We start from the raw sequence: 144,179 nt of genomic DNA, 5'->3' as shown, positions 1-144,179 counted from the left end.
AAGGAGTGAGATGGGGAGCAGACACTATTATGGGCAGTTACCCCATCACAGATAGGAAGGAGCTTGCTTTCTTCTCTCTGTAAGGCCCTGAATCCTTGAGACAGATTAGTAGTGAGGTTTCCTTCAAATTTTTTTTAAGAGTTATGTTTGTTGTTTTTACAAACACTAGGAGTTCCTTGTTTGTTTATGTTCTTTTATATTGTATAAAGGGCTGTGTTTACAAGGTTGTTCCTGTGTTGCTGGATCCTGATCCAGTTTTGAGAAGATTGCTGTGGACCTGGAGTGAACTGAATAGAGACTGTTTTCCTTTTTTGGCCAGCAGAAAAATCAAGCCACAGTGAGAAGTTTTATTTATACTTTTATTGTGGACTTAAGCTGAAAGTCTTTATTGTTTTGGTGAGAAGTACATTTTTTTGCATGTAAATTATTACATGTGCATTATTATTGTTTTTAATTAAGAAATCAAAATGATATGTGCTAATTGTCCCTGTACAAAGCCTTTGCTGTGGGTCCCTTTAGAGACCCCGAAGAAAAGTATTACACTTGCATAACAGGCAGAGACTGAGCAGGTAGGCAGTGGCATCTGTTGCGCCTCCTTCTCACCACCACCACCACCACCATTGTCTGGGCCAGAGTGAAAGACACATGAATGAGCAGTTTTCAGTGGTGAAGAGGAGGAGCAAGTCCAGGGTGTTCTTGTCAATTGGCCCCTATTGGGGTGTGGGCCCTTGGCAGGTGCCTGACCATACCTAGTCTTGATGCTGGCTATTCCTAAAAGAAAAAAAACCCTGCACACAATGGCAAGCCATGTGATTAAAGTCACATATAATTTGGCTCTTATGAAACAAGGCAATACCCCCCACCCCAAAAAAGCCCCACCCAGCCCTCAAACAAACCTAAACTCCTGGATCATTTTTGAGCTAGGGGTTTTATTTATTAATTTCCATCTACATTCACTCTCCCTCCCCTTGCCCCATCATTCTTACCCTCCTTCAGTCATCAAAATGCTTTTTGGACATGACAGGTCTACTTTTCTTTACCCCAAGCCTATCAATCTCCATTTTAGACAATGTTGCGGGAGGAGAGATTTATGCTTCCTCTCCAACAATATTTCAAAGGGGAATTACTAAATCATAACTGCTCTTGTCTCCCTACACACTGACATGCTTACTGCTTCTCAGTTAAATCAAGTAAATGGGTTTCTTCTACACACACACACACACACACACACACGATTAAAGGCACTGCTTTGAATTTTCCTGCTAATGTGGTGCAGAAGGCCGACTTTGCTGAACCATTGATTTGACCAAGAGTTTCATGACACATTAGAAACTGGGGAAATTAAAATTGGATTACTTGGCTCTCCTCCCTTAAGATGAGCTATTTTGGTGGCTGGAGGATTGTTAATATTTCAGTTGTAATATGACTTCCATGCTGTTAGCATTAAGGTGCGGCAGGGGGGAGAGAATCCAAGAAAGGGGGTTCTCTTGATTTTGAGGTGTTAGGGACGGTGGTGGGGAAAAAGACAGTGATTAATATCAAACCACAGATTAAACCATACTTCATTCAGCAGATGGATGTTGAACTGGGAGGAGGGGTAACTGGCGCGTTTATTTATAGAGTAAGAAATTCTCCCCCAATGGCTGGTCCTCAGTCACCCTGTATGTCTGGAATACTAATTCAAACAGTGAACGGGTGCTTCTTATTTCTTAAAACACACCTACACACAGAACATCACACTGCCTTTGCCTTGCTTGTACTTCAATATGAGTGCATTTTGGGGGCTGCATTTGGGCTGTAATGCTCTTTTGGGCTGCATGAATAGAAGCATAGCTTCCAAATCCCAGGAAGTACTAGTTCCCCTATACTCAGCACTGGTTAGGCCTCATCTGGAGTACTGCGTCCAGTTCTGGGCACTGCACTTTAAGAAGGATGCAGGCAAACTGGAGAGGGTTCAGAGGAGGGCAACAAAGATGATCAGGGGACTGGAAACAAAGCCCTATGAGGAGAGACTGAAAGAACTGGGCCTGTTTAGCCTTGAGAAGAGAAGGCTGAGGGGAGATAGGATAGCGCTCTTCAAGTACTTGAAAGGCTGTCACAGAGTGGAAGGCCAGGATCTCTTCTCCATCATCCCAGAGTGCAGGACACGGAATAATGGGCTCCAGTTACAGGAAGCCAGATTCCGGCTGAACATCAGGAGAAACTTCCTGACTGTTAGAGCAATACAACAGTGGAACCAGTTACCCAGGGAGGTGGTGGGCTCTCCCACACTGGAGAGGAGATGAGTCAAGATGAGGCTGGACAGCCATCTGTCGGGGATGCTCTGACTTGGATCCCTGCATTGAGCAGGGGGTTGGACTCGAAGACCTTGTAGGCACCTTCCAACCCTTCTATTCTATGATTCGATAAGAAGCTATCTTGTGAATTGTCAGACCCAGGAGCGGCATTGTCAGGCTTCCGCTGAGGCCCGTGTTCTAATGGTGGACTTGTTGTTGTTGTTCAGTCGTTAAGCTGTGTCCGACTCTTCATGACCCCGTGGACCATAGCACGCCAGGCCTTCCTGTCCTGCGCTCTCTCCCGGAGCGTGCTCAAGTCCATATTCATTGCATCCGTGATGCTATCTAGCCATCTCGTCCTCTGCCGTCCCCTTCTCCTTTGGCCTTCAGTCTTTCCCAGCATCGGGGTCTTTTCCAGAATGGTGGACTACCAGTCCACAAAGCCTCCTGGTCTGGCTGATGCTCCTCCTCCTTACTGTTGCTGCCTGTTCATCAAACTTCTCAGGATGACTGAGCAATAAAAGGAAGAAGGAGAAGGAGCCAGTAACCTAAATGTGCCTTGTCATCTCTCTCTCTCTGGGAGATTGTATCAGTTGGGGCCACAAGGAAGGAACAATAGCAGCAGTGGCAAAGAGGAACAGGTAGAAGTGGACCCACTCAAGGACCTCCTCACCCCCCTCACATGCACACACATGCACACACATACATGCACACTGAGAGCATCATGCTCAAGGAAAGGTTCCTCCTGTGCAAGCACCGGGTCATTCCTGACCCCTAGAGGGATGCTGCTTGCGCTGGCGTTTTCAGTGCAGACTAGAGAGGGGTGGCTTGCCATGGCCTTCCCCAGTCGTGACTACCTTTCCCCCAGCAAGCTGGATCCTCATTTTACCGACCTCGGAAGGATGGAGGGCTGAGTCGACCCGAGCCGGCTACCCGAGACCCGGCTTCCGCTGGGATCAAACTCAGGTCGTGGGGAGAGTTTCGGTTGCAATACTGCCGCCTGCCACTCTGCGCCACACGAGGCTCATCATGCTCAAGGCTCCCCCCAAAACTTGAATCGGCACTGGTCACTTCCATCTAGTGCAGTAAACTGGCAATGGCTCTCCAACATTAGTGGATTAGTGGTAAGAGACTGAGATAAGTGGTAGTGCTGCGCCCAAAATTTCAATTCTTCCGTTTTGGGGAAGCGGGGGGCGGGGGGGACAAAATAAAAACTCTGGCCAAAGAGTCTAGGAGAGGTGAGAATTTTGGAGAATTTCTCTGTGGGGAGTGGAACAGGGTTTCCACATAACTTTTTAAGTGCAGTCAATTCTTGAGGGGGTCTTTCTGTTTGTTTATTTTAAACACCCCCCTGCACTTGCAGGAACCCAGGGCAGGGCACTTCTCCAGTCCGGGTTTCTTCCTGAATGCCTATTGAAGAGGGCGAGGTCACATGGTCTCCTGGGAGTTCAGAAAGAGCTGCCAGCCTGGAGAAGAGTCCTGGGCTCCTGCGAGTGCCGGGGTGTGTTTTAAAAAATTAAAAATAGGAAGAAGACCCCTCAAGAATCACTTTCACTTAAAAAATGTATGTGGAAACCTTATCCTCTTCCCCAAGTAGAAAATTCTTGGAAATTCTCCCCTTCCCTGGGAAAGAAACAGTGCCTCTTTTGCAGGGAGATAAAAGGTTCCCAAAAGTAGGGGGCAGGGTTTGGCACAGCACTAATTAGTGGTGAGATTAGTGATAAGAGTGGTACCAGTCCAAGATTACTGGTAAGAGATTGAATTTTGGATTAGAAGATCTGTCTTTCAGGCTTTGCCTCTGCTATGAACTCACTTCTTAGCTTTGGGCTGACCACTCTCTCTCTCTCCATCTGTGTCAGCCCTCCATCTGAGCCATCAGAAGTGGTCTGAGAGCCAGGAGCTATGAACCAGGAACCAGATTGTTCCAGGGAATTGGAGTCAAGGGACAAAGCCAAGAGCTGGAACTAGACAGTGAGGGTGTCTCTGTATTAAGCAAACCCACCACAAAAAAACACATCCTTTCCGGAGCTTCCTGCTTTCTGTTTCTTTGTGGGATTAGGAAGGGCTTCTTTACTAGGGATGTACGAAAGTCACTTACCGTTTCGCGGAATCTTTCACGAAGGGAGGCGTTCCGTCCCTCCCCCTGGAATCCTCGATGGGGGGGAGGCACTCCGTCCCTCCCCCCAGGAATCCTCGACGGCCGGCTCTGCTCTGTGGGGATTCTGCGGAGCTGCCAGCTGGCTCTGCCAGCAGCCGGACATCCAGCCGCTGGCTAGCAGGGACGCAAATGGCGGCTGCCGTAGCTGCCGCTGTTTGCGTCCCTGTATTCAGCCGTGTTAGGCTACATAAAGACTTATGTAGCCTATCATGTCTGGGTTTTAAAAAAAAAACATGCGTACGCAAATGGCGGTGGCTATGGCCGCCGCCATTTGCGTTCCTTATTTTTGGCCGTCTTAGTCTACGTAAATATTTACGTAGACTAAGACGGTGAAAATAAAGGGTAACGCAAATAGCGCCCACTATGCTTTTTGCGTTCCCCCTTATTTTTGCCAACTTAGTCTACGTAAATATTTACGTAGACTAAGACGGCCAAAAATAAGGAACGCAAATGGCGGCAGCCGTAGCCACCACCATTTGCGTATGCGTTTTGTTTTTTTAAAAAATCCAGACGTGATAGGCTACGTAAGTCTTTATGTAAAAACAAAACAAAACATAGAAGTGACCAGACTGCAAATGGCAGCGGTGGCAGCCGGTCGGAAGACCAGCCGCCGCCGCCACTGGAGCCGCCGTCGTCCAGAACATCCACCCCAGGTAAGTCTCGTCCTGGGAGGGATCCGCAGGGGGCGGGGGGGGGGTGGCAGGCCGTTCCGCCATGGATTTCGGGGAGCCGAATGCACTGGCATTCGGCCTCACCGAGATCCATGGCGGAATTCACTGACATCCCTATTCTTTACATGGCAGCCGCGTGGTTTGAACTGAGGGAGTCCCTCCCTCCCTCCCTCCCTGGCATGTGTGCAAAGGAGGGGGGGGGAGTCTTGTTTTTATAGCTTAACTTTGGCTGTACTATTTTCTTGCAGCCCCCAGGAAACATCTGACTTACTTCTGAGTAGACATAAAATGTAAGATTGTGCTGTAAGTCTGCAACCCTTGCCACACTTATGTGGGTAAGAGCCCCATTGAACTCAATGGTGCTTACTTCTGAGTAGACATAAGATCACCCTGTAAGTCTGCAACCCTCGGCATGCTTACTTGGGAGTAAGCCCCATTGAACTTAATAGGGTGCTCTGAAACAACAGGGGATGTTGCTTCTGAGCTTGGTGGGGTGGGGGATCAGATGTGTCTCCATTGCAGGGAGGCATTTTACCCTCTTCTCCCTCTGATTGAGAAATGCAGAGGCAGGAGTTGCAATCGGCAGGCGATTCTTGCCCTCTTGCCTGTCAAATCTGCTTGAGTCTCCTTCTATGCAGCCCCACACCCATCCTCAATGCCTTCATCATCCGACTGTGCCCCCAACAACTGAAAACAAATGTCCACAGCAGGCAGACACAACGGTTTCTTCCGCTATTGGAGAATTTCATAGGGAGGTTATGGGGTTCCTGTTCCATGGGCTGGGAAACATACCTTTTTTTTTTTTTTTTTGCATTTGGGGAAAACACGGGATAGGCAGAGGGAAATTGTGGGAGGTGCCTTGGACAGTAACGATGTCATGTAAAGAGCCAGCAAACTTCTGAGAGACAGCCATCTCAATAGCAGGACAAAAGCTCCGTGTGATGAATCCCTGTGTCAGGAATGAAGGACAAGGAATGAGACGGGACCAAGGAACAAGTTAGGACCTTCTCAGCTACCACCACCAAAGGGTACAAGAACACACCAGAGTTCAAGGACAACTTGTTGCTTGAACAACACATAACTGGAACTCCTCTTATAGCCCTTCCTGTCCAGGAGGATCTAATGGCCAGCCTGTGTGAAGAGAATCAGTCCAGGCCTTAATTGCCTAGATCTGTGGGGTCTGCAACCTTTTGGGGTTGGTGGGCACATTTGGAATTTTGAGAGAGTGTTGTGGGTGTTCTCACAAAATGATTGCCATGAGGGGTGTTGCTCATCCATAAAATGGCTGCCATGGGGACATAGCTGGTCCCCAAACATTTATTTCCCAGAAGGCAAACTGGTGAGACTAAAAGAAAAGAAACTTTCCCAAGAACCTAAGTAAAAGGCAGAGGGTCTGAACTCCAAAACACAAAGGCACTCCTCTGAAGGCAGCACTTTGATTTTCAGCATGCCAGTGTCCCAATATTATAATAACAATAACAATAATAATAGTTGTTGTACTGCTTTCAGTGCCAGGTGAAGACTCCCCCCACCCCAGCATTTCAGCAATCTCATCTTTTAGCTTTGCTGTTTTAAATCTGTATTTTAAATCTCTGCATTGCTGCAAGGTTTTATTCTGGTTGTACTTTTATACCATAGTTTTAAGTTTTCATATTTTATAGTAGTTTATGCTGTACCTTATTGTTTTAATTTTTTTTTAACCAGCTGCAGAGCTTTGGCTATTGGGTAGTATAGAAATGAAATGAATAAATAAATGTTAAGAATTAAAATAACAATTAGGAGGGGCAGGGAGTCTGACAGGCATCAAGAGATGTATCTTGAGGCACATTGGTGCACATGGGTACCACACTGGAGACCCCAGAGCTGGCAAAGGCCAGATCATATCCAAGAGACCTCACAGATGAAGCCCCTGGTGACCAAGCTTGGACTGGAATCACAGAATCATAGAATAGTAGGGTTGGAAGGGGCCTACAAGACCATCGAGTCCAACCCCCTGCTCAATGCAGGAATACAAGTCAGAGCATCCCTGACAGCTGGCTGTCCAGCCTCATCTTGAATGCCTCCAGTGTGGGAGAGCCCACCACCTCCCTAGGTAATTGGTTCCATTGGTTTAGTGCTCTAACAGTCAGGAACTTTTTCCTGATGTTCAGCTGGAATCTGGCTTCCTGTCACTTGAGCCCATTATTACTAAGGATGGACAAAAGTCCCTTACCTGGTCCTGCAGATTGCTTCGCGGTGGGGGGGAGGCGCTACGTTACTCCCCCCCAAATTCTTGGCGGGTGGGGAGGCGCCCCGTCCCTCCCCGCCGATATTCTGGCTGGGGGGGAGCGCCCCGCCTCTCCGGCCGCGAAGGTTCTTCTGCCGGGAAGAAGTAAAAACAAAACAAAACGTGATAGGCTACGTAAAGATTTACGTAGCCTATCATGGCTAGATTTTCAAAAAACACCGTGATAGGCTACATAAATGTTTACGTAGCCTATCATGGCTGACTTGGGGGGGGGGGAAGCGCGTACACAAATGGCGGCGCCCATGGGCGCCGCCATTTGCGTTCCTTATTTTGGCACGGGTAGTCTACGTAAAGATTTACGTAGACTACGGCGAAAATAAGGGCAATGCAAATAGCACAATTCCTGTATAAGGAATAAGGACAAATAGCGTTGCCCTTATTTTCGCTGTAGTCTACGTAAATCTTTACGTAGACTACCCGTGCCAAAATAAGGAACGCAAATGGCAGCGCCCCCCATGGCGCCGCCATTTGCTTACACGCTTTCCCCCCCCCCAAAGTCAGCCGTGATAGGCTATGTAAACATTTACGTAGCCTATCACGGTGTTTTTTGAAAATCTAGCCACGATAGGCTACGTAAATCTTTACGTAGCCTATCACGTTTTTTTTTTTACTTGGAAATGGCGGTGGTGGCAGCCGGTCGGAAGATCGGCCGCCGCCGCCGCTGCCGCTGAACCGCCGCTGCACCGCCACCCGGACCCGCTGCCACGAGGGACATTCGCACGAGGTAAGTCCCATCCCGGGGGGGTGGGGGGGGGTGGCGGACCGTTTCTCAACCAATTTCGGGGGTCCGAATGCGTTGGCATTCGGCTTCCTGGAGATTCGTGGAGAAATTCTCCGACATCCCTAAGATGATCGAGAAGAGATCCTGGCCTTCCTCTCTGTGACGACCTTTCAAGTACTTCAAGAGCGCTATCCTATCTCCCCTCAGTTTTCTCTTCTCAAGGCTAAATATGCCTAGTTCTTTCAGTCTCTCCTCACTGGGCTTTGTTTCCAGTCCTCTGATCCTTTGTTGCCCTCCTCTGAACCCTTTCCAGTTTGTCTGCATCCATCTTAAAATGTGGTGCCCAAAACTGGACACAGTACTCCAGATGAGGTCTAACCTGTGCTGAGTAGAGGGGAACTAGTACTTCACGGGATTTGGAAGCTATACTTCTTTTAATGCAGCCCCCAAAAAGCATTTGCCTTTTTTGCAGTGACATCATATTGTTGGCTCATGTTCAGCTTGTGATCTACAACAATTCCAAGATCCTTCTCGCTTGTAGTATGGTTGAGCCAAGTATCCCCCATCTTGTAGCTGTGCATTTGTTTTCTTTCTCCTAGATGCAGAACTTGGCATTGCAGAACCAATTACCTAGGGAGGTAGTGGGCTCTCCCACACTGGAGGCATTCAAGATGAGGCTGGGCAGCCATCTGTCAGGGATGCTCTGACTTGGATTCCTGCATTGAGCAGGGTGTTGGACTTGATGGTCTTGTAGGCCCCTTCCAGCCCTACTAATATTCTATGATTCTATGAAATTGTGTTGCACTAGTGTAAGCCACTTATAAGGCAATGGCAATAGTGTTTGCTGGCATGACGGGTTTTCTGGGGAAACCTGTTGTGCCAGCAAACTCTATTGGCATTGTGCTGTAGGTTGCTTATACTGGTGCAGTGTCATGTATGTTAGCAGTAGTATCCCTTGTTACACTGTCCTAATTCTGGGGTGTAGATCCTATAATTTCCCCAGCATTCTCCCAAAGAATGTCACTGTAAAATGTAAACACTTGTCAGGGGATTTGCAAGATAACCCTCCGACAAGTTCTGACAGAAGGAATTATTTCGTTAAACATATACAGGAATTGTGCTTTAATATGCCCAATCAATTTTTAATGTTTATATACACTCAAGCAGCCGCCATATGCAGACAGACATGTATATAAGCTACCTGACATTTCAGGGAAAGGTTGGACTACAGTAAAATTTCACCATCCTTAACCTGGTAGTCCGTCGACAGAGAGCTGATATTTAAAAATTAATTGAGCTGAATGTATTTTCTCTGTTTCAGTAAGAAAGCATTTTTACAATGTGTGATGGTAATCATTTGCCTTATGTTTAGCTCCCTTTGTTGACAGAGCTTTGGGAGTGGTGTGTGTGTGTGTGTGTTTTGAGGGCGATTTAATTTGCTGAGATACAAGGCATTCAGAACTTCACCAAAGGTGGCTATTAGGATAAAGTCTATTATAGTCCCTGCAATGAATTCCATTCTGATAAGACCACCACAGGCAGCCTTTATGCAAAAGCAGTTTGAAATGAGTGTCAGGACTAGATAAAGCAGTTATTTATTTATTTATTTATTTATTTATTTATTTAAAAACAATTTAAACAAATCCTGATTGCTTTGGAAAACTGGGCAGGCAGAAAGGTTGCACCAGGCTTCCTAAGTAAGGCAGTCTTTCCCAACCTGATACCCTCCAGATGTTTGGGACTAAAACTAGCATCATCCCAAACCAGCATGGCTAGTGGTCCTGGATGATGGGAGTTTTTGTCCAAAGATCTGGAGGGAACCAGGTTGGGGAAATCTGAACTAAGGGATGTCTAAAATAGATGACAGATAGAGGGTTTCCATTTTATTCTGTGCAAGTGAAAGCCTGCAAAACTCCATGGATTCGTTTTCATTTTCCTTTAAGCCATGTGAGGTATAACAAACCTAGGTTGGTACATATTTCTGGCTGCTAAGGCTGGGTTTTGTACTCTCTTATGCTTCCAGCCACCTTTTCATTTACATCTACTGTTCAAAAGCAGCATATGAATAAAATAAACTGTGACCAAAGTGGCTCACAATAAACATTAAGGACACTATCCAACGGACTGCACTCTCACCGCTCAGTACCCCCAAGCTCGGAGGTTCCCAAGATTCTTACACCCTGCCAGGCTGAAGCCCGTGGGGAGGGCGGAGCAGTGGAGGCGATTTTGCCTTCACGTCCTCCAATCTCCTTTATTTATAAGGGTGCTTCAGAGGGGGAGTGAAGGATAAATTGTATCCTGGCCTCTCTGGTCTCCTCCCCTCCTGACCTCCGAGAGCAGCCTTGCACGCTAGCTGCAAGGGGGCAGGGCTGGATCTCCGATTTCTCCTTCCGAAGTCAGAGCACTGTCTCTGGCCTTAGAAGGGATTTTCCGAGCCATCCTATAGTTCCTGGGACACTCTCCCAGGGACCATAGGATTGTTCTATAACTTATCAAAATACATAACATTTGGGGAGGGTGGGGAGAGAAAGCATTTTGTTACAAAAACAATCAATAAATTCAAATAACAGAAATTCATATTAACATGAAAATCAACAATTCCAATAAATACAGAATGGATTCAATATTACAGTGAGGTAATCTAAAGTTAACACATAACCAGGATGAAGTGAAGTCAAAACTAACAGGCCAAATAAATAAAACATAAATAATGCTAATCCACATGACTGGTGCTGGTCTTACTGCTCTCCAGGTGGGCACAGCAGCCTGGTCTGAAGACAGTTCAGAAGGCATCAACCTGGTGGCCTCCAGATGTTTTGGCCTTCTGCACCAGCCAAATTCAATTGGTACAGCTATTCCCAGCACGGAGAGAAACATGTTGTATCTGCCTGCCATGTAGCTGTTAAAGATGAAGATCCTGTTAGGAAAAAAAGAGGTGGGAACCCTATGGTTGAATACACAGGGATGCAAACCAAGAATTTTAAGAGCCAAGCACTCAAAACCCTCTGCCTGGATGGACAAATGTGTCAGATTCACTTTCTCCCCCATTCATTTTTTTTTAACTAAGTTCTTTCCAACCCATTTATGAAGAAATTTGTGGATTTGGGTTTTCTTATCTAAAAACTACCTGATCGAAATTGACTTGTATCCCTGAAACAAAAGTGCTTCCAGTTTTGGCTTACTTCAAAATTAGCTTTTGGGAAAACCGGGGTGTTGAGAAAATTCACCGTGAAAGCCTTCAGAGCCCAATGAGTGCCTTCAAATTCATGCTACCTTTGTATTTCATTTTTAATTTCCAACAGCCTGGTGAATGAAGAATAAATCATTGCATCCAGTTAATCACAAAGCCTACACACAGCTCCGTTCAAAGGCTGTGGCAGTCGGCTAAGCCAAAGTAATACAAAGAAGGACGTTCCACAGGAACAGCATGGGTAATATGTCTTGAGGGGCCAGCACAGTTAACTGTGTAGTAATGTAAGGTCAAATTATGTGTGAAGCATAGACATTTAGCATAAAAACAATGTTAATAATTCAGGAGGCGAGCAGGAGTGTGGAATGATAAGATACAGAGATGGAATAATACAACAGGCAGAGACAACGGAAGGAAGGAGACACAGAACGTGGAGCTGTGGGAGCAGGGCAAAATACCAATTAAGACTTTTCTGATCAAATGGACATGCAGCGCTGGGCTTACAATAAGCTGCAGTGCAGTGATTCTGTTTGGCTAATGGCTTATCTGTAGCCAAAGTGAGACAGAATTCAGACCAAAACATTTTCTCTCATCAATCAGTAATGCAAAACACAACTCTGCAAGTATTAGCTGAACTCGCTTCAAAAGTAGTAATTCTGATGCAGCCCCAAAAGCATGAAGCTGATTGGTGGGAGATTCAGGACACATAAAAGGAAGTACTTCTTTACACATAGTGTAAAGCACATAGTTCAACTATGGTATTTGCTAGCACAAGACGTAGTGAATTGATGGCCACCAATTTGGATGGTGTAAAAAGGGGGTTAGATTAATTCATGGAGGAGAAGGCTATCAATGGCTACTAGGCTTGAGGGCTATGTGCTATGTCCACTACCAGAGGCAGTATGCCTATGTGCACCAGTTGCTGAGGAACAGGGCAGGAGGGTGCGGTTATATTCATGTCCTGCTTGCAGTTTCCTGGTCAACAGCTGGTTGGCCACTGTGTGAACAGAATGCTGGAGTAGATGGACCCTTGGCCTGATCCAACAGGGCTCTTCTTATGTTCTTGTGTTCTTATCACAAAAACAAAACAAAGTAAAAAACAACCACCTTACTGGCCATTTGTGTTATTTCTATCTAATGTGGTGCCATTTTGTTCCCCTAGATGATGATGCTTCTTGACCCCATATGCTTCCACCTCCTTGGCCCTCTCTGTCCTCAGTGGCCATGGCCTCATTTGCACATGCAGTTTGTTTAATTTTATTGGCGGTGGCAGCCCACATAATTTTGTTTAAGTCACACAAAAGATCCATGTTTCCACCCATCAAGCAACCTGTGTGTTCCATCTAAGGATGGAAACAGTTCTGCATAAGAACTGGGTTTGATATTTTCAAAAATGGTGGATCAACTATTGTTTCTTGGTTTCTTCTTCCCAACTGTCCCAAGTGCAACCTGAAACCATCACTTGATATAGCTAATTTGAATGTCTCCAACCTGTCCCCTATTTCATCTTAAGAATCTGAACATGCAGACTTCATGGTTCCAACATCAACTCAGCTAGCTTTCTCTCTCTCTCTTATCCCTCCTCCTGCTTTTTGTAACATTTTTTTCCAAAGAAGAGACCTGGAGATCTTGAAAGCTTGCACATGTGTTATGACCACTGACTTGGCCTAATAAAGGTATTGCGCTAATATAGATTTTTTTTGAATGATTTTATTTACAAGCATCCATGACATTGTCATTTCACATATAGCATTGTGGACAAAATGACATAGGTCATCAGAGTCAATCAAAGAAAACAGCATTGTGGGCAAACAGAGCTGTGTGGGGTGAGGGCAAAAACAGGGAGTATGGCACCAAGCAGAATAGTACTGAAATATTGTGCATTTCTTTGCAACAAATACATACAATTGATGAAAATGGGAGGTTCATATTGACAATAGGAAAAACAAAAGCCAAATAAGGCAAGTCGTTTTGTCTCAGCTAAACCTCCCAGAGTACAGTAGAATAGAATAGAATAGAATAGAATAGAATAGAATAGAATAGAATAGAATAGAACAGAACAGAACAGAACAGAACAGGTCAGAGTAAAATATTAGGGCAGATTATTGTGTAATGGTCAGGGGAAGTAGGCTCTGATGCAATGAGGAACCTGGGATACAGATAGGAGCTGGTAGGCTCACAAGCGATGGATGTCTGTGTCACTTGGGAGGACGTTAGGAGATGGTCTCACTCTTAAAGATCAAGTACAATGAGACATTTTCCAGAGTAGCTACAGCTACACATGAGCAAGTAAAGGGAAGCAGGATTACTGCTTGTGAGTATGGAAAGAGAAGCTGGAAGTGGGCACAGTTGGGAAGCCACTTGTACAAGACAGAGGTAGGAAGAGGATGAGGAAGAACTGCCTGAAGATCTACCCTGAACTGAAGATCTACTCTCCTTCAGGGAGATTGGCAACCCCCTTCCCACCGAAAGAGGGCTCAGGAAATCATTCTCAGAACCAAAGAATGCGACAATAGCCCAAAGTTTTTTCACACCCTTTTCAATCACAGGTTCAGGGCAGCCATTACAGGGCAGTTTCTTGTGAATAAATCCAGGGCTGATGCAAGGCCTCCTGCCACCTGAGGTGGGAGGTCACACTGCTGCCCTCTCTTCTCTCCCCCACCCCCGAGCTCTGATAGTCCTCCTCCTCCCAATGGCCACGGTGGCAACCACCACCTCCCACTCTCTTCCCCACCACAGCAGCTGTGCCACCATGTCACAAGCCTTTCCCTTGTACCTTGCTGTGCACAGGGCCTTCCTCAAGCCAGGCATTGGTGGGCAGGTGGCCCAGGAGACTACCTGTGCTGTAGCAGCGCAGTGTATGAGGAATGACCCCTTACAGCAAGGCATTTGGGCCAGGTACTCTGGAGAGCAGCTCTGGCTGCTCTCTCTTCTGAGTGGATGGTGGAGATCCTCAGACAGCCTACCCACCCAATGCCATGCTCTGATGGTTCCTCAGAGTGAGGAGTGGGCAATGGTCCAAAGAGCTGTGCCAGCAGGAGAGAAGCCAGCACAAGTTTCTGGAGCATGGGGCAGGGTTTGCAGTTCTCTTTGAGGTGATCTGCTGCCCTGTGGGATCTGCCAGCTGAGACAGGGGATTCACCCTGCCTCATGGAAGGGCTTGCCCTGGATGAATCAGAACTGGAGACATAGAGATTCAGTTTGGACACTCTTGGTCAGGTTGATACCTTAGTTGATGCAGATGGGAAGCAACACTGCACTTGTCTTCTCGTCCCTTGTTCCTCCCCTTTGGTGTCAGTGTCAGCACTTCATTCCTGGTTTGTATCAAGTCAGAGTTACATCTGATCTGCGGAACCCTGGTTGAATTTCAGCCAACTCATCAGAATAATAAGCCAGGATCAGACCAGCACAGTGAGCCACTGCACAATGGCAGGAGAGAGAGTCAGGGAGAAACATGTCTGTCTGACATTCCTGGCTTCATAAATCATGGTTTATGAAGCCAGAATATACCATCTGAAGTGTCTCACCCTGCCCTTGTACTACTCTGTAGGGATGTACAAATCCCTTACCTTGTTCCAGTGGTGGTGTCCGCTGGAGGGGGGGAGGTGCTCCGTCCCTCCCCCCAGAATCTTCCCCGGCTGGCTCCGCTCTGCAGCGGCTCCATGGAGCAACTGGCCGGGGCTACCCGCAGCCAGACATCAGGCTGCTGGGCTGCACAGGGACACAAATGGCGGCCGCCGTAGCCACTGCCATTTGCGTCCGTGTCTTTAGCCATGATAGGCTACGTAAATATATACGTAGCCTATCATGTCTAAAGACACGGACGCAAATGGTGGCGGCTATGGCGGCAGCCATTTGCGTCCCTTCCTATTGCCGTGATAGGCTATGTATATATTTACGTAGCCTATCACGGCTAAAGACATGGATGCAAATGACGACGGCTACGCCATTTGCGTCCCTGCCCTGAGCCTTGATAGGCTACGTAGATACTTATGTAGCCTATCACAGCTTGCCAGCGATGCAAATGGCGGCTGCTGTAGCCGCCATTTGCGGCCGTAGCCCGGCAGCGGCTGGAGCCACCAGAGCCGCCACCACCGCCAGAGCTGCAGCCAGGTAGGCTCCATTTCGCGGAGCTTTCGCGGGGTGGTGGGGCGGGTTGTTCCGTTCCACCACGGATTCTGGGGGGCCGAATTCACTGGAATTTGGCCTCCCTGGGATCCGTGGCAGAATTCTCTAACATCCCTACTACTCTGCTTACATACAGATCACTTCTATCCTCTTGTTAGAACTGTTCAAACACTCATACATGATATCACAACTGAGACGAACACCAAGCTCTAGTTCTCTATGTTCCTACTGCATCTTGTGCTGCAATTATGGAAGAGTGAGAATTTCATTCCAGTTAGGGTTTGATAAAAATTTACCAAAATTCTAGGGATGGCAGAGAATTCCGCCACGGATTCCAGTGAGGCCGAATGCACTGGCATTCGGCCCCCCGAAATCTGTGGCAGAATGGCCTGCCGCCAACACGCCACCACGCCGATCCCCCCCAGGATGAGACTTACTTGGGGCGGATGTTCCGGATGGCGGCGGCTCTGGCGGCGGCTCCAGCGGCGGCTATGGCGGTGGCAGCAGCTGGTTTTGTGACCGGCTGCTGCCGCTGCCATTTGCAGTCTGGTCTTTTTTTTTCTTTTTACCCAGACGTGATAGGCTACGTAAAGATTTACGTAGCCTATCATGTCTGGGTAAAAAAAGAAAGAAAAAAAAAGGCATATGCAAATGGCGGCAGCTACGGTGGCTGCCATTTGCGTTCCTTATTTTTCACCTTTTTAGTCTATGTAAATATTTACGTAGACTATTACGGCGAAAATAAAAGGGAACGCAAATAGCATAGTGGGCGCTATTTGCGTTCCTTTTTGATTTTCCATTTTAGCCTACGTAAATATTTTACGTAGACTAAAACAGTGAAAAATAAGGAACGCAAATGGCGGCCACCGTAGCCACCGCCATTTGTGTACACGTGGGTTTTTTTACTGTGCCATGATAGGCTACGTAAATATTTACATAGCCTATCACGGTTAAATACAGGGATGCAAATGGCGGCTACAGCTACAGCAGCCGCCCTGCTGCCCAGTGGCCAGACATCCGGCTGTGGGCGGAGCCAGCCGGCGGCTGCGGAATCCCTGTGGAGCGCAGCTGGCCGGGCAGGACTCCGGGGGAAGGGACAGAGCACCTCTCCCCCGTCGAGGATTCCGGGGGGAGGGACGGAGCGCCTCCCCCCCCATGAAGCAGATCCGCGAAATGGTAAGTGACTTTCGTACATCCCTACAAAATTCACAAAGTTCTCCATATTTGTGACAAAAATATTTTTTTTAAAAAAATGAATGTGGGAGACACCAAAACAGACAGATTCGCCCATCCAGGCCCAGGGCTTTGAGTGCTCTTAAAACTCTGGTTTTGAACCCCTGTGCATTCAAACATGTTTGTGGTGCTGAATTAGGGTTACCATCGCTTTTTTTCCAGCAAGCTCCTCATCTTTAACAAATGCATGGCAACATTCTCCTTTCCATGCTGGGAATAGCTGTACCCATAGAATTTACCCAATGCAGATGGGTGAGAATGTTGTCCTGTACATTTGTAATAAGAATTCACCAATATTTACAAAGACATATATCGGCCGTATATTGGTCATTCACAGTGCCATTTTGCATAAGATCAGATGTGTGCATTTTCATGATCGCCATTTTCTTTCACAAAATGGCAATTGCAGAACTTGCCAGATGGGCCTGGGATGAGTACAGGCAGGTTGGCGTGTGCAGGGGGAGCTCGGACATGGGCCCAGGGGCACGTGAGCTGCATCAGTGGCTGGGCGGGCGCTTGGAGGACCCAGGCTGGGCGGCGGGGTCCAGCCATCTGTACTCCTCTTCTCCTACCATCTTTTCTCTGCTTTCACCCATTAAGGCTAGACCTCCCAGCTTTTGCCTTCATCTTGTTCTTGGGAGAGCATGTGGATTTTCCCATTCCCTTGCTAACATGTAGTCAGCCACAGGCACATAGGAAACCAAACCACCTAACCAGGCCCCCTTCAACTCAGACTGAAGAACAAGAGCTGACACTTAACTCATTAATAAGAACAAGAAGAAGTAGAAGCAAAAATGGATGGCATGTGGCAGGGGCAGAGACTTCCTTTCTATCAAAGGCCCTTGACCCACAGAAAAAAAGCTCCTGGGGGCTGCACAATCAATTGGAGGTGCACTTGATTTCTTTTTCTGTGGGCCAATGGCTGCAGGGTGCCTTTGAAAGCATGGATTGGTCTGGCTGGGAGTCAGGCCATGCGCCTTCAAGGGTCCCCTCAACATCTCACCCCTCTGCTCTCTCCCCCTCTCTCTGCCACCACAGTTCCCATGACATAAGGACAGTTAATAAGCCATGGTGGCTTGTGCATGCTGGTCATGTCCCAGCTTGATTTACATAATTACCCTCACCGGGCGCAGATTTTCGTGTCATCTGAACCCAGTGAGGGCGGCTTCCTGAGATGGTTAACAGACCACCGGAACCCATGCCTGTTGTTGTGTTGTGGGGTGATTTGTTAATCACCTCAACAAACCACCCTCAGCAGGTTCAGATGACAAAAGGAGCCATTCCGAGGGGGGGGGGGTTCAATTGGCAACCTGGCAGCCACCGGTTCTGCAACCCACTGGGGTTTAAAAAAGCCATACTGGACTGTGGTGATCATGCGAACCAAGTCTCTGTGAGTCTGCCACCATGACCTCCCTCCTTCCCTCCCTCCCTCCTTCTCAGTCTCTGTCTCTTTCTTGGCCAGTACACCTCACACACCCCTCTGTCTCTCTGCCACTTCGTGTCTCCCCTTCTCTCTCTGGTATGTGTGTTAGACATCACTGATGGAAACGCCTCTTGCACTTCTACCAACAGCAGCCAGTAGGGCATGCTGCACATTGGCCCTTCCCTCAGGAAAGGCCAATGAGTGGGGTTTGGGAGTGGTGCCCAACCAGCAGCTTTCCTCTCCTTGCAAAGGCTTCTGCCCTCAGGCAGGTGTCCAGTGCTGGGCAGCCTCCCTTCAGAGGAGAGCTGTAGAAGAGTGGATCTGGCTAGCTGAGAGCTGGCCAATCCCTGTTTTAGAATAGAATAGAATAGAATAGAATAGAATAGAATAGAATAGAATAGAATCCTAGGGTTGGAAGGGGCCTACAAGACCATCGAGTCCAGCCCCCTGCTCAATGCAGGAAGCCTGATTCCCAGGCTGTTTCCCATCCAAGCACTAACCAGGGCTGACCCTGCTTACCTTCTGACTTGCTTCCCTCCTGCTGCACGAGGAGAGTTTGCTTCATGGGAAGAGCTGTCCAGCAGCACTTCCATACCATGAACATAACTTCAGAGATCATCTTCAAAGGTTCTTCTCTGGGTGCCCCCACCAAGTGAGGTCTGATGGGTGGCAACTGAGGGGTGAGCCTTCTCAGTGGTGGCATCCTAGTTATGGAATGCCTCCCCAGATAATTTCACCTGTCACTTTCTTTATGGTGGTGGTGGGAGGGGTCAGGTAAAGATCTCCCCATCCGCCCAGGCTTTTCCATTATGAACTTTTGAATCCACTGAATTTTAGATCTGTTGTATACTTTTAGTGATGCTGTGTGTCTCACTCTCTGCTGTTTTACTCTTTGCTGCTAAAATGTTTATGTTCAGCTTTTACACTAAATTTCTTTATTGGGTTTAGTCTGTGAGTATATTTGTATTATAATGTTTCATTGTTTGTAAGCTACCCAAAGACTTTTGAGGGAAGTGTGGTGGTTTCCACCAAGCTAGAACCTCTGAGGAATTTTGAGGAAACCAAAAACCAACAACTAGTTTTTGGTTCCATCCATAAGGGGTCCATAAATCCTTAGTTACATAATCTATGGGGCAACGTCTGCTCATGTTTTCCCACCTGGAAGTCCTTTTGTGAGAGACTATAAAGCAATTTGCTTTCCACTCACATATCTGTACATCAGGATGTGACAAAGCACCTATGGCCTCTTTCCAATTAACACCAGCTTCTCCTTGTGACATGGTGCAATTAATGTCACAGGGTTTGAAGAAAATGCAGTATTTATTAATGTTTGAAAACAGCCTGGTGGCACTGAGCGTGGGCGGACTGAAACCAACCAATATGCTTAATACATGGTGTTGCAAAGGTGCGTGACATTGCTTGCTACTGACCTAGTCCCATCTGTTACTATTTAGTATTATTATTATAATTAGGGATGTCATAGGAGTCCAAGAGGATGATGCAGTCCAGTGGACACCCCCCCCCGCTCAGCCTCCTGGACCCTGCTTGCCAAACTGTCACATGCTTAGTGGGCCATTTGCCAAGCACCGTGCAGTCTACAAGCACCCAGCACCTGCCTTTCCATTCACGCCTGTACTGTTGTGTAAATGGCCCCTTTATGGCCACCATTTACGCAATGCTACTTTTAAGGAAAAATCCAAGTTGCCATTTTTATGCAAAATAGTGGCTCACTGAGGGGACGGGCAACTGCTGGGCACTCACCAGGCTGTTCAGTGGCTTGCGCGGTGTGGTGAGTGGGGCCGTGTGGCAGCAGCAGCGTTTTGGTGACCACCCGGCAGGGACGGATAGAGGTGGGTCTGTCCATCCCTAATTGTAATATAATGAAGCACCTTCACTGTGCATGGCACTTTACAGAGGGACCAACAAAAAGCCAAATCTTGCCCCAAGAATCATGCAATCTAAAACCTGACATAGTTGGAGGCAACGTAGGAAAGAGAGGAAAATGGGCATGGGTAAGTAGGAGAAGAATAGGTGTTTGGTTACACAAACTTGCGCTTCATTTCAGTTTGGACTTAGAAGGTGGGTTTTCTGGACAGGTTTCAGAGGTGAGTTCAGGAAATTCTGAGGATGATGGAAAAGGTGAGTTTTGTGGAAGGGTTTGAAGGATGAAAGAGGACACATCATGTAGATGTTCTAGGATGGAGTTCTGAGCATAAGGAGCAACACAAGAGAAGGGGTGGAGGCATTTAAGGGAGTAGAAGGCCTTTGGACACTTGAGGATGGTAGAGATGGAGGAGCAAAGGTCACAGGAATGTTAGGAGACCTGATATAATCTGGATTGCAGAATTTTTTTAAGGCAACTTTTCCCTTCCATTACTTTCTATATATTGCTGTGGGCTATGTACATCTGGTTGAGCTAGTGAACTAATCACTGCTTCTTAAAAGCTGCTCTCAGGGAAGGGAATTATCTCAATTATCATGGTTTTCATTTTAGGAAGCAGGTTTGAGAGCATCAGGACTGATAATGGGATTAGTAACCACCTTAGCAATGTCCTATAAACATGTTAACTTCCCTGGAGGGCATGGAGGAAAAAGAAAGTTTTCTTATGCAGGGTGATGATAAAAAAGACTAGAAAGGAAGTTTGTCAGCCATGTCACACATTCAAAACTAACTAAGCCAGAACAGACAGACAGACAGACAGACAGACTCTCTCTCTCTCTCTCTCTCTCTCTCTCTCTCACACACACACACACACACACACACGATATCACATATCCAAGAAAGGTACATAAAAGGGCAACCAAAACAACTAAATTATTTGAGCACTTTCTCTGCACGAAAAAGCTAGTGTTTGTGGTGTTTTAGTTTCAGAAGAGAGAAGATTCTAAGGGGAAAACATGACAGAACTTTGTAAAATTATGAATGGCAAGGGAAAACATTTTTGTTCTGTTATTTAAGACAAATCACCAGAGAATTGAGAATAACTGAGAATCAAAAACACTTTTAAACTTCCAGAGTAGATTCTTGAGGGCCTATGGTGCCTTACCCCAAATTTTCTCTGAACCTTGATTAGGTTTCTCTTTCTGCATCAATCCGTGAATATTTGTTTTAGAAAAAACAACCAACCTTTACATTTAAATAGTATGCATTTACCTTAGAATGTGTACACATTTTGTACATATTTTTCCAAATCACCATTTTTTTGTACACATTATTCCCCCATTTTTCCCTTTTTGAGCCAAAAATGGCATCACAAAATTGAGAGAAGTGTGCAGTCTAAAGGATAGCTATGTTCCAATCTGCATACATCTGGGAAGCGTGGATTAGGTTGGTAAACTTAGAAATGCAGATCAATCAAAATTCTCCAACAACCCTATCCTTGACCAGAGGTGTCCCACAGTATATGAACAAACATGTGTGTGACCAGCTGCAGAAATGATCCTTGAAAGATTGGCCTTGAGATAGTGGATATTGTTTGGAGGAGATCCAAACGTCTTGCTTCTGATAGGGATGGACAAACCACCTCACGCCTACCCTGCCCGCAGCTTGCCAAACCACCACCACTTACCCACCCCTGTTCAGTTCCCTGGGCAAGCTTCTGAGTGGACTGAGGACACCTGATGAGCAGGCACAGGCACTTGATTTCTCAGCGAGCCACCATTTTGCATAGAAATGGTGGTTAGTTTTTTCCGTAAAAGTCCATTCACACCCGCAATCTTGCATACATGGCTGCTTCACAGCTGCTGTTTGCATAAGATATCTTTTATGGAAAACAGTGATCCACCATTTCTATGCAAAATGGTGGCTTGCTGAGGAGCCGAGCGCCTGCCTGTCAGGCACCCATGGACCACCCAGAAGCTCATCCAGGGAACTGAACAGGGTGGGTAAGTGGTGGAGGTCTACGGACAGGAGTCTGGGAAGATGGGTGGGGGGAAGTCAGTCAGACTCCACCCCCCTCTTGGACCCCAGCATCATCCCTACAGACAGATGTGGAGTGGGACAGCATCATGCACTGGGCATCCTTGGGCAGCCCACTCCTGACACCTGCCTTTGCCCGCCTTTGAAGACATTTCTGGCCTAGCTCTCTGAGCAGTGCTGAATGGCTGGGTCTCACTCCCATTTAAATTTCCCAGAATGGCCCAGAGCCATGCAACATCAGGCCATTGTGTGAAATCAAAATGGTGGCTATGCCCAACTGCCCAGACCTGCTCAGAAGGCTGCCGCTGCCACTACTGTATAATGCTCCTCCCTCCCATCCCCTTTCCTTGTGTCTTGTGTCTTTTTAGACTGTGAGCCTGAGGGCAGGGACTGTCTGACTGTAGATTTTTGTAAGCAGCTCTAGGAGCCGTTTGACTGAAAAGCAGGAACACCTTGAATAAATAAATAAATAAATAAATAAATAATATAACCAGGACCAACCAGTGGAGAAGGGGCACCAACAGAGGGCACTTTGCCTAGGGACCCTGGATATGGGCATGATGTATGAAAAGTTGGACTGAATATTGCAACTTCATGCTACTGGATAGAAGTCAATGGGCAGTATCCAATGCTGCTGCTCTACTTACTCTATTGACATAGCTCTAGCATAAATGACCTCTACTGCAATGCCAATATTGTATTCTGGAGTGAAGGGCTCCCCTGGAGAACCTGTTGCTCCAGCATATGTTGTTGGTGTTGCACTAGAGGTCACTTATGCTAGTGCTATGTCAATTGCATAAGTGAAGCGACAGAGCTGGATACTGCCCAATTTCTCTACATATTCTGTAAAAATTCTGTTCCCTATTACTATGGAATCAAAATTATAATTTTTTTAATGCCATGCATGTGACATTTAAAATGTCAATAGCAGCATCAGCAGAAGGGGGATGTATTAGAGGTTATGATATGAGCCTCAGGCTGATCTGAATCACCATGTGGATTTTGGGTCTGAGATTTACCCATTATGCAGAATCATGTATATACAGCCAGTCATCATTACTGACATATGACACCGGCATCATTGCCAGTGTAGGTCAAAGTATCACATCGCAAAAGAAATGCAAGCCAAGTTTTGTATCCTGAGATGAAGCATGACATCTCGTTGCAAACAGTAACTCAACAGTTGCCACATGTTGGTCAGGAAGCTGCTCCCTGTGATGTCTTCCATCTTCCTTGTGCTGCCAGAGAAATCCCTTCTTCTCTATCTTCCTACTGGAGGTGGCACAGTGACAGATTCCCCCTGGGAACTGGGAACACAACAGAAATCTGAGCAGCCTGTGCAAAGAGTGTTTGGTCAATAGGGGAAAGCCATGTAAGAGCAGTGAACCTGTTTGATAGACATGGCTGGTAGTCACTGCAATGCTTGTCAAGAAGTGAGTACTAGCTGGAATTGCCATTTGAGCGAGGGTGAATTCGTAGGAAATTCATGGAATTGTAGGACATTCATCCATTGATACGTGTGTTCTTGGTGGTTAGGTAGTGTGGTTGTGCTCCATTTAGATGCCAGGCAAAGTTTGTCCTGGGCGTTTCTATGGAAGTCATGAAAAATTAATATATATGGCAGAAGGGACCAATAGTACAATAGGAACTAGCAGTTCCTGAAAAAAGGAACAAGCAAGTGGAAATGCTAGTTTCTGGGGTTGTTTCACAAACTGCTAGTTCCTGTTTCACTAGCAGTCTGTTCAACTGGTGCAACAGAACTAGCAAAGGCACAGAGGCTGTCTGTGTGGGATAGACCCATAGAGTCATAGAATCATAGAATAGTAGGGTTGGAAGGGGCTACAAGGCCATTGAGTCCAACCCCCTGCTCAATGCAGGAATCCAAGTCAGAGCATCCCTGACAAATGGCTGTCCAGCCTCGTCTTGATGGCCTCCAGTGTGGGAGAGCCCACCACCTCCCTAGGTAATTGGTTCCATTGTCGTATTGCTCTTACAGTCAGGACGTTTTTCCTGATGTTCAGCCGGAATCTGGCTTCCTGTAACTTGAGCCCATGATTCCGTGTCCTGCACTCTGGGATGATCGAGAAGAGATCCTGGCCTTCTTCTCTGTGACAACCTTTCAAGTACTTGAAGAGTGCTATCATATCTCCCCTCAGTCTTCTCTTCTCAAGGCTAAACATGCCCAGTTCTTGCAGTCTCTCTTCACAGGGCTTTGTTTCCAGTCCCCTGATCATCTTTGTTGCCCTCCTATGAACCCTCTCCAGTTTGTCTGCATCCTTCTTCAAGTGTGGTGCCCAGAACTGGACACAGTACTCCAGATGAGGCCTAACCAGTGCTGAGTAGAGGGGAACTAGTACTTCCTGGGATTTGGAAGTGATGCTTCTATGAATGCAGCCCAAAATAGCATTTGCCTTTTTTGCAGCCACATCACATTGTTGGCTCATATTCAGCTTGTGATGGACAACAATTCCAAGATCCTTCTCGCTTGTAGTGTGGTTGAGCCACGTATCCCCCATCTTGTAACTGTGCATTTGGTTTCTTTTTCCTAGGTGCAGAACTTGGCATTTGTCCCTATTAAATGTCATTCTGTTGTTTTCTGCCCAGCGCTCCAGTCTATCCAGATCACTTTGAATTTTGTTTCTGTCTTCCAAAGTATTAGCTATCCCTCCCAATTTTGTGTCATCTGCAAATTTGATCAGCATTCCCTGCACCTCCTCCTCCAAGTCATTAATACAAATGTTGAAGAGCACTGGGCCCAGGACTGAGCCCTGCGGTACCCCACTCGTTACCTCTCCCCAGTTTGAGAAGGTCCCATTGATAAACACTCAAGTCCGATTCTGTAGCCAACTGTGGATCCACCGGATCGTTGTTTCATCTAGCCCACTTTGAGCTAGTTTGCTCATCAGGATATCATGGGGCACTTTGTCGAAAGCTTTGCTGAAGTCGAGGTATATGATGTCTACAGCATTCCCACGGTCTACAAGGGAGGTTACTTGATCAAAAAATGAGATCAGATTTGTCTGGCAGGACTTGTTTTTGACAAATCCATGTTGGCTTTGAGTAATCACGGCATTGTTGTCAAGGTGCTTCCAGATGGATTGCTTGATCATCTGCTCCAGAATTTTCCCAGGGATTGATGTCAGACTGACTGGTCTGTAGTTCCCAGGTTCCTCCTTTTTACCCTTTTTGAAGATAGGGACAACGTTAGCCCTCCTCCAGTCATCTGGCACTTCCCTCGTCCTCCATGATTTCTCAAAGAGAATAGACAGCGGTTCTGAGAGTTCTTCTGTCAGTTCCTTTATGACTCTAGGATGCAGTTCATCTGGCCCTGGAGATCTGAACTCATTCAAAGTAATGAGGTGTTCCTTGACCATATGCCTGTCGATCTCAAGCTGCAATCCTGCCCCTTCAGCCTGTACTTCGCCTTTGCCAGGGGGGTCATAGACCCTCTTTTGGGAGAAGACTGAGCCAAAGTAGAAATTGAGCACCTCTGCCTTTTCTTTGTCATCTGTTATCGTTTTGCCATCCTTATTTAATAGCTGAACCACCATTTCTTTCCTCTGCCTTTTACTATGCACGTAGCTGAAGAAAGCCTTTTTGTTGTTTTTAACATCCCTTGCTAACCTCAGCTCGTTGTCAGCTTTAGCCTTCCTGACGCCATCCCTGCAATTCTGTGCTATCTGCCTGTACTCTTCCTTTGTTACTTGGCCTTCTTTCCACTTCCTATATGTGTCCTTTTTTTTGTTTTCAGGTCATCCCTAAGCTTTTTGTGAAGCCACATTGGCTTCTTCTGTTGTCTTCCACCTTTTCTTCTTGTTGGAATTGCTTGTGATTGTGCCTTGAGTTTTTCCTTTTTTTAAAAGCTTCCACCCATCTTGGACTCCTTTTCTCGCTAGCATCGCTTGCCATGGGACCTTACTGATCATTGTTCTGAGTTTATGAAAATCAGCTTTCCTAAAATCCAGGGTACGCGTTTGACTACACTTGGCTTTTGCTTCCCTTAGAACCAAGAACTCAAGTACAACATGGTCGCTTTCCCCCAGAGTTCCTGTAACTGCTACTTTATCCACTAAGTCATCTCTGTTGGTTAGGATCAAGTCAAGGATAGCTGATCCTCTAGTTCCTTCCTCTACTTTCTGTAGGAGGAAGTTATCCGCCACACAAGTCAGGAATTTCCTGGAGGGGCCATGTTTTGCAGAATTTGTCTCCCAACAAATATCGGGGAAATTGAAGTCCCCCATTACTACTACATCATGCTTCCTTAAAACATTGGCTATTTGCTTTTCAAAAGTTTCATCCTTCTCTTCTCCTTGATTGGGTGACCAGTAGTAGACTCTGACCACCAGGTTCCTTTTATTCTTTGCTCCATTTATTTCAACCCAGATGCTCTCGATGGGGCACCAAGCTCCTCCTCCTGTATTTCTGTGCAGAGATATGTATTTTTCACATACAGTGCAACCCCACCTCCCTTTCTGTTCCTCCTGTTCTTTTTGAACAAGTTATATCCTTCAATTGCTGTATTCCAGTCATGAGAATCATCCCACCAAGTCTCAGTTATACCTATCAGGTCATAGTTTCCCTCTTCTATTAAGAGTTCAAGTTCGTTCTGTTTGTTTCCCATACTCTGGGCATTAGTATATAGACATCGAAGACCATGTGCTTCATAGTCTGGCTTTCTTCCTACATGTGTCTGAAGACTATTATTGGGCATTATCAGAGCTGTTCTCTCCATTGCAGTGCATGCGCCTATGTCCATTGTTACCCCCAACATTACATCTCCCTTCCCTGTAGGATTCAGTTTAAAGCCCTCCTGATGAAGTTCTTCATGCTGTGGCCAAACACATTCTTCCCAGCCTTTGTGAGGTGCAACCCATCCCTAGCCAACAGCCCATCTTCCAGGAAGTATAGCCCATGGTCCCAGAATCCAAATCTCTCTCGTCAGCACCACCTTCGTAGCCAGTCATTCACCTGGAGTATTTTTCGTTCCCTTTCTGTCTCTCTTCTAACTACTGGAAGGATGGATGAGAAAACTATCTGGGCCCCAAAGTTCTTGAGTTTCCTTCCCAAAGCTTCAAAGTCTGACGTGATCTCTTCGTAGCTCCGCTTGGTGGTATCATTTGTTCCCACATGGATGAGAAGAAAGGGATACCTGTCAGTGGGCTTTATGAGTGCAGGCAACCTTTCAGTCACGTCTCTAATCTGTCCTCCCGGGAGACAACATACCTGGCGAGTCCATGGGTCTTTGTGACATACTTGGGTCTCGATCCCACGCAGCAAGGAGTCTCCCACTACTACCACTCTTCTCTTCTTCTTCTTGTAGGCCTGGGTTTCATCGCCTCTGTTTGACTGACCTTTAGCCTCTTGCTCACTCTCATGCAGGGTCCCCTGTGATTCTTCCTCTGCAGGCTGTCCTCCAGTCTTATCCGCAAGTACCTGGAATCGGTTCCACAGCTCCACTGCTTCCACTGGTGCAGAGTGGCATCTAGTTCTTCTTCTCCTAACTGTCACCCTTTTCCAAGGAGTATCCTCTATTCCATTTTTCTTCACCTCAGCATTTCCCACTGCCTCATCTTGCTGTTGCTCTTCAAGCTTCTGGTCTGCCCTTTGCTGCTGTAGTTCCCCCATTCTGTCCCAGAACTCTTCGTGTTCTCTTATTCCCTGGAGGGTCGACAGTCGCCGCTCCAGTCCACTTACTTTTTCCTCCAGCAGCGTGATCAACTTGCACTTGTTGCAGGTGTAGGCCATGTTGTTCTCAGGCAAGAAAACAAACATGGCACACACCGCGCAGGTCACCACCACTGGAGAGTCTTGTCCTTCCATAGCCTCTTTTCCCTTTTTGTGTCTAGCTTTGTGATTGTTCTAGACTAGCCTGTGCCTGCTCCTCTACTCAGTAGAGGTTAAAAGCAGAGTCCCACTGGTGTGAAAGTGTGTGTTACAAGACAAATAAATGGAAAAAAGTTAGTTAAAATAAAAAATGAAAAAAAATGTTAGGGGCCTCCCCCTTGACCTCCCCTGCCAAACTCCCCTGGCCAACTCCTGTTTGCTCCCCCTGTTCGCTCGCTTTGGTTGCTCGCTCTCTGGGAGCTTGCCTGCTTCTGTAGTCCCTGGACCAGCTGGAGCAGCTTGCTCTGCTCTGCTCAGCTGGGAGGCGGGAAACAGACTGAAGCTTCCCGCCCAGTCAGCTGCTGGGAGTACTCAGGCCACACCCCTCCAATTCAGTTGGAGCTCTCAGAAGCACCTGGTGAGCTCACAGCCAATCAGAAGGATAAAAGGCAGCCCCCTGGGCTTCCTGCAACCCACTTACCTCGTAGCCTCTGTCTCCTTTGTCTCCTTTGTCTCTTCAACCACTGCAACTCCCCTGGCCAACTCCTGTTTGCTCCCTCTGGTCGCTTGCTTTGTTCGCTCGCTCTCTGGGAGCTTGCCTGCTTCTGTAGTCCCTGGACCAGCTGGAGCAGCTTGCTCTGCTCTGCTCTGCTCAGCTGGGAGGCGGGAAACAGCCATGTATCCATTCCAGTGAACAGACGAATCTGGGACTTACATCTACCACCCAGCCACTGCTAGCCATCCAGCTCCAAGGCAGTGGTGAAGTTGGAACTAGCCATAGCATAGGATGCCATAAAGATCCGCCACTCTCCCTGAACTGCCGCCTAAGTGCTTTGCCTCACTCTGCCCAATGAGAAGGTCGGCCCTGATAATGACCATAAGATTCAGGCAGGCTCATGGACTCAGAGATGGTTCTTCAGATAGCCAGGCCAAGACCAAATGGTCTCTTTGTCTGATGCAGTGAGGCTCTTCTGATGCTCAATTAGTAAGCACAGAAGCACATACAATGGCAGCCATGAGGAGGGATGTTGGAGAAATCTGCAAAAGATTAAAATAAATTCAGATTTCTATATATCTGATGTGGATCATGCAATGGACTGGCTTTGGCCAAGTCACATGGATTCTGCAGACGCGAAGCCTTTTTTAACTGGGGGGGGGGAGATTTGCGCAAATGTGCATTTGCACAAATGCACAGTTACATAATGTGCATCAGCACAAGTGCTCATTAGTGCAAGTGTGCATTTGTAAACAGAAATGAATTTCTAATATATTCCTAAAAAGCCCACAAAACCCCGATTGCATCAATGAGCAAACAATGGAACGAAGACAATCCACAAAACACAGAGAGAATGGATTTAACAAAATCTGTACATCCCTAGCCATGAGTAAAGTGGTTGAGCATGTCAGCATTCTACGCTTGTCCTAAGACTTACAAATGAATGTACACATGAGTTGACCCATTATATGCAGAGCTAGCACATTAGTAGTCAGTGTACACGAATGGCCCAACTCACATAGTAACTGTGTGTTGAACACTAACACCTGTAAGCACATCTGTGTGGCCGCCATCACACTTGTTTTGGAGACTAATTCTGGTATGGAAGAGAGAGAGAGAGCTTTTATTGTTGTAGTTTCTTTTTTTAAAGCATTTTCTTTCCTCAACTTGGACTTTAGAGAAGAGGGGGGGTTGGAATCTCTTTGTGGAACTCCCAGGGTTTCTGTATGACCTGAGACTGTATTAGTTTAGAGAAAGAAACTCGTACATCTGTCAGTTTCCAGGCAGCGGAGTATCAAATTAATCCTGACTTCAGGAGAATACGATGACAGAAATGTTCCCCCTGACATAGTGCTTTGTCTCCGCTCAGTCTTGTAAAGAATCTTCAGTGTATCAGTCAGTGTGGAAGCAACTGCGCATGATAAATCAGTCAGATTGGAGATCTTTTTTCATTTTAATCCTTCACCCTCCCTCCACTACATTAATACTGATTATTTGGAGGTAACTCAGTCACAGGGAGTGTGAATGGTTTCACCTCATTGGCTCCAACAGTCCTTTTGTCTCTGTTGGGACAGTGCATGGTAAATTAACTGTGTGTGTGTAGACGCCAGATAATGCTAATGTGTTCACTATTGATACAGGGTGATAACCTGAGCAGCTCTGGCTTTATTTAAAACAAAGCATTAATTTTCCAAGGCTGCCTGGATTTATGAAGCAACCAGCCAGTTTGAGTATCTGTATTCGGGGCGGTATGGCAGCTTTTAATGGAATTTAAGAAATGGGAATTGACTCTGTTCCTTTATGATCCAGCCTCTTTGCTTCATTGACTACGCTAAAGCCTTTGACTGTGTGGATCACAACAAACTGTGGCAAATTCTTAAAGTGATGGGAGTACCAGACCACCTTACCTGTCTCCTGAGAAACCTGTACGAGGGTCAAGAAGCAACAGTAAGAACCAGACATGGAACAACCGATTGGTTCAAAATTGGGAAAGGAGTACGACAAGGCTGCATATTGTCACCCTGCTTATTTAACTTATATGCAGAGTACATCATGAGAAATGCCGGGTTGGATGAATCAGAGGTCGGAATTAAGATTGCTGGGAGAATTATCAACAACCTCCGATATGCAGACGATACCACCCTAATGGCAGAAAGCGAAGAGGATCTCAAGAGCCTCTTGTTGAGGGTGAAAGAGGAGAGTGCAAAAGCTGGTTTGAAACTCAACATTAAAAAAACGAAGATCATGGCATCTGGCCCCATCACTTCCTGGCATATAGAAGGGGAAGAAATGGAAGCAGTGACAGATTTTACTTTCTTGGGCTCCAAGATCACCGCAGACGGTGACTGTAGCCATGAAATTAAAAGACGCTTGCTCCTTGGGAGGAAAGCTATGGCCAACCTAGACAGCATAGTAAGAAGCAGAGACATCACCTTGCCGACAAAGGTCCGTCTAATCAAAGCTATGGTTTTCCCAGTAGTAATGTATGGCTGTGAGAGCTGGACTATAAGGAAGGCTGAGCGCCGAAGAATTGATGCTTTCGAACTGTGGTGCTGGAGAAGACTCTTACGAGTCCCCTGGACTGCAAGGAGGTCAAATCAGTCCATCCTAAAGGAAATCAACCCTGAGTGCTCATTGGAAGGACAGATAATGAAGCTGAAGCTCCAATATTTTGGCCACCTAATGCGAAGAGAAAACTCCCTGGAAAAGACCCTGATGCTGGGAAAGACTGAAGGCAAAAGGAGAAGGGGACGGCAGAGGATGAGATGGCTAGATAGCATCACGGATGCAATGAATATGAACTTGAGCACGCTCCGGGAGAGAGCGCAGGACAGGAAGGCCTGGCGTGCTATGGTCCATGGGGTCACGAAGAGTCGGACACGACTGAACGACTGAACAACAACAACAACAACTCTTTGTATCCTTGCTTAGTGGAATCCCTTCTGGATCATGCTAGTAAGAAGATGCCTCTTATAGCAGCCACAATGAACATTAGAATTGTTCCCCCAATGATCTTTTGGCAATGGTAAAAGTCAGCTTGCAAATATGGAAAAGGCTCCGTGTGTCTTTGGAAAAGTTGCAGAAGGTCAGATTGTTCAATGTAAAGCAGGTGTGCTAGCAAAGCAAGGAAGTCACCTGGTAAGTTTAGTCTCCTTGAGTATTCCAGGAAACAGCTGAAGCCCTGACCTCTGCAGATTTGAATTTCATTATGTTATGACTCAATTCTCTGACCATTTGGTATTTAAAGAAAAACAAAAACCTGGTAGAAGACATCTGAAGAAGGGAGTCACCCCTTAATACACATATTATTCTGCCCAAGAATAATAAAATGTGGATTTAAAAAAGATATTTTGGGCTCAGCAGTGATACCCCCCTTCTCTCTCTCTCTCTCTCTCTCACACACACACACACACACACACACACACACAACACATATAAAGTCTTGTGCACTACGGCAGTCCAGGGAATGGAAAGTCTATCCTCCATATTCCCCAGCCCTCATCCATCCAGTGCAACATTGTACATAGACTTCTAGATGACATGCCTAAATTATAAGTATATTGCTTAAAAACCCCATGTGGGCTGGTGCCCAGAACTGGAGATGTCTGTGCAGTCCAGGGTTTTCACACGAACGATGGCTTAAGTAGAAATAATCTCTTCTAGGTGCTGTTGGTCTGGTAGCCCCATCTCTTTTCCTTTAGCCCCTCCTGTCTTGGCCACACCCATTTAGCCCTGCATACTCTCATCTGTGGCCTTCTTTAAAGGAACAGATCTGAATATTATAGAACATACAAAGCAGCCGTATGCCTACAGACCATTGGCCCATCGAGTACTGTTTCCTCTCGATGGGCCAATGGTAGCCCTCGAAGGACTCAGGAGATGGCCTCTTCCAGCTTTGCCACCTGAGATCTTTTAATTGGAGACACTGAGGAATTAGCTTGGAACCTTCCATGCGTAAAGCATGTGCTCTGACATTCAGCTATGTTTTGGGGAATATTCTACAGTCACCAGAAGTATGTCAGTGCACGTATAGAAGGCTTTTCCATCATTACCAAGGCACTGCATCCTGGCCCCACACTCTTTGAATTAAGGGCTGGGACTCCCATGCAGGCCTGAGTACCAATGCACATCTTCTTCAATATTAAGCTTTGCCTCTAGGTTTTAGGACAGGGGAACCACAAGCCAAACACATTTGTGCTAAATCTTTTAATTTAGGGAAGCGGAACTTGTGGCTCACAGACCTAATCTGGTGCAAGGAGGTTCCAAGGCCCCCACCCCCTGGAGGAATCCCACCCCCATGGGAGAATCCACACTGTTATCTCCAACCTGAGATTGGAAATAACAGAAGGGAAGATCACAGTTGAGAGGGGAAGTGGCATGGAGGGGAATCCCTGCTGTAATCCAGTCGGAGATTACAGCAGGGATATGGGTGGGAGGGTACTTGGTCCATACTGAGAGAGTAGCTCCTCTTCCCAGCACCAGCTGAGTGTCTTCACATTTTGCATGCTACCCCACAATTTTGGATCATGTAGAGAGAAACAACTGAAAGGAGGCTTGTCTCTTTCTTTAAAGAAGGGTTGTAGCTAAATATGGGATGAGACGCAGTCTGAGAGCCAGTGTGGCATACTGGTTAGAGTGGTGGACTGGGCCTTGGAAACCAGGGGGGTTCAACTCCCCACTCAGCCTTGAAACTCACTGGGTGACTTTGGGCCAGTTATTGACTCCCAGCCTAACCTACCTCACAGGGTTGTTGTGAGGATAAAATGGAGAGGAGGAGGAGGTACATCACCTCAGTCTCCTTGGAGGAAGGGTGGGAAATAAATGCAACAAATAATTACATAATCAGAATCTGTGTTGGTAATTGGTGTGATTAAAAGAGATAGGACAGGACTTCAAGTCCAACAGTATCTGCAAGAGATTTATTTTTTTCTCCTTGTGTGTTGGATCTGTGCAAGAAATCACAGGATTAGATGTGTATAATCCAGGGAATGAGCCATGAAGAACTGCCTGCTGGCCAGTACCATGTACAGCAGACTCAGATAAATATTGGCTGCATAGAAAGAAGGCCTGGCAATTAATCTCGATTTGACTTTAACATAAGCTCATTGACCCTGATGCTGATTAAATTAAACATGCTTCTCTGGCACCTAGTTTCGAAATGAAATATTCTGTATTCTACTCTTGCTACGTCTTATTTATTCAAATTGCTGATTAATTAAGTGATTTTTCCAAAAGATGAAAGGATGGGGGTGGAGTGATGGATATTATTATGGTGAAACCTGTTATATAAGATGGGGATTTTTTTCCCCATAGGTGAATACAAAATTAACTGTCAATTTGAAATTAAATTTGAATCTGGAAGCTGCTACATACTAAAAAAACTAAAAACAAAAACCCCTTAACCCTCACTAATTGGTAAGGGCATGATTCAAAACTCTGGCCTATTGATGCAAAGCTGGTCTCTCTGTTGTTCCTTCCTCTTTGGGGAAGGTGCCATATCTCAGTGGTTGAGCACCTGCTTTGCATTGAAGAAGGTCACAGGTTCAATCCTCAGCATCTACGGCTAGAAGGCTGGGGAAAATCCACTGCCTGATATACTAAAGAGCTGCTGCTGAAATTAATTGTTAATTTTGATGATATTATTATTATTAATATTATTATTATTATTATTATTTTGTACCATGGTTTTAATGTGATTAGTGGTTTAAATTTTTTTATGCCACTCTGGGCGGGTTTTGCCCTAAGACATGGCTTATAAAGGTTTTATATGAATCAGTCAGAAAATGCTGGACTAGATGGATCAAGTAGTTGTGTGTCATCTAGCTTAATCCAGCATGCAAGTTTTTTTGGTTTTTAACTGAGCCAGATTGGGACTGTGGTGGAGGGGAACATAGAACCATAGGAAGCTGTTTATCCTGAGTCATTGGTCCATCTAGCCCAGTATTGTCAACACTGACTGGCAGCAATAGCTCTCCAGGATTTCTGTCAGGAGTTTTCCCAGCTCTACCTGAAGATGCCGGGAATTGAACCTGGGACCTACAGGTTTTAGGCCATTGCCTCCACTGCAGCCTTGCACCAATGGGAGCTTTCCTCCTATGGCAAATAGCAGACATGGGGGGTGGGGGGTGGATTCCAATCAGGAATGTGGTGGAGGCAAAGGCTTAAAGCCCTCTTCTGCTCATGCCATGGTGTCAGGCTGGCTTAGCACTCTGTGTCTTGGCTATTTTCATTTATTTATTTTATTTATTTATTTCATTTCTATACCGCCCAATAGCCGAAGCTCTCTGGGCGGTTCACAAAAATTAAATCCAAGCAACACACAATAAAACAATTTAAAATATACAGAACATTAAAACCACAATATAACAATACAACCACAATAAAACCTAGCAGCAGTGCAGGAGTTTAAAATATAGATTTAAAACAGCAAAGATAAAAATTTAGAAAGCTAAAATGCTAAAATGCCTGGGAAAATAAAAAGGTCTTCACCTGGCACCGGAAAGAATACAATGTAGGTGCCAGGTGAAACTCACTAGGGAGCTCATCCCACAGCTGGGGTGCCACAGCAGAGAAAGCCCTCCTCCTAGTAGCCACCCGCCTCGCTTCCTTTGGCAGGGGCTCACGGAGAAGGGCCTCTGAAGATGATCTTAAGGTCCGGGCAGGCACATATGGGAGGAGGCGATCCTTCAGGTAACCTGGCCCCAAGCCATTAAGGGCTTTGAATGTTAACACCAGCACTTTGAATCGGGCCCGGAAACGGACTGGCAGCCAGTGCAGCTGGAAAAGTACTGGCGTAATATGAGCTCGCAGGCCAGTCCCTGTTAACAATCTTGCTGCCCTATTTTGGACCAGCTGAAGTTTCCGGACGATTTTCAAAGGCAGCCCCACGTATAACGCATTGCAGTAATCCAGACGAGAAGTGATCAGAGCATGGATAACTGTAGCTAGGCTATCTCTGTCCAGATAAGGGCGTAGTTGGTATACCAGCCTAAGCTGATAAAAAGTGCTCCGTGCCACTGAGTTCACCTGTGCCTCAAGTGACAGTTCTGGATCCAAGAGCACCCCCAAACTATGAACCTGATCCTTTAGGGGGAGTGCAACCCCCTCCAGAACAGGTTGAATATCACCTAGCCGGGCAGACGAACCACCCACTAACAGTACCTCCATCTTGTCTGGATTGAGTTTCAGTTTATTAGCCCTCATCCAGTCCATTACCGTGCCCAGGCACTGATTCAGAACAGTCACTGCCTCACCTGGTTTTGATGTAAAAGAGAGGTAGAGCTGGGTGTCATCTGCATATTGATGGGACCTCAGCCCACACCTCCGGATTACCTCCCCCAGCGGTTTCATGTAGATGTTAAACAGCATGGGGGATAAAATAGAGCCCTGTGGAACCCCATGGCACAATTGCCATGGCACAGAGCAGTAATCCCCCAGCACCACCTTCTGGAATCGGCCATCCAAGTAGGAGCGGAACCACTGTAGTGCAGTGCCTCCAACTCCCAACCCAGACAACCTATCCAGAAGGATACCATGGTCGATGGTATCGAAAGCCGCTGAGAGGTCCAGGAGAATCAACAGGGTCGCACTCCCCCTGTCCCTCTCCCGGCAGAGGTCATCCCACAGGGCGACCAAGGCAGTTTCCGTTCCAAAACCAGGCCTGAAGCCCGATTGAAATGGATCTAGATAATTCATTTCATTCAACAGTGCCTGGAGCTGTCCTACAACCACCCGCTCAAGCACCTTGCCCAGGAAGGGGATGTTGGCCACTGGCCTATAATTGTTAACATCCTCTGGGTCCAGGTTAGGCTTTTTCAGGAGTGGTCTAATTACTGCCTCTTTTAAAGCGGCAGGCACCACTCCCTCTCTCAAGGAGGAATTTACAACCTCCTGGACCCAGTCGGACAACCCCTCCTTGTTTGATTTAATAAGCCATGAAGGGCAAGGGTCAAGCACACAAGTGGTCAATCGGACTTGGCCAAGCACCTTGTCCGCATCCTCAGGCCTCAGTAACTGAAACTCATCCAATAAAACTGGACCAGACGGTGCTCTGAACACCTCTACCAATGGCTATTTAGCTGAATCATTTAAAAAATGAACAAACCAATGCTGCACACCATGACTAGCCACATGCCAAACATCACATCTAGTTTGGCTTTCAATCTATGGCAGCTTTGTACATGTGCATGCCCCTGCAAGGCTCCTGCTTTTCACTGCTAATAGCTTGGGAAACCTGCCCCATAGGAGTGTGTGATGGACCCTTTTGGTGTGTGGGGCAGCAGGGGGAGACACTTTCAGGAGCTGCTAGGGTTAGAACTAGGAACTTTCAGGTCTGTGTGCAGCTGCCCCATGTGGCGAGCCACAGAACTACTGGCTGGAGCATCTGTGTGGTTTGTTCCTCGGCTCTGCCCCCTTGGCCTGCACTTTGGCTCTGAACCTCTGGCTCAAGCCCTGGATCTTGGGGCGGGGGTGTGTCTCCATGAGCAACTTACTCCGAACTGGCTGCGTTTGGACGTTGTTAGGGATACATGGCATCATGGCCATCTCACAGCCACTCCGGAGTTTCGCACCAAAAAAACAGTTATTCTGAGGCTACTTTTAGTCCGATTGTTTTCCTTAATTCGGCTTGTCTGCACTTCTGTTGTGGTGTGCATCACCCTCCTCATTTACTCCGGCATGATAGCTCTGCCCAAGGGTGTGTCTTTCACCTCTCTGACCCCAGTCAAGGGGAGTTCCTCCAATGTTTTCCCCATCTGTGTTTCCCTGCTGTTTCCGCCATTTCAGGGCTGGCCGTCAGAGTTCTGTGCTACCTCGTGGCATTTATTTCACCTTCCCTGCCACTAAACTCTGGTGGCCATCCCCATAAAGTATAGGTGTCCTCCAGGCAGCCAGCCTCTAACGTCTTTTTAAAAATTAAAGTGTTAAACCAAAATAGCAGTTTTGTTGGCAGTACCTCCCCCTCCCCCTCATCCTGCTACTGGGCACTACGCCTCCTCTCCAGACCCTCCATTTAGCGCCACTCCTTGCGTCGGCGTCGTGCATCCAGCAAGTCTTCTTCCCACGCTCTCTCACTCCTGGGACTGCTATCTATGTCAGGAATGCCGGTGGGAGGAATCTCTGCCAGCTGTTGGCCCCGGGAAGGATGAGCACGCTCCTCTCCCAGGAGCGGCTGCTCCACCTCAGAATCAGAACTTCTCTGGGATTCTATGGGCTCAATGTCCACCCTGATACTTACTATGCCACTATTCAGGGGCATAGCTCTTGCTGGACAAATGTGTGATAGTGACCTAGTGACACTGAAAACCCCTTTGTAGGTGTGATTTTTTTAAACTTCTTCCTTTCTGGATGGGTGATTTCTTCCATGTCTCTATGCCTCTATCACACATTTGCTCTATCATGCAAGTGCTCTATCGCGCTATTGCAAATGTGTATTCATTTGTGAGATGAATTCATTAGTGAGATTAATTTGTAATTTGAAAAAATCCCCATCTTATATAACAGGTTTCACCATAATATTATCCATCACTCCACCCCCATCCTTTCATCTTTTGGAAAAATCACTTAATTAATCAGCAATTTGAATAAATAAGACGTAGCAAGAGTAGAATACTGAATATTTCATTTTGAAACTAGGTGCCAAAGTATCACATCGCAAAAGAAATGCAAGCCAAGTTTTGTATCCTGAGATGAAGCATGACATCTCGTTGCAAACAGTAACTCAACAGCTGCCACATGTTGGTCAGGAAGCTGCTCACTGTGATGTCTTCCATCTTCCTTGCGCTGCCAGAGAAATCCCTTCTTCTCTATCTTCCTACTGGAGGTGGCACAGTGACAGATTCCCCCTGGGAACTGGGAACACAGCAGAAATCTGAGCAGCCTGTGCAAAGGGTGTTCGGTCAATAGGGGAAAGCCATGTAAGAGCAGTGAACCTGTTTGATAGACATGGCTGGTAGTCACTGCAATGCTTGTCAAGAAGTGAGTACTAGCTGGAATTGCCATTTGAGCGAGGGTGAATTCGTAGGAAATTCATGGTGTGTTCTTGGTGGTTAGGTAGTGTGGTTGTGCTCCATTTAGATGCCAGGCAAAGTTTGTCCTGGGCGTTTCTATGGAAGTCATGAAAAATTAATATATATGGCAGAAGGGACCAGTAGTACAATAGGAACTAGCAGTTCCTGAAAAAAGGAACAAGCAAGTGGACATGCTAGTTTCTGGTGTTGTTTCACAAACTGCTAGTTCCTGTTTCAAAAGCGGTCTGTTCAACTGGTGCAACGGAACTAGCAAAGACACAGAGGCTGTCTGTGTGGGATAGACCCATAGAGTCCATGTATCCATTCCAGCGAACAGATGAATCTGGGACTTACATCTACCACCCAGCCACTGCTAGCCATCCAGCTCCAAGGCAGTGGTGAAGTTGGAACTAGCCATAGCATAGGATGCCATAAAGATCCGCCACTCTCCCTGAACTGCCGCCTAAGTGCTTTGCCTCACTCTGCCCAATGAGAAGGTCGGCCCTGATAATGACCATAAGATTCAGGCAGGCTCATGGACTCAGAGATGGTTCTTCAGATAGCCAGGCCAAGACCAAATGGTCTCTTTGTCTGATGCAGTGAGGCTCTTCTGATGCTCAGTTAGTAAGCACAGAAGCATATACAATGGCAGCCATGAGGAGGGATGTTGGAGAAATCTGCAAAAGATTAAAATAAATTCAGATTTCTATATATCTGATGTGGATCATGCAGTGGAGTGGCTTTGGCCAAGTCACATGGATTCTGCAGACTTGAAGCCTTTTTTAACTGGGGGGGGGAAGATTTGGGCAAATGTGCATTTGCACAAATGCACAGTTACATAATGTGCATTAGCACAAGTGCTCATTAGTGCAAGTGTGCATTTGTAAATAGGAATGAATTTCTCATATATTCCTAAAAAACCCACAAAACCTCAATTGCATCAATGAGCAAACAATGGAACGAAGACAATCCACAAAACACAGAGAGAATGGATTTAACAAAATCTGTACATCCCTAGCCATGAGTAAAGTGGTTGAGCATGTCAGCATTCTACGCTTGTCCTAAGACTTACAAATGAATGTACACATGAGTTGACCCATTACATGTAGAGCTAGCACATTAGTAGTCACTAGGGATGTCAAAGAATTCCTCCACGGATCTCATTGAGGCCAAATGCCAGTGCATTCGGCCCCCCGAACTCTGTGGCGGAACGGCCTGCCACCCCCCACCCCCCCCACAGATCCCCTCCGGGATGAGACTTACCTGTGGCGGATGTTCCGGGCGGTGGCTCTGGCGGCGGCTTCGGCTTCGGCGGCAGCTGGTCTTCCGACCGGCTGCCGCCACTGCCATTTTCAGACTTGTAAAAAAAAAAAAAGACGTGATAGGCTACGTAAAGGTTTACGTAGCCTATCATGGCTAGGTTGAAAAAAAAAAACACTATGTGATAGGCTACGTAAATCTTTACGTAGCCTATCATGGCTGGGTGGGTTTAAAAAACAAAACAAAACCACGTACGCAAATGGCGGTGGCTATGGCCGCCGCCATTTGCATTCCTTATTTTTGCTGTCTTAATCTACATAAATATTTACGTAGACTATGACGGCGAAAATAAAGGGGAATGCAAATAGCGTAGTGGGCGCTATTTGCGTCCCTTTTTGATTTGCCATTTTAGCCTACGTAAATATTTTGCCGCGGAGCTGCCACGGAGCACAGCTGGCAGTGGAGAATTCCAGGGGGGAGGTACGGAGTGCCTCTCCTCCAGCGAAAACGGAACGCCTCCCCCCCACCATCAACATAATCCACGAAAGGTAATTGACTTTTGTACATCCCTAGTAGTCACTGTACACGAATGGCCCAACTCACATAGTGTCTCTATGCCTCTATCACACATTTGCAATAGCGCGATAGAGCACTTGCATGATAGAGCGAACGTGTGATAGAGGCATAGAGACATGGAAGAAATCACCCATCCAGAAAGGAAGAAGTTAAAAAAAAAATCACACTTACAAAGGGGTTTTGATGTCACTAGGTCACTATCATGCATTTGTCCAGCAAGAGCTATGCCCCCTCTCTCTTCCCATGTCACTGTCATGCATTAGTGCAATCGCGCCATAGTGACAAAGCGAGATAGTGGTTTTAGAGGGGGAGGGAAAAAAAGCAATTGGTGGACTGGGACATAACTTGGGGAAGGGGTCTCCCCACAAGTAACTCCCACTGTGGTCAATGAGGCTAAGCTTCCATCCATCACTTTACGGTAGTATCAGGGGAAGGAAAAAGGAGAGCCTGGACCAGTGGGGAAGCTTTCTTATTGGTTGAGCAGCCCCTGCTAGTCTGGTGACATTTATTCCAGTGTCCCCCCGCCCCCCGAAGAATGTTCTGTGAAGCGACTTCTACTGGAATGATGCACTCGCTCATGGAGCCCTGCATGGACCAAAGTGCACCAAAGCCGATTCCTTGAAAAAATCCAGGTAATCCTCCCTTCACTTCTCCTTCCATTGTCATGGAGACAGGGTCCTGGTCCCCTGATCCTCCTTCCTCATCTCTGACAGCTGCCTACAACTCTGCCTTGATAATATAGTCATAGCAGTTACTGGGTGTATTGCTGCATAGGGGGCAATGACTTTGTGGAGCCTTTCCCTCTTTCTCGCCCACCAACACTCAGCCAGGTATGCTGCCACTGTGGCCGTGCACTTTCCCACAGCAGGGATCCACCAGCCTTCTCCCTTCTCCCAGTCCCCCAGCTACCCAAAGAGCTTGTGTGCATGGCAGGAGATGGATCTGGGAGCCAGTGTGGTGTAGTGGTTAGAGTGTTGGGCAGGGACTTGGGAGATCTAGGTTCTAGTCCCCACTCGGCCATGAAGCTCACTGAGTGACTTTGGGCTGACCACTGACTCTCAGCCTAACCTACCTCACAGGGTTGTTGTGAAGATAAGATGGAGAGGAGGAGGAGGATGACCATGTAAGAGTTCCTTGCAAAAGGAAAAAAAGGCAGGATATAAATGTAATAGTACAATAAAATAAAAAATAAGGTGGATCATGCTTTAAATCCTCTGAAACCAGTGTGCAACTGCATTCTTATTTTCATGAAGATCAAAATGCCAAGGACGAATTGATTAATGCTCTCAGTGCTGTTCTTTGAAGACCATGTGAGCTGTTTCATACAATCCTTTGGTGCAGGGCAAGCCAGGATGTTTCTGCCTGGAGGGATGTTCATGGCAATTTTTCAGCTCCTTCCATCATCTCCTAGCCAGTTTGTCATACTGTGATTATGTCTACTCAGAAGTCCCATTATGTTCAATGGAGCTTTACTCTCAGGTAAGTGGGTATAAGATTGCAGCCAAAGTGGAGTAACTGCTATTTCAAGGTCAATATAAGAATTTAAGTAACAGAACACTTAAGAGGAGTATGAATGTTGAGAAGCTGGTTTCCACACACTGCTGTTTTGTGCGCTGATGTTTAAAATTCAGATTCAAAGGGGAGAGGGGGTGAAAACCTTAATACTTCTCAGTGGGGTTGTAGAGTACCATCCTGTTCTCTGACATTCCAAGGAAGGCAGGGGAACAGTCCATGGGGGTCATTGGAGGCCTAATAGTGGTGATGTACAAGAGAAGAGCTGCCCAGAAGGTAGCTAGACTAGGAGCAGTGGTGTAGTGGAACCACGGCTTGCAGGGACGCAGCCCCAATCTTTTCTTTATTAGCCGGGATGCTGATGCCATCTGCCACCCCCTACCCCCTGCAGAATTCTCTGTTCTCTCTGAGCTGAGCTGCAATCCTCACAGGAGCTGGGAGGGAAATGAATTTTCCCAGCAACAATATATTGTTCCCTGTTGTCATGCAAAGCATTTTGGGTTGGGTTGGTCTTGAACGGGCAATTAAGATCCAGTCCAGTGGCTTTACAAAAGTCCTGGTCCTAATGGAGATGAAAACTGCTGTTATTGCAGAATAGCATAATGGGTTTCTTCCCTCTCTCATAATACTAGAACCCGGGGTGACCCGATGAAACTAAGTGGCGGGAAAGTCGGGACAGACAAAAAGAAATATTTCACACAGCACATGGTTAAACTATGGGATTAACTTCCAGAAGATGTAGTGATTCTACACACACACACACACACACACACAAACACACACACACACCCCTTGGTAGGCAATCCTAAACTCTCTGACAGAATGCTCCGATATCAAGTGGAGGCTGATGGCTCCGATGTCAGTGGGGTGGTGAATCCACTCCGGGTTTCAGTCAGAACCAGTCAGAACTCTAAAGGAGCTCCCCAAGGTGCTTCATACCTTGATAGCTCCTCTAGAGTTCTGACTGAAACCCAGAGCGGATTCCAGTTCTGACTGGTTCTGACTGAAACCCAGAGTGGATTCACTGCCCCACTGACACTGGATCCCCCAGCCTCCACAGGCTAGAAGTAGTGAGCTGATAGAGATCAACACAAGTACACAACTGCCTGAAGTTTTGGACTTTCCTTGGGGATGTGGCTCTGGAGATGTCCTGATGAATGCCTGCACTTAATCAGCATTTGCCACTGTACCACTGCCTAGGAGCAGGTTGATGGCGACTCTTGCAGCTGAAGCTCCTAGGTGTAAACTGAGGCTTTAAGCACTCAGCCTTCTTAGTGTATTAGTGGGGCCCTGATCCTACTTATAGTCAGTAGGGGCTGGTGGCTTCAATTTCAGTGGGGCTGTAAATCCATTCTGGGTTTCAATCAGAACCAGCCAGAACTCTAAAGGAGCTATCCAAGGGCTGAACCCTATCCCCAAAATAGGTTTGGCACCTTGGAGAGCTCCTTTAGAGTTCTGGTCAGTTCTGACTAAAACCCAGAATGGATTTACAATCCCACCAATTTTGGCTCCACCAGCCTCCACTGCTTAAAATCCTGGTTCCTCCATGCTGAGATCCACCTTCAACTGAGGCTTGTTCACCTCCATTCATGATGGCTAAATTATTATTGTGGGAGTCCAAAGTTGTGGGATGCGTCAAGCTGGGGCACATTAGTTCCCACAATTCTTCCAGTCCACTGTGTAGGTTGCTACGCTGGAGCACAGTATTAGAGGTTCCCTAGGCCCCTCTCCACTTAGTTGATGCTGTGGCCCATGGCGGAGTCTTCCTCCAATGAGGAAGTCTCATCTGATTCAAGGTCTGGGAGCTGCCAGGTCCTGGAAATGAGCTGCAGCAGTTGGCGAAGGTTCTGCGACACTCCTGGTCATACAAAGAAATTATTAGCAGGTAAAATTATCCAGGTCTGTTAAATGGGGCAAGTGGGAAGGCATGAAGATGAATGGGAGAACAGGTGGAGGAAGGGCCATCTTGTGAGATTTGTCCAGAAAAATAACTGGGTGGGGTATTTCATTGTTAATATACTAACTTCCATGCAAAGGAACCCAGAATTGGAGCACTAGTTAAGGAAGAAAATCAGATCTGGTACAAAGGCTTTTCAGTGACCAAGAAGGAGCAGCTGCAGATATATTTCTCTCCAGCCTCAGTGCAGGCTGTGCTGGCCATGGGACTGGTGGTCAGGGTAGAATGGCATGTGTGTGTGTGTGTGTGTGTGTGTGTAGTGCTGCCAAGTGTGTATTAATTTGGATTTTCAGATTGATTATTTTATAACATATGTATTTCCATTCAGTCCTTCCCCACCCTGATGTTTAGGGGTGCTTGATAGGAATTTGAAGTTGATTTTGTTTTATTTCCTCCATTTCTAACTATTACTGGATTGGATGCTTCCCAAACTCAGTGAGTAATGACTGAAACAACCCCATTTATTCTGAAAACAAACACTTCCTTGTATTATACTTCTATTGCACTGGTTTGTTTTCCCTTTTGTTTGATTTTGTGTGCTTTCTAATCTCTCGTTCTGGTACTGTACTAATAATTAAGGCGACAATGACATTTCCATTAAAAAGCCTGCATAATTGTGGAAACAAAAACTGATATCTTGCTGGGCTGAAATTTTGTGCTCACTGGAACAAATAGTTCCCTGATGTTTAACACACATGACCTTAGAATAAGAAAAGCATTAGCATCCATGTGCAAAAAAAGTTTTCTGCAGATAGATCTCCTGTTCAAGGCATGCAGGATCCTGCTGTGGGAGGGACAAAATATTAGACTGAACAATTGGATAGTTAATTGCATTCCTCCATACCCTGAATGTCTCTAAACAAAAACCTATGGTGCAGCCACATTTGGAATACTGGGTGGAATAACCAAATGGCTACCAGAACACAAGAAAAGGGCAACTGACTGACACACCTTCCCTATGAGGAAAAGATAAAGTGTTTCATAGAATCACGGAATCATAGGGTTTGAAGGGGCACCCCCTGCTCAATGCAGAAAGCCTGATTCCCAGGCGGTCCCCCATCCAAGTACTAACCAGGGCTGACTCTGCTTAGCCTCCGAGATCAGATGAGATTGGGAGCATCCAGCCCTTTTGGGGCTCTTCAGCATGGGGGTGGGGAGACAATGAAGGGGTGACATGACAGAGATTTATGGAATCATGCCTAGTGTGTAAAAGAGATATAGAGGGATGTTCTTGACTCATTTTTGTAATGAGGGTCATCTAATCAATGTTGGTTCCAGGCATTTGAAGGCCTTGGGCGAGACACCCTCAAAGCCCCCATCCCTCAACGGGTCTCCCTTCTCACCACCATCATCACCAGCTGCTATTGTGCCTCATCCTGTCTCTGACCATTGTTACTACTTGCTTGCTTGCCAGGCACACATCCAGCGAGCAAGTCGGCAATGGCATCTCCTCCTCCGCATCAGCACAGTTGCCTAGGCCACAGCGAGAGGTGGGTGAGCAAGCAGGTTGCAATGGTGTAGAGGAGGACTGATTCCAGACTAGAGGGGTCTTGTCAGTGGGCCCCTGCTGGGGGGTGGGCCCTCAGCAGGTGCCCAACCGTGCAGCCTACCCTTGGCACTGGCCCTGCATCTAATGAAACTCATTAGCATCAGATGCAGGACAAAGGAAACTCCGTCACACATCATCACATGACTCATTTATGGAATTCACTCCCACAAGAGGTGATGATGACCAAGAGGGGGACAGTTTGCTATGTTTCTTTGGGTGGGGAGATGGTGGATACAGTCAAGCTAGTGACCTGGCCACAGTTTACTTCCCCACAATGCCCAGGAACTATGCTGCAACTGGGGCATTGTGGGGAAAGGCAATGGTATCTGGGCTGTCAGAAAGGGAGCTTGCCTTTTGCTTCTGTGCTTGTTATCACGTGTCCTCATTCCCATGTGCACACAAAGTTGTACGTGTACCCATGTGTTTGATGAACTCGGAAATATAGGGATCTTTCCCAGAGGTGTGGTGCTCAGAGCATACACTGTCCTCCAACAATTGGGGAGAACAGTTTCTTCAAATGGGTAATTTATTTTGAGATCAATGATCAAGGATGCTCACTGCAGGTTTTGTTTTTATTTTATGACAAAGAATTTTTAGCAGTGGAGAAGTATGCATAGTTAGTATACCAACCTGCTCTATTTCTCCTTGTTCTCCAAGTCGGCTGAGGTGGTGAAGGTGCTGGACCAGTGCCTGGAGGCTATAATGGGCTGGATGAGGGCCAATAAACTGAAGCTGAATCCTGACAAAGACAGAAGCTCTGTGGATTGGTGGTTCCTGAGTCCAGGAACTGGGTAAGTGAGCTGTCCTGGATGGGTTGCACTCCCCCTGAAGGAGCAGGTGCATAGCTTGGGAGTAGTCCTAGATCCATCATTGTCACTGGAGCCCAGGTGGACTCCATGGCCCGGAGTATTTGGGGCCAACTTTGGTTGATCTGCCAGCTACAGCCTTTCCTGGACAGGGATAACCTAGCCACAGTAGTACATGTGCTGGTAACTTCCCGATTAGACTACTGCAATGCAGTTTACTTGGGGCTGCCCTTGAAGATGCCTCGGAAGTTGCAGCTAGTGCAAACTGCAGCAGCTAGACTATTGACTGGAACATCTTGCAAAGATCACATAACACGTAAAGGAATTGCACTGGCTGCCAATTCACTTCAGGGTCGGAATTCAAGGTTCTGGTAGTGACATTTAAAGCCCTAAGTGGCTTGGGACATCGATATTTGAAGGAGCACCTCTCCCTATATATGCCTGCCCAAGGACTGAGATCTGTTGGAGGGGCCCTCCTCTGTGTCCCACCAGTGCGAGACATTCACTACAGTGGGACATGGGAGAGGGCCTTCTCTGCTGTGGCACCCCGGTTGTGGAATGCCGTCCCCTTGGAGGTCCGATTGGTGCAGACATTAGTTTCATTTTGGTGCCAGGTTAAAACATGGCTTTTTATCAAAGCCTTTGAGGGCTAAATGCATTCCCTAAAGTAGCACACTGTTTTAACTGTTTTATTGTTTTAGATTTTAATTGCTATTAGCTTGATTAATGGTCTAGTATGTTTTTAGCTGTTTAAATTATTTATTTTTTTATACTGTTTAAATTGATTTTGTCTGTACATCGCCCTGAGATCTTAATGATATAGGGTGGGATGCAAATGTTTTAAATAAATAAATAGTCGGGAATTGGTGTTTGCAAAAAAAAAAAAAAGATTGGGGAAGGTGCTAGGAAATTATGAGGCATAGAATCATAGAATACTAGGGTTGGAAGGGGCCTAGAAGACCATCGAGTCCAACCCCCTGCTCAATGCAGGAATCCAAGTCAGAGCATCCCTGACAGATGGCTGTCCAGCCTCGTCTTGAATGCCTCCAGCGTGGGAGAGCCCACCATCTCCCTAGTAATTGGTTCCATTGGCGTATTGCTCTAACAGTCAGGACGTTTTTCCTGATGTTCAGCTGGAATCTGGCTTCCTGTCACTTGAGCCCGTTCTTCCGTGTCCTGCACTCTGGGATGATCGAGAAGAGATACTGGCCTTCCTCTCTGTGACAACCTTTCAAGTACTTGAAGAGCACTCTCCTATCTCCCCTCAGTCTTCTCTTCTCAAGGTTAAACATGCCCAGTTCTTTCAGTCTGTCTTCATAGGGCTTTGTTTCCAGTCCCCTGATCATCTTCGTTGCCCTCCTCTGAACCCTCTCCAGTTTGTCTGCATCCTTCTTCAAGTGTGGTGCCCAGAACTGGACACAGTACTCAGGATGAGGCCTAACCAGTGCTGAGTAGAGGGGAACTAGTACTTCCCATGATTTGGAAGCTGTACTTCTATTAATGCAGCCCAAAATAGCATTTGCCTTTTTTGCAGGGAGGCAAGGTTGGGAGGTTCTATACCAGGAAACCCAAGTGTTGATGGCACAGGGTGGACTGTGTGAGGGCAGAATGGATAGCTCCAGAGCAAGATCAGGAGAGAGGGGAAGAAATACAGTCAAAGCATATATAATAACCTTGTTTCAAAATAAGGGGAACACAAGGGACCTCACTTCCTGGTACGTCACAGATACTTGGAGAGTCACAAAGGTAGCCACTTACGAATCACTGAAAAAGAGGGCAGGCATCGTGAAAGAAGAAGAAGGGGACAAAAGGGAATGGTGATTTGCATAGTATTTGCATATGCTAATGCATAGATGCAAATTCATAGATAGTTATTATAATGTAAATAGCAATACAGTACATTGCACCATAATGTGGAATATTGTGACTAGGTGACCTGTGTGCTGGGCTGTTCAACCCATTGCTCAGGTGCTACCTATGGATGGGCAACAGTTTTGATGGTTCTGTATCTTTACACCAGAACTGGAATCTGTAAAAGAGGAGACATGGCTACCCTAAGAGCGTGTGGCCTGCCCTTTGGTCTACAGGCACTGGGACACAAATTCAAAATGGCTCATCACCCTGGCGACCTAGATGCTCTTGAGGGCCACATTGTCCAGGAACAAAATCCATATTGGATTTGAACCATATCCAAAAATGGTTCTGAGTAGATTCAGAGTTTGTCCAATATGGCTAAACACTTCGTCATTGAGGCACAGGTGATGAGGGGGAGATGAGACAATTGGCTTAGCAAAAATAGAATTTGGAATGGAGAGCTGGAAAATGAGGTCTCTGCTTTGAATCTGACTATCCCAAGAAAATAATAAACACAAACAGAGGCAAGGAAACTGTGGGTGGGGAGAGGGGGGGCAAGGGAGGGACACTAGCTAGGAGTGTGAAGATGCAGGTGGTTGTGCTTGGCTCGAGACCCTGAAAAAGCTCAGCAAAATCCCTTAAGCTCCCAGTTTGTCCACCAAACAGGCTACTGGACTAGAGTCAGCAATGCAGAAGATGTGTCACAGCCTTCTGCAAGGCACAGCTCCCTACATGGGGCAAGAATTGAGCTCATATGGTGGTGAGGCTGTGCCATGAATGGAACCTGGCTAGAGAGCCACAATAGGTGCTTCATTAGAGGGTGGAGTTCTGTCTGGGCACACAAGGTGGTGAGGCAGGGCGGAGAAAGAAGAATTCTGGCCCTGGAAAGGTGGGTGAGGCACCAGAATCAGAGTCGGAGAGTGCTATGGACAATGCCAAGGAACAAAGGATACAGAAGGATCCATGGATCTGGACTGGATTCAGGGTGGGGTAGAGCAAAGGGATCAATTGTTTGACTCTGGGGAATGGAAGGAGACCTCCGGGGGGTTCCTGGCTGTTTGACTGAGTTAGAACTGACGGACAGGTACCATGGAGGTCCACCCCTAGTGCACTTATTACAGCTCGCAAAAGGTCTGCTGCAATTGTGCTCATCATTATCACTTCAGTGGCCCCCGACCACAGGAGTGGCCTGTGTGGGAGGGAGCCGGGGTTCCTCCACCCAGCCCCCTCACAGCTAGCAGCAATTGCCCACAAAGCCTTTAACTGGAGGCTTCCATCCATCTTTGTCAGCTCTGCAGGCAACCATAGCCATGCCCCCCCCTCACCAAGAAGTCAGGTGGTGGCACAAGCTCTCCTGGGACCTAGTCCCACCCTCCCACTGGCTCTGGCAGTGCCATATTAGGAATGACACATCTTTCTTATTTATATTTGGTTAGGCCTCATCTGGAGTACTGTGTCCAGTTCTGGGCACCACACTTGAAGAAAGATGCAGACGAACTGGAGAGGGTTCAGAGGAGGGCAACAAAGATGATCAGAGGACTGGAAACAAAGCCCTATGAAGAGAGACTGAAAGAACTGGGCACGTTTAGCCTTGAGAAGAGAAGACTGAGGGGAGATATGATAGCACTCTTCAAGTACTTGAAAGGTTGTCACAGAGAAGAAGGCCAGGATCTCTTCTTGATCATCCCAGAGTGCAGGACACGGAATCATGGGCTCAAGTGACAGGAAGCCAGATTCCAGCTGAACATCAGGAAAAATGTCCTGACTGTTAGAGCAATACGACAATGGAACCAATTACCTAGGGAGGTGGTGGGCTCTCCCACGCTGGAGGCATTCAAGACGAGGCTGGACAGCCATCTGTCATGTATGCTCTGACTTGGATTCCTGCATTGAGCAGAGGGTTGGACTCGATGGCCTTGTAGGCCCCTTCCAACCCTACTATTCTATGATTCTATTCTATGATTCTATCTTACGATGTTATCCCACCCTTCCTAGGGATGTGAAAATTAACATAACTTGAGCTTGCCAAAAAATCCATATCAGATTGTAAGCTCTGGTTTGGTTATTTTGTGTGTGTGTGTGGGGGGGGGGGGGGGTTGGATGAAAACCCATGCATATTTTCAGGCATGTTTTTCCAAATTTACAGATCAATTGTGCCCATGTGTGAAATGTAAGCATTCTTCTCCCATTGATTAAAGCCCATTTGTGTGCATTTTTCAAAAATACACTTTTTTCATGCACATTTTTCAAATGTACACTGTTCGACCCATTTTGGGGGTCCACAAATTATTTATTTATTTGTATACCACCCAATAGCTGAAGCTCTCTGGGCAGTTCACAAAAATTAAAACTAAAAAGCACAGGATAAATATAAAATATAAAAGCATTAAAACCACAAAATAACAGTACAACCAGAATAAAACCTAGCAGCAATGCAGAGATTTTAAATACATATATATAACACCAGAGCTAGAAGACTAGAAAGTAAAATGCTAAATTACTGGGAGAATAAAAAGGTCTTCACCTGGCACAGGAAGGAGTACAATGTAGGTCCCGGGGGAGCCTCTCTATGAGCTCATTACACAGCTGGGGTGCCGCAGCAGAAAAGGCCCTCTTCTTGGTAGCCACCCACCTCACTTCCTTTGGCAGGGGCTCACAGAGAAGGACTACTGAGAAAGATCTTAGGGTCTGGGCAGCCAGGCACATATGGGATAACCTGGGCAGGTTAACTTCAGATAACCTGGCCCCAAGCCGTTAAGGGCTTTGAATGTTAACACCAGCACTTTGAATCAGGCCCGGAAATGGACTGGCAGCCAGTGCAGCTGGAAAAGTACTGGCGTAATATGATTTTGTTGGCCAGTCCCTATTAACAATCTTGCTGCCCTATTTTGGACCAGCTGAAGTTTCCAGATAGTTTTCAAAGATAGCCCCACATATAATGCAATGCAGTAATCCAGATGAGGGGTTATCAGAGCATGGATAACTGTAGCTAGGCTATCTCTGTCCAGATAAGGGTGTAGTTGGTATACCAGCCTAAGCTGATAAAAAGTGCTCCATGCCACTGAGTTCACCTGTGCCTCAAATGACAGTTCTGGGTCCAAGAGCACCCCCAAACTATGAACCTGATCCTTTGGGGGGGAGTGCAACCCCCCCAAAAAACAGGTTGAACATCATCTAGCTGGGCAGATGAACCACCCACTAACAGTACCTCAGTCTCGTCTAAATTGAGTTTCAGTTTATTGGCCCTCATCCAGTCCATTACTGTGCCCAGGCACTGATTCAGAACAGCCACTGCCTCACCTGGGTTTGATGAGAAAGAGAGGTAGAGCTGGGTGTCATCCACATATTGATGGCACCTCAGCCCACACCTCTGGATAACCTCCCCCAGCGGTTTCATGTAGATGTTGAACAGCATGGGGGATAAAATAGAGCCCTGTGGCATAATTGCCATGGCACAGAGCAATAATCTCCCAGAACCACTTTCTGGAATCAGCCGTACAAGTAGGAGAGGAACCACTGCAGTGCAGTGCCTCCAACACCCAACCCAGACAACCTATCCAGAAGGATACCATGGTCGATGGTATCAAAAGCCGCTGAGAGGTCCAGGAGAATCAACAGAGTTGCACACTCCCTGTCCCTCTCCTGGGAGAGGTCATCCCACAGGGCGACCAAGGGAGTGTCCATTCCAAAACCAGGCCTGAAGCCCGATTGCAATGGATCTAGATAATCCATTTCATTCAAGAGTGCCTGGAGCTGTCCTGCAACCACCCACCCAAGCATCTTGCTCAGGAAGGGGATGTTGGCACTGGCCTATAATTGTTAACATCCTCCAGGTCCAGGTTAGGCTTTTTCAGGAGTGGGCTGATTATGGCCTCTTTTAAAAAGGCCAGCACCACACCCTCTCTCAAGGAGGAATTTACAACCTCCTGGACCCAGCCAGACAGACTTCCCCTCCTTGTTTGATGTACTAAGCTATGAAGGTCAAGGGTCAAGCACACAAGCAGTTGACCCTTGACCTTCATGGCCAAGCACCTTGTCTGCATCCTTGGGCCTCAATAACTGAAACTCATCCAATAAAACTGGACCAGATGGTGATCTGGATGTCTCTACCAATGAAACTGCATATCGCAGTGTCCAATTCATGACGAATCTGAGCAACTTTATCTTCAAAGTGCCATGCAAACTCATCACAGCATACTACCAAGGGCTCCAAAGCCTCTCTCCCTTGCCCAAAATGTAACAGTTTACAAACCACTCAGAAAAGCTCTGCTGGACAGCACTGAGAAGATGCAATGATGGTGGAAAAGAACTGTCTCTTTGCCACCCTCACCGCCACAGAGTAGGCTCGATAATAAGCTCTAACCTGTGTTCAGTCAATTCCCCCAGTTTTAGATCACCATCTTCCTGCCCAGTTGAGAAAACTAGATCAAGCATGTGTCCTTTTACATGTGTTGGGCTGATGACATGTTGGGGGCCATGAAGTCCTGAGCTGCCCTGGATACAGCTGCCTCAGCATGGAAGTTGAGATCCCCCAGGACCGTCATCCTAGGGTTCCTCAAAACCAAGTCCGAGACCACCTCCGTCAGCTCAGGCAGGGAGTCTGATGGGCAGCAGGGTGGGCGGTACACCAGCAGAATCCCTGATCTGTCCCAAGTACCCAACACAAGGTACAAACACTCAAGATCTGCACGCAAATGGGCAGGAAGCCTAGAGAGGGAGATCGAATTCCTATAGACATGGCAACCCCCCCTCCCTGACCCTCAGGTTAGTGTTGGTGCTGCACCGAGTACTCAGGAAGGCACAGCTGGGAGAGGGTAACCCCTGCCAGTTTCCCCACCCAGCTCTCAGTAATACATACCTGCTCAGCCCCTTAATCCACAATCAAATCATGGATGAGGGAGATTTTATTTTGGACTGGCCTGGCATTCAGCAGCAGCACCATCAGACCCGAGGGCAAGCTGGTAAGGCTGCCAGGAACCATCTGGCTGGGGGACGAACCAGAAGAGGGGACAGCTGTAAGGTGTCTAGCCCCTCTTCTCCTCAGCTGGCCTGTTAATCCCCCAATGCCATACCTCCCCCTACCTGTGACCACAGTTATGGTGGCACCCTCCCCCCCGACCCCATGAGTTACACAATGGACTTCCCAGGCACATATTAAAAATGTTAAAATATAAAACAATATAAAAGAGAGAGCAACAGCTAAGAAGGAGCAAGTGATGGTCTGCATTTGCCCGTTTCTTCTTGTTCTTTGCAGCTGCTGCCCTCTGCTTCTGCTATTTGCTGCTATTAGCTGGTTGTAGGTATCTCTGGAGAGGCAGTGGGCGGGTCTTGCTTGTGCCCCTCAGTGCGTCTCCAAGTGCGTGCGATGCTAAGTGTCTCAGGCAGCCCCCGCTCTGAAATACTTGTGGAGTAGAAGGGTGGCTGGTCAGTTGATGACAGTAGCCAGTGGGAGAGGCCTCAGCAAACAGGCTGACAGGCCCCACCTCAAACACACTCCAACGAATCACACTGCAAGCTCAGCAATGTACTGACTTCAGCTACAGATTCTGTCCAAGTCTGCGTTCAATCCGGAAGGTATGAACCGGGTAAAATCCTGATCAAAAGCAAACTGATAGGAATTTCTCATACATCCCCCCCCTTCCCCCCCCCAAGCATAAGGTGGCAAACAAGGTTTCCCCCTCCACCCTCCTCCCATTTTATTATCATGGCAACACTGCAAGGTAGGTTAGACTGTGAGCTAATAAGAGAGCCAAAGTCTCCCAGCGAGCTTCGGAGCTGAGTTGGGATTTGGATCCAAGTATGCCTAAGCCAAATCAGACACTCTAACCACACTGGCTCTTGGACACCTCTGATTCAAAACAGACATCTAAAACATATAAAGGTGCACAACCCAGCAAAAATGTAGTTGTGAATGCATTTGATTTCAGTTCATACCAGAGAAGAGAGGAATGGCGGGACTGGCCACTGCGAAGCAGCTCCTGTAACTTGTGAATATGGCACCAGGGCTATAGCTCATTTTTAGAGCATCCACTTTGCTGACAGAAGATCCCAGGTTCAATCCTCAGGTATGGCTGTCAGTGGGGGGAGACTCCTGTCTGCAACCTCAGAAAGCTACTGCCAGCCAGTGTAGACTGATGGACCGATGGACTGACTGAGTAGATGGCAACTTCCAGATGGCAACTTCCTATGCTGCTGCTGAAAGTGCAGTACAATCCTAAATGTATTTACTCTGAAGCTTCTGATTAAATGTATTTAATCAGATTGGTAAGAGGACAAGAAGGTCTGAACATGTAAGACTGACTCCGGCTGGTTTGCACTGGCTGCCTGTATGTTTCCAAGCCCGATACAAGGTGCCGGTTTTTACCTATCAAGCCTTCCATGGCTTGGGACTGCAATACCTGATGGAGCGCCTCTCCCAGCATAAACCTACTCATCCATTATGTTAATCATCTAAGGCCCTCCTCCAGACCCTCTTCCAAGGGAGACTCGGAAGGTAGCAACAAGGGAGAGGGCCTTCTTGGTGGTGGCACCCGAATTATGGAATGATCTTTCCAATGAGGCCAGCCAGCCTCGTACCGACATAGTTATCTTCTCAGCACCAGGTTAAGACCTTCCTCTTCTCTCAGGCATTTGAAAGCTATGATGAGGTCCTGGATTTTTTTATTGTTTAAAAATTGTTTAGATATGTGTGTGTCTGTGTGTGTCCTGTCTCTTAATATGTTTGTATGCGAATGGGGTTTTATACTGTGCATAATCTATTTGTAATGGTTTTCAATCTTTGTAAACTGCCCAGAGAGCTTTGGCTATGGGAGGTATAGAAATGGAATAAATGAAATGGAATAAACCCAAATGAGTTCACTGGAATTTACTCCCCAAATTTGTGTTTAGGACTGCACCCGTAGTCCATGACCAGTTAAGTCCCATGTCAGTGGAAAGCAGATGTAATTGGTTGCAACATCATTTGACTGACAATATGTAAGAAATTCGATCCAACCAGCTGCTCTGCCTAAACTGGTCTATTTTCCAGTTAATATCAGCCTCCAGACAAATACCGTACATCAATCAGTTTTTGTTATATGTTTCCATTCTATCTGTGCCATCTACTATTTTCAAAGGAATAAGAGCAGTTTCTTTCTTTCTTTTTCATTACATATTTGGGGATGGTGTGGGGGAGAAAAAGAGAAAGCCAAGCTTTTGTCTGAAGTTAATAATTCCCACTGATTAATCAAAGGTAATTACATTATGAGAAGTTATGTCCGTGTATCCTGAGCCATAAAATGAATTTCTCATTAAAATTATATTACATTCATTACCTGTGTATAACCAGATTCCCCGAGATATACATTATATAAGAATCTCCACTCCAATATTGTTCAGAAAAACTCATTATTGTGATTCAAGACAAGTCTCCACAGTGGGAGGGTTCTTTTCAGGAGAAACCAGGTTGATCACTATAGATGAAGCAACCTCTGTTGTTCAGCTTGGAATATAATTTTGCAAAGGCCATGAAGTTCATTTGATCTACAAGTAGGGATGGGGGAGAATTTCTCCCCGAAACTTCGGGGGGCTGAGCGCCAACGCATTCGGCCCCCCGAAATCGGCGGTGAAATTCTCCACCACCACCCCGCCACCCCCCCCGAGATGGGACTTAACTTTCACGAATGTCCCTCCCGGCGGTGGGTCCCAGCGGCGGTTCATCGGGTCTTCGTCAGGGCGAAAATAAGGGCAATGCAAATAGCAAATAGCGTTGCCCTTATTTTCGCCGTAGTCTACGTAAATCTTTACGTAGACTACAGGGACCAAATAAGGAATGCGAATGGCGGCTCCCTATGGGGGCCGCCATTTGCGTACACGCTTTTTTTTTTTTTTCAAAGTCACCCATGATAGGCTACGTGACGATTAACGTAGCCTATCACAGCTGACTTTTCAAATCTAGCCGTGATAGGCTATGTTAATCGTTACATAGCCTATCACGGAGGTGGGTTGTTGTTTTTTTCGCAGCCGGGTAGACGGGGCGCTTCTACCCGGCCTGACTTTCGCCGGCGAGGGATGGGGCACCTCCCGCCCGGCCTAAATTTCGGCCGGGCGAGGCGGGAAGCCTCCCCCCCTTGCATGAACTTTGGGGGGAGAAGCGAAGCGCCTCCCCCCACCGCAAAAAAAGCTGCGGGACAAGGTAAGTCCCTTTCGTACATCTGTATCTACAAGTCAACCTTCTGCTGATTTCTGCCCAGAAAAAAATTCCTCTTGAGGTGCTATTATACTCTGATTAGGCATGGCGGAGACTTCCACCATGGATCACCATGAGGCCGATTGCCAGTGCATTCGGGCCCCCAAAATCTGTGGTGGAACGAAGCCCCCCCCCTGCGAAATGGGCCCGGAACAGAGCACCTACCTGCTGCCATCCGCGCTGCATTGTGAATGGCGGCCCTATCTGCGGCCACCATTCGCTTCATCCATATAGCTGTGATTGTTGTTGTTGTTCAGTCGTTCAGTCATGTCCGACTCTTCATGACCCCATGGACCATAGCACGCCAGGCCTTCCTGTCCTGCGCTCTCTCCCGGAGCGTGCTCAAGTTCATATTCATTGCATCCGTGATGCTATCTAGCCATCTCATCCTCTGCCGTCCCCTTCTCCTTTTGCCTTCAATCTTTCCCAGCATCAGGGTCTTTTCCAGCGAGTTTTCTCTTCGCATTAGGTGGCCAAAATATTGGAGCTTCAGCTTCAGTATCTGTCCTTCCAATGAGCACTCAGGGTTGATTTCCTTTAGGATGGACTGATGTGACCTCCTTGCAGTCCAGGGGACTCGTAAGAGTCTTCTCCAGCACCACAGTTCGAAAGCATCAATTCTTCGGCGCTCAGCCTTCCTTATAGTCCAGCTCTCAAAGCCATACATTACTACTGGGAAAACCATAGCTTTGATTAGACGGACCTTTGTCGGCAAGGTGATGTCTCTGCTTCTTACTATGCTGTCTAGGTTTGCCATAGCTTTCCTCCCAAGGAGCAAGCGTCTTTTAATTTCATGGCTACAGTCACCGTCTGTGGTGATCTTGGAGCCCAAGAAAGTAAAATCTGTCACTGCTTCCATTTCTTCCCCTTCTATATGCCAGGAAGTGATAGGGCCAGATGACATGATCTTAGTTTTTTTAATGTTGAGTTTCAAACCAGCTTTTGCACTCTCCTCTTTCACCCTCAACAAGAGGCTCTTGAGATCCTCTTCGCTTTCTGCCATTAGGGTGGTATCGTCTGCATATCGGAGGTTGTTGATAATTCTCCCGGCAATCTTAATTCCAACCTCTGATTCATCCAACCCGGCATTTCTCATGATGTACTCTGCATATAAGTTAAATAAGCAGGGTGACAATATGCAGCCTTGTCGTACTCCTTTCCCAATTTTGAACCAATCGGTTGTTCCATCTCTGGTTCTTACTGTTGCTTCTTGACCCTCGTACAGGTTTCTCAGGAGACAGGTAAGGTGGTCTGGTAGTCCCATCACTTTAAGAATTTGCCACAGTTTGTTGTGATCCACACAATCAAAGGCTTTAGCATAGTCAATGAAGCAGAAATAGACGTTTTTCTGGAATTCTCTTGCTTTCTCCATGATGCAGCGAATGTTGGCGATTTGATCTCTAGTTCCTCTGCCTCTTCGAAACCCAGCTTGTACTTCCGGTAGTTCTCGGTTCGCATACTGCTGAAGCCTAGCTTGTAGGATTTTGAGCATCACCTTGCTGGCATGTGAAATGAGCGCAATTGTGCGATAGTTTGAACACTCTTTGGCGTTGCCCTTCTTTGGAATTGGAATGTAAACTGACCTTTTCCAGTCTTGTGGCCACTGTTGAGTGTTCCAGATTTGTTGGCATATTGAATGCAGCACTTTAACAGCATCACCTTTTAGGATTTTAAATAGTTCGGCTGGAATACTGTCATCTCCGCTAGCTTTGTTGTTATTAATGCTTCCTAAGGCCCACTTCACTCTCGAGGATGTCCGGCTCAAGTTCAGTGACCGCACTATCATGGCTATCAGGGACATTCAGATCTTTCCTGTATAGTTCTTCTGTGTATTCTTGCCACCTCTTCTTAATCTCATCTGCTTCTATTAGGTCCCTGCCTTCTTTGTCCTTTATCATGCCCGTCTTTGCACAAAACATTCCCTTGAGATCTCCAATTTTCTTGAAGAGATCTCTCGTCTTTCCCATTCTGTTGTTTTCCTCGATTTCTTTGCATTGTTCATTTAAGAAGGCCTTCTTGTCTCTCCTTGCTATTCTCTGGAACTCTGCATTCAGTTGGGTATATCTTCCCCTTTCTCCTTTGCTTTTCGCTTCCCTTCTTTCGTGAGCTACTTGTAAAGCCTCATCAGACAGCCACTTGGCTTTCTTGCATTTCTTTTTCTTTGGGATGGATTTCGTTGCTGCCTCCTGAACAATGTTACGGACCTCCGTCCATAGTTCCTCAGGCACTCTGTCTATCAGGTCTAATCCCTGAAATCTATTCCTCACCTCCACTGTATATTCATGAGGGATATGATTTAGGTCATACCTGAACGGTTTAGTGGTTTTCCCTACGTTCTTCAATTTAAGCCGAAATTTTGCAAGAAGCAGCTCATGATCTGAGCCACAGTCAGCTCCAGGTCTTGTTTTGACTGACTGTATGGAGCTTCTCCATCTTTGGCTGCAAAGGACATAATCAATCTGATTTCGATATTGACCATCTGGTGACGTCCATGTGTAGAGTCGTCTCTTGTGCTGTTGGAAAAGAGTGTTTGCTATGATCAGCATGTTCTCTTGGCAAAACTCTATTAGCTTTTGTCCTGCTTCATTTTGTACACCAAGGCCATGCCTGCCTGTTATCCCGGTGATTTCTTGACTTCCTACTTTAGCATTCCAATCCCCTATGATGAAGAGGGACATCTTTTTTTGGTGTTAGTTCTAGAAGGTGTTGTAGGTCTTCATAGAACCGATCAACCTCAACTTCTTCGGCCTCAGTGGTTGGGGCATAGACTTGAATTACTGTGATGTTGAATGGTTTGCCTTGGATTCGTACTGAGATCATTCTATCATTTTTAAGATTGTACCCCAGTACTGCTTTTCCCACCCTTTTGTTGACTATGAGTGCTACTCCATTTCTTCTAAGGGATTCTTGCCCACAATAGTAGATATGATGGTCACCTGAATTAAATTCGCCCATGCCTGTCCATTTGAGTTCGCTGATTCCCAAGATGTCGATGTTCAATCTTGCCATCTCATGTTTGACCACCTCCAGCTTACCTTGATTCATTGATCTGACATTCCAGGTTCCTAAACAATATTGTTCTTTACAGCATTGGATTTTCTTTTCACCGCCAGACACATCCACAGCTGAGTGTCCTTTCGGGTTTGGCCCAGCCGCTTCACTCTTTCTGGCGCTACTTGGAAATACCCTCTGCTCTTCCCCAGTAGCATATTGGACACCTTCCGACCTGAGGGGCTCATCTTCCGGCGTCATCTCTTTTAGCCTTGTGATACGTTCCATGGGGTTTTCTTGGCAAGAATACTGGAGTGGGTTGCCATTTCCTTCTCCAGTGGACCACATTTTGTCAGAACTCTCTGCCATGACCTGTCCGTCTTGGGTGGCCCTGCACGGCATAGCTTATGGCTTCACTGAGTTACGCAAGCCCCTTCGCCACAACAAGGCAGTGATCCATGAAGGGGATAGTCGTGATAGTCTATGTAAATACTTATGTAGCCTATCACAGCTAACGCAGGGACACCATTTGCGTCCCTGCGGAAGCCGTGATAGGCTACGTAAGTATTTACATAGCCTATCATGGCAAAACTAAGGGGACACAAATGGTGGCAGCTATGGCGGCCGCCATTTGCGTTCCCTTTTTTTCCCACCATGATAGGTTATGTAAATATTTACGTAGCCTATCATGGCAAAACAGAGGGGCACAAATGGTGTAGTGGCCGCCATTTGCGCCCCTCTGTTTTGCCATAATAGGCTACGTAAATATTTACGTAGCCTATCACGGCGGGAAAAAAAGGGAATGCAAATTGCGGCCGCGTAACCGCCGCCATTTGCATTCGCTGTTTTTTGTTTTTGTTTTCATGATAGGCTATGTAAACATTTATGTAGCCAGGCCAGCGTAGGGATGCGAATGGTGTCCCCTACACAGGACGCCATTTGCATCCCCACCAGCCCGGCAACGGCTGAAGGCCCCGCTGCGGGTTGGCCCGGCTGGCGGCTCTGCGGCCTGGCCGCAAAGCGGAGCCAGCCAGGCAGGATTCTGGGGGGGAGGAACGGATCACCTCCCCCCCATCGAGGATTCCAGGGGGAGGAATGAATCACCTCCCCCTACCTGCGGATCCCAGCAGAGCCAGGTAAGCGGGGTTTCATACACCCATAACTCCGATTCACCTCTTTGCCTCTGTATTTTTTTGTTCTTGTGCATCTCCAAGTAGAACATGTCAGGAGCTCACCCCAAACTAAAAAGTACATATAGATTATAGTGAATGTCTAAAAAGTTGTGAAAATCTGTTTTATATTATTACTCAGAGGTAGGGATAAATATTTTACGAATGTGTGATGTGAGTACATGAGTGTTGATATTTATGTGTGAATATGCTGACAATCCCAGATAAATTTTTATGAATACCTGGAAACAGACATTTTCCCCACTTTTTGGACCATACAAGTGAGTGAATCAGATTTTGGTAGGGATGTACGAAAGTCACTTACTTTTTCGTGGATTCTGTTCATGGGGGGGGGGAGGCAATCCGGTCCTCCCTCCCGGAATCCTTGACAGCCGGCTGTGCTCCGCGGTGGCTCTGCGGAGCAGCCGGCTAGGCCCAGGCCAGGGCCATCCACAGCCGGATTTCCAGCCGTGGAGGGCTCTGGGTAAAAACAACAACAAAAAAATCCGCATATGCAAATGGCGGCGGCTACAGCCGCCGCCATTTGCGTTCCTTATTTTTCGCCGTCTTAGTCTACGTAAATATTTACGTAGACTAAGACGAAGAAAAGAAAGGGGAACGCAAATAGCGTACTGGGCACTATTTGTGTTCCCCTTTCTTGTCTTCATCTTAGTCTACATAAATATTTACGTAGTCTAAGACGGCGAAAAATAAGGAACGCTAATGGCAGCGGCCATAGCTGCTGCCATTTGCATATGCATTGTTGTTGTTGTTTTTTTTACCCAGACGTGATAGGCTACGTAAGTCTTTACATAGCCTATCACATCTATTGGGGGGGGGGAGAAAAAAACACAGACTGCAAATGGCGGCGGCGGCAGCCGGTTGGAAGACCAGCCGCCGCCACCACCTCTGAAGCTGCCGCTGGAGCCGCCGCTGTCCGAAACATCCTCCCGAGGTAAGTCTCATCTCGGGGGGGATCCGCAGGGGGTGGGGTGGTGGCAGGCCGTTCCGCGATGGATTTCGGGGGGCCAAATGCACAGGCATTCGGCCTCACCGAGATCCGTCGCAGAATTCTCTGACATCCCTAGACTTTGGTTACACATTCACTGGTGTCTCTCCTCTTTAGTTTTTGGGCAATCAGAGAATTCACAGAATTACTTTGAGATTGCCAATATTCACACACGAATATCAGCACTCACCAATTTCCAGATATTAATTTTACACTCAGATACAAACTATGCATCATGTCTGCTGTATCTGCCAAACATTAAGACATGCTCTTGGAGATTAAAAGAGCCACATACAAATCTAAGGGTCAGCTTGTACATTCAGCAAAATCATGTGGTAATTGATTCTGACTGAACCACTTTAGACTGGAGGTGCACAGCATGTTGGAAAGCTCCTAGAACAAAATTAAAAAAAAACCAAAAACTTTTTGCAGATAAAAAACTATTTTAAAATGTATTATAACATTTATACTGTGCCTCATGTCTCCAAGAAGGCCCCAGGGTAATTTTAAGGCTGAATCTAAAGTGGGGAGACCTTTTGGTGAAATAATGAACCCTCTGCAAAGACAGCTCCCCCCAGTCTACAACACATAAGGAGGACCTATATTTCTGGCCAAGTCAGGGCCAAAACAGATACTGCTATAAATCTGTATCTAGCAGCTACATCTCTCCTCCCATTTTTATTCTAGATTAGGTGCAGGGGTCCCAATCTGGATCAGGATCCTAGCATGGGGCACAGGGGGGCTTTTAAGATCCAGAGCAGGACTGTAGAGTAAAAATGAGAAAAAACATTGCTCTTAGATGTGGATTTAAAGTAATGTCTGTTTTGACTCTCACTATTTCTCTACACAGAGTTACTGCTGTTATAAACCATTCAAGAGACCTATGCATAGGACTAGGTGTGCATGCGAAAGACACAGATCCCTTTTCTTAAAAATAAGGGTGGAGGGGTACTCTCTTAGTAACATTTCTTTAGGGCGCAGTCCTATGGGATACGCCCTGAGTACACTTAAGCCTCCAAACTCAGAGGCTTATGTGTATCCAATGCAGAGGGGGAGGCACTTTATGCCTCTCACTCTGCATTTAAGCTAGATGGGTGATTTTGCCCATCTAGTGGAGGCTTTGGGGAGGGGGGCAGGAGGTGGGGGCTGCCATAGGATATCTCGTATGGCTGCCACCCTGGTCTCCTCCCCTCTCCTGGGAATGCCCCCTTCTCCTCATCTATGCACTCTGTTTTCCAAGTGAGGAGAGGTAGCCGGCACAGTTCTCTCCACACCAGCTACAAAGGGGAGGAGGAGGGAGCAAGGAGCACACTTTTCTGGCTCCAAGCTCAGAGCCCTGCCTACAGTTTTGGAGCCAAGAAATCTACATAGGATTGCTCCCTTAGTTATACTGTAGTATTTTAAAAATCAAAACAAAGCTCTTAAAACACTCCCCCTTTATGTTTTGGCTTTTAATGTTCAGAATGGGCCTTTAAAGATTGCTAAGAACTTTTGTCCCATCCCAGTGAACTGCATTGCTACTTCCTCCTTGAAATTTAAATGGTACCCTAAATAAAATGGCTTGACATTAAGGAAAGATAGACCTTGCAGGACGCTAATGATTACAACAAACTCACAGCAATATTGTGCTTGCTATCACCATTATATTTTAGTCATACATTAGCCAAAGAACATTCTCATCTGACATGCTCTTTTTTGGCTAATTTCTTTGCTGCTAGACACTTTTAACTTTATAGATGATAGCATATAATGATCGCATGTGTATCTGTAGGTTTCTTTAAAGCTTAATTGCCTGGCACATTACATCTTTCCTTTTTGGCTGGATCATTTCACTAATAAGATCTCCAAGTAACGTTCGTGAAGAAGACACAATTCTTTACCCTATGGTTCCATCCATGCAATGCTGCAAGTATCGGACTCATCGTGATTTGGCAGCAGCTTCAACAACCAAGACATCTAGAGGGGCAGATGAAATTGCTCTGGGAGCAGATCTGGTTTCTGGAATGCCAGTTGTCTATCCCAACTTCAAATTATCTCCCTGGGGTTTTTCCTCCCCCAACCTTTTTTTAAACACAAATATTTGTATGGAGGAATTTAAATTTCCTTATAATTGCTTTATTATCTAAGAAGAGGGGGGAAAGATGAAGTAAAATTTGAGACAAGACTGCCAAAGATAGCTAATGAATGAACACATAAAGTAGATAGGCAGAGCTGGAGAAATCCCAAGCGGACCCACTAATTATACTTCGTACAGAATTGTGAAGCTTATCATGCTGTACTGTTCCAGCTTGAATCATGTCAAAAAAAATGATAGACAAGGGGAAAAGACATTTCTCTGCATAGCACAGATGTTAGAAGACATTGAGACTTGCTACCAAATTGCAGAATACACCAAATCCAGCAGCATAGTTGAGTTCCCCTGGATCCATGATGGATCAGAGTGCAGACCAGCCATAGACCATTTCTAGTCTGAAATGTATTTGGATTTAGAATTAGTGTAGGCATCAGTGTGAGTGTTTACACTTAGGGTTATATGAGAAATTTGCGTCAGTTTGAGTTTGACCAAAATTTATCCATTTCACACCTTCCAAAACCAAACACTGACCTGAACGCGAACTGTGGTGGAAGTCCATACATTTCCGAATTTGCAATGCGATTTGTGGAACAAAGAACATGCGATTGAATCATAGAATCATATCATATAATCATAGAATAGTAGGGTTGGAAGGGGCCCATAAGACCATCGATTCCAACCCCCTACTCAGTGCAGGAATAAATGAAAAATGAAAATGAAAAATGAAAAATATGGACAATTGAAAAAATGCGCATGAAAGAATTCATACTTTTGACAAATGCACACAAACACACTTTGATCAATGGGAGAAAATGCATACATTTCAAGAATGCATAGAATCAATGCGTACATCTGGGGAAATGTGCACAAAAATAAGCGCTGTGCCAAAATTTTCTCCCACTTTTTAATTTTCCCATCATTCTCATTCCATTTGATAGAAAAGGAATTGCTTTCAAGAAGAAATTCAATGGTGAAGAAATTTCAGAGAAATTCTCATGGGTTGGGTTTGGGGTTCTTGGGCTTACCTTACTTAGGAGGTGGCTGAGGAGTGAGCACAAGGGTCCTGTGTTTCATTGTACCATCATCTCTCTGGCAGCCTTCAACCTCTTCAGTTTCCTTCACTTCAAGTGAAGCCCACCAGAAGGCATTATGAGGTAATTCCTTCCACAGGGCCTTTTTAGAGGAGGAGGTGCAGGCAGCCTGGGAGGCTAGCAGTGATCAGGTAAGCTCAGAAACACCACAAAAAAGAATGATAAAACACCCTGAGAATGAGGCAGAACAACGGAAACCTCTTTCATGGGGGAAGAAAACTTTCAGGAAACTGGAGGACAGATTTGGGCTCCGCGCTAACTTTACCTCTTCCCTTGAGCTAGATACAACACTGCCCCCCCCACACACACACCTACATTGTGGTGAATGCAAATTGGGGGCCAGCTTGCCAAGACAGTTGATGCTGTTGCAGAATGAAAACCCAAACCCACTTATGAAAAAAGAACGAAGCTGTGCTACAAGCCCTGCCAATGGGGAGCCCCTCCTGTGAGAAACTGCTGAGAATGTCTCCTCCCCCTGGGAAATTCAGTGAAATCATCTCCCAAATTTCTCTGCCCACAAATAAGGTAGAAAATCTTGAGAGAACATTTTTGCACAGCTCTAATAAAAATACACACAAATCTTTCTGTGAAAAAAAAAATGAAACAAGGCTCACAAAGTTCTGCAACATGAGTTGGCTGAAAGAGCTTCAAGGTAGAATTCAGAGAACCTTAAAGAACTTGGGTTTTGCTGATTCACACATTTCTAAATAGAGGTAGTCTGCAAATTGTGTTCATAGGTAATGCAATGGTTTCTTGGAAGCTTATCAGATTGATAATGGTAAGATTCCCTGTGTCAGGAGATGGAAAGGCTAGAACCAGGAACCCAGAGCCCTGTACACAAACTGCCCCGTATAGTGAGCCACCAGGAGAATAGGAATCTCTCTCTGCAGTAAAAGGTATCCAGGTTTAAGAGCAGTTCTAATCAATTGGCTCTGTCTCACAGGAAGGGCTATAAAGGCTTCCTGTTCAGGATGGAACTGTACCTGGGCAACAATAGGTTTTATATGTATGTTTTGGGGATTTGGAGGGGCTCTGGCTTTTTCTGACTCTTGGCTTGATCCCTTGGTTCTGACTCTCACATTGCCCTCTCAGTCTGACCTCTTTGGCTCTGATTATTGTCATGATTCCTGGTCCCCAGCTCCTGGCTCTGACTTCTCACTGCTCAGCCCTGACACCTTGATGGTTACTGATCTTTTCCTACAATGTGTTGGGATGTATGAAAATTCCACTGGGGGTGATGAGAACTCAATGGATTTTTCTGATTTGGCCCTGTGGATTTAATTCTGTTTCTTCCCCACTGGTGTTGACTTGATCTGTAGCGAGTCAAGACAGTATGTGGATTCCACTTAGGGATGGCGGAGAATTCTACCACGGGCTACAGTCAGGCCGAATTCCAGTGAATTCGGCCTCCCGGAGTCCATGGCAGAATGGAGCAATTCCCCCTGCCACCCTGCAAAGTCTTGGCGGAACAGCTCCTACCTGACTCTGGCGGGTCCGGATCTGGCCACTGCTGTCTGCCATCCAGTCTGCAGCCGCGAATGGTGTCCTGAGTAGCGGATGCCATTTGCGTCTCCGCTTTAGCCGTGATAGGCTACGTAAATATTTACGTAGTTTATCTCGGCAAAGAGCAGGGATGCAAATGGCGTCCGCTATGCCATTTGTGACCCTGCTCTTTGCCATGATAGGCTACGTAAATATTTACATAGCCTATCACGGCAAAGCAGGGATGCAAATGGTGTCCCCTACACAGGACACCATTTGCGGCCGCAGCCCGGCAGCGGATGGAAGTCCGGCTGCAGGAGGCCCTGGCTGGTGGCTCTGCGGACTAGCTGTGGAGTGGAGCCGGCCGGGGAGGATTCCAGGGGGGAGGAACGGATCGCCTTCCCCCCGGCAGATGCCTCGCGGATGCAGGTAAATGGGGTTTCGTACACCCCTAATTCCACTCTTATTTTTTAATGGTGGCATTTTTTTAATGGCCATTTTTTAATGTGGGGAGGAGATCTTGAAATTTGTGCAAATGGCACTGTAATTTTTTAAAAAATATATATTTTTATTGATGATCTTGTACAAGTGCACATGATCACAAGTCCACCTGTCAACTATGCAGACCCACAGAGGCATATCCCCCTCTTGTAAATATCCTTGTTTGGTTCATCTTCTCCACACGCTACTTCATTTAGCCCATCAGAGCCATACTCCATACTTGTCAAAGAACTTGTCAGTTTCATCCTCCACTTCAACACTTCCCAAGCAAAGCAGTCAGCAGCTGATGGGAGATTCAGGATGGGTAAAAGGAAGGACTTGTTCACACAGTGCAAAGTTAAACTATGGAATTGACTTCCACAAGACGTAGTGATAGCCACCACTTTGGATGGCTTTAAAAGGGGAATGGACAAATTCATGGAGTATATGGCTATCAGTCCTGATGGCTATGTGCTTACCTCCAGTATCAGAGGCAGTGTGCCTATGTACCCCAGTTGCTGGGGAGCATGGGTGGGAGGGTGATGCTACGCTCATGTCCTGCTTGTGGGTTTCCCCTGGGCAGCTGGCTGGCCACTGTGTGAACAGATGCTAGACTAGATGGACCCTTGGTCTGATCCAGCAGGGCTCTTCTTATGTTCTTATGTTCCCAATGTACAGGAGTGTCACCTATGTTTTAGGGCTATTGTTGTGGAGCAACACTTGGTCCCAAGTGGCGGTGTAGGCTCCTCCTCTTGGGCCCAAGTGGCAGTATAGCCCCCCCTTGCTCCAGGGTTTCTCATGTTACCCAAGCAGTGGTAGGAAGGAGCAGCTCAGAGGCCATAAACCAGGGGTGCGGACCAAATCCCACAGGCCAAACCCAGCCCTCCTAGGATCCCAATCTTGCCCTCCAGGGTTCCCCAAACAGCCACACCCCTTTTCCATGGCCCTCTCCCCTTCCCCCCTGCCATCTATTGTTTGGTGGCTTCCTGGCTTTTGTCTGGCCTTTTCCCCATTCTAATAACTTGAAATGTCTCTCTAAAGGCTTCATTGCTGGCAGTAAGGACGTCAAGCTAAAATATGCTGATATTATTGATATTTCTGGCCCCACCCCTCTTTATTTTTATTTTTTTATTTATTAAATTTATTAATCACCCATCTGGCTGGTCACCCGGCCACTCTGGGCGATGTACAACATTAAAAACAGTTCAAAACAATAAAATTCAACATTAAAAACATCACATTTCTAAAATTACCCTAGCCAACCCCAAATGCCTGCCTGAACTAGGGATGTCAGAGAATTCTGCCACAGACTCTAGTGAACATCCTCCCCCCCCCCGCCAGCCTGCAGAATCCCCCCAGGACGGACCTACCTGGTGGCAGCAGCAGCTCCAGTGGCAGCGGATGAAGCGGTGGCGGCGGTGGTGGTGGCTCCAGCCACTGCGGGGCTGCTGTGGCCGCAAATGGCGGCCATTATAGCGGCCACCATTTGCGTCCTTATGCTTGCCCGTGATAGGCTATGTATATATTTACATAGCCTATCACGGCTAAAGTGGGGACGCAAATGGCGCCCCCTATGCAGGATGCCATTTGTGTCCGCAGCAGCCTGGCAGAGGGTGGAGGCCCTGCTGCGGATCGGCCCGTCCAGCAGCTCTGCGGACTGGCCAGGGAGCAGAGCCAGCCAGACAGGATTCTGGGGGGAGGAACGGATCGCCTCCCCCCCATCGAGGATTCCGGGGGGAGGAACAGATCACCTCCCCCCACCTGTGGACCCCAGCGGAGGCAGGTAAGTGGGGTTTCGTACACCCCTAGCCCGAACAACCACATTTTTAGTGCATGGTGGAAGCTCATTAAAGCTTCCGCTCTTGCCTTCAACCCTGCCCATTTTGCCTTTAGCCACCACTGGAACGTGGCCCCCGACAGCTTCTCTGAAACAGAATTCGGCCCTCAGCAGCCCTGCCATAAACCTAACCTGGGAAGTGACCATCTACAAAGTGCAAGGAACCACGGGTGGTACATGAAGATTCCTCGGCAGACGCATCCGTTTGGAAAGAATTCCTTCAGGACAGAAAGTGTGAAGGCCAGTGTACTACAGCATCATGACATCTTATTTTTGGGTAGTATAGTCTCATTCTGGCAAAGTTCACACTCATTTAGAAAAAATGCCACTGTTGGCAGCCAGAACCCTGGAGCTGTTTCCTGGCAGAAGGAGACCAAACCAACCCTTGAGAACCTCGCAGGTGTTGCTTGGGGTAGAATTGTGCAACCAATAAAGAGAGGTTTCTGGTCTCCTAGGTTGTTAATCTGGGAGCATGGCAGCACTGTGCAGCATTTCTTTTTACTGTGCATGGATTCTCTGCCTTTCCTCTTTAAAGCCATGTTGAATTTGCTTGAGATTATTTTCACATGCCCCTTGAGTGTGCAGCAGACAGACCTCATGAGTGTATGAACCAACAAGAAACCTTGTAAAAAAAAATACTGCTGTGTGTCAAGGCTGGCAGACCCATGTACAATAGATGAATAAAGGGCTGATGAATGGGTCCTTGTGGTCAGGCTCCATCACCTTACCCTCTTGCACCCCCAGAGCAGCACATCTGCTGAGAGAACTCCAGGCTGGACTATGCAAACCAGAGGCATCGCTCAGACAGCATTACATGCTGTGGCAGCCAGTTCAGCTCATAATTCACAGCTATAAGGTATGGTGATGGCCAGCACTTTAGATGGCTTTTGAAGGGAGATTAGATGGATTTGTAGAAGATAGATCTATCGGCAGCTCTTAGCCATGACAGCTTCATGGAACATTTGGGTTTAGAGGCCACATGTGTCACTGAAGAACAGCTGCTGGGGAAAAGCAGCAGGAGGGGGGATGATGCTCTTTATACTCTGCTAGTGTGTTGTTGTTCAGTCGTTCAGTCGTTCAGTCGTGTCCGACTCTTCGTGACCCCATGGACCATAGCACGCCAGGCCTTCCTGTCCTGCACTCTCTCCCGGAGTGTGCTCAAGTTCATATTCATTGCATCAGTGATACTATCTAGCCATCTCATCCTCTGCCGTCCCCTTCTCCTTTTGCCTTCAGTCTTTCCCAGCATCAGGGTCTTTTCCAGCGAGTTTTCTCTTTGCATTAGGTGGCCAAAATATTTGAGCTTCAGTTTCAGTATCTGTCCTTCCAATGAGCACTCAGGGTTGATTTCCTTTAGGATTGACTGATTTGACCTCCTTGCAGTCCAGGGGACTCGTAAGAGTCTTCTCCAGCACCAATTGCTAGTGTGTACAATCCCCTTTTAAATCCATCCAAGTCGGTGGCCATCACTACCTCTTCTAGTGTAACTATGCGCTGTGTGGAGAAGTCCTTCCTTCTATCTGTCCTGAATCTCCCATCAGCTGCCAATCGCATTGCTTGGGAAGTGTCAAAGTGGAGGATGAAACTGACAAGTTCTTTGACAAGTATGGAATATGGCTGTGATGAGCTAAATGAAGCAGTGTGTGGAGAAGATGAACCTAACAAGGATTTTTACAAGAGGGGAATATGCCTCTTGTATGTCCTGAATCTCCCACCAATCAGCTTCATGGGTGGCCCTGGGTTCTAGTATTATGAGAGAGGGAGAAAAATGTCTCCCTATGTGAGAATGTGAGGTTTATTTTATTTTAAATAAATCATTCTGAACTATCATAGCCCCAAAAGCAGTTCAAATATAAAATAAACACAATGTTAAAACCTGTGCTACAATCCAAGCAGTGAGATAATAAAGAGTTTGGGATGTAGAGAAGCCTAAGGCTGAACTTGCGCTCCTCTGGGGGGAAGGACCCAGCTAAGCCAGGTACTTAAGATCCAGGGATCGCATCAGGCAGATGCTTGGCAGGATCAAGGGATGATCTTGAAAACTTTGTTCATCTGTTTTGATAGAATGTGTTTAAAAATAGAAATGGCCTGATGGATCGATCTGACATCACTGCCTCATCCATCAGTTGTCTATTGACTTCAAAGGAAATGCAGCAGGGACCATAATTTATCATTGGAGAGGATCTTTGGCCAAAATGAAGGTCAAGAAATAGGAAAATGTATTTATAGGGATCCCTATACATTTTTATCAGCCCTGAGACACAGCCAGAGCAACAAGTCATTCAGCTATTCCTTGCTGCCTGTAGCTTGCTCTCCCATGAACCCTGCCTGGCTTCTCTGACGTCTCCTGACTACTACTGATGGTTGTCCACCCTTCTCCCCAGCCGCATTGTGAAGCAAGTATGTGGGTGCATCCTGTCACTTGATCATTGGTTTCCCTCCCATTCCCAACCACGCAATGAATTGCTTGAGAAGAACCCATGTCATTGGCCCCAGCCGTATGTTTTCAATATTCACTCCCCAGCATGTATGCATTACAGGTGCAGGTGAAATAATCTGGGGCTGGATTCAGGATCTGCTTCTGCTACGGATATATGGATTGTGTAAAATCTGTTCCGTCTGTGTTTCACAGATTGTCAGGTGCCTTTTGTCACCTGCCCATCGACAGAATCCGTTTTTTTTTGTTCCAAATTTGCACAAATGCACAATTTGCATGTGTGAAAATGCACAAATCTCCCCCCAATGGGAAAAATTTGCATTTTGGGGTGGGTTTTTAAATTTTGCATATTTTTCATGAATGAGTTTGGATTCATGAAAATCCAAACTCATTTGCTTCCTTTGTGGATTTCTCCAGCATACCTAGCTTCTGCTGATGGATGGTGCCTTTACCTGATTTGGGGGGAGGGGTCTCCCTTCTGCCCTACACCACTTCCCATCACAGGGTCCCCTGAGCCTCTGTGTAGTATTTCCAGGGGGGCAGAGGAGCTGCTGTAGGGAGCAGGGGGTAGAGAAGTCCACTTCTGCCAGACCACTTGCACATGCCTAAATCTGGATCCAACCCCATGATTTTAACACATTTTCAGGGAGGTATACAACTTTGTACAGAGGGTAGGGTCAGGGGGAATCTATATTTCCCATGGGTGAGGCATCTCATGGAAGAGGCATGAGATAAGTATGCCAGTAAATACTTGAATAGCTATTCACTGCTGCACTTAGAGGGTGAATCCCTCTGTTGAATGTCTTCATTTCCCACTCTGCAGTTCAGGCACAATTGTTGGGCTCAGTCTAGATCAGGGGTGCAGAACCTCTTTCAGCCTGAGGGCTGGAGCTCTTGGGGGCCACATTCCAATGGTGGGCATGGCTGATGGAAAAGGGGTGGGGCCAACCCCCCCAAACACCAGTATATTTTAGCATGAAGCTCTTACAGCCAGTAACTAAGCCTTTGGAGAGGCATTTCAATCTTTTAGAATGGGAAAGAACAGTGCAAAAGCTAGGAAGCCACTACGGATGTTAGAGAATTCTACCATGGACTCCAGTGGGGCTGGATTCTTTAGAATCCGGCCCCCAGGGGTCCGTGGCGGAATGAAGCAATCCCCCCCGCTACCCCGCGAAACTTTCCCGGGACAGATCTTACCTGTTGTCGGCCATCTGATCCATCTGCTGCTCTAGTCTGTGGCCACAAATGGCTGCCCTGGTCTGCAGCCGCCATTTCCCTCCCTACTTTAGCAGTGATAGGCTACGTAAGTATTTACGTAGCCTATCACGGCAAAGAGCAGGGACACAAATAGCGTCCGCTACGCCATTTGCATCCCTGCTCTTTTTGTGATAGGCTACGTAAATATATACGTAGCCTATCACAGCTAATGCAGGGACGCAAATGGTGGCCGCTATGGCAGCCGCCATTTGCGGCCACAGCCCGGCAGCGGATGGAGGTCCGGCTGTGGACAGCCCCAGCCGGCAGCTCTGTGGACTCGCGGCAGAGCGGAGCTGGCCAGGGAGGATTCCGGGGGGAGGGACGGATCGCCTCCCCCCACCGTGGACGCCCTGGACCAGAATGGGGTGAGTAATCCGTACACCCCTAGAAGCCACCAAATGATTGGTGGTTGGGTGGAAGGCAGCAGGAGAAGAGGGCATGGCCATCTGGGGAACCTCAGAGGGCCATATTTGGCCCCCAGGACTGGGATTCTTCACCCCTGGTCTAGATGACCTCTTAGCTCTGAAGATGGCTGACTAGAAAGCTAATCCTGGCAGCATCGATCAGAGGCTACCAGTAGCAGGCCACCAAAACCTCTTGCTGGGAGAGGCAAGAACTGGCTCCTTTGGAAGGCAGGGAAATGAGGTTTGGCTTACCTAGGCAGCTGGTTCTTCAGAGAAAAGACAAGCAGCAATGGTGAGTCCCTCCTCTAGTAACCTCACTTACTCCCTCCCCTGTTGCTGGCCTCTCTTTCCTTTCTTCCCAGCAGCCTTTGAGGCCCTGGACTTTCAGATGCACAGTAGTCAAAGTCAAGGCAGATGTTCTCCTGCTCCACTGGATCCAAGAGTGGCATCTCGCCCTGAGGTCCAGATAGTCATCAGTTGTAAGGACCCAATGCCATCGTGAGGAATTGACATTTTTCTCCATCACTGAGAACTAGACAGGTGAGCGAAGCAGCACAGAGGCTCACACTCGCTAGTTAGGAAACTGTCGGAATGGGGAATTAGTCACATTTGTATCCTCCAAAATAATGTGCTTCAGCACTGGAATGAATAAAGATCTTGCTACATCCCGATTAATGGATGATAAATGATTTAGAATCCACTGCAAATGTAGCTGCAGGCAGTTTTGAATTCTCCAAAGAGGATTATCCAACAAAGATATTTCATTTATGGCTTCCCCCCTCCCCCCATTTCATCTGTGACTGAGGATGAATTCTTAGCAGACTCTCTCTCTCTCTCTCTCTCTCTGTGTGTGTGTGTGTGTAGGGAGAATGTACTTTTCACTTCCTCATTCAAAAACTTCAACTGGTTCAAAGTATGGCAGCCAAGCTATTAACTGGGACTTGTTGGGCTGAACATAGCTTGTTGCCAGTGTTTAAAGATGTTCATTGGCTCCCAGTTTGTTTCCCAGTACAATTAAAAAAGCTGGCCTTCTTGATCTGCAAGCCCTGAGACCGATATCTGAACCATGTTATCCCATATGCACCTTCCGGTCCATCAAGATTGCCACTACAGACCCTATGCTGGGTGCACCCACCTTTACAGGTGAGATGGGTGGCCACCAGAAACACAACCTTTACTGTGTAGTACTTCAGTTGTGGAGCCTCATCCCAGAGGTGTTTGTTTGGCACCTCTTCCCACCCACACCTATCTTTTAAGCACTAGGACAAATTTGTTCTCTGAAGTTTTTGATGGCTATTATTGACTGGAGAATTTGTTTTCCTGATATTTGGCACTACGATCTTTAACACATGGAAATAATGCCTCTCCCTGTATCAGCCTACTTGTGCCCTTAGATCTAGGGGAGAGACCCATCTCATTTCCCCAACACTAGGGGAAGTACATCAGGCAGCAACACTAGACAGGGCCTTCTCCATGCTGGCACCCCAACTCTGGAATGTCCTCCCCTAGGAGGTACACCTGATGCCAGCTTTACTTGTGTTTCAGCACAAGGCATTTGTGAGTGGTCGATGGATATGATTTGATATCTGTTGTGCATTTGTTTCTCTCTGCTGATTGTTATTGTGATGTATTTTATTGTTTTACTGTTGTTTATTGTGTTTTATTGTTTTCATATCATTACCTGCCCCAGGATGTTTCTGAAGGGTGAGATAATAGAATTAAATACATGCTTACTAGAGGGTAAACCCTAGTAAGCAGAGCAGGGCTTACATCCAAGTAAACATGCATACGATACGATATTTTGAACGATTTTGTGGAACTGATATGCAAACCTCTTTGAAGACCTTACCATGGAAAGGTATGACATAAAGGTTTTAGAAAATAGATGATGTGCTTGGATGTGGAGTACCATTACTTCTGTTTGAGAAAGCAGCCAGGTTTTCGGGTTATTGTTTTTGGTTTTTTTCTTTGCCTTTGAATGAATGACTCTGTTTCTAGGAGCATTTGAAGCTGCCTTTATTCCAAGCCAGACCACTGGTCTATCTAGATCAATATTGTCTACACCAGGGGCCCCCAATCTTTTTGGTGGGTACATCTGGAATTTTGAGAAAGTGTTGGGGGTGCTCTCACAAAATGACTGCCATGGGGGGGTGCCTCTTCATAAAATGGCTGCTATGGTAGGCACAGGCAGACACAAAACCTTTATTCAGCAGACCAACTGAAAACAGGAGATGTCTCCCAACCCTTAGAAATATAGCAGCAAAACAAGTGGGCTGCACTTACTGGTGATAATAAATATAAATAGAACAACATCTAATAATAACATTTCATCTATGTAGTTTAAAAATACATACATAAAAACAATAAGAATACTACACTGTTATTGTGCCGTAAAGAAACATACATCAAACCAATAAGGGAGAGAGAGTACAATGTTGTGTTATAAATGCCTAACCATACCAAAAATAACCAATGCCAAATATACCAAACGCGTTTCAACATACAGTCTTCCTTAGTGGTCTAGTAAAAGGGCTGTGGTCTAGTAAATAAGAGGTGTGCCCCCCAATAAACAGACATATGCATTCAGACACATTGCATATAACAGCACAATTACCAGCATAGGAGCCTGCAGTGCATAGTCCTGTGGCTATACAAACAATATTATGTTTTAAAATATTTTAATTATAATTTAAAACAGCTGTATTTAATATAAAATATACAACTAATATAGTTTTAATATAAAACTATATTAAAATATACCAAAACGTTTTTATTAAATTGGTGAGTTTTTAACTCTTCATAAAAACTTTTTGGTATATTCTAATATAGTTTTATATTAAAATATTATATGTATATATTATAGTTCTAAAACACAAAACCACTGATTTGAACCCAAATAAAGATGTTGCTGGAGGGGAGCCCTTTGCTTTGCAGCATCACACACACACACACACACACACCAGTTAAAATTTTAAAAAATCTTAGGGAACAAAATAGGAACCAGGAGGGACATGACATGGCAGGCACCATGTTGGAGATGTGGCAGTGGCTCTCCACAGTTTTAGGCAGGGGTATTTCCCAGTCCTACTTGGACTGGAGATGCCTGGTTTTGAACCTGGGACCTTTTGCAAGCAAAGCATTTGCTCTCCCACTGAGCTATGGCCCTTCCCTTCTTTGTTACATCTGCGGTGTGTCACCTGGTTATTTCCTCAGACTGTATCCAGGTTTCCTGGATGGGGGGGGGGAGCGTGTGAGGTTGAGCCAGTAGAGTTAGCAGAAACTAAGATGAATACAATTAGGGAGCAATCCTATGGCCACTAGACACTGCCTAGAGGGCCATAGGATATGCTCTTTTCTGGGAACCGACCTCGGAGCCTGTGCTCCGAGGTCGATTCCTCGAAAACTGACCTCCCCTCAAGTCTGCACTGCCTTGGAGGCAGCATGGAGAAGCCCCGTCCTCCGCACTCAGAAGAGGGGCAGGGCTGGGGGGGTTCTGGGGCGGGGAGAGCTGAGCTGCATGTACAACACATCCTATGTATCGTACATGCAGCTTCTTCTCCCGGTCTGGCCTCCCGCAGCTAGACAACTGGAAATGGCTGTCTAGCGGAAAATAGCAGGGCAGGAGAGGTGCAGAGGGAATGATCCCCCCTCCCCCGTGCCTCTCCTGCCTTGCTTTAAATAGGATTGCGCCCTTAGACTTTGAACCTGGCCCTTGTTTCTAATACACGGGGTGAACAACTGAATATGTTAAAAGAACAGGCATCTGGTTACCCTGTGTCAGGTGCTAGATCCAGGCCTGTACAACTAGCAATCCACCAAGCTGAATGCAGCCATGTACGCAACCTCAAGGAGATTGTGAAAGCGCCAATTTGTGCTGCATGTCTCAGGCTGCAAAAGCAAGATGTTGGCCGGTTGCAGTCCGTGACTGGTGGTGCATGTGACATGGTGGGTCATATATTGTGCAGGCCTGTCCTAGCCACAAAGTGGAGCAGGAAAACACACCACCTGCTATCTGACTACAGCCAATGTAGATAAGATGGCAGTACTGCTACCTGTGTGATTTCTATGCATAGATATGTTGCTGAAGTCTCAGAAACAAAAACAGCATGGTGTTCTTGTCTGTTGAATTTAGTCCTCATATTTATTTTAAAAAATCACCAGGAATTTCTGTTTGGTTTGTTTGCTTGTTTGTTTGGTGGCAGCTGCGGTGATGATGATGAATCTAGCTTGCAACTTGAAGAATACAAGGCAATGAACTGGAGGGTTGGTGAGATCTTTGAAAGCAACTATAGATTTGCCCTGTTTGTTCTTGATGTACTACAAGATCATCAAAAGCCAGTAGTTTTCTCTCTCATTTTTTATTCGGATCGTCACTTGTGATGGAATATAATTTCATTTTATTTTCCTTAATATATTATGTTATCTATATCTATATCTATATCTATATCTATATCTATATCTGTCTATCCATATCTATTTATTTATCTATATCTATATCTATATCTATATCTATATCTATATCTATATCTAATAGGCTTTTTATCACTAATGTCATACACAGGCATATTAAAAAAAACACACAAATGTTATGAGCAGAATTAATGCTTCCTTGAGGATTGGCTGTAATATATTATTTAGCTCGATATCTCCCATGATGGCAGAGTGAATATCACGGTACACTTAATTCTTGATGACAATTTATACATTAAAAATAAATTGCAAAACCCCCAGTGGTTTCCAGCATGTTGACACATTTTAAATTAAGGACAGTAATGGGAATGACTGCTAACTTTTTAAATGAGAAAAGAGCAATCATTAGTAGGAAGGAACTAGTATGGGTAATGCAAGGGGAAAAAAAACATATTTGTAAAAGTACAACAAAACCCCAAATATTAACCTGTCAAGTTACACCATTGCTCCTTTGTCTTTGTAGCTTGCAGACACAGTGCTATCAACACATCCTTCTTGTTCTCTTTCTCCTTTTATAACCTTTTGCTAAAGATAAAAGACCCCTTCATGGATCACTGCCTTGTTGTGGCGAAGGGGCTTGCGTAACTCAGTGAAGCCATAAGCTATGCCGTGCAGGGCCACCCAAGACGGACAGGTCATGGCAGAGGGTTCTGACAAAATGTGGTCCACTGGAGAAGGAAATGGCAACCCACTCCAGTATTCTTGCCAAGAAAACCCCATGGAACGTATCACAAGGCTAAAAGAGATGACGCCGGAAGATGAGCCCCTCAGGTCGGAAGGTGTCCAATATGCTACTGGGGAAGAGCAGAGGGTATTTCCAAGTAGCACCAGAAAGAGTGAAGCGGCTGGGCCAAACCCGAAAGGACACTCAGCTGTGGATGTGTCTGGCGGTGAAAAGAAAATCCGATGCTGTAAAGAACAATATTGTTTAGGAACCTGGAATGTCAGATCAATGAATCAAGGTAAGCTGGAGGTGGTCAAACATGAGATGGCAAGATTGAACATCGACATCTTGGGAATCAGCGAACTCAAATGGACAGGCATGGGCGAATTTAATTCAGGTGACCATCATATCTACTATTGTGGGCAAGAATCCCTTAGAAGAAATGGAGTAGCACTCATAGTCAACAAAAGGGTGGGAAAAGCAGTACTGGGGTACAATCTTAAAAATGATAGAATGATCTCAGTACGAATCCAAGGCAAACCATTCAGCATCACAGTAATTCAAGTCTATGCCCCAACCACTGAGGCCGAAGAAGCTGAGGTTGATCGGTTCTATGAAGACCTACAACACCTTCTAGAACTAACACCAAAAAAAGATGTCCTCTTCATCATAGGGGATTGGAATGCTAAAGTAGGAAGTCAAGAAATCACCGGGATAACAGGCAGGCATGGCCTTGGTGTACAAAATGAAGCAGGACAAAAGCTAATAGAGTTTTGCCAAGAGAACATGCTGATCATAGCAAACACTCTTTTCCAACAGCACAAGAGGCGACTCTACACATGGACGTCACCAGATGGTCAATATCGAAATCAGATTGATTATGTCCTTTGCAGCCAAAGATGGAGAAGCTCCATACAGTCAGTCAAAACAAGACCTGGAGCTGACTGTGGCTCAGATCATGAGCTGCTTCTTGCAAAATTTCGGCTTAAATTGAAGAACGTCGGGAAAACCACTAAACCGTTCAGGTATGACCTCAGTCATATCCCTTCTGAATATACAGTGGAGGTGAGGAATAGATTTCAGGGATTAGACCTGATAGACAGAGTGCCTGAGGAACTATGGACGGAGGTCCGTAACATTGTTCAGGAGGCAGCAACAAAATCCGTCCCAAAGAAAAAGAAATGCAAGAAAGCCAAGTGGCTGTCTGATGAGCCATTACAAGTAGCTCACGAAAGAAGGGAAGCGAAAAGCAAGGGAGAAAGGGGAAGATATACCCAACTGAATGCAGAGTTCCAGAGAATAGCAAGGAGAGACAAGAAGGCCTTCTTAAATGAACAATGCAAAGAAATCGAGGAAAACAACAGAATGGGAAAGACGAGAGATCTCTTCAAGAAAATCGGAGATCTCAAGGGAACGTTTTGTGCAAAGACGGGCATGATAAAGGACAAAGAAGGCAGGGACCTAACAGAAGCAGATGAGATTAAGAAGAGGTGGCAAGAATACACAGAAGAACTATACAGGAAAGATCTGAATGTCCCTGATAGCCATGATAGTGCGGTCACTGAACTTGAGCCGGACATCCTAGAGAGTGAAGTCAAGTGGGCCTTAGGAAGCATTAGTAACAACAAAGCTAGCGGAGATGACAGTATTCCAGCTGAGCTATTTAAAATCCTAAAAGATGATGGTGTTAAAGTGCTGCATTCAATATGCCAACAAATCTGGAACACTCAACAGTGGCCACAAGACTGGAAAAGGTCAGTTTACATTCCAATTCCAAAGAAGGGCAACGCCAAAGAGTGTTCAAACTACCGCACAATTGCGCTCATTTCACATGCCAGCAAGGTGATGCTCAAAATCCTACAAGCTAGGCTTCAGCAGTATGCGAACCGAGAACTACCGGAAGTACAAGCTGGGTTTCGAAGAGGCAGAGGAACTAGAGATCAAATCGCCAACATTCGCTGCATCATGGAGAAAGCAAGAGAATTCCAGAAAAACGTCTATTTCTGCTTCATTGACTACGCTAAAGCCTTTGATTGTGTGGATCACAACAAACTGTGGCAAATTCTGAAAGTGATGGGAGTACCAGACCACCTTACCCGTCTCCTGAGAAACCTGTACGAGGGTCAAGAAGCAACAGTAAGAACCAGACATGGAACAACCGATTGGTTCAAAATTGGGAAAGGAGTACGACAAGGCTGCATATTGTCACCCAGCTTATTTAACTTATATGCAGAGTACATCATGAGAAATGCCGGGTTGGATGAATCACAGGTCGGAATTAAGATTGCCAGGAGAATTATCAAAAACCTCCGATATGCAGACGATACCACCCTAATGGCAGAAAGCGAAGAGGATCTCAAGAGCCTCTTGTTGAGGGTGAAAGAGGAGAGTGCAAAAGCTGGTTTGAAACTCAACATTAAAAAAACTAAGATCATGGCATCTGGCCCTATCACTTCCTGGCATATAGAAGGGGAAGAAATGGAAGCAGTGACAGATTTTACTTTCTTGGGCTCCAAGATCACCGCAGATGGTGACTGTAGCCATGAAATTAAAAGACGCTTGCTCCTTGGGAGGAAAGCTATGGCAAACCTAGACAGCATAGTAAGAAGCAGAGACATCACCTTGCCGACAAAGGTCCGTCTAATCAAAGCTATGGTTTTCCCAGTAGTAATGTATGGCTGTGAGAGCTGGACTATAAGGAAGGCTGAGCGCCGAAGAATTGATGCTTTCGAACTGTGGTGCTGGAGAAGACTCTTACGAGTCCCCTGGACTGCAAGGAGGTCAAATCAGTCCATCCTAAAGGAAATCAACCCTGAGTGCTCATTGGAAGGACAGATAATTAAGCTGAAGCTCCAATATTTTGGCCACCTAATGCGAAGAGAAAACTCCCTGGAAAAGACCCTGATGCTGGGAAAGACTGAAGGCAAAAGGAGAAGGGGACGGCAGAGGATGAGATGGCTAGATAGCATCACGGATGCAATGAATATGAACTTGAGCACGCTCCTGGAGAGAGCGCAGGACAGGAAGGCCTGGCGTGCTATGGTCCATGGGGTCACGAAGAGTCGGACACGACTGAACGACTGAACAACAACAACAAAGATAAAAGAAATATGCTGTGTCTTCCTTGGAGGCATAACCATCAATGCTTTCCTGCTACCCTATCTCCAGAACTTGGTTGCTGGCTGGAATTGGGAACATAATGACAGTTTAACTGGGCCGTCCAGCTGAGAATCACATCTCTGTAAAAAGAAGAGTTTTGATCTACAGTGCATTGGCCATGTACCTTCAAAGGTCTTCACTGATTCCCCAGACACTTATCTGCCTGGCCCCTAGGCTGCTTACTCTCTCTGTGACCTTGGGGGAGCTAAGCCAATGACAGCCAGAGGTGACGTGATGCAGCAGCACATGCCAACATGGACACTCTCTCAAAGCAGATCTGCCACTGGTAAGAAGAGAAGCAGTGCAGACAGAGCTTAGAATCTAGGACATTGGGAGAGTGATAAAGCCGCATCACTCATGGCACATCACACGAGGCAGGGGTGGGTGGGTAAGGATGGATGGATGGATGGATGGATGGATGGATGGATGGACTCATCTCCAACTGGGGCACAGAGGAGCTTGACAAGCTGCCCCACCGGTCCACTCACACAGCCAAGGCTCTTCCTGCCTGCACCCTGTCCTGCACCCAGAGGAGGCAGGGTGTGTCCTCGGAGCCACTCCCAGCTGTTTGCTGAACCCCAGAGTGCTTGGGTCCATTAGCACCCCATGCCATGGTGAGCAGGGTCTGGGAGACCAGATTGGGGTGTGTGTCCATTGGCCCCCAGCCCCTTCTCGCGCCATCCCTAGGGGGAGATCACCCTAAATGCACATACATATGCACCCTCCCTCCTTCCAGTTTATCACTGCCACCCCAAAACCTTGGCTTGATTAATTAGAACTGGCACTCTTTCTAGGCTTCTGAGATAGCATCAAGTCCTACAAATCTCCTGGCCAAGGAGATTGTCCAAGGACAATGGAACCAATGACCGAGGGAGGTGGTGGGCTTTCCCACACTGGAGGCATTCAAGACGAGGCTGGACAGCCATCTGTCAGGGATGCTCTGACCTGGATTCCTGCATTGAGCAGGGGTTGGACTCGATGGTCTTGTAGGCCCCTTCCAACCCTACTATTCTATGATTCTATGATCTCAAGGTCAGGACCAATGAAAGGCTCTGCTACATGTGCCCTCACTCTCTGAAGTACAGTAGGTTGCTACAAGATCTAGAGATTTCACTAGAAATTAATTAATTAATTAGAAACTAGAAACTGGGTCAGGAAATCCCTGCCTGGAAAGGTTCACCTATTTTCCTACTTATTGGCCATCATTAAAAGATGGGTGACAATAATTTTATTTCAGAGAGAATTCATCTGATTGTTTCCTTATTGCTACAGTGCATGTGATAATGAGAAGTGAAAAGGGGGAATGGGCTCCAGTGACAGGAAGCCAGATTCCATCTGAACATGAGGAAAAACTTCCTGACTGTTAGAGCAATACGACAATGGAACCCCTTACCTGGGGAGGTGGTGGGTTCTCCCACACTGGAGGCCTTCAAGACGAGGCTGGACAGCCATCTGTCAGGGATGCTCGGACTTGGATTCCTGCACTGAGCAGGGGGTTGGACTCGGGATGGACCTTACCTTGGTTATCCATGCACTAGTGGCATCCATGCTGGACTACTGTAATGCACTATATGTGGGGCTGTCTTTGCAGATGGTTTGGAAACTTCATCTCATGCACAAAGAGGCTGCCCGAGTGTGGGTGGGGGCAAGGCAGTTGGATCATATAATGCCTCTACTGCGCCAGCTGCATTGGTTACTAGGGCATTTCCAAGCCCAATTTACAGAGTCATTTTTTATTTTTAAAGATTTAAACTCTTTGAGACCAAATCACTTGGAGGATTGCATTCACCCATATCAGCCTGCCCGAACTTAAAGATCAGCAACAGAGGCCCTTCTCACTTGCCCAGCTTTGAGAGCAGTTAGGTGGGCACGTACATGAGAGAAGGCCTCTTCTGCAATGCCCCTACAGCTCTGGAATGGGGATGGTTCCCATCACGGTAGGCTTTTAGGAAAGCCCTGAAGACTTACCTGTTGACTCTGACCTTCCCCGGTTATGTTTACTGGACTGTTCTGCTCTGTAGCTGCAATTGTGCTATAGGGTTCTAGTACTCTCTAGGCCAGATGTTTTATTGCTGATGTTTTTATGATTTTTTGCTGTTTTATCGCTATCAGTTACTATTATATGAGATTTTATCGTTGTAAGATGCCTTGGGAGGGCTACTGGCCTGAAAGGTATTCTAGAAATAGTTTAAACAAACAAACAAACAAACAAATGCAGTGGCCCAGAACTTATTAGCAGAGGACCAGCTTTGCATGCACAAGATTGCAGGCTCAATGCCCAGGGCTAGGAAAGACCTGAGCCCAAGATCCCCGAAGGGCTGCTCACAGACAGACTGAGACAGTGTTTCCCAAATCCTTTTCACCCCCAACCACAACAGAAACACAGGGGGGAGAGAATTTAGACCAACCCTGGACCTGCTGTGGATGAATTCCCTTCCATTGCTTACAATAGGAGGGATTTTATTTCCCACCTGAAAAAAAACACAGAGCTGGGGGGGTGGGGGGGACAAAATGGCTCCTTGCTCACTTATGTCCTGCCGGCGAGAGCCCAGTAGGGCTTCAGAGAGATCAGCAGCTCTGATATCAGCAGTGGAAGCTGGTGGCTTCAAAGTCAGTGGGGCAGTGGATCCACTCCAGGTTTCAGTCAGAGCCAGTCAGAACTCTAAAGGAGCTCCTTTAGAGTTCTGACTGTTTCTGACTGAAACCTGGAATGGATGCACCACCCCACTGACATCGGAGCCACCAGCCTCCACTGGATATCAGAGCATTCTGTCAGAGAGTTTAGGACTTCTCTCCAAGTTGTGTGCATGTGTGTGGCAGCGGGAAGAATCACTACATCTTCTGGAAGTGAATCCCATAGTTGAACCATGTGCTGTGTGAAGTATTTCCTTTTGTCTGTCCTGACTTTCCCACCACTCAGCTTCATCGGGTGACCCCGGGTTCTAGTATTATGAGAGAGGGAAGAAACCCATTAGGCTATTCTGCAATAACATCCAAACACCCTAGACCTACCTCATCATAAAAGCTCCCTCCCGTTGTTCAAAAAGGCCATTCAGTGGACATGGGTCGGTTGGCGGCAAAGCCTGCCATCCCCTCCCATCCATGGACTTTAACTGAACACCCTTTTTGAATGATGGTAAAAGGCTAAAATGTCTGACTCTGGGCCTGCTAAGATACATTTTTCTGCTCACTGGGGCTGGAACATATGCCTGGACTTCAAGTGGCCCCTTGCAACTAATTATGCAAACATTTATTCTTTTATTTGAACCGTTTGTACCCCACCTTTCTAGTCCAAATTGAAACACTCAATACAGCTAACAATCTTAGAGAAGAATCCTATAGTCCCTGGGAAAATGCAGTCATTTATTCTTTTATTTGAACCGTTTGTACCCCACCTTTCTAGTCCAAATTGAAACACTCAATACAGCTAACAAACTTAGAGAAAAATCCTATAGTCCCAGGGACCATAGGATTGCTCGAAAAAAAGCCTTCTGAGGTTGGAGGTAGCGTTCTGACCTCAGAAGGGGGAGTCAAAGAGCCTTGATCTTTGCAGCTTTGCCTCCTTGCAGCTGTTGTGGAAAGAACTGCACTGGCTGCCCTCCGAGGCTGGAAAAGTGACCTTGGAGGAGGAGGGAAAGGGGCGGTCCAGTGGGCGGGGAGGGGAGGAGACAGGAGAGGCCAGGATATGAGATATCCTGCATCCTCCCCAGCCTCCTTCCCTCCCCCGCCAAAGTGCCCTCACTGGACAGGCTGAAAAGCCTGTCTGGCGAACGGCAACAAAGAGAGAGGATGGGGAGGCAAATATCACCTCTGGTGCTCCTCCCACCCTGCTGGTTTCAGCCTGACAGGGCACAGGAAACTGGGAAGCCAAGCCAGCCTCCGAGTTCAGAGACTTCTGAGCAGCAACCCTATCAATTGCACCTTAATTTAAAAAGCGACAAAATAACCATGGAAACATCATAAAAACAAGCAAAGATATGCAAAGATTAGCACGCATGATTTCCTACAACTGCATCCCCGGCATTTTACTTCCCCTGTTGCACATGTCTGATTATTACTTTGTTTCTTTGAAAGGTAGCCCATCTTTCTCTTCACTGATGCCAGAGGTGGTTTTCATAAAGCAGGGCTGCGGAATATGTGAACCCCCCATGAAAATGTTGTTGGACTACAACTCCCATCCTTGTGTACCATTAGCTATGCTGGTTAGGGCTGATGGGTGTTGCAGTCCAACAACATCTGGAGGGCCACGTGTCCCTTACCCCTGATATAAAGCTATAAAGATAATAACAACAATTTAAAAACCACACATACATAAAAAAATATTAATAGTAAGACTACAATAACAAAAATAACACAGAGACTTGTTTTTATTTGTTAGGAAATGGGTGAGTGGTGCCATTTAATTTGCAGTTTAAAAAATATCTGCTGATGTTTTGAAGTCAGACCTACATGTACTGTGATATTGTAAACGGATTCCCAGAATGAAAATAACAAGCACAAAGGAGCTGGCGAGAAAGTCACATTCCTCCTCCATAGCCCCCACCAGAAGCAGCCAAATTTGACCCAAAGGAAAATGCTTCGCAGACCATCCAGACAGCAGGCTGGCTACCCCCGGGGTGTTGTAAATGATATAGTGAGAATGCGGTGAGGACCGTACTCTGGCTGCGACCATCAGCATAGCCTGAGGAAGTGGCGCTGATGTCAGTGGGGCAGTGAATCCGCTTCAGGTTTCGGTCAGAACCACTCAGAACTCTAAAGGAGCCATCAGAGGTGCGGAGCTTATGGAACATCTAAAGTAAAGTGGCTTAAGCAGGAGTTCAGTACCTAATGAAAGTAAAAAATACAAGTTATTCAACATATCAAAGGAGCGTGTGCGATGTGTATATTAACACACTTTTTGTGTGTATGTGTGTATTAAAAAAAATATAGGCAGCTGTACTTGGTTGGAATTTTATCACATGTTTGAAGAGCTTCAGCACGGGAAATCAATGGAAACCATGGTGCCATAATATCCTTCTCTAAGTTAGGATTCTGTGCTTGCTGCACTTGCTTAGTAAGTTTATACATACTCATAGTCTCCCAAATTTCATCAATCCGCTGCCCTTTAGTTGGTTGCTCTGAGAAGGGCAGAGCCTTAAAGGGGCCACCTTGCAAGGTCCCTCCTTAGCTGGAAACCACATGCAGAGCTGTGGGCTTATGTTATTGTTATTGTTATTAACATTTCTATACCGCCCAATAGCCAAAACTTCGGGCTGTTTACAAAGATTAAAAACATTAAAAATACAATATAAAGACATTAAAAGCCATTTACATAAAAACACATGAACAGACAATATACACAAAAGAACATATATCTAAAACAACTTCAAACAAACAATCTCAAAAGCAAACAACCATTACCATAAGACATTCCAGGATCGATTAAAATTGATCATATACTGCCAAAGGCCTGGGAAAAGAGAAAGGTATTAACCTGGTGCCAAAAATTTAACAATGTTGGTGCCAGGTGGGCATTATAGGGGAGATCATTCCATAATTGGGGGCCCACCACTCAGAGGGCCCTCTCCCTTGTCACCATCCTCTGAGCTTCCCTCGGTGTATGCAGCTGGAAGAGGACCTTAGATGCTGAGTGTAGTGTACAGGTGAGGTAGGTTCATGTCAGGAGAGGTGCTCCATCAGGTATTGTGGTCCCAAGCCATGTTCTCCATGTATCATTTGTAAGTAAAACATCCAGGCATCTCCTCTGAGGGAGGCTCAGAAGGTGGTAACAATGGAGAGGGCCTTCTCGGTGGCAGCCCCCCAGTTGTAGATGAACTCCCCAGCAAGGCCTGCCTGACACCAACATTGTCATCTTTTTGGCGTCAGGTTAAGACCTTCCTCTACTCCCAGGCATTTGGCAGCATATGGCAGTTTTTAATCAGGTCATGGGATATTGTTTGGATAGATATGTGTTTATGTGTGTCTGCTCTGTTGATATGTTGATATGTTTGTATGTTTTTATATTATGCATAATACTGTATTTTTAAGATTTTTAATCCTTGTAGACCCTCCCCAGAGAGCTTTGGCTATTGGGCGGTATAGAAATGTAATATATGAAAAGAAATGAAATGAAATGAAATGTCCTGTGAGCCCTATCCATGGCCTGTAGCCTCCTGCCCCCACCCCCAAAGAAGGCCTTTTTTTCACCTGCAGAAGATCAGGAGCTATCAGAGAAGGCTAGGCAGCGGTGGAGGGTGAATGAACATTTTGAAGTAGCTCAGTCAGAAGGGGGCTGCCTGCACTGGGCTTGAAATGGGGCCAGACTTTTCAAACTTAAAATCTTGCATGTTGAGCGCCTCCCAGTTGAAGCCTGGTGCAATTCCTACAGGCTGGCACTGGTGAATTTCCCCTCTGGCTCACAGTGGAGATGCTCAGGAATAAGCCAAGCAATTGGGAAATAGCTTGGCTGATTTCCAAGCCTCCCACCTTCCTTCTCCCCACAAACTGCACGTGCTTAGGCCAGCAGGGTAGGTAGCTCGCAGCTCAAAGGAACATGCCTTGAAAAGCATCCAAACAGCATGGCTTCCCCTGGAGTGTTGCAAATGATACAATGAGATCTTGAGTGTTTGTACCTTGTGTTGGGTACCCGGGACAGATTAGGGATTCTGTTGGTGTACCACCCACCCCGCTGCCCATCAGACTCCCTGCCTGAGCTGACGGAGGTGGTCTCGGACTTGGTGTTGAGGATCCCCAGGATGATGGTCCTGGGGTATCTCAACTTCCATGCCAAGGCTGCTATATCCGGGGCGGCTCAGGACTTCATGGCCGCCATGACAACCATGGGGCGGTCCCAACATGTCATCGGCCCAACGCATATAAAAGGACACAAGCTTGATCTGGTTTTCTCGACTGGGCAGGTGGATGGTGATCTGAAAGTGGAGGAATTAACATCTGTCCCTTTGTCATGGTCAGATCACTTCCTGCTGAGGTTTAGACTCCTGGCGGCCTTTCCCCTCTGCAAGGGTGGGAGACCTATTAAAATGGTCCTCCCCGGAGATTAATGGATTGCGACGGATTCCAGAGGGCTCCGGGGGATTTTCCTGCTGGTATGGCTGGTGCTCCTGTCGAAGCCCAGGTCGCTCTGTGGAATGCAGAGATGACTCGGGCGGTTGACAATATCGCGCCCAAGTGCCCTCTCCCTCTGAGCAGAGCCCGGCCAGCTCCTTGGTATACACCTGAACTGAGGGCAATGAAGCAAGAGGGGAGACGGCTAGAACACAGGTGGAGGAAAACTCATGCTGAGTCTGACCGAACACAGGTAAGAGCCCACTATCGAGCCTACTCTGCGGCGGTGAGGGTGGCAAAGAGGCAGTTCTTTTCCACCAGCATTGCATCTTCTCAGTGTCGTCCAGCAGAGCTTTTCCAAGTGGTCTGCGGCCTGTTACATTCTGGGCCAGGGAGAGAGATGGTGGAACCCTCGGTAGCACGCTGTGACAAGTTTGCACGGCACTTTGAGGATAAAGTCACTCAGATTCGTCATGAATTGGACACCACCATTAATGCAGTTCCATTGGTAGAGGCGTTCAGAGCACCGTCTGGTCCAGTTTTATTGGATAAGTTTCAGTTACTGAGGCCTGAGGATGTGGACAAGGTTCTTGGCCAAGTCCGATCGACCACTTGTGTGCTTGACCCTTGCCCTTCATGGCTTATTAAATCAAACAAGGAGGGGTTGTCCGGCTGGCTCCAGGAGGTTGTAAATTCCTCCTTGAGAGAGGGAGTGGTGCCTGCCGCTTTAAAAGAGGCAGTAATTAGACCACTCCTGAAAAAGCCTAACCTGGACCCAGAGGATGTTAACAATTATAGGCCAGTGGCCAACATCCCCTTCCTGGGCAAGGTGCTTGAGTGGGTGGTCGTAGGACAGCTCCAGGCACTCTTGAATGAAACGGATTATCTAGATCCATTTCAATCGGGCTTCAGGCCTGGTTTTGGAACGGAAACTGCCTTGGTCGCCCTGTGGGATGACCTCTGCCAGGAGAGGGACAGGGGGAGTGCAACCCTGTTGATTCTCCTGGACCTCTCAGCGGCTTTCGATACCATCAACCATGGTATCCTTCTGGATAGGTTGTCTGGGTTGGGAGTTGGAGGCACTGCACTACAGTGGTTCCGCTCCTACTTGGATGGCCGATTCCAGAAGGTGGTGCTGGGGGATTACTGCTCTGTGCCATGGCAATTGTGCCATGGGGTTCCACAGGGCTCTATTTTATCCCCCATGCTGTTTAGCATCTACATGAAACCGCTGGGGGAGGTTATCCGGAGGTGTGGGCTGAGGTCCCATCAATATGCAGATGACACCCAGCTCTACCTCTCTTTCTCATCAAAACCAGGTGAGGCAGTGGCTGTTCTGAACCAGTGCCTGGGCACGGTAATGGACTGGATGAGGGCTAATAAACTGAAACTCAATCCAGACAAGATGGAGATACTGTTAGTGGGTGGTTCGTCTGCCCAGCTAGGTGATATTCAACCTGTTCTGGAGGGGGTTGCACTCCCCCTAAAGGATCAGGTTTGTAGTTTGGGGGTGCTCTTGGATCCAGAACTGTCACTTGAGGCACAGGTGAACTCAGTGGCATGGAGCACTTTTTATCAGCTTAGGCTGGTATACCAACTACGCCCTTATCTGGACAGAGATAGCCTAGCTACAGTTATCCATGCTCTGATCACTTCTCGTCTGGATTACTGCAATGCGTTATACGTGGGGCTGCCTTTGAAAATCGTCCGGAAACTTCAGCTGGTCCAAAATAGGGCAGCAAGATTGTTAACAGGGACTGGCCTGCGAGCTCATATTACGCCAGTACTTTTCCAGCTGCACTGGCTGCCAGTCCATTTCCGGGCCTCATTCAAAGTGCTGGTGTTAACATTCAAAGCCCTTAACGGCTTGGGGCCAGGTTACCTGAAGGATCGCCTCCTCCCATATGTGCCTGCCCAGACCTTAAGATCATCATCAGCGGCCCTTCTCCGTGAGCCCCTGCCAAAGGAAGTGAGGCGGGTGGCTACTAGGAGGAGGGCTTTTTCTGTTGTGGCACCCGGCTCTGGAATGAGCTCCCTAGTGAGGTTCGCCTGGCGCCTACATTGTATTCCTTTCGGCGCCAGGTAAATACCTTTTTGTTTTCCCAGGCATTTTAGCATTTTAGCTTTCTAAATTTTTATCTTTGCTGTTTTAAATCTGTATTTTAAACTCTTGTACTGCTGCTAGGTTTTATTGTGGTTGTATTGTTATATTGTGGTTTTAATGTTCTGTATATTTTAAATTGTTTTATTGTGTGTTGTTTGGTTTTAATTTTTGTGAACCGCCCAGAGAGCTTCGGCTTTTGGGCGGTATAGAAATGAAATGAAATGAAAAGAATAAATAAATAAATAAATAAATAAATAAACGTTTTGGGGACTATACATTAGCTGGGACTATCAGGAGAGCCTGAGGCCTTATTTTCAAGTAGAGTTTGGTCAGAGGTTTTCTGGGAAAGACAGGGCTGGGGCTTCTTTCAGAATTTTTCTTCTCTCCAGAACCTTTCAGAACACAGGGGGACAGACGCATAGAGGGGTGCAATGCCTTACAGCTGAGGGTGTTCAACTTCTTTCAGCCGAAGGGCCTTTTCGGAGAAGCCCTCTCTGGGGCTCTTCTCCCACTACCAGCTCAAAGGAAAATACCTAGTAAAGCACCCAAACAGCATGTCGGCCTCCCCTGGATTGTTGCAAATGATACAATGAAAATGCTTGTGATATCGATCAGTTTAGAAGGCTTGGAAGGGGAATTCATCAAATTAATAGAGGAGAGGGCTATCAAGCCATGGTAACATGAAGCCATGATAACTTAATGGAACTTCCAGGTATAGAGGCAGTATACCACACAGAGCAAAGCCATCACCTTGAAGCCCGGCTTGTGAACACCTTGTGCCATCCAGTTCATTGCTTCTGGGAACAGGAAGTGATTATCATTGTTCCGTCTATCCCGTGTCCAGAGGTAAGTGTCCCTGCTCAGGTAGCGAAAACAGTGCCCTCCATACCCAAGGTGGGAGTATCAGAAGGACCTCCAAGGTTTGCAGAAGAAGAACAAAATATATTTAGAAAAATATCCTAACAGGGAAGGAGGAGCCCAAATGAAGAGCAGAAATGCTCACTGTGTGTGAAACGCTGATTGATCTTTGGGGAAAATGGAAAATGGGAGGGGACTGAAGGAATGGGCTTAAGCTCTACATACAAGCACTCTACACTTCCATATTTTTGTTGCAGGTCTGACTTCTTATGCTTTACAGAAGTACAAGCTGACAAATCCCTGCCCCCAGGAGCTTACAGGGATATTGGTCTGATCCATCAAGGCAGTTCTTTTGTCTCACATCCCAGGCTGATCCCAGCTGTTGTAACTACAAGGCTGTGTTTCCACAACAACGGAAGGAGAAGCTATTGGAGGAGTACCGGATTTTTTAAAGGATATCGGCTTTGCTGTGAGCAGGTACCATGAGCAGGTTCTCTGCAGCAGTAAAAATCGCTTCACAGAACATACTTCCTGGTGGGGGTGGGGGTTGGAGTGAATGTCATCTGACTGGCAGGGGATGCTCAACCAATAAGAGAGGCTTCCCCCTCCCCCCCCATTTCTGCTTTCCCTTGAAAGTCCAGATGCATCTGCATTTCAGGAGCACGCCTCATTGAGCACAATGGGAGTTACTTCCAAGTAGGCACACATATACTTGTGCTGGGAAAGGTGGGGCAGGGGAGAACACAAAGACAGAAACCAGCCCCCATTTTAACCTGCAGGACCTCATTGACCACAATGGGAGTTACTTCCCAAATTACTTCCCAAGTTACTTCTGAGGAGACTCTAATGGGTTTGTTGTAGGGATGTATGAAACCCCCCTTACCTGGCTCCACTGGGTTCCACTGGGGGGGGGAGGCACTCCGTCCCTCCCCCCAGAATCCTGGCCGGCCGGCTCCGCTCCGCGGGGATTCCACAGAGCCACCAGCCGGCTCCACCAGCAGCTGGACATCCGGCCGCTGGCTAGCAGGGACGCAAATGGCGGTGGCCATAGCCACCGCTGTTTGCATCCCTGTATTCAGCCGTGATAGGCTACGTAAAGACTTACGTAGCCTATCACGTCTGGGTTAAAAAAAAAAAGTGTACGCAAATGGCGGCGGCTACGGCTGCCACCATTTGCGTTCCCTATTTTTGGTTGTCTTAGTCTACGTAAATATTATGTAGACTAAGATGGCGAAACTAAGGGGGAACACAAATAGCATAGTGGACACTATTTGCGTTCCCCTTCATTTTCACCATCTTAGTCTATGTAAATATTTACATAGACTAAGACGGAGAAAATAAGGGGGAACGTAAATAGCGTCTGCTACGCTATTTGCATTCCCCCTTAGTTTCGCCATCTTAGTCTATGTAAATATTTACATAGACTAAGACAACCAAAAATAGGGAATGCAAATGGCAGCGGCCATAGCCGCCGCCATTTGCGTACGCGTTTTTTGTTTTAACCCATACGTGATAGGCTACGTAAGTCTTTACGTAGCCTATCACGAATGGGTGGGGGGGAAAGACTGCAAATGGCAGAGGTGGCAGCCGGTCAAAAGACCAGCCGCTGCCGAAGCCGCCGCTGGAGCCGCCGCCATCCGGAACATCCACCCCAGGTAAGTCTCATCCCAGGGGGGATCCGCGGGGGGTGGGGGGTGGCAGTCCATTCCGCCACGGAGTTCAGGGGGCTGAATGCACTGGCATTCAGCCTCACCGAGATCCGTGGCGGAATTCTCTGACATCCCTAGTTTGTTGTAGGGAAGAGAGCAGTAAACACAAAGTCAGAAACCAGCCCCATAACCTGCAGGATATCTATAACCAAGCTGTGAAAAACATACTTCCTAAGGCAATGAATCAGAGCCTCATCATGTGTAAGCACACTTAAGGAATTAGGCTTTAAAATGTGCCATTTCAATTGAGGGGGAATCTCTGTAGGTTCTGATGTGGGCATTCAAAGGCAAGCTTCATTCAGCACAATGGGAGCTACTTCTGAGGAGACGCTAGTGGGTTTGTTAAGAACATAAGAACAGCCATGCTGGATCTAGACCATCTTGTTGTGGGAAAGAGAAGGAAACCAGCCCCCATTTTAACACACAGGATCCCTATAAGGAAGCTGTGAAGTAGTTATTTCCTTAAGGCAATGAATCAGAGCCTCGAGATTGCACTTAATTGCACTTAAGGAACTGGGCTTCAAAATGTGCCATGTCAGTTGAGGGGCTTCTCTGTTATTTCTGTGGGCATTCAGAGGGCAAGCCTCATTCAGCACAATGGAGGAAACATCCCTTGACCGGGGTCACGTGAAAGGCACACCCCTGGGCAGGGCTAGCATACCCGAGGTCAATGTGGGGGTTGGGGCACACAGCAACTATATTGGGGAGAACCTGACTTGAGGAAAAGAATCGGACATTAAGCAGTCTCAGGAAAACCGGTTTTTCCCTCCAGGGTGGCTGCTGGATGGCCACGGTGTCATCTATCCCTGACGACCTCAACACGCAGCCGGCTCGGAGTAAATCGCTGGTGGAAACTCATTCCTGCATTGTTTTGCTTCCATTTCCACAGTTTATGGTATGACTGGGACCTCACGGATACACAATCCAGTCACCCCCTGCCACTTATGCAGGTGCTTTGAGGCCTTGAGTCAGAGAACAATAAAATCCTAGGCTGTGAAATGCAGCTGAGTTGGCCCTTTAGCAGTAACACTGAAATCCCCAGATTCCCGATGCAAAGTGAATGCATCGGAAGGTGTCTCAGCAGCATTTCAAAACTTCTTTTAGTCTTGAGAACGCTTTCAAGTAATCAGGGTTCTGTATGGGAAAATCTGCAGTGGCTTTTATTTTTCAATTTGGATGTAAAATATAAACCAGAGGGATCCAAGCTTGACTACCCTTTCAAGTTCCTTTCAAGTTATTAGGCAGACAAATCTCATCTTTCTACCTTGCATGGTATAATTTGATCAGGAACATCTCCCGGGTCTAAATAGGACCCTTTTAACTCAATTCCCCCCCCCCCAGTCGCTTTGCTTTGTTCAGATAGTTTGCTTTGTGGGGTCATTTTCTAAAAGTAATTCCAGACCTTTGCTACATGGGGAGAAGGCTGTTCCCTCATTTTGTTCCCTTCTTTCTTTCCCTTTCCTGCTGTCACCAACTTAGCAGATAGCACTGTCCGTCCACATATATTCTGCGCTACTTAACCACCGTTCCCTAAACTTCACAGCTCTGACACAGCAGGCCATCTCCCTGATTGTCAGACAGGCAGCAAGACCCTCGAATTCCAATAGCCATCATCTCTTCTGCTCAACACCATCTTCCTTCTTCAACCGCTGTGTCACATATTGCAATGCTTCCCTCCACCCCATAGTGCCAGCTGATTTTGCTTCATCCTAGTCACACATTGATTTAAGACTACTGGGAAATAATACTTAACTCACAGGGTAGCTGAGTGAGTCATAACTAGACCTGATTGACCGAATCACTTTTTGGTGGGCTCCTACAGGGCCTCATACTGTAAGGAAATGGAATTCCCGCTCCCCATATTTTCACACTGCCAGAAGTCTACAACCACTTTATATTTTATTCTTGTCCCCCACCCCCCTCCCTGCCCCCAAGAATCCTAGATAAAACTAGAGCAGTACCAAATGTTTGTATTGACATTTGGGCTTCCAGAGGGATAGAGTTAGTGCCAGTTCCCAGTTTTGGGGGGGCCTTGGGCAAGAAGCCCTGATGGCGCCCTCCCCACCCCCCGGACGCAGGCTGCACCACTGTCCAAAGGACAGTGTTTGCAAGGCAAACAAAGACTGGTGTTCCTTTCCTTGCTCACATGCTTGGAGAGGGCAACTGAACAGCTCAGAGACAGCAAGGAGGAAGAGGGCTCATTGTGGGCCTTGGCGGGCACCCAATCGTGCTGAGCTGTGATGCCAGCCTGGATAGAATGTTCTGTGATATTAGCAGCTATGTTTGGGGGCAGGTTTTCCCTCATCAGCTGTGGCAATTCATGGCAGTGAGCGTGGGAAGACTGACAGGGCCTTCTGGCCAGTTTTTGGCTTCTCGTAACCATGAATTCTGCTTTTCTACTACCCGTGCCAGGGGTGGACAACATGTAACCTGCTACCACCACCCATGCTGCAACCTCCATTACCTACCCTCCACTGCCCCCCCCATTTGAATTTTTTAACGAAAAAAAATGGCAGCTGCAGTTCTACGGAGCACCAAAAGTATCACATTTAGCTTGTTCATAAGCTAAATTTGACCCTTTTAGCGCTCCGTAGCTGCTACAGAGCACCAGAAAGGTGAAAGTTAACCTGCAAACAAGCTAATTTTGACTCTTTTGATGCTCCATACTGTTGGATCATAGGAACCCACATGCATTCAGACACTAGGGGGTGACAGTGGATGTCCTGCAGCTTGATCAGTTCCTATTTCCTGCTCCCTCCCCGTTCTCTTCCTTCTCCCTCTTGCCTCTGAAATGAACAAGTACTATGTGGTCTCTGCCTGAAGGAAGCAATAACCATATCTCATGCCTTCGCTCACTTACACTCACACACCCAGTGTTAGGGGGTACTTGTAGTTAAACAGTGTTAGATACCCTTCTCTAATGATGTGTATAGAAGCAATAATAAAGTAAGCTGATTTGGACTTCTTTTAAACTGGCTCTAGCTTGTGTTTATTGACTCCAATTCTAAATGCTGTGTTGCCACACTTTCTCTATGTAAAGCAACTCTGCTGTAAGTTGCCAGACTTTCCAACACTACAGATGCCATTTTTGTTTATCTTTTCAGTGGCTGCGGGGTGTGCAGCCCTCAGGGGGTCCTGGGGGGCAAAAGGCCCCAGACGTCCCACAGTTGCCCACCCCTGACCTATGTGGCTTGAGAGATAGTCCCTTGTTCCCCTTGTGGACCAATGTTCCCTCTCCACTTTCTTGCCCTTGTGACCTGGGCCATGCTTATGCCACCTGGCTGCGGGAGCTACCATAAGAATGACATCTTTCAAGCTACACCTGGCCTGCATTACTTTTGTGACCCATCAAGCTGAATACAACCCATCCATAATGTATGGCACTCCACGAGAGGGTCAGTATATCAACTGGTTTTGCAGCCTTGCTGGAAGTGAGAGTGCAAAAATGGATGCAAGGAGAGTCAAGCAGCCACAAAGTCACAGTTCATAGCTGGTAGGATGTATTTGGGATGGCGGGTCACATGTTAAGAACATTAGAACATAAGAAGAGCCATGCTGGATTATAGAATCATAGAATCATAGAATAGTAGTGTTGGAAGGGGCCTAAAAGACCATCAAGTCCAGCCTCCTGCTCAATGCAGATATCCAAGTCAGAGCATCCCTATCAGGTGGCTGTCCAGCCTCATCTTGAAGGCCTCCAGTGTGGGAGAGCCCACGACCTCCTTAGGTAATTGGTTCCATTGTCATATTGCACTAACAGTCAGGATGTTTTTCCTGATGTTCAGCTGGAATCTGGCTTCCTGTCACTTGAGCCCTTTATTCCATGTCTTGCACTCTGGGATGATCGAGAAGAGATCTTGGCCTTCCTCTCTGTGGCAACCTTTCAAGTACTTGAAGAATGCTATCATATCTCCCCTCAATTCATTCTTCTCAAGGCTAAACATGCCCAGTTCTTTCAGTCTCTCCTCATAGGGCTTTGTTTCCATTCCCCTGATCATCTTCATTGCCCTCCTCAGAACCCTCTCCAGCTTGTCTGCATCCTTCTTAAAATGTGGTGCCCAGAACTGGACACAGTACTCAAGATGAAGCCTAACTTGTGCTGAGTAGAGGGGAACTAGTACTTTACAGGATTTTGAAGCTATACTATTAATGCATCCCCAAATAGCATTTGCCATTTTGGCAGCCACATCATATTGTTGGCTCATATTCAGCTTGTGATCTACAACCATTCCAAGATCCTTCTCACCTGTAGTATTGTTGAGCCAAGTATCGCCCATCTTGTAACTGTGCATTTGGTTTCTTTTTCCTAGGTGCAGAACTTGGCATTTATCCCTATTAAATTTCATTCTGTTGTTTTCTGCCCTTCGCTCCAGCCTATCAAGATCATTTTGAATTCTGCTTCTGTCTTCCAGGGTATTAGCTACTGTATCGCCCCTGCAGTGGGCATTGAACTCTTAGGTTAGAAGTGCCAAGATAGTGATAAATCAGACTCAAAGGTTTACTTACAAGGAGTACTTTATTGGGTAACTTACAGCACAGAGGCATACCCAATGGTTGGATCAGATAGCTTCTCTGAACCACGAGCCATTGGGTCAAATGGGTCTTATACTCTACAGGTTAGCAAAAAGCAGCATTTCAGCAGCATGCGCCCCTAGTGTAGGTGTGCACGAAAGTCACTTACCTGGTCTCGCAGCTTTTCGCGGTGGGGGGGAGGCACTTCGCTGCTCTCCCCCCGAAGTTCAGGCCGGGGGGGAGGCGCCTCGCCTCGCCCGGCCGCGAAATAAAAAGTTAAAAAAAAAACACGCCCCCATGATAGGCTACGTGACGATTAACGTAGCCTATCACGGCTAGATCTGCAAAGTCAGCCGTGATAGGCTACGTAAATCATCACGTAGCCTATCAAGGGTGACTTTAAAAAAAAAAAAAAAGCGCGTACGGCTAATGGCGGCCCCCATAGGGAGCTGCCATTCACGTTCCTTATTTGGTCGCTGTAGTCTACGTAAAGATTACGTAAGATTACGCTGTAGTCTACGTAAAGATTACGTAGACTACGGCGAAAATAAGGGCAACGCTATTTGCGTTGCCCTTATTTTCACCGTAGTCTACGTAAAGATTTACGTAGACTACAGCGACCAAATAAGGAACGCGAATGGCGGCTCCCTATGGGGGCCACCATTAGCCGTACGCGCTTTTTTTTTTTTTTTTTTTAAGTCACCCTTGATAGGCTACGTGACAATTTACGTAGCCTTTCACGGCTGACTTCGCAAATCTAGCCGTGATAGGCTACGTTAATCGTCACGTAGCCTATCACGGGGGCAGTTTTTTTTTTTTTAGTTTTATTGGAATGGCGGCAGCAGCAGCCGGTCAAAAGATCGGCTGCCGCCCCCGCCCTGACGAAGACCCGACGAACCGCCGCCGGGACCCTCCGCCGGGAGGGACATTCGGGAAAGGTAAGTCCCGTCCCGGGGGAGGTGCGGGGGGCGGAGAATTTCTCCCCAAAACTTCTTCGGGGGGCCGAACACATTGGCGCTCGGCCCCCCGAAGTTTCGGGGAGAAATTCTCCGCCAACCCTACCCTAGTGTTCATTCTCAGCATAGGCTAGAAGTGTTTGGTTCTCAGGCACAGCCACCTGTAAACAGACTTTGCTTCCCAGGCACATCAGAGATAAAGACTCTCCTCATTAGCAAGGAATGCACCAAGAAGGCTGTTATTGGCCTTTTGACTCATCTGCACATGCTCGGAGGCTTACTTGCATGGGAACTGCACCAATAATGAGCTTAAGCAAGCATTCTGGATCTCTAGGCCCCTCTAACACTACAAATGACTTGGCTATGCTCCTGGGGCCAATAAGCTACCCCGCCCAGTTTTGTGTCATCTGCAAATTTGATCAGCATTCCCTGCACCTCCTCCTCCAAGTCATTAATAAAAATGTTGAAGAGCACTGGGCCCAGGACTGAGCCCTGCAGTACCCCGCTTGTTACCTGTAGCCAACGGGGGATCCAGCTTATAGTTGTTCCATCTAGCCCACTTTGAGTTAGTTTGCTCATCAGGGTATCATGGGGCACTTTGTCAAAAGCTTTGCTGAAGTTGAAGTATATTATGTCCAAAGCATTCCCACAGTCCACAAGGGACGTTACCTGATCAAAAAATGAGATCAGATTCGTCTGGCAGGATTTTTTCTTGACAAATCCATGTGGGCTTTGAGTAATCACTGCATTGTTTTCAAGGTGCTTACAGATGGATTGCTTTATCATCTGCTCCAGAATTTTCCCAGGAATTGATGTCAGACTGACTGGTCTGCAGTTCCTATGTTCCTCCTTTTTGCCCTTTTTGAAGATAGGGACATTACACATTAGCCCTCCTCCAATCATCTGGCACTTCACTCCAAGATTTCTCAAAGAGAATAGTAAGGATGGACGAAAGTCCCTTACCTGGTCCCGCAGCTTGCTTCGCGGTGGGGGGGAGGCGCTTCTGTTCTCCCCCCGAAGTTCTTGGCGGGGGGAGGCGCCCCGCCCCTCCCGGCCGAAATTCAGGCCGGGAGGGGGAGGCGCCCCATCCCTTGCCACTGAAATTCAGGCCGGGGGGGAGCGCCCCGTCTCCCTGGCCGCGAAATAAAAAAAGTAAAGTAAAAAAAACACAAAAACACATGATAGGCTACGTAATGATTTACGTAGCCTATCACGGCTAGATTTTCAAAGTCAGCTGTGATAGGCTACGTAAAGATTTACGTAGCCTATCACAGCTGACTTTGAAAATCTAGCCATGATAGGCTATGTAAATCGTTACATAGTCTATCACGTGTTTTTGTTTTACTTTCTTTGTAATGGCGGCGGCGGCAACCGGTCGGAAGACCGGCTGCCGCCCCCACCAAAACGCCGCCGAAATGCCGCCGGGACCTGCCGCTGAGAGGGACATTCGAAGGAGGTAAGTCCCATCCCGGGGGGGGGGGTGGCGGGGGGGTGGCGGAGAATTTCACCACCAATTTCGGGGGGCCGAATGCATTGGCATTCAGCCTCCCGGAGATTCGTGGAGAAATTCTCCGCCATCCCTAGAGAATAGACAGTGGTTCTGAGAGTTCTTCTGCCAGTTCCTTTATTACTCTAGGATGCAGTTCATCTAGCCCTGGTGATTTCAACACATTCAAAGTAATTAGATGTTCCTTGACCATATGCCTATCGAACTCAAGCTGCAATCCTGCCCCTTCAGCCTGTACTTTGCCTTTGCCAGGGGGGTGGGGCTCATAGACCCTCTTTCGGGAGAAGACTGAGCCAAAGTAGGAATTGAACACTTCTGTCTTTTCCTTGTCATCTGTTATCATTTTGCCATCTTTATTTAATAATTTAACCAACATTTCTTTCCTCTGTCTTTTAATATGCACGTATCTGAAGGAAGCTGTTTTGTTGCTTTTAGCATCCCTCGCTAACCTCAGCTCATTCTCAGCTTTAGCCTTCCTGATGCCATCCCTGCAATTCTGTGCTACCTGCCTGTACTCTTCTTTTGTTACTTGGCCTTCCTTCCACTTCCTATATGTGTCCTTTTATGTTTTCAGGTCATCTCTAAGCTTTCTTCCATTGTCTTCCACCTTTTTCTTTTGTTGGAATTGTTTGTATTTGTGCCTTGAGAATTTCCTTTTTTAAAAACACCCACCCATCTTGGACTCCTTTTCTCATTAGAGTCGCTTGCCATCGGACCTTAGTTATCATTGTTCTGAGTTTATTAAAATTGGCTTTCCTAAAACCCAGGGTGCGCGTTGGGCTACACTCGGCTTTTGCTTCCTTTAGAACCAAGAAGTCAAGTATAACATGGTCACTTTCCCCCAGAGTTCCCATAACTGCTACTTGATCCATTCAGTCATCTCTGTTGGTTAGGATCAAGTCAAGGATAGCTGATCCTCTAGTTCCTTCCTCTACTTTCTGTAGGAGGAAGTTATCAGCAACACAAGTCAGGAATTTCCTGACTTGTGTTGCTGATAACTTCCTCCTTCAGAAGGAGGAAGTTATCATGGCCCCTCCAGGAATTTCCTGGAGGGGCCATGTTTTGCAGAATTTGTCTCCCAACAAATATCGGGGAAATGGAAGTCTCCCACTATTACTACTTCATGCTTACTTGAAACATTGGCAATTTGCTTTTCAAAAGTTTCATCCCCGTTTTCTTGATTGGGTGGGCAGTAGTAGACTTCAACCACCATGTTCCTTTTATTCTTTGCTCCATTTATTTTAACCCAGATGCTCTCAGTGGGGCTACCAAGCTCATCCTCCTTTATTTCTGTGCAGAGATATGTATTTTTCACATACAGTGCAACCCCACCTCCCTTTATGTTCCTTCTGTTCTTTTTGAACAAGTTATATCCTTCAATTGCTGTATTCCAGTCATGGGAGTCATGCCACTGAGTCTCAGTTATACCTATCAAGTCATAATTTCCCTCTTGTATTAAGAGTTCAAGTTTGTTCTGTTTGTTTCTCATACTCTGGTCATTAGTATATACACATCGAAGACCATGTGCTTCGTAGTCTGGCTTTCTTCCTACATGTTTGTGAAGACTATCATTGGGCACTATTAGAGCTGTTCTCTCTGTTGTGGTGCATGAGTCTTCATACATTGTTACCCCCACCATTACGTCTCCCTCCCCTGTAGGATTCAGTTTAAAGCCCTCCTGATGAAGTTCTTCATGCTGTGACCAAACACATTCTTCCCAGCCCTTGTGAGGTGCAACCCATCCATTGCCAACAGTCCATCTTCCTGAACATATAGCTTGTGGCCCCAGAATCCAAATCACTCTCGTCAGCACCACCTTTGTAGCCAGTCATTCACCCAGAGTATTTTTCTCTCCTCTTTTTTCCCTCTTCTAACTACTGGAAGGATAGATGAGAAAACTATCTAGGCCCCAAAGTTCTTGAGCTTCCTTCCTAAAGCTTCAAAGTCTGATGTGATACTTCGTAGCTCTGCTTGGCGGTATCATTTGTTCCCACATGGATGAGAAGAAAGGGTTGTTTACAGCTGCATTTAGGTCAAAGTCAATGCTTTACGGCTGCAAGTGGCATACAATACACCATTTACGGCTGTATTTCCCCCTGCAATAGGCTAATGGCAGCCACCATTCGCGTATTGTGTTGTATATGGAGCTGGAGAGCTGCCCCACAGAAACTCCTCCAGACCCGGAGGTAAGTCCGGCCACTCGGCCACAGACTCCAGAGGTCGGATTATTTGGAATCTGGCCTCATTTGAGTCCATGGTGGAATTCTCTGGCATCCCTAGCTGGTGCCCTGTGTACAGTAGATTAGGATGTACAGATTTTGTTAAATCTGTTCTGTCTGTGTTTCGTGGATTGTTAGGCATCTTTCATTCTGTCATCCACTCACTGGCAGAATCCCCTCCCCCCCGCAGAATTCTACCTGCACTAATTCACATTAGCTTTAATGTGCACTTGTACAAATGCACTAATGCACATGAGTTAATGCAAATTAGTATTAATCCGCATTAACTCATGTGAATTAGTGCAAATAATCAGGATATCCACCGATGCAGAGCTTACGGTATGTATGTGTGTGTGGCGTGGAGAAGGTGAGATGGAGAAAGGGAATATCTTCTTTTTCATAACATCCTTATCTCTTTGCTCCCTCTGGACTTGAGTTATGCCATCAGAGGCATTTCTTTTCTTTGGCCTTTGATTTCTGCTGCCATCACGTTTCTCCCGCTGTGCTTTGACAGCATGCCGCTGCTGGCACAACTGAGCTCGTGCTGGGCTGAGTTCCCTGACAGCACTGTCCTGCCGGTCACAGGTATCTCTGTGACGGCCTGACTTCCCCTGAAGGGAAGCAGTTTTCTATCTCTCTGGATTCGTCTAACTTCAGAGTCTCTGAAGAGCCCCGTTCTTGACCACATCAAACCCTTTGATTTGTGAAATGGCTAGAAGACTGGGTGCACCGCTTCAAAGTCTTGCTCTAAGATTTTCTTATCTATTCATATTGAACAGCCAGGTTTTGAGAGGATGGGATGTTGAGGTGCTTTAGTAGGAGCCCATAGCCAGGTCTGCACACCTTATGAACTGCCAAGCGAAAAGTATTGTGACATGCCTGGTGCTTCACATCACACATACTGAGGCAGGCAGCTTGCTGGCCTCTTTTCGGCTTGCTGGATCCCAAGTTGTGTAGACCTTGCTTAAAAATTAAACTGCACAAGCCAGGGGTAGGGAACCTTTTGGAGCCTGTGGCACATTTGGGAAGCTGAGAAACTGTCATTGGCACCACCACAAAATGGCTGCTATGGAGGCCGGCCTAGTCACAAAGGGCAAGTAACAGACTATAGACCAAAAAACAGACTATAAGGCAGAGGTTGGGTTTGAGCTCAAAATGCCACACCACATATTTGCTCCCACAAAATGCCATTTTACAGAAAGAAATGCTCTGAGACACACACACCCCAAATCAGGCAAAACTCCCCCCCCCCCACAAGCAAACAGACAGATAGAAAAAAGACTCCCAAACCAAAAAAGGGGAAAAAATAGGAAATCCCAAAGCAAACAGAAATGCAAAATTATCCCTCCCCAAACAAACAAAGGAAACAGGCAAAAACTGCCCCCCCCCCCAGGCAGCAAAGTTATTTGGAGGGGCAGGGTTAGGGATGTATGTGAATTTCATTTTCATTTGCAAATCACTCAATAATGCCCCGTTTGCAATCTTGAACACGAATGGCAGCACATTTTCTTCAAAAATGTTTGCAAATTCCTGAACCTGCGTTCACATTATGTGTACTTGAAAATTCAGAGCACAACTTTCTCAAAATGCAAAACTCCCTTACAATGTGTATATTTTAAATCATGCACACTGTAGTCTATGGGGGAAATTTGTGCAATTTTGGAAATTTGCGCAAATTGGGGAATGTTTGCACAACTTTCATGTTCAGTAGCTGTTTGTTTTGTGCAATTTCCCTGTTCATGGAGAACGATCAGCGAGTGCAAACATGGGTGAACATCAAGGAGAGACAAGCAGTAAGCTGATGTTTGGAGGATCTTGCTGAGCTCGGACATCGCTTGTTCAGCCATCCCGAGTGTCAGGGTGGAAACTGAGCCCAGAGAGCCCCAGAGCAGTTCGGATTCTGAGGAGGAACAACAATCTGAGCCAGCTCATCCCTCACAGGCTCAGCACCTGGCAGAGATTCCTCTTGCCGGCATTCCTGAGATAGATAGTGACCCTGGTAGTGAGGGAGTGCGGGAGGGGGGCTTCTTAGATGCTCGACGCAGACGCAAAGAGCGACGAGCAATGGAGGGTACGGAAAGGAGGCGTAGCACCTGTTTGGCGTGCAAGCAACGGCCGCCTCCCATGGACCCAAGGGAAAGAGGGAGGATCTCTCCCTAGCCTATAAGTTCTGGGTCTTCAAGTGACTCTCTTTCAAACGGGGATCAACTGCCTACTTGAAGCTTAGGCCACTCTGCTGTTCCTTGCTTTAGTCGCTAGTGATTAGCATCCGAAAGAGTCGTTAAGTTGTAAAAGGATTAAAGCTTTGAAACGAAATCCTTTCGTCTGTGTCTTGAGTTGGCTATTGGAATCTACTGAGAGAGGCCACCAAGGCGCTCCTGACACCGAGGCTGGATAGACTCTGGCAAATTATGGTTCACTGTTTCCACACCTCCTCCCTACAAACCCCTTTTCTGCACAAAACAAACAAACAAAACACCTTTCCACAAATTTCTCATGGAGCTAATTTTTTAATTTAAAGTTGTGGCACTGACTTGGTTGCTAACACTTATTAACAGCCAAAATTAGTGCTTGTCCCCGTTCCTTCGGCTGTGAGCACCAGCAAGGTTCCAGGGTGCCCCTCCCAGAAAGCTCCCATGCTGGTGAGTCCCCGGCTTGCTTTACCAACTGTGCACTTGCTGCCCAAAGCATAGGCTTACATGGTGATTCTGGTGGCTGTGGAGGCAGCTGAGAGGCCACTAGGCCTGCCCTTTAAATTTTCCAGCAATGATCCCGAGAGATACAAAGTCAGGCACTCCAAATGGCAAGCAGCATCCCAGCTGCAGCCACCATAAACCCGTAGCTCAGGGACTGGACAGCTGAGAGGGCCGAATGGCAGAACTGGAAACTGCTTAAGGGTGTGCTATGATGCTGCTAGTCCCATGTGAGGTACATTTAATTCATTAATTACTTAATTAAATTTATTAATCACCCATCTGTCTGGTCATCCAGCCACTCTGTGCAATGTACAACAATAAAAACAGTTTATACAATAAAATTCAACATTAAAACATCACATTTCTAAAATTACCCTAGCCCAACCCAAATGCCTGCCTGAAAACCATGTTTTTAATGCATGGCAGAAGCTCATTAAAGAGGGGGCATGGCGGAGTTCCCTAGGGAAGGAGTTCCACAGAGTGGGGGCCACCAAAGAGAAGGCCCTCTCCCTCGTCCTCACCAGCCTAGCTGTCCTGGCTGATGGGACAGAGAGAAGGCCATCTGAGGCTGATCTTGTTGAGCGGCCTATCTGGTGTTGCTGGAGGTGCTCCTTGAGATAGGCTGGGCTGGAACCGTATAGGGTTTTAAAGGTCAAAACCAACACTTTGAATTTGGCCCGGAAAACAACTGGTAGCCAATGAACTACATTTGAACTAATGATAGGCATAGATAGAGTGGCAGGCCGTGTGACAGTTCCCAAAACTGCATCCTAGGTGCCCACAACGGAGTGCTCCGGTATGTGATTTGACTCAGTTATTCTGCCTCTGTTCCCTCCAGACATAACACATTGGTCTTGCAAGAACTTTCAGTAACTACAGTGAGGCAGGCTGGCTAATAAAGAGATAGCCTTTTTGGTGGTGGTGGCACCCTGGTGGTGGAATGCCTTCTCCCAAGAGGTTTGCTTGGCACCTACCCTGTGGTCTTTTTGGTGCCACGTAAAGGTGTTGTTGTCCTCCCAGGGTTTTAAGAAAATGTTTTAGTGGTTCTTAGATATTTTACCTTGCTGTTATCCTCTGTTGCTGGTTTTACTCTGTTTTTATACTGTGCTGTTGTATTCTGTTCAAGTTACAGGAAGCCAGATTCCGGCTGAATCTGGAAAACTTCCTGTTAGAGCAATATGACAATGGAACCAATTACCCAGGAAGGTGGTGGGCTCTCCCACACTGGAGGCATTCAAGATGAGGCTGGACAGCCATATGTCAGGGATGCTCTGACCTGGATTCCTGCATTGAGCAGGGGGCTGGACTCGATGGCCTTGTAGGCCCCTTCCAACCCTACTATTCTATGATCCTATGATTCTATGATTTTCTTTCCATGCTCTCAGGTCCACTTGCTTGTGACTCTCCAAAACTTCATCTAAGTATCCTCTGTCTTGCTTCTGCCTCAGTCTGGCAGGAAGGTATTTCTTCACGGTTTGTCCAGTTCAGTGGGTTAGTAATAAAGAGCTGTATCATCTGCTCCTGCTGTTTACATTTTACAGCTTCCCCCAACCTGGTGCCTTCCAAATGTGCTGGGATACAGTTCCCACCATCTGTGGAAGTTCCCTACTCATGCTTGTTTCTGGGTTCTTTAGACAATGTTGTGACCCTCCAGTTTTGCCTCTGTTTTTAAACAGCATTTTCAGCGAGTTTTTTTTAGAGCAGGGAAAATGCAGTATTATTTGTGAAAATGAAACAAAACACACTTCCTTACTTGTATAACTGTGTTATTCTGCTATAGCACAGCACCACCTAGAGGTTAAGCAGTGGAAAAGCAGGAAAGGAAAAGCTCTTCGCGTAGTGCTCAGATCTCAAGTCTCTGACAAAATTGAAAGTAGTTCCAGTGGATTAACAGGCTCATGTTGAAAAGCCCTGAATCATAATGCATGGTCAATTTAGTATATGTCCTCCAACATGCCTCTGATTCTTAACAGTCTCCTCATTCTTACTCAAGTTTGTGTTCTCTCTTGTATCATTTCAGTTCATCATCTGGGACATACGCCCCAACTCCTACAATGGTGAGGTTGGTGGGTTCTGGAGACGGTTGCACCCCAGTTTTGTAATTACCTCCCCAAGGAGGGAATTGCACAACTCCCTTATTGTCCTTTAGAAGGTTGCACAACTTTATTGTCCTTTAGAAGGTTGGTGGTGGAACAGCATTGTTCCACTGAGCTTATTTCACGCTGCTCTCCAACTTAATCCCTGTTAATCCCTGGTTTTATTGTATTGTCATTTTTTTTCCAGACTGTCTCATTCAGTGTTTTTGCAGTTTATGTATTTAATTCTGCTTGTAGTTTTTATTTGGACATAACCTCGAGTGTGCACTGAGTGGAGGGGTGATTAAAAACATGCGCAATCACTCAGTCAATCAATCACATCCAATGTGCAGATGTCAGGCACAGGGAAAGGGGGCTGGAAGAGAAAGCCACTTTCCGCATTGCTCTCCAGACTTCAAAATGTGTTCTTCCTCTGTTTTTTTCTCCAGCTTTTTGATACTGTGTCTAGGGATGGACGAAAGTCCCTTACCTGGTCCCGCAGCTTTTTTCGGGGGGGGGGAGGTGCTCCGTTTCTCCCCCCGAAATTCTTGGTGGGTGGGGAGGCGCCCCATCCCTCCCCGCCGAAATTCTGGCTGGGGGGGAGGCGCCCCATCCCTCCTCGCCGAAATTCTGGCCGGGGGGGAGTGCCCTGCCTCGCCGGCCACGAAAGAAAAAAGTAAAGTAAAAAACAACAACAATCTGATAGGCTACGTAAAGATTTATGTAGCCTATCATGGCTAGATTTTCAAAGTCAGCCGTGATAGGCTACGTAAATCTTTACGTAGCCTATCATGGCTGACTTTAAAAAAAAGAAAAGTGTGTACGCAAATGGCGGCGCCCATGGGCGCTGCCATTTGCGTTCCTTATTTGGGCATGGGTAGTCTACGTAAAGATTTATGTAGACTACAGCGAAAATAAGGGCAACGCTATTTGCGTTGCCCTTATTTTCGCTGTAGTCTACGTAAATCTTTACGTAGACTACCCGTGCCCAAATAAGGAACGCAAATGGCAGCGCCCATGGGCGCCGCCATTTGAGTACGCGCTTTTTTTTTTTTCAAAGTTAGCCGTGATAGGCTACATAAAGATTTATGTAGCCTATCACTTTTTTTTTGTTTTTGTTTTACTTTGAAATGGCGGTGGCAGCCGGTCAGAAGACCGGCCGCTGCCGCCGCGCCGCCGCCACGCTGCCGCCGGGACCTGCCGCCGCGAGGGACATTCGCACGAGGAAAGTCCCATCCCGGGGGGGCGGGGGGTGTCGGAGAATTTCCCCACCAATTTCAGGGGGCCGAATGCGTTGGCATTCAGCCTCCCGGAGATTCGTGGAGAAATTCTCCGACATCCCTACTGTATACCGCCTGGTTCTCCAGCACTTTGCTAACAGGAAGGCCCCCATAAAGAGAGGCACAAGCTTCCCAGCTCCTATTATTCCTCTGCTCTCTTTAAGAGTTTAAAATCTCTCTTTGATTTGGAAATTCAGAGTGACGGCCTCCATTTGTGGCTCAGTGGATTAACAGTCTCATGTAGCAAACCTTCTGTGACCTTGGAGTATCCCAACCACTCAGAGCAGACAATGCTAGTGATGTCACAGAACGTTGCATTGCCTGACTCAACAATATGAATTTCAGCAGCTCATAATGCTTGTCTCAAATGCAAGGTGATGCTCACCTCAAATACAAGGCAATCATTCTGGCCCTCAACAGTCTTCTCCAGCTTGGACTTTAATACATGTCAGAGAAGAACTTAAGTCCTGTTCCTACCCTCTTTCCCCACCCATTTACTTGGCTTGCTGGCTGGTCAGGTGATAGTGGTGGAATGGAGAGATGGATGGATGTTTCTCTCCTTATTCCCCTCTGTGGTGCCTGGCATCCTGCTAAGACTCTGAGCCAGGTGCAGTGGGAAATGGAGTTTTCCCAGACTGTTGGGTAGATGGGAAAGTGTGAGTGGGTTTGGAGACTCATGGGGCAGGGCTTGGGGTGGGGGGCTGGCTGTTTTTCTCAGGTTTGATTTGGCTCAGAATTGTGCCCAGATTAAACCAAGCTATGTTCTGAATTTGGGTAGGAAATAATTGGGCTCTCTAAGGTGAATTCTGAGCCCAACAGGTTTGCCCCATCTCTAGCAATGCTGGTGTAGCCGGAGCAATGGTTTCACTCAGTCTAAGGCAAGGGTGGACAACTTGTGGCCCTCCACATGCTCTGGCCTACCACTCCCATCTCTCCCATTGGATACACTGGCTAGGGTCAACAGGAGTTGTAGGCCAAAACATCTGGACCCTAAGGGACCTTTGCATGTCATATGTAATTTAAGATGGGTGTTGAGCATGGGGGAATTTCATATCTAATAGGAACTAGTAAAGTAATTTGTTTTCTCCCGTAGTTGTCCTTGGGAATTATCAATAAGTCTCTTCTTGGGGTTAAGGGGACGTCTGTGTGTTCTTCCCCCATTCTTGTTGCCAGGAAACCAAACCATTAAAGACCCAGGAGAAGTTTGGGTGATGCACTGAATAGGTAACACAGTCTGCTGCCTTCTCTATGTGAAGCTTTGCTTCTTTACAGGTCCAGTTTGCTCTTCTTTAAATCTCGCCAGTGTGCAGGTAACTTACAATCTGCTTGAATGCATTTGGCCTGTTATGACACCTGCTGGCTTATGCCCCCATTTTGAGTCACCAGAATGAAACAAGACAACATTCTAGCCCAAAGGAGCTCTTTATTCCAGGTTAGCCTATCTGCAGAGAGCCCAGCAGATCAAGAACAAACCAAGTTCTGGTTTTTAACAGAAGGCATGTTTTTAAATTGGGCCATGTCTCCACATTTGACTACAACAGGGTCAACCTAGAATGAAACTAGCGGAAGATTTGCAGTACCTTATAGGACAATCCATCCAATCAGAAACAGTTTGGGATGCCAATATTTCTCCTGGCCTGGCTCCTCTATCTTACACAGCAGCACGACATGCACAAAAGAAGCAGGGAAACTTTTCTGGGAATGGCAATAAAGCCAGTAAAGGCAATAAGGCCAGTAAAATGTTTACAATCCCTTTGGTGCCAACCCAGGAAAACTGTTGCCTGCTTCATTTCTGCTTCTCGAGCTGCTGCTAGAGGCGCAGGACCAGAACTCATTAAAAAGTTGATACCCTTAATAATGGTGTGCTGTGGGGCAAACTAGTGGGTACACATCTCTTGTATACAGTTCAGACATCAGCACTATGACTGCAACCAAGGATCACCATCCACAGCACAGATCACAGGATCGCAGGCCGTGTTCCACTAAGGGCTTTTCTACACGAGGCTGTTAATCCATTCTATTGATTTTTGATTTCAGCGCAGAATTGAGATCCAAGTACTACATGAAGAGCATGGCTGGCTGGGGCATGCTGGGAGTTGTAGGACTTTTTCCTATCTAAATGTGCATAGGGTTGCACCTTTAAACTAAAAATCACTGAAAGCTGATGGCTCCTATCTTGGTGGAGCTCTCCAAGGTATTGAACCTATTTTGAGGCTAGGGTTCAGCACCTTGGTTAGATTCTTTAGAGTTCTGGCTGGAACCCAGAATGGATTCACAGTCCCACCAGAATCAGAACCCCTAGGTTCCACTGTCTAAAACTCGATCTCTCACTGGGTCTTGCCATGGAGATTCAGCTGTGGAAGAATCCTACATACTGAGCACAGAAGTGAATACATTTCTTTTGCTTTCCATGTATTCATCTTGCTTCCCATTCCTGCTCTCCTTCCTCTTACCAATATTTATCTCATGGCTTCCCCTCCCAGAGGCATATTTTCTTGTATCTTTAAGAGCTGCGACACTGTATTAGTATCACCTTCAGAAAAAACTTCATAAATATTGAGAACCGATTTAATCTGCAGCCTTTACACAAAGCCATGAATCACGCTTGACTGTTTTTTATATGGACCACAAAAACAAACAGCCCCTCCATCTATAGCACAAGATGTCTTCTTTTCAACCTGGCATTAGGAATCCAAGACGAAAGTGAGCTATGTGGAAGGAAAGTGGTGCTAGAATGAATTGGACGTAGCCTCGGAGAGCTTCTTTGTAGTCATCATATTTTCACATGATTTCCTTCTTTTGTAAAGCCTTTGAATGGCTCATCGCCTCATTGCCTTGACTGAATTCAGGAATACTATTTCTGCAGACAATAGATTAGTGTGTGTGAGTCTGTGTGTGCGCACATATGGAGCGGGAGGGGTACATAAAAAGCCCTGCATGAAAAGAGACAATTACCTTCCAGGTAAATCTAAACAGTCACAAATTTGCTTTTGAAGGACAATGAGAAAAATAAGTTCCATTAAACTTCTTTTATTAAAAAAAGAAGCAGCAGCAAGATGCTAGAGACTTTATAAAAATAACCTAAATTGTTTGCTTGTTTGCCCAAAGCCACCATTATTTCTCCATTTGTATATGTTTGATTCAGATGTATTGATTTTTCAACATTGAGGCAGCAATCCTATGCTCAGTTTCCTGGGAGTAAACCCCACTGAACTCAATGAGACTTTTGAGTCACACATAGAATTGTGCTGTCAGGCTGAGGTCCTATATACACTTAGTTGAAAGTAGTCTCCACTGAATACAGTGGGACTTACTTCTGAGTCAACATGCATAGGATTGTTCAACTGCTACCTTTTCCATTCAAATTGCTTTACAATGAAAATCATCCCCTTGATTCAGTAGGACCCCATCTACATGGGGGATTTACTCTGGTTCTACTGCAGATCACAGATGATCGTGGCATATGACATATGCCCATCTCTGCAGCAAGCACAGGTTTTCATGCTGTAAAACCCACTTTTTTTGCAAAGTGGTTTTGTGATGGATTTTCCCATTGTGGCAACTTCAGTGGGGTCTGTGTGACCTCAACTGGCTTCAGCACGGGCTGGGGGCAGCAGCAATGATTGGCAGAAGGGAAAGTTGCCATCATGAAAGGGTGGACACAAGGAGAGGAGTTGGCTAAACACATCTCCTCAGAAGTAACTCATTGCCTTCAGTTGCACTTTACCGAATACGAGAGTGGAGAGGGGGGCCAGGAGAACTCCTTTGCCTGTAGTTTTAAATCTCTGCTCATCCAGACCAGCGAAGGTGCTCAGAAGTTTAATGAGTTTAAAGGAGGATCACCCCCAAATGACCCTTACTCCCACCAAGAAAGGGTGGACATGAGGAGAGGAGTGGGCTAAACATGTCTACTCAGAAGTAACTCATTGCCTTCAATTGCACTTCACTGAGCATAGGAGCAGGGACAGGGAGCAAGCCTCCTCTGCACCCCACCTACGCTGTTGATGTCGTTCCATTCGACTCACAGGACTCTGCCCATCCAGCTCTGAACTAATGCAGTTTCAGGTACCCTTTGCCCTGTGAAAGCAGGTGTTTTTTTATGTGTTACGAAGTAGCTCTCTTTTGAGTGAACAGTACTGACTCCATTTTGAGACACAGCCAAGAAGCCAGGCGTCTTCATCCCCAGCCTCAGCGAAGGTGGGAGAAAGGCGCAGGAATGGGGTTGAGAGCATCATGCAAGGCTAGATCAGGCAATTCAGTTTCTGACAGACTTCTTAAAATGCACTCCCCAAAGGCAAAGGTGGGGGTAAAAATTCAGCAAAACATGTGCTGGATCGCAAGAGTGAAATCTGGTAAGTTACCTAGACAACTACCTGCAATATGCTCCCATGGTTGAACTCCAGCTTTGACACCTGTCTTTAGGACAGTCACTGACATGGGAAGTCATCTTTTGTTAAAAGAGCAAGAGAACAAGATCAGCCTCAGATGACCTTCTCTCTGTCCCATCAGCCAGGACAGCTAGTAAAGTAAAAAACAACAACAATCTGATAGGCTACGTAAAGATTTATGTAGCCTATCATGGCTAGATTTTCAAAGTCAGCCGTGATAGGCTACGTAAATCTTTACGTAGCCTATCATGGCTGACTTAAAAAAAAAAGAAAAGTGTGTACGCAAATGGCGGCGCCCATGGGCGCCGCCATTTGCGTTCCTTATTTGGGCATGGGTAGTCTACGTAAAGATTTATGTAGACTACAGCGAAAATAAGGGCAACGCTATTTGCGTTGCCCTTATTTTTGCTGTAGTCTATGTAAATCTTTATGTAGACTACCCGTGCCCAAATAAGGAACGCAAATGGCGGCGCCCATGAGCGCCGCCATTTGAGTACGCGCTTCTTTTTTTTTTTCAAGTACGCGCTTGAAAACGCGCTCTTTTTTTTTTTCCTGTGGTGGCCCCCACTCTGTGGAACTCCCTCCCTAGGGAACTCCGCCATGCCCCCTCTTTAATGAGCTTCCGTCGTGCATTAAAAACGTGGTTGTTCAGGCAGGCATTTGGGGTGGGTTAGAGTATTTTAGAAAATGTTTTTATTGTAGAATTTTATTGTTTTAAACTGTTTTATTATATGCTGTACATTGCCCAGAGTGGCTGGGTGACCAGCCAGATGGGTAATTAATAAATTTAATAATAAATAAATAAATAGATGATAGATAGATAGATAGATAGATAGATAGATAGATGATAGATAGATAATAAGTAGGACTTTTGTTTCTGGCAAGTACAGCCCCAAGCTCCCTCTTCTGTTATACGAGGTGGAAGGCCCACTCAGTCATAGAATAGTAGGGTTGGAAGGGGCCTACAAGGCCAGTCTTTCTCCCATAGCAAGCAGCACCATTTCCAGCGCCTCTGAGCAGTGTCTGGCTCATCAGAGTCGTGATGTCACTGCCTTTCTCGGAACTGTATAAGAAGCCTCAAATTTAGGTAGTGCAGAAGTCCCCAGTCCTCCTCTTCCAGAGGTGGGGGGCCATGCTGCTGAAATCACTAGGTGCCTTGCCCCTCCAGTGGTATGGTCATAGATTCATAGGATCATAGAATCATAGAATAGTAGGGTTGGAAGGGGCCTACAAGGTCATCGAGTCCAACCCCCTGCTCAGTGCAGGAATCCAAGTCAGATGCAGGAATCCAAGTCAGGGTGCCACACTGCTGCTGAAATCACTCAGAGTCACTCCTCCCAGAGGAAAGGCTCCATGATGAAATTGCTGAAATCACTAAGCTCCTTGCTTGCCAGAGCAAGGCGCCAACAGTGGGTGCTTTGCCTCCCCTAGTCAAGGCTCTCTGATTTCCTTCCTCTTCACCAGAGACCAGGAATTGCAACCAGGAAAGGGCTTCAGCCCAAGGAAAGGTATATTGCTTTTGGAGGTTCTTAGTACAAACTGTAGCCTCCACCCCTGCTTTCCCTTCTCTCTCTCTCTCTCTCTCTGTGTGTGTGTGTGTGTGTGTGTGCAGGGCTTCAGGCCTCAGGAAGATTCCTTCCCACAGTCTTGAAAGTTACTTTTATTTAGGCCTGGAGCTCAGCTTCACCAAGGATGCAGCTAATTTCCCCACCAAAGCATAACTTGGTGAAAGCTGGAACATCCCCAGTTGGTCTTAAGTGTTAAATCCATTTGCTCAGCTACTTCCCCCAAGACCAGCTTGTGTATTTGAATCTTCGTATAACCCAATAAATGTGCCATTGTGGCATTATCCTCTCCAACAGTGTCTGAGTGTGAATCTCTTTGGGTGGGAATTGCCTTCTTAGCCATAGATGCTCTATTGCCAAGATTCCTTATAAGTGGGTGTGTGAGTCTTGTTAGAACATGTGCAAGTTTGTACATGGATCTATTATTATTATTATTATTGTTGTTATTATTATTATTAATATCCCACCTTTTCCCAAATACTAGGACTCAAGGCAGCTTCACAACTTTAAAGCTTATACAATTAAATCTATAAATAGAAGTATACAAAAGTTAAAAGTTAAAAATATAATTAAATCATCAATAATATTAACATTGTATAAAATACCAAAATGTTAAAAGACAACAAGAAATATAACCATAGTGTCCATCCATCATATTCTTACAGGTCCAGACTAGCTATCCCCAAAGGCCTGCCGGAACAAAAAGGGTTTTACATGCCTGAGAAAGCATATCAAGGAGGGTGCCAATCTCGCCTCCCTAGGAAGGGAGTTCCAGAGCCTTGGGGCAGCCACTAAGAAGGCCCTCTCCTGTGCTCCTACCAGATGTGCCTATGATGGTGGCAGGACTGCAAGAAGGGCTTTCCCTGATGATCTCAGGGCAGAAGTAGGCTCATAGGGGAGAATACGGTCTTTCAGATCTAGCTAGAGCACATCACATAACAAATATATACGCCGCTTTACTGGCTACATGTACCTCGGTAGGAGCAAATTCAAATTCATAAAAATCCACCTTTAAACAGAATCACATCATAAAGCATCTCCACATAGATAGGGCCCAGGAGAATTCTGCATTTATTGCTGATGACGGTAGAGACTGGTGACTCTGATGTCATTAGGCAGTGAATCCACTCCAGGTTTCAGTCAGAACTAGTCAGAACTCTGCAGGAGCTATCCAAGGCATGGAGCCCCTGGGATAGCCCCTGTAGAGTTCTTATTGAAACCCGGAGCAGATCCACTGCCCCATCGGAGTCTTATTGAAACCCGGAGTCACCAGCCTCCACTGGCTGATGAGGAGATCCCTGCCCACATTGCAATGCTAATCCTATCCCTGTTGAACCCTGTGGGTGTCCCTTGTGACAAGGATGCGTATCTGCATCCAGGGCCTTGAGAGTTATTCTGCATGATGGGTTGTCCACAGCTACTGGGCTAGTATGAACTGAAGGAGCTGAAAGGTGGTACCAATGTTGCATGCTCCAGTTCTGGAATTGATTCTAGCTGTTCTCTTAGAATTTGGGAGGAACAGAATTCAGGACAGAGCAAACCCATTCTGATAAAGCAGGCTGGATGCAGCCCCCTTGCTTTTTTGTGGGGGGGGGCAGCTACTGGCCCTATTGAAATGTCAGTGGTGCTGGGGCAGCTGTGGGGCCCAGAGGGGCAATGTGGAAGTTGTCCACCCCTGTGATAAAGGATCAGGACAGGGAAAGGTCCACTCATCTCTTGCAAAAGCTGCCCTTTTATTTAGAGGGATGTTTCCACCTTTCCAGAATAGAGCACTGGATATTCAGGACATTTATCCACAAGAAGCATATGTACTATTTTCACAACACACATCTGAATCTTTGCCCCACTTCATACATGCATTATTATCCACAAAAGGCTTAATTACGTAGCACATTCGCCCTTCACAAACACAGACATCTCTCTCTAAAATACAGCTCTGAATCCCTGCATTGCATTGCACATGCAACAGGCTTTACTGCACATCACACTGCTGCTCTGCACCCCACCCACCCACTTTCTCCCTCTCTCTCTATACACACAAGCACACACACACACACCAAATCTGCAAAAACCATCACAAACCACTTGCTTTTTGGGGACACTTTTCTGCAACATCAAATATGAGGAATGGGGGGAAAAACCCTCCACAGATATTTCTAGCGCTCTTAATTATTACCAGTTGTTGACATGGAAATCATTGAGTGCAATTTCCTTCCAGACAATGCAAAGCAGAGTGAGAAAAAGTGTGTGTGTGTGTGTGTGTGTGTAATGAAGTATATGAGAGACTGGAGATGGAGACAGCTCTTGAAAGTCTGTATTTGTATTTGTCTACCAAGACAGGGCAGATAAAGTAGCTTTTTACTGGATCAACAAATACCATGACAGACATTAAAGGTCAAAATGGATAAATATCAAGCTACACAAATCCCATCCTTCGCTGACGGCAACCAGGGAGAATAGTGCTGTTTTTATGATGACCCATCTTCTAACATGCCACGGCTGTTGTTGCAAACCCACCGTGGAGAGACGGTAGGAACCATATATATTGAAGCACCCTCCCCCAAACCATTAATAAAGAACCACAACAAGCATCCCATCAGTGGTTTTTAACCGTTCTTCATAAATTTTTCTGAGGCTGGCTGAATTAAGCTGCTATTGATTTCCCCGTTAAAGATGACCTGATCAATCTTTACGGCATTGACTGAGAAATGAAATCATAAGAGTGGGATCTAATGCTGACATGGGATGTTTGGAGGTATTTCTTGTGAATTTGTTATTTTCTTTTTCATTTGCCATGATAGACATTGATTCGGTCATTTCCATTGTGAAAAACCAAGCAAAAAACAGTTGCTAAACTACTAATGGTTTTCATCTCGTGTCCCGATAATGAGTCGTGAGCTGGATTCCTAGAGTCACTTGTAGGATGACACCATGCAATGTAACCTGCCCCAGCCCCCAAATTGCATAGTTTCTTTCTAGAGCTTGCAAAACTTTTGAATATGGATGAGTTCAGTACCATTCATATGGGTCTGTGATGGAAAGCAAAACTGTGTTTCAAGGCAGCTGCCAGGACCCAAAGGTCAGCTGCTTTGCGCCATACAGCCAAAATGCTCCATCTCCCTCTGTTTTGTAATCTCTGTTTCTGCGTTTTTAATAAAGCAAGTTTAAGTGAGTTTCTCCCTCTTCTTATATCTGGATGACCTTTCTTGGCTCCTAAAATTTTGACATTGCATATTTATTAAGGAAAGCAATAACTCACAGGACTAACGGTTGCTGATACAGTCATCCAGAGCAACCACGTGCCTTTTGGACTGCAGTGGCTAAACGCAAACAAAATGGCCATCCTATAGAACCACTGCAGGTGCCAGTGAAGAAAAAGAGGGTGTTTATGTGTAGGGGTTTTTTTAAAAAAAAATGAGGGCAGCATTCCAAAATTGAACCTGGCTATCTGATCTCTCAGTCTCTGCCATCTCCTGTACAAGATCTGAAAAGCAATGTAAGAGAGCAATCCTATGTCCTCTAGGCAGCATCTGGAGGAGATAGGATTTTTCAGTTTCCCAGTTCTGAGTATGTAGACAGTGCTATGAGCTCGTAGCTGGGGCAAAGAGAACTGCAGCAGCTGTCCCTCCATGCCTGTGGCTCATAACACAAAGCACAGATAGGGCGAAAAGAGGGCTTTCTGCAATGGTGGGGAGGAGAGGAAATCATGGAAGCTGTTTTAGACAGCTTCCAATACAGTCTCCAGCACCGTTCCCACCCCCTCCCCGAAGCCATGCTTAAGACACCCCAAAGAAGGTGTCTAAGGAAAACTGCAGGATAGCCAGAGCATGGAAGTAGGGATGGATGGGTGCCCCCTGTCCAGGTTCTCCGGGTGCCCGCCCAGCCCCTGCCCCCATGCGCCGGCCCGCTCGAGCATAGGCTCGAGACCAGGCTCAAGCCTCCACTGTGCTTGGGAAGCAGCCCACAACTTACCCAGACCCAGCCACCTCCACCACAATCACCATGTTTTTTTAAAAAACATGGTGATCGGAAGTCTGTGACCATAGACTTATATGCAAAAAACACCATGAATCTTGTGTATATGGGGGATTCACGGTGCTTTTGTGTAGAAGTCTGTGTGCACATAGACTTATGCACTGTGAATTGCCCATGTACTCAAGATTCACAGTACTTTTTGCATATAAGTCTATGGACACAGACTTCGTATCACCAGGTTTTTAAAAAATGTGGTGATGGCGGAGGACATGGAAGGGCACCGGTAAGCTGTGAGGCATTCGCAGAGTGTGGGAGGGGCTCAAGCTGGGGGAGGGGCTCGGCAGGTGTGGCTCACAGGGGCAGACGCTGGCAGTCCAACAAATTTCAGACCAAAACGGGCACCCGCACCATCCCTACATGGAAGGAATCCTCTCCTCCGTGCTTCAGCCACCCTGCATTGGATAGGCGGTGGCCTCCACCTTCAGAGGAAGTCAGTGGTGGCCATCTATCTCAATAGGACTGTGCCCCAGATTGTTCAGATTTCAACAAAACTGTCCTTCTGACTCTAAATATTCAGCATGCACCATCAATTAAAATTAAGCAATGTAGGGACTTCTTCTCACAGAGCTTTTATCCTGTTATTGGGATTGGTTACTCATGGAAGTTTGTGGGTCCTTTAGATGACAGCATCAACCTCCAGGGTGTCTCCTGCACTATATGACCTTTATTCCATATTTTTAAAAGGTCAAAGATAATGAGCTATCAAATTAAAGTGCTTGACTTTCACTTGAGTTCCCTCCGTGAAAAGAGGAAAAGCTGCAATAAGAGGCGCTAGACCATAGTGCCATCTAGCGGCTGTATAATGAAACATATGGAAGACTCAGATAAGGGAGGGGGGAGGAAGCATGTGAAAAGGGAGTCCGTCATGACCCTGCACTTAAAACGGAAGCAGAAAGCCCGGTTTTAAATGTGGGATTTTATTAGGGATGGCGGAGAATTTCTCCCCGAAACTTCGGGGGGCCGAGTGCCAACGTGTTCGGCCCCCTGAACAAGTTTTGGGGAGAAATCCTCTGAACCCCCCCCGCACCCCCCCCCCCCGGGATGGGACTTACCTTCACCGAATGTCCCTCCCGGTGGCGGGTCCGGCCGGCGGTTCGGCGAGTGTTTGAGCGGGGAGGGAGCGGCAGCCGGTCTTTCGACCGGCTGCCGCCGCCGCCATTGCAATCAAAGAAAAAAAAAAAACGCCCCCTGATAGGCTACGTGACGATTCACGTAGCCTATCACGGCTAGATTTGCAAAGTCAGCCGTGATAGGCTACGTCAATCGTCACGTAGCCTATCACGGGTGACTTTAAAAAAAAAAAGCGTGTACGGATAATGGCAGCCCCCATAGGGAGCCGCCATTCCCGTTCCTTATTTGGTTGCTGTAGTCTACGTAAACGTTTACGTAGACTACGGCGAAAATAAGGGCAACGCTATTTGCCCTTATTTTTATATTATAAACATTTACGTAGACTACAGCGACTAAATAAGGAACGCGAATGGCGGCTCCCTATGGGGGCCGCCATTAGCGTACGCGCTTTTTTTTTTTTTAAGTCACCCGTGATAGGCTACGTGACGATTGACGTAGCCTATCACGGCTGACTTTGCAGATCTAGCCATGATAGGCTACGTGAATCGTCACGTAGCCTATCAGGGGGCGTTTTTTAAAAAAAAAAACTTTCGCGTTGGCGGCCGGGCGAGGCGGGAAGCCTCCTCCCCGGCCTGAATTTCGGCCGGGGCGAGGCGGGAAGCCTCCCCCCCGGCCTGAATTTCGGCCGGGGCGAGGCGGGAAGCCTCCCCCCCCGGCTTGAACTTCGCGGGGGGAGCAGCGAAGCGCCTCCCCCCCACTGCAAACGTCCTTCAACGACAGGTAAGGGACTTTCGTCCACCCCTAGATTTTATGCTGGTGTAGAGATGCTCTAGGCCTTCCAAGTGGAATATAGTTTTTAAGGGGTAGCAGGGAGGGCAACACCCAGACTGATCCCTAATGAAATTCAATCCGACAGCAATGCAGAAATCATTGCTGGTGTTTTCCCATAGCGTGGATGGCTTCAGGCTAGCCACCAAGCACATACACAATGCTAGAGCAGAGCCATTCCCCCACCCCCACCCCATAAAAAGCACATTTTTGGCTAAGAAACAAAAAAACAGGGAACACTGTAGTATCAGGCCCTTTTTACAACCAACAAATCAATATGTTGTCAATGGCATTTCTAGAAACAGAAGAGAACACTGGAGTAACAGTAGGGCAACAATTTGATAGCATCAGTTCATTCAATTAACAGCGATGTGCTACTGAGGGACAAAATGATTGAACTATCAGACCATCAATATGCAAGGACCCTATTTTTTCATTCATGTGTCAGTTCAAAACAGGTTATTAGCAGGCAACTTACATTCCAAGCACCTCACAGACATTTCTCCACTGCAGAGCAGCACCAGAAGGGGGCAAGTTGCAGGGGAGAAGCAGCCAGCAGGAGGAAGGGTGCTTCACCCTTCAATCACTGGCTACCTTATCCTTTCAAATTCCCCCCACCATCACCCCAGAATTAGGATGAGTGTCGGTGACTGGCCCAAAGTCGCCCAGTGAGTTTCATGGCTGAGTGGGGACTCGAACCCAGATCTCTGGAGTACCAGTCCACACTCCAACCACTATATCATACTGGCTCCACAGTGGTTTAGACTACTAGTAACCTTTCCATCAGCTGGGATGAGGAGCCTGTTAGAGAAATTCATGGAATCCAATAGATTCCTGAGGGCCCTGGGAGATTTTGACATCCCTCATGAAGCCCTGGTTGCTTTGTGGAATGTAGAGATGACTTGGCTGGTTGAAATGATCAATCTGAGTGCCATCTCATGCTGAGTAGAGCCTATTCAGCTCCTTGGTAAACACCAGAGGTGAGGGCAGTGAAGCAGTCTGGGAGATGGCTAGAATGACAGAACACAGGCAAGAGCTCCTTATCAAGCCTACGCTGTGGCAGTGTAGCAAGTCAGCAATTCTTATCCACTACAATTGCATCCTTGCAATGCCATCCAGCAAAGCTATGCCATGGTGTCTGAGGCCTTCTGCAACCTTCTGCAAGTGGGAGAAGCTAAGAAACTTTAGTTTACCATACATACCTAAATATATCTTTAGATATGGTAAGCAGTATATGAATTGATTTAATGTTAATAAAAAATAACAACTGTCAGTAGCGCACTGTGGCATTGTTGGTAGTGACTGTGGTGTCAACTTACATGTCTGTGTGCATGTGTGCATGTATGTTTGCTATGCAGTTTCAGGATAAAATTGCTCACATCCACCACAGCTTGGCCACCATAGTTGAGTCAGATCAATCAATGGAAGTTTCCAGGGCACCGTCTGGTCTTAGCTTGATGGACAATATTCAGTTATTAAGGCCAGGTGATGGAGACAAGATGTTTCGCCAAGTCTGGCCAATCACCCTTGACCTTTTTTTGTCTTATTACATCTAGCAAGGAGGGAGAGTCCTGATTGGATGACTGTAATTTACCCTCCACAGGTGAAACTTGCCCTGAAACTCCACCACATGAAAACCTTGGCATTCCTTTTAAAAAAACAACACTTGCCTTGGAAGATAAGAAAATCTGTTCACAAAGCAACAAAGCTGTACTCCCTCCATGGTACATTTAGTGTACCCAAGTATACTATTCTTCATGAAAGATAAATTACAGTTTTTCTTATATTCATCCCCCATGCTGGTGAATAGGAAACCTTCAGAAATATATTATTCTGGAGGGAGAAACTTTTTCTATTCCATGTTGATACATCCAGTTCATGGTGGAACATGATGAATTGTTTTCATCCGGGGACTCTCCTCATCCAGGACGTCGACCGAGCCGTGATCAATACATCCCTTCGAAATCCATTTCTGATATCGTCGTACACGATCATGTGAGTTTCCCTTGCAGTTTAACGCTTGCAAGTGTTCTGCTGAACATGATTGAATTAGACTTGAAATGTTTTCTGTTTGCAAGCTAATTCTGGTTCCCACACAGAGCATACGCCGCGGGTAAGCCTGATTAAAATAGACAATTGACTTTTTGACTTATGCTGTACTTCAAGGGACAATGTAACAGCCCTCGACACATAATTAGATGAAGCATACAGAGTTCGACGTGCAGGAAGGAAAATACCCTCCTGGCCAGTCTGCCACTTACTATTATGAAGCCGAGTAGAGTATGGAGGGAACTGTCACCAAAGAACTAAAAATGCAGAGAAGTAACATGCCCAGATCCCAGGTGCTACAATATGACCTTACATCTCCTGTAAATGCCAAGCAATCTGGCTAGATCTGTAGACTTATATGGCTTCCTGTATTCTCTGCATTGTAAAATATGGCTCTTGAAATATTGCTCATGGACTGTGATGCTTCTATCAAAAAAATAAAATCCAGCAGCAGCAGATGAAGAGGCACTTATAAGCCCACAAGCACACAGCGCAAACCCACCCTAACTTCAGCCTTCTGATTTCTTTGTTGATGCTAAAGAATTCCAGGATTACTGGTAGCTTGAGAATGTTATGCAGCAGCTAAACCTACACTCAGAAATTCCAGGTTCTGTGCCCAAAGGTTAGCTAGTCAGGCTGGTTATCCTGTGAAGTCTACAGATATTAAGAGTATTTTCTGTTATGGTTCCTACTTATAATCTATACATCACTTGCAACACAACACCAGACAAATCAGAAGCTGTGGTAAGTTACATTCTTTAATGAGTTCACCCTTTCCAATACCCATGTTATGCCAGCCATTATTTTCATTTTACAGATGGGAATCTCAAGTAAATAAGAGTGTGCATGACTGCCCTGCTCTAGAGCAAGTCTTGGCTGTTTGCAAGTAAGTACAGGGAGCAATGCAATAGTGTAGTCAAGTTGGCAAGCAAATGATCAAGCACACAGGTTGCAGTCCAAGGAGGTCTAAGGCAGGAGTGGTCAAAATCCCAGCAGAGGTCAGAACAGAGGCAGGCAGGCAGGCAACAAAGATCAGGCAGCAGCATGAGTAGTCAAGGTAACAAGCAAGAGGTCAAACAGAGTAAATCGCTCTAGTACATTCCGCAGTCCAGAAGCAGGGTCGTTGAGCAGTCCAAAAGGTCAGGAAACAGAGCATCAGTCACAGGGCACGATTCAGGAGGCAAGGTGCATGGCAGAGGCCGGAAGGACCAAATTGTTCCAACACTGTCTGGATTTCCAATGAAGGCTTTTAAACCGAAAGCCAGCCAGACCCCACCGAGAGCTTAGCTGCAGCAATCAGAGCTCCCTTTCCAGACCCTACTCCTGAGGAGTCCCTTTCTCCTGAGGAGACCTTTTCTGGAGGTGAGCATGCCTTTGCACAGGAGCCCTGCTAGCCTGTCACTTGAGGCGATGATGCCCCCAGGGAGCGGGGGTGGCTCAGCCTCAGAGACATAGTCCCTCTCTCTTGACAGGGATGGTCCTGCAGCCACTTGCCCCGAGGGTTCAGGCTCCTGTGGGTCTGGTGACAGGCCCTGGTCTGGGACAGCTTGGCCTTCTGGTGCCTCTAGCTCCTCCTCTGAAGAGGACTCCTGCAGTCAGGGCAGGACAATGATGCCCCTTTTGTCTTTGGCCCCACCCATTAGTGGAATGCAGCACTGGAGAGCATCTCTGAAATGGAATTCAGTTCTCAGCCTGGAAGAGGTTCAACGACTCAGTGCCGTGGTGGGTCCTCAGAGACCTGTGTGCCCCGGCCCATTGCCCAGTACAAGACGCTGACACCAAGTCTTGTTGTATCTGTTCAATGTGTGTTCTTAAAAACTCCTTTCTACACTGCTCTAGGAGTCACTGTGGGCGTCGAAGGGCAGCATACCAAATATCCTTCCTAAATAAATATTTCCATTATGCTTATGACTTTGGACACATTGCCTTTTGAGACAGCTGAGCCACAAGGCCAGCATCAAGGCCAGGCATGGTTGGGCACCTGCCAAGGGCCTACACCCCAGCAGGGGCCCACTGACAAGGGCACTCTGGACTTGCTTCTCCCCTTCACCACAGCAACCTCCTTGATCACCTGCCTCTTGCTCTGGCCCAGATAATGCTGGTGGTGAGAAGGAGGAGCCGCGGATGCCACGGCCTATTTGCTCACTGGCCTCCTGCTTGTCAAGTGAGCAAACCGTAGCCATAGTGAGGAAGAGGGGCAACAATGGCAGTGAGAAGATAGACTACTGAGGGAGGGGCCCACTGAGGAGGTCATCCCCATGGGCCTAAAACCCCTGGTGCCAGCACTGCAGTCCAACATCCTGTTTTCCACAGTGCCCCACCAGATGCCATTTAATGTGTCTTGCCCAAGGGTCAGCAAAAACCTGAAGCTGGCACTCCTGAGCATTTTCTGATCCAAGAAAGCATTTTCTGTGTCCCTTTTCCTGCTACTTCAGCACTCCGTTAAGGGAACATCTTTGCATCCATGTTAGCACACCTTATCTGTATTTGTCTTCAAATATTGATATGGCCTTTGGCTAAAGTGACTAATACACTATGTCCTTATACTTCTCAAGGTTTTTATGTAAAAACAAAGAATGTTGTGCCCCAAGGAAACTCAAATCATATTCCATCCACATCTGTAGTTGCAATGTGAACAGGGCAAAGGACTGGGAGCCTTAGCTGCCACTGCAAGTGGGGACATTGCATAGGCACTCAGAGCCTGTGCAAATGTGCAGAAGTAATATGTGGTACAGTCCTTCTTGGAGTGCAGGGGACTGAGTGCATATTTGGATAATCCTCCGTGTAAAAAATAATAATCCATGTACATGGAAAGCTGGCATGGCAGGAAGAAGATGTTTAGTTCAGTCTCCTCCTGGACATACCAGTTTTCCACATATAGGAAGCGCTTTTCTTTTTGTTTTGTTTGTTTTTTTAATTTGTGGGAGAATTCATATGTATGACTCACCTACTGTAGCGCGGGAAGGACTATTTCTCATGCATGAGCCCTGTCTCATTTTGCAGCAGTGAGCAATGCACAGTGGTTCTCTACCACGACTCTGGCTTGTCTCCCCCATCAACCCAGAATTCCTGCTTCGGACAGCAAAAGGTCTCTGGGTTCATAGCCTCCCCCCCCCCATGTAGTGGGAGTGAGCAGGCAGCAAGGGCATTCTCGCTCACTTCAAACCAGGGTTTCAGAAAAACAAAAAACTGCGTTATTGTGATGCGACTTTGTGTTCTAGTTTTTCCATAATGGACATAGGCCTCATTTTTTTATTCGTTTATCTCCTCCCCACCCCTCCTCCTGCCCCCATCATCAGCCAATGATGTCATGCAGGAGCAGGGATACTCCGAGTGTGATAATGATGTCATAGCCTGTTGTGTTACAATGATATTACAAGAGAAGGAAAGAGGCTTGGAACAGTGGCAGAAAACTCTGGCTTTGTTCTTTGGCCCTCAGCTTTCTCAGAGACCTGACTAGCCTAACCTTTCCACTCTAATCTGTGGTGCTGATCAGTTTGGAATGGCTCCTGCTATTTCTTACCCCACCTTGCAGATTCTGTACAAGTTTATGGTGCAAGTAATTCTCTCTGCCTGCTTCTGAAGGAAAAAAAAAAAAAACAAGTCCAGTGCAGGCAGCATCGGTTGTGTGAGCTATTCACAAGGGTCTTACCACTGAGCCTTTCTCCAGCTCATAGCAATGTCTCCTTTGCCCCTTATTCTTGGCAGCTGCTGATGCTCTTGTCTTCAAAACTGTTGGGACCTAAAAGCCCAAAGGATTTCTGATGGGCTTTCCCTGGGTTCTTCAATTTACTGCTTCCGCATCCTGGGATCATCATTAATGAGTCTTGTATTTCTTCTTCCTCTCCTGTTATAATAACCAACAGCAGCAGGTTTCATGATAGAGATGGGAGATCCATATTGGCAGCTACAACAATTGGATCACAAAACAGTTTGATTAGTGCATAATGAGAGTCGCCAGAAACTGATAAACAGCTCATTATTATGTATGAAGGATGGTGCCATCTGGGAGCTTGTATCTTCTTCTTTCCTCCTCTAAACAAAACAAAAAAAAAACAAAAAAAACCATAGCATTTAACTAAGAACAAATATGCAAACCTTTATTACAACTAAACAAGTTTTTTTTTTTCTTTTCACGCCACTAATAACCATTCGTTCTGGGGTCACAGTAATTAGAGAGGTGCAAATAAGTTGGGGGAAAACATCTGTGATAATTTCAAGGGAAGCAAAACAGAATCTCGTTAAGGCTAGTATAATTTGATGGGGAGAGAGCAGCCTTATTCAAGCATTCTAATCCCCCCACATGAGTAGAATTATGTGAGGAAGAGTGGGGCTACGCTACAGTGGCCTCCTTGGGAGATCTCAGCAGTTGATTTGGTGTATATAGGAGCAGATGGTTTTCTAGGTACCCTGGGCCCAAGTTGTTTAGGGCTCTGGATATCAGCAACAAAATCTTGAACATGGACCAGTAGCTAATAGACAGACAGCACCATTCTTTTAATACCTCCACAGACGCCACCAACCATGGGTCACTGGAATCCCAGGCTATGGGCAGAAGTGGAAACCCCACCCTACAAGTTACATTATTCTCCTAGTCAAAGACCCAAAACAGAGCAGAAAGGAAAATGCAGTCACGGTGTTAAAGCACGACAGAAGACAATGGACTGCCATCGCCAAAATATGACTTGCTGGAAGCATGGTAAAAGGGACACATACAAACAGTGTGTTGTTTTACACTGAGATGTACAGAGCCAGCAAAAGCCCTCTAGAAGCTTCGCATAGAACATATACATCATACTGAAAAATCTACGATAGGCCTTCTCTCAGCAGCTTACAGTACTCTTCCCCAACCAGCTTCTCTCCAGATGTTTTAGGATACCAACTCCCATCAGCTCCAGCCAGCACACTAATGTTCAGGAATGTTAGGAGTTGTCATCTAAAGCTTCTGGAGGATACCAGATGTCATGCTCTAAACAGAGCCCTGGCTCTTTGCTAAGCAAATACAGGGATGTTTACAATAGAGTAGTCATTTGAGCAGACAAATGATCAAGCACAATTTTACCGGACACAGAGGGAGTTTTCCAGAGCAAAGTCTGAGGTGCAGCCAAAGTCAAAAGCCAGGAGATCAGTCAAGTAAAACACGGTGCAAAAGCAGTCAGGCACAAGCGCATAGGTCTGCAGTACCAAACACACAGCAAGGACAGAAAAAAAGCAAAATACAGAGACTAAAACTCAGACATTGTTTCCAGCACCTTTCACGTTACAAGTGAGAGCTCATATAGCTAGAGCTACTAGAGCCCCACCCAGTGCTCAGCTGCATCATGTTAGAGGCCTGTCAGATGTCCTCCTCATGAGTAGAGCCAACTCATGAGTAGTTCTCTTCAGTAAGCAAGCACTCCTTCACCTGGCCACCATCCTATCATGGATCTTAAGGCACTGGTGTTCTCGGGGGCTAGGTGGTGGCCCAGTGCCTCAGAAGCTGAGCTCTCTGCCTCTCCAGGAGGCATATCTAAAGACATCATCCCTTGGGGTCCTAGACCATCTTGAGCAGTGCCAGGGTCTTCTGAAGGTTCTGGCTCCTCCTCTGAAGATGACTCCAGTGGCAGCATGACACCTGGGACCATGACACCAGAATGGGGTTGGCTATCCTACAGTCACCATCAGAGAAAGAAGTGGCAACCTATATCCCACAGAACCAGGGCTATCTATCAAACCATACTTCTTAATGCTTTATCCTGTGTTGTGATGCTGCAGAGATTCATTTTCCCTGTCTCAAGGAAGAGGCTTGGCAAAGACCACTTGCTTAACATAGCTCTTGGCGCTATTTCCACCATTTCTTTAAGCTCTTCTGGCTTTTAACCAGCTCCCAGGGATAACAGCAGGTGCAGCTGCCTGATGCAATGAATCTGCAGCACAGCTGGGTTGAAAATCAAATCTCCCTAACTCCCGTTGCCATGTTTTGATTATTCTTGTCTGCCTGGGTTGGCCCTGGGAATGCTATTTTCTCTTAATCAGAATCTAGCCATAGTCCTGGTTCAAAAAAAAAAAAATCCTATATATCCACAGTTTTGATTCAATTTGGGAGAACATCCAAAAATACTAAATGCCTCTCTAGACATAATGAGCCACTAGAGGCTTGAAACTCAGAGTGTGGACTTAGCACAAGCTGGAGTTTTGTAGGAGAGTTTGAGCTGTTAGGTTTCTTTCTTCTGCAGACAAGCACATATTAGGATCAGGAGAACGTTTAGGAAGAGGGTGGTGTATGTTGATCCCTGCCTTGCCTAGGAAGAAAGAGAAAGCTGAAAAATACTAAATAGACCACCAATTTTCATTCTTTCTTTTGTGCTAAATAGACCTTTCCTAATCTATGGTATACCTGTGGTATACATTTTAGGTGGGCTTCTATTATTGTGGTTTTGAGTAATCTCCAAGCATTTTGAAGGAATTTAATCCTCCTGACTCCCCCTTTTAACACCCGTCTCACCAGTTCCCTAGTTTTAGGGAAGTTTCCTCTTTTGAAGTCAAATGTGACTGTGTTGGACTTCCTGGACAATTTTCCACTTAAATATATGTTAACTCTGATAGCACTGTGGTCACTGTTTCCAACTGGTTCAACAACATTTACATCTCATACCAGGTCCCAGGCAACACCACTTGGGATTAAATCCAAGGTTGCCTCCCCTCTGGTCGGCTCCATGACCAGCTGTTCTATGGCACAATCATTTAGGGAATTGAGAAATCTAACCTCTTTGTTTGACTGGATAAATGCATATTCTAGTCACATCTGGGTATAATTGAAATCACCCTTTATTATAACACTTCCTTATTTGGAGGCCTCCCTGATTTCTTTTTCCATCTCAAGGTCACTCTGAGCATTCTGGTTTGGGGGACTAGGCCTAGCACTAAATTAGTTTTGGAGACTGGTATTGTCACCCACAGTTCTTCTGTGGAAAAGCCTACCCCTTTTAGGTGTTCTACTCCACTCGACACTATGCCCTCGTTGACATACAGGGCAACACCTCCCCCAGGATGCCCTTCCCTGTCCTTCCTGTAGAGTTTATATCCAGAGATGACCATATCCCACTGGTTCTCTCCATTCCACTAGGTTTCTCTAATGCCCACTATATCCAGGTTCTCCTTTAAAACCAAGCACTCCAACTCTCCCATTTTGGCTAGGAAGCTTCTAGTATTTGCATAAAAACCCCTATACACAGTGTCCCTCCCCAGATGCCTCTGGCATGTCCATCTTTTGCTATGGGACTTTGGCCTCTTTGATTGGCTATTAAGTTCCACCATGTGTCCCTGGCCTATTTCCTCCCCTTCTACATTTGGGCAATCAGAAACATTTTCATCTTCATCCCCTTGGGGATGAAGGTTGGACCCCAACCTTTTGATATTAGGCAGATGATAGCTGGGAATAGGGCAAAAGGCTAAACCATCCTTCCCCAACCTGGAGTCCTCCAGATGTGTTATACTACAATCCCCAGCATCCCTGGCTGGGGAATGCTGGGAGTTGTAGTACAACACATCTGGAGGGCACCAGGCTGGAGAATGCTGGTTTAGTGGCTGTTACAGGATCACATCAAAATGGCTTTTTGCAGTGTTTAATCCATGTGTATCAGTAGTGCAAGAGGGGCATGGGTTGGCAGGGAGTCATGAAAGAGCCAAGGGCCAAGCTAGATTGGACACCAATCACAGATTTATTGTTTGTTTGTTTGGTATTTATTATTACATTTATATCCCACCTTTTTCCTCTTGCAAGGAACCCAAGGCGTCTTACATGCAGTGGTGCAGCTAGGTCTGTGGGGGCCTTGGGCAACATGTTCTTGGGTGGTGGCTATACCACTATCTCTCCCCAGCCCCTCCCCCTGCATTACCTTGGTCTCTTCCTGCTACCTTTTAAGCAGGGCTGTTGAGGGGATACCAATGGGTCCCCTTTTCTTTGTTTTAACTAGGGATGTATGAATCCCTTACCTTGTTCTGTTCCAGTTCCAGGGATCTGCAGTGTGGGGGGGAGGCGATCCGTCCCCCCAGAATCCTCCCCAGCCGGCTTTGCTCTGCGGCAAGGCTGCGGAGCTGCCAGCCAGGGCTGGCTACAGCCAAACTTCCGGCTGCTGCCAGGCTGCTGCGGCTGCAAATGGCAGCCATCATAGCGGCCGCCATTTGCACCCTTGCTCTTTGCCATGATACGCTATGTAAGTATTTACGTAGCCTATCACCGCCTAATGCAGCCATGCAAATGGCGGCTGCTATGACAGCCGCCATTTGCGGCCGCAGCAGCCCAGCAGCGGCTGGAAGATGAGCCGCATCTGCCGCCGCCGCCGCATCTGCCGCCGCATCCACCTCCAGGTAGGTCCATCCTGGAGGGATTTTGGGGGGTGGCAGTGGGGAGGAGGCCATTCTACCACAGACTCCGGTGGGGGGAGGATTCCAAAGTATCCGGCCTCACTGGATTCCGTGGAGGATTTCTCCAGCATCCCTAGTTTTAACAACAAAGTGAGAAATGCGGCAAACTGTATGTTTACAACATTGTGCACAAATGTCAGAAGTAAAGAAGGGAACAGTGAAGCATCAGATCCATTTTGGAAACAAGTTCAAGAATTTTGGAACATGAAAATCTTGGGAGAAATTCAGATGAGGAGAATTTTAGGAGTAGCAGACACACACAATGCTCAAAATAGTATATTTTGTCTGTCTGTCTGTCTGTCCATCCATCCATCCATACACACACATACACACACACACACACACACACACACACACACAGATGCTTGACAAAAGGGGAAACTTCTGGATTTACAAACTCAGAATTCTTAGTCCAAATGGCCTTAATCTGGAGGACAATTTGTAAGCATTATATCAGTCATACCACTCAGGGGGTTTTCTCCTTAAGAAATGTCATCTTCCCACATTCCAGACTGCCACTCCTGCTATCCATTTAATATCACAACTACTGATGAGGGTGGAAGCCGAGACATTTAGCTCTAAATATATATTTTTTACATTCTCTCTTGTTAGTCTTTCTATCTTTCTCATCTGTCTGTCTGTCTATCTTGGGATATATCCTAGGCAGTTTTAAAATAGTCTTTATGTCTCTCAGTTTTACTGCATCTAGGCTTTACACTGTTTTTATTGTATTGAATATTTGATTTTTGTGTATTTTGCCCTTAAATCCTTGTTTGGATTAAGCCACAGTCCATAAACATTTAAAAAAAAAAAGTAAGAGAGAGAGAGAGAGACTCTGCTTGAGATTTGGCTCACTCAGTTTTGCTAAGCGTGGTCCTTGTGAACTCACTCAGGGATGGTATAGCTCAATGAGCCCTTAAAAGGTGGCCCTTGGAGGCTTTTGCATTGCTCTGTCTGAGGTGTGTTTGGTGTCCAGTCATGGAACAAAAAATAAAGAAGGACTTTCTCATGTAACATATACAGCTGTTTCACAAAAGATGAAAACATGCAAACTTCAGCACAGAAATGGAAACTCACAAAGGATGGCTCTGTTCCAATAATAATTTTAATTGTTCTGAAAAATAGGAGATGGTGTCACCCCTACAGGACAAAAGCTATATAGGCTGGAATTCTGAAATAGAGGAGCCCTCTTTTTCTTTCCGTCTGGTCACCCTGTAAATTTGGAATAAGGTCAGATCACTCTGTATGAATAAAATCCTGGGTAAACTTTTACCAATGCAATCCTACACCTGCTTAACTGGGAGTAAGCCCCCTCGAACTCAGTGGGACTTACTTGAAGATGTACAAGAGAATAAGGGTGCAATCCTATGCATGTTTAGCCAGAAGGAAGTCCTACAACTCCCAGCATTCCCCAGCCATCATAGCTGGCTGGGGAATGCTGGGAGTTGTAGGACTTTCTTATGGCTAAACATGCATAGGATTGCGCCCTAAGAAGGATGCATTGAATTCCTTGCCACCAGATTTTAACTTACTCCCCTCTGAGTAAGAAGAGAACTTTGCAGACCGAACTTTAACAGAGAGACTGAGAGAGCTCTCTGCAAATTGTTATATAACAATCAACTGATTAAATGAATAAGCATATATTTCAGACACTTCCATGCAAGTATGAATAAATCAATTAATGAGCTTAGCTGAGCATCCACATTTACATGTCTATCATTTACCTGATTATGTCAGATTCTTAGTTCAAGGAAATTTAATAATGGCAATAAAAATAAAAAAGAACAAGCCTGTTGATGCTTATATATTTATTATGATTTCTTATTACGTTTTCCACACCCTTCCCCCAAGGAGATCAAGATGGTACATACATCAGGGGTGCTGAACCTTTTTCATCTCAAGGGCTTACACTGTTTCAGAGAAGCTGTTGGGGGCCACATTCCAGTGGTGGGTGGGGAGTGAAGGCAAAAGGGGAAAGGGCCAGAAATATATATAAAAAATATATCACCATATTTTAGCTTAAAGATCTTACAGCCAGTAGCCAAGCCTTAAAAGCAGCATTTCAACCTTGTGGAACTGGGTGGGCGGGGCAGAAAGGCATCTATCGAACAACAGTGATTCATTGTGGGAAAGACGGTAGCACCAGGGGAAGGGAATATGGCCTTCTGGGAAATCCAGGAGGGCCAGATTTAGCCCCCAGGCCTAGGGTTCTGCACCCCTGGTATACATGATTCTCCTTATTTCACCCTGTCCTGTGAAGGTGGTTAGGGTAAGATATAATGACTGGCCAAGGTCATCTAGACAGCTTCATGACTAAGCAGGGCTTTGAATCCAGGTCTCCTCCAGCTTGCTATGGCACTCTAACCACTATATAGTGCTGCCTCTCCAACAGCTCTTCTCTGAAGGTGTGGTGAAGATACGCCACACAGGCAAAACCAAAAACCTACCTATATACAATTGCCCCAGTCCAGCCAGTGCAGGCTCCCCTGTATATTCCTGGTAGGGATGCGGAAATCAGCAACACTCAATTCCATCAACATTCAATGAGTTCCACCTTGAATAAGCCACAGCCATTAGTTTGAACCCATGGAACTGATGGGGAAATAACTGGTTGGTGCATGTAGGGAGTTGGGGGTGCTGGTTTTTGGTTTCACTTTTGGCTACTTACTTTGCCTGCTTTCGTTGCAAGACAAAAATGCCTGTTAATGTCAAGTTAAGGTCCTGTTTAAAGTTTGCAGTTGTCTTCTGTCTCAAGTGTGGCCAGACAAAACTTAGTCTGTGAAAGAAGGTTGGTCTGACTCATGTCCGTATCAGATTGTGAGCTTCCCTGCTTTTTGTGTGAAAATGGGTATACACCCAAAGGGTATACACTTGGGTATACACTCAAGTGACATACTTGGGTGTATACTTGGGTATGCTTTCAAATACGGATGGCAGTGTATTCGGCCCCCCGAAATCTGTGGTGGAACGAAGCCCCCCCACCCCCCCACCCCGCAAAAGGCACATGAAACGGAGCACCTACCTGGTGCCGTTCATGCCGCTTTGTGCATGGCGACCGCAACTGCAGCTGCCATTCGCTTCATGATTTTTTGCCGTGATAGGCTATGTAAATACTTACGTAGCCTATCACGGCTAACGCAGGGATGCCATTTGCGTCCCTGCAGAGGCTGTGATAGGCTACGTAAATATTTACGTAGCCTATCACGGGGAAAAAAAGGGAACGCAAATGGTGGCGGCTATGGCGGCTGCCATTTGCGTTCCCTTTTATTCGCCATGATAGGCTACGTAAATATTTATGTAGCCTATCACGGCAAAAAAAGGGATGAAAATGGCTGCGGCTACAGCGGCCGCCATTTGCGTCCCTGCGCAGCCCAGCAGCTGCCAGATGTCGCTGTGGGCGGCCCTGGCTGGTGGTTCCACGGAGTTGCTGCAGAGCAGAGCTGCCCAGCAAGGATTTCGGGGGAAGGGATGGAGCACTTCCCCCCCACCGCAGATGTCACAAAACAAAATAGATAAGTCATTTCGTACATCCCTACTTTCAAAAATGAACAGTTTTCTCCCACTGATTAGGGGTATACGAATTCCCTCCCTGGGTCCGTTTCGGTGCGTCTGCGGGGGGGGGGATCTGTTCCACCCCCCTGGAATACTCCCAGGCCAGATCCGCTCCGCAGCAAGTCCGCAGAGACACCGGCCGGCTCTGTGCACTGCCAGACGTCCGTCCGCTGCCGGGATGTACGAAAGTCACTTACCTTTCCACGGATTATGTTCATGGGGGGGAGGTGTTCCGTCCCTCCCCCTGGAATCCTCGACAGGAGGGGAGGCGATCCGGTCCTCCCCCCCGGAATCCTCGACAGCCGGCTGTGCTCCGCAGCGGCTATGCAGAGCAGCCGGCCAGGCCCAGGCGAGAGCTGTCTGCAGCCAGATTTCCGGCCGTGGAGGGCTCTGGGTAAAAAAAAAAAAAAAAACGCGTACGCAAATGGCGGCGGCTATGGCTGCTGCCATTTGCGTTCCTCATTTTTGGCCGTCTTAGTCTACATAAATATTTACGTAGACTATTACGGCAAAAATAAAGGGGAACGCAAATAGCGTAGTGGGCGCTATTTGCGTCCCTTTTTGATTCGTCATTTTAGCCTACGTAAATATTTATTGTGGTTCTTTGTGTTTGGGTTCAGGAGGTGCAACTGGGGTAAATTCATTCTGGACCCTGTCTCCATGACAACAGAAGGAGAAGTGAATGGAGGAGTACCATTCTGGAGGTTTTTTTAAAAAAGAATCAGCTTTGCTGCACTTTGGTCCATGCAGGGCTCCCCGAGCGAGTGCACTGCACCAGTAAAAACCACTTCACAGAACATACTTCCGGGTGCAGGTGGGGGTTGGGGTGAACATCATGTGACTGGCAGGGGCTGCTCAACCAAGGAGAGAGGCTCTCCCCCCAGGCTCTCCCCCTTTTTCTCTTTTCCCCTGAAGCTCCAGATGCACCTGCATTTCAGGGACAACATCATTGAGCACAGTGGGAGTTACTTCCGAGCAGACACACATATGCCTGTGCTGGGAAAAATGAGGGGGTACATAAGGATGAGAAATCAGCCTCCTTTCTAACCTGATGCTGCACAGGATCCCTATAACAAATGTGTGAAGTAGTTACTTCCGAAGGCAATAAATCAAACAATGGAGAATCGGAGCCTCGAGATCATGCATTACAATCTTTAGGGGATTTGTGCTTTAAACTGTGCCATTTCAATTGAGGAGGATCTCTATAAATTCTGATGTGGGCATTCAGGGGACAAGTTTCATTGAGCACAATGGGAGTTACTTCTGAGGAGACACTAACTGGTTTGTGCAGGGATGGGAAACACACAGGAAACACCCCTTGACCGGGGTCACGATGAAAGGCACACCCCTGGGCAGCGCCAGCATACCCGAGATCAATGTGGGGGTTGGGGCACACAGCAACTATATTGCGGAGAACCCAACTTGAGGAAAAGAATTGAACTTTAAGCAGTCTCAGGAGATCCGGTTTTCCCTGATAAGCTGCGGGGCAGCTGCTGGATGGCCACAATATCATATATCCCTAACAACCTCCGAACAGAGCCAGCTCGGAGTAAATTGCTTGTGGAGTCACCCCCCCCCCCGTCATAAACAAACAAATGAATGTCTCATACATCCGTTCTCCCTGGCTGAATGAGGAACTGTGCTTGGTAATGGTTGCTACACCAAGGATTTCCCAGCCTGATCCAGCAGCTGCTTACGCAACACACAGACCATTAGGGATAGCATCAATCATCTGTTTGGGAAGGCAAGAGCTTTGATTTAATCCACACTTACCTTTTCCCCTCCCTGCCAATCAGCAGACACAATTGCCACTTGTTTTACAGGGCTACGTGCTCAGAGTCCTTGCTGCTGTTGCATATGCTGGCCATTTGACTGGGGCAGCTATTGTTTAGTCAGTCTCCAGCGTCTTCAAGGAGGATCATTTTCTCCTGAAGCATCCTTATATTGGACAAATTTGTCCTGAGCATCCAGCTTCTTAGGGAGTTCCAGCAAGCCAGTCATACAAATGATAGCTGCTTTTAGTCTTGTGCTAGAAGGGATCAGAGAGTCACTGAGTAGTCTCAAGGAGTGATACTACCATTTTAGAATGATCCTGTTCTTGGGCTTTTGACAGCAGCTACTGGGTTAAATGGTCAAATAGTCTGATCTTATATGAGGGAGCTTTCTTGTTCTCAAGACAGTTTTGTATAAGGCTGTAGACTGAACTGTTGTACAGCAGAGATGTAAAGACCTTGTGTAATCTGCTCTGTTTATGTTTTGTGGACAGCGTCATCCACTCTGTTGTCCGCTCATTGACAGATGCGGATTCTTCCTCCCCTGGAAAAATATGCAAAATAAAAACCATCAGAATTTATGGAACTTTCACTGGTGTATAATATTTTGTGTACTTTTCTTAGGGCAGTGTAAAATCAATGACCAGAGCACAGAAAACAAAGATTTGCAGTAAAACATTGTGTCTCTCTGTGTGTGTATTTATATGGTGTACACATTACTCTATTTTTCCATAGCTTCCATAGTTTTGTGTGACCAAAGTTCCATACAATTACAGAAAGTGTATAAAATGGTCCACAACTCCATGGACACTGAACAGCCGGTTTTCTGTGGATTCTGCAGGACAGGTTCATAAACATCTGGTGAAAATTTTGATCTGTTGCAGATTTCTCCAACATCCCTATTATATAGTGCCTATGAGATTGCTTTCCAAATAAAATATGACAAAATGCCTATAGAGCATTTAGGGCTGGGGTCTCTTAACATGGTGCCTGTGGGCACTCTAACTCACCTTGTTTTTATTTTATTTCTTAAGATTTTTTTTTCATTAATTTTTGTTGTTAACTGTGAGGCTGGGTTGCTGTAAAGTAATATGCTCCTCTCCAGCACCATCTTTAATTGGGTTCAAAAGAGTGGTTCTGTGTATCAGAGCTTAGATCCCACCTCTGCCTTGGACTTAGGTTCTTGGTCAAGTTACATTTCTTTTAGTCTCAAGAGTTTGCCTTCTGGGAAGTATGTGTTTTGCAACTGGCTATGCCTCCCACAGCAGCTATTTTATGAATGGGGCAGCTCCCTGAGGCAGTCGTTTTGTGAGAGTGCCCATGATACTCTCTCAGCATTCTAAACCTGCCCAGTGACCCAAGAAGTTTTGGGAAGCTGATTTAGGGTGAAGCTAGACATGATTTCAGATGTAATTTGGATCAGGAACATGGTATGGGGGACAGGCTTAAGCCCTGTATCATTGCCCCCCCCACACACACACACACACACACACCAGCATTTAGCAACAACAACAACAAAACTTGCAGAAGAAAAAGAAAGTTGGAGATTTGTTCACACACTTTCAGTGTCTCATCTAGTTTGGCCCTTATGTAAGTGAGGATGTGCCCTTTATGTTGCATTAAACAAAATCTTCAAATGTTCAGGCTACATGTCAAAAAGCATTTGTTTAATTTTGGATTTATTTCATGGGGGTGTTTGCTTTTTCTCTCTCTGCTGGCCAAAACTCCCATTACAGCCCAGCTGTTCCAAAGGACACCAAGGATTTGACAACAAGGGCATTTAGATGTCAATTAATTATGGAATGCAAATAGTTGAGGTTTGTGATCCACTTCCCTAAATTAATCTAAATTGGTTAAATACAGTCCAATAGCTGGAAGACAATTTCCTGATTGCAAATGGATAATTACAAAACTCAGATCTGCTGTATATAATGATGGTGCACCTGATGTGTTCATTCCTGGCAAAAGCAAAAGAGCAAGATGGTTGTCTTTTGTTAAATCAATGATACCAAACTAGTACCCTTCCTTCCAAGTTATTCTTTGGTGCTGCAGGGCAATCGGTGTTTTTCATTTTATATTCTAATTCTATGAGCTGCTTCAACAAAACAGGGGCCTGAATGAGACACAATGACCATTGCAATGGTCCATGTAAGAAACTGCTTTATGCTGAGTTAGACAGTGTCAATCCACCTCATTCAGCATTGTCTACACCAGCTTTCCCCAAGTTCTTCCAGATGTTTGGAAACATGGCTTCCATCCCTCCTGACCTCTGTCATTAGGCAGCTATACAGCAACTGGGATGGGCTAACTGGGGATAATAAAGAATATAACAGAGCTGTGTGCAAATGGCCTCTCAAAATTCTCCAGCCTATTTGTGGGCAAAGAAATTGGGGGATACTTTCACCAAATTTCTCCTAGGGAATGAGACAGTCTCCAACAGTTTCTCACGGATAGGGCTCACTATTGGCAGGGGTTGTAGCACAGCTTCTTTCTTTCTTTTTTAAGGGTTTTTGGTTTATTGCACTGCTCCTGCAAGTGACAACAGCATCAACTATGTTGCACCTTCCACTTTTCTGAGGCAGAATTTTTAATTTCTTTTGGTTTTTGAGTTTACCTAATCCCTGCAAAGGAGGTCAAATCAGTCCATCCTAAAGGAAATCAACCCTGAGTGCTCATTGGAAGGACAGATAATTAAGCTGAAGCTCCAATATTTTGGCCACCTAATGCGAAGAGAAAACTCCCTGGAAAAGACCCTGATGCTGGGAAAGACTGAAGGCAAAAGGAGAAGGGGACGGCAGAGGATGAGATGGCTAGATAGCATCACCGATGCAATGAATATGAACTTGAGCATGCTCCGGGAGAGAGCGCAGGACAGGAAGGCCTGGCGTGCTATGGTCCATGGGGTCACGAAGAGTCGGACACGACTGAACGACTGAACAACAACAACAACAAATCCCTGCAAGGTGGCTGAGGGTGCTGTGTGTGTTTTCTCTCTCTACACACATCTTTCCATTGCTCTGCAGCCTCCCAGGCCACCTGCACTTCCTGAACTGAACAAACCCCATGGGAGGAACTGCCTCGTGATGTCTTCCTCACGATGGCTTGAATTGAAGTGTGGGAAGCTGACTACAGGCGGCCACAGAGATTATTGTACAATGAAAGACAGGAGGTTCATGCACACTCCATGGTCACCTCATAAGTAAAGCAAGCACAAGAACCCCAAACCCAGCCCACAAGAATTTCTCCAAAATTTCTTCTCATTTGAATTTCTTTTCGAAAGCAATTTTTTTCCTATCAAATTGAATGAGAGTGGTTGAAAAAAATGTGGCAGAAATTTTCTGCACAGCACAAGAATATATAGAAGAATATCTGATAATATAATTTTATCAGTGCAGGCAAGGAACTGCAGTAATCATTCAAAAGCTTATCCTAGAAGCTTATGGGGTCACTTCAAAGGCTTCCCTGGCAGGGACCTTCAAGCTATCCACATTTGTTTGCTTTCAGTTTCTCAATAAGCTCTCATACTTCATCTCATGCCCACCACTATTTGCCTCAGTTTCTTGGTTCCTTCCTGAAAAAATCAGTTCTCTGGCATGGGTATCTGCCTTACATCTTGTGCAATGAAGACAGGTATGAAGGTTTCATTCAGCTTCTCTCAATCCCCTTATCCTCTTTTAGTACTTCTTTAAGGGAGCAATCCTATGTCCCCTAGACAGCATCTGGGGGACATAGGATATTTCAATTTCCTGTATCTGAGCTCAGAGCCAGGAAATCTCACTCCCAGCATCATCCCTTGCCCCCTCGTAGCTACAAGCATTTGCAAGCTTGTAGCCTGCTGCTACAAGCTTGCAAATGGGGGTTCATAGGGGGTGAAAGGGGGCATTCCCAGGGAAGGGGAGGAGACCAGGGTGGCAGCCATATGACATATCCTATGGCAGCCCCACCCTCCTTCCCTATCCCTCCATGAAGCCTTCACTAGATGAGCAAAAATCTAAAAAATCTAAAAAAAAAAATAAATCAAGCCCATCTGGCTTAAATGTGCTTCTTGCTCTGCATAGGATACCTCTAAGCCTCCAGATTTGGAGGGTTATGAGTACCCAGGGCAGATCCCATAGTACTGCACCCTAACTCTGTTGTCATCCAGTGGTCCAGTTGCCTCTCCGGCCAGTTTCCTGCTTCTAATGAATTTAAAGATTTGTTGTTGTTGTTGTTGTTGTTGATCTTAATGTTATTGGCAATGTGCTCCTCAAAATTCTTTTTTGCATTCCTTATTGTCTGCTTGCATTTCCTTTGTGCAACTTTGTGCTTTGTCTGTTCTCCTCATTCAGGCAAGACTTCTGTTCTCTGAAGGAAGCCTTCTTTCCTCTAATAGCTTCCTTGACCCTGATCCTTAGCCGTGCTGGCGATCCCTTGGACTTGGTTCTACCTTCTCTGACCTGTGGTATACATTCTAGCTGAACTTCTATTATTGTGGATTTCAGTATCTTCCAAGCATTTTGAAGAGATTTGACCCTCTTCTCTTTCCTTCCTACTTTCTTTTGGCCAGTCCCCTAATTTTGGAGACATTTCCTCTTTTGAAGTCAAATGTGACTGTGTTGGACTTCCTTTGCAGGTCTTCACATATACATAAAATGTGAGGACATCTCTTCTCAACCCATACAGAGATATATTTCCAAGCATTCATTTTAAAAAATCTGAAGGACTCAAAGCCCTGATCTTTATCTGCATTGTTTCATTGCCCCCCCCCAAAAAAAATCCAGTTTCATCCTGGAGTCATGTTGGGCCTTAACTAAGATTTAGCCATATGATGTGTTCCTCATCACCCCTCCAGAGGAAGTTCTGGGCAATGGCACCTGAGAGTATGGATAGAAAATCAAATTGCTTCTCTGTGTTTTGTCCTTGCTTTCCTCTTCCCCAAGTGCAAAGGTAGTGAGAGCCAGAAGAACAAATATCAGAGAGAAAGCTTCAAGGGAACCTTTATTAATGGGGATTAAATTGCCATTGCATCGCTCTTTTTGTAATCTGTATTTTAAAGAGCGAGATGCCCTATTTTAGTAATCCTCTTAATTTTGAGGAATGCACGCACATTATCTGTCCCCACCCACCCTCTGCCCTTACTCTTCCACTTAATAAATTACGCCTTTCTGTTCCACTGGAACAGCTGAACACCTCATGATATTCACTGTTATCAATCTCCATTTACGCCCTAACAAAGGGAAGATTTTTTTAAGTTAATTGTTTTTATTTCTTTTCTGTGAAGAGGTACCAGAATGATAATTTCATGTGAACGAAGAAATACAGACCAATGCAAACCAAGTGCTTGCATCTTTGACATGAACACATACAGAAGATTTGACATTAATAATAATAATCAAAGAAAAAAAATAAAGCAAGCAAAGACGTGCTAATCCCCCTGAAATGACAGTTTTAATAAGTAACAAGCAATTCAGGCTTCCAGTATTTCCAGCTGAGACATTTAACTTGTATAACTTTCATAGAAATATTAGCTTTAGACTGATATGGCTTGCTTGCAATTTGTTGTTTATTTCTGCAAGGTTTAAATCTGTGGAATCCCCCTGCTTTTTGTGTGTGTGCAAGAGGGGTTTCTCTGCCTTCTTTAACACTACGTGAAGGATCGATTGGTGTCAGAATGCTGACTTTTTGAAGTGCATGACTTGAACGGGAACACCACTAGTAGAGATTCAGCTGCCCCCCATGCTGTTGTTATTCAGGTGCCAGTTAAAGACATAAGCTTTGGGGATACAGATACAGATAGAAATATAGGCATCAGTTTTCTGGTGTTGTAATGACAGTTTTATCATATTTGATTGTGCACCTGTAGGTATAAAGTTATGATTTCAATGGTGTTCATAGGTTGTGTTGTTTTCATATGGGCTGCTAACTGCTCTAAGCTCCTTGCAGCAGAGGCAGGAGATAGATAGATGATAGATAAATGATTGATAGATAGATAGATAGATAGATAGATAGATAGATAGATAGATAGATAGATAGATGATAGATAATCTGGCCTCCACCAAGTAACTATGTCTTGGGCCAGCAGTGAATGAGAAAGGGCTGTAGAGCAGCTGCTTTGCATGCACAAGGTTGTAGGTTCGATCCCCGGCATCTCCAGGTAGAAGGGCTGGGAAAGAATCCTGCCTGAAACCCTGGAGATCCGCTGCCAGTCAGTGTTGACAATACTGGGCTAGATGGACTGATGGTCTGGCTCAGTATAAGGCAGCTTCCTAGTTCCCATCTTCCAAGGAATGATAGCAAAGAGGAGAGGACATCAGAGGGAGACAAGCAGCAGACAGACACCCCAGCACTGTGTGTGGATGGGAGCCCATATGAAAACAACATAAACTATGTATACCATTAAAATCATAACTTAAAAATTACAGGTGCACAATCAAATATGATAAAACTATCACTACAACGCCAGAAAACTGATAAAACACTTGGCTATATATATACCCCAAAAGCTTGTACAAAGAAATATGTCTTTAACTGGCACCTGCATGGGGGTCAGCGAATCACTACTGGTGGTGGCCCCGTTAAAGTCATGCACTTTAAAAAGTCAGCATTCCAAACCCCTCTCCCTCCTGCTACCAACTGCCACTGCTGAGGCCATCAGAAGGAGAGGAAGCAGCAGCCTTTCCACTATGCCCGTGACCTATGGAACTTCGCAACGAAGAACCCAGAGCCGGAATTTGCTTTTTTCCTCCTCCTCCCCCACAATCCCCTTTCCTTTTGTGTCATGTATTTTAGATTGCAAGCTTGCGGGCAGGGACTGTTTTAAGAAATATCTTTGGAAGCCACTTCGGGAGCTTTTTTTGGCTAAATGGCAGGATACAAATGTGATGATAGATAGATAGATAGATAGATAGATAGATAGATAGATATAGATGCAGCAGGATCACAGTCTTCCAGGGGTCACCCTGCTAACACATGGATCTTGGGAGGTGTCCAATAACGCCAAGTCTGATGCCAGCCCAGAGTGTTACGGTTGCTCTGGAGTGCAGAAGCTAATTTTATGGTGGGGAAATGAGTGTATGACCTGGCTTCAGAGCAGAGCAGAGCAGAGCAGAGCAGATGGAAAAATGTCCTACAACTCCCAACTCTATGCTGGCTGGGGAATGCTGGAAGTTGTAGGTCATTTTTCAGTCTAAATATGCCCAGAATTGCACCCTAAACAGACTAAACACTGCCCCACATCAGATGCTGGCTGGTGGGGAATGCTGGGAGTTGTAGGGCTTTTTTCCATCCAAACGTGCCTAGGATTGCTCCCTGAGTCTCCGACTCATGTAGGTTCCATTGTTGGATTTTATGATGAAATACAGTTGCAGGAAACATCGACACTGAGATCTCTTTGATATTCTGAGACCAAAGGGCACTTTCTCTGACACCAGCATCAATCTGGAGTAAGCTGTTTGCAAGCTGCTGCTTTTACAGCAAAATGGGGCTCTTCTAGTTAATCCCCCATGGAATTTGCAAGCATATGTAAGAACTCGTGCATTTTTTCCCATGTGTTTGCAAAGTCCTTCTGCATTTTGCTCAGACTTAACACATTAAAGGGAAATAAAGTCAAGAGGTTTTCCTCAGAGTTTCACAGTTGGACCTTCTCAAGGCTTTCTCCCTGGCCACCTTGTATTTACACTCTTCTTCGTCTCCTGCTTGCCCCCTGTTCATGTAAGAGGAAATCCAGATGGTGCCTCATGAACATCAATGCTCCTCCTTCACAAAGATTAAGGTTCACTTAACACCTTTCTATGCTTTTAATAATATGAGCACAATCCAGTCAAAATAAAGCCCTTCTAGGTCCCATAGATTTCAGTGGGAGCAGGACAGAAAGGTGCTTAATGTAGACTGGACCATGATTTCAAATGTTTGAGAGGGGGTGTGACACAGTGGCAAGAGTGTTTGGGCTTAGATGTGAAAAAAAAGCAGCTTCAAACTGCTTCTGAAGGAGAACCGTCAGACATGGGGGAGGTGTTTTCCCAGGCTAGTCCAGATATGAGTAGGCCTGTTTCCCAGGTTACAAGCATCCAGATGGCTGAGCATGAGGGTCCCTCCTCACCCCCCACCTCGTGAGAGGCAGCAAACAGGAGGAGGAGGGGTTTGGGGAGGATGACCTAATAGATGCCAGACACAGGTGCAGAGCAAAGAGAGAGAAGGCAGAGGTGGAACTTAGATGGTCTACCCAATTGGCCTTGCGTGAAAAGCTGCACTTAGAGGACTTATGAGAAGAGAGGGATCTCCCTGCCTTAAGCCAGCCCCCCTCCCTCTTCAAATGGTAGGCAACTCTCATACATTCCATTTGAATCCCCTGAAGGCATTCCTTTGTAGATGGAGAGTTTCTCTGAGAATTTGCATCTGTATGACCCTGTGAAGTAATGGATTAAAAGCTGTAAATTGAAGCCTCTCTTCTGTGTATGTTTGGGCACTGAAGTAAAGTGGGGGCTAAGGGAATCCTGGCAATGTTTTTACTTGGTGCCAAAATGAAAACAGTGTCTGTGCCAATCAGGCCTCCAAAGGGAGGGCATTCCACAACCGGGGTGCCACAGGAGAGAAGCCCCTCTCCCACATTCCACCATAGTGTATGTCTCACACTGGTGGGATGCAGAAAGGGGCCCCTCCAACAGATCTGTCCTTGGGCAGGCATATATAGGGGGGGGCACTCCCTCAAATATTGAGGTCCAAGGCTGCTTAGGGCTTTAAATGTCATCACCAGAACCTTGAATTCTGACCAGAAGCATATTGGCAGCCAGTGCAATGCCTTTAAGACCAGTGTTATGTGATCTTTGAGTGATGTTCTGGTCAACAGTGTAGCTGCTGCATTTTGAACTAGCTGCAGCTTCCAAGTCGTCTTCAGAGGCAGCCTCATGTAAAGTGCATTGTAGTAGTCTAACCGGGATGTTACAAGCATGTGCACTACTGTGGTTAGGTTATCCCTGTC

This window comes from Heloderma suspectum, chromosome 4, assembly GCF_057233095.1.
Source record: "Heloderma suspectum isolate Gila_16-S chromosome 4, 16-S_ref, whole genome shotgun sequence".
In the NCBI taxonomy this organism is placed as follows: domain Eukaryota; kingdom Metazoa; phylum Chordata; class Lepidosauria; order Squamata; family Helodermatidae; genus Heloderma; species Heloderma suspectum.
The sequence above is the reverse complement of the archived record's forward strand: the minus strand, read 5'-3'. Positions refer to the sequence as shown.